The sequence below is a fragment of the Falco peregrinus genome, chromosome 1 (assembly GCF_023634155.1).
Source record: "Falco peregrinus isolate bFalPer1 chromosome 1, bFalPer1.pri, whole genome shotgun sequence".
Lineage (NCBI taxonomy): Eukaryota > Metazoa > Chordata > Aves > Falconiformes > Falconidae > Falco > Falco peregrinus.
In genome coordinates this window covers 57,460,759-57,604,937 of record NC_073721.1, presented here as the reverse complement: position 1 = coordinate 57,604,937, position 144,179 = coordinate 57,460,759, and the positions used below count along the sequence as shown (strand labels likewise).

Here is a 144,179-nt window from a genome sequence, read left to right as displayed (position 1 = left end):
ATACATGGTTCATCCTTGACCTTTGCGGGCCAAGAGGTTTCCCGTATTAGATGAGGTACCGTGCACCTGCTAGGGCTCCAGCCGCCTCCTGTCTGAAACACCAAATGATGGAGCACGGTGGACTATATGGGAGCAATGAGGTCAGAATTTCTTTCCTTCCGCATACAGATATTATCTGACATTGCTAAAGCTTCCCCAAAGTTACAGAGCACTTTGAAGATTCATGGAAAAGAGGAGCTAAACTGCCTTTAACTGTCCTGCCTAGAGGCAAAAAAAATTCATCCAGGCTTGAGGTGACCCCCACTCGAGGGGGTGGGGAGCCCAAGGAGTGGCTGGGCTGGGGCAGGCTGCAAGACACTCATGGGCACTGCTAGGAAGAAACAAAAAAAGAAATCGCCTAATGTATTAAAAAAAAAAAAAGTAGCGCTGTGGAATGCTTTCTATTGAGCTTGGGGCAAAGAGCCTGCATGCATTCCTGCTCGAGAACCGGGGCAAAGTAGGCAGGAGATGGTACATGCAGCAAATCCCTGGGGTGCGGGAGCACTGCAGGGAGTGCGTCTCTCCTACTCAGGTGTGCAGTGGCACTGGCATACCCTGCGTGAGCAGAGGTGGGATTGCACAGCCTTGCCTTACCGCCCGGATGGGAGCTGTGCTTTAGCTTTCCTGGGAAGCACTCAGGATTCACAGACTGCAGCTGAGATACAGCTTCAATCACAGTCAGAGCGCCTGTGGCCTGTTCCACAGTGTTAAAAAAAAAGGTAATTTTTTTCCCCTCCTTTTTAGAGGAATTTATTTTTGTGTCAGCTTTTGCATGATAGTGTGATACTGAGTAAACTGGGCATCTTGTTAGATCATGCCACACCAGCTACTACTGTTCTACTGTTGAAATCTGTTACCAGATTTTAGTGTGTCCAGCAAGTACAACTTCAAAGCAATACAGATACCTAGCACACACATGCACGCAAAGTCCCTTCTTGCCAAGTACAATTTTAATCACTTTCATACTTGCTGCATGCACAGACATCAGCAATACCTACTGCATTGTCACATTTCATCTTGCCAATACTCACACCATGAGATCATAGGATCATAGAATGGTTTGGGTTGGAAGGGACCTTTAAATATAATCTAGTCCAAACACCCTGCCATGGGCAAGGACATTGTCAACTAGGTGAGGTTGCTCAAAGCCCTGCCCAGCCTGGTCTTGAACCCTTCCAGCGATGCGGCATCTACAGCTTCTCTGGGCAACCTGTTCCAGTATCTCATCACCCTCGTTGTAAGGAATTTCTTCCTCACGGCCAAGCAAAACCTACCGTCTTTTAGTTTAGAACCATTGCCCCTCATCCTGTCACTACAGGCCCTGGTAAAAGGTCTCTCTGTCTTTCTTATAGGCCTGCTTTAAGTATTAAAGGCAGTGATAATGTCTCTCTGGAGCCTTCTCTTCCCCAGGCTGAACAATCCCAACTCCCTCAGTCGTTCTCCGTAGGAGAGGTGTTCCATCCCTCTGATCATTTCTGTGGCACGCTTCTGGACCTGCTCCAAGAGCTCCATCCAGGTCTTCCCTGTGCTGAGGACTCCAGAGCTGCCAGCAGTACTCCTCGTGTGGCCTCAGTAGAGCGGAGGGGCAGAGTCACCTCCCTCGACCTGCTGGCCACATTTCTTTTGATGCAGCCCAGGATATGGTTGGGCATCTGGGCTGTGAGCACGCACTGAGCACTACAGAGGCATCTGGGCAGGCCGGGCCAATGGGCCAAGGCCAGCGGTACGAGGTTCAACAAGGCTCGGCGCTGGGTCCTGCCCGTGGGGCACACCAGCCCCCTGCAGCGCTGCGGGCTGGGGCAGGGGGCTGGGAAGGGCCTGGGGGGAAGGGGCCTGGGGGGTCTGGGTGACAGCTGGGCATGAGCCAGGTGTGTGTCCAGGTGGGCATGGGGGTAGCGTCGGGAAAATGTTAAACCTTGTGGGTTGAGATAAGAACAATAATTGAAATAAAATACAATAATAATAACGATTGTAATGAAAAAGAGAAGGGAGTAAAACCCAAAGGGGAAAGAACCCAAGTGATGCACAATACAGTTGCTCACCACCCACTGACCTATGCCCAGCCAGTCCCCCAGCAGTGATCCCCCCGTTTCTATACTGAGCATGATGGGGTGGTTCGGTGGTTCTGTGGTGTGGGATATCCCTTTGCTCTGCTCCCTCCCAGCTTCTTGTGCACCTCCTTGCTGGCAAAGCGTGGGAAACTTGAAAAGTCCATGGTTTAGAGTAAGCACTACTTAGCAACAACTACAACATCAGCATGTTATCAGCATTATTCTCCTACTAAATCCAGAACACTGTACCAGCTACTAAGAAGAAAATTAACTGTATCCCACAAAAACCAGGACAAAACCTTACTTCCCTCCATTGAATTTCTCTTCCTGAAAGCATCATCTTCTGTTTCTGTGTGCTTACTGCTAAATGATACTGAAAACAGTTCTGTACTAAAAAAGGAAACTGTTTTCATGATAAAAGCTTTATGCTTTTTCAGTCAATAAGCTCTGGCAATATCTTACAGCAATACTCAAAAACCTTACTGAGATACTGGCACTCGTACTGAAAGCAATCGGGGTCAAAGAAGAGACATGGACAAAACGGGACAAACTGGTGTCACTTCCACATGTGGTCCAGGCTTTCCCAAGAAGCATTAGCAGCCTCTTAACTAGTGACAGTGAGTTCTGATGTGGTTTTCATGAGTTACCGCCTCAGTTATTTCCTTTTTCCCTGACCTACAGTGTGTAATTTTTTATTCTGGATGGAAAGAGGTTTTCCAAGGCAGAAATTTTGCTCATTGAAAGAAGTTGCATTTTATGAACCTCCCATCAGAGTGGATCTTCAGAGATGACATGTGGCAGTAAAAGTCAGCAGTAGCAAGGCTTTTCACTCTCTTTAAAAAAAATAATAAAAAAAATATCTTTTTCCAAGGACCCCAGCACTGCCCGTCTTCCAAAAGCTGATGAAATTGCTGCTCTTTGGGCTCTCACTTGTAGCAGTCGAGGTACCACAAACGTGCTCCTCTGCAGGCTTCAGTACAACCAGAAGCGCTGGCGAATCTGCCTGTCCTTTCTGGTAGCCTTATGCATTGCAGCACTGGGGATTTGATTAGTGTTTTTTCCCCACCCAAAAGTAGAACACAATGGAGGATCTCTTCCCTCACTGATTTTCTATCATAAATGAAACTTTAAAAGACATTTCAAATCATAAAGTTTACAAAGTGACTTGCATTGTTTAAACTGCAACTGCCCAATAGCTGAAGCACATAATTTATTAGGTGTCTCTAAGCAGTTAGGGATTTGTTCTCAATGTTGAAACAGAGCAAGCTCTTAAAAAGATTAGTCAGGATGGGTTTGGTACAACGCTCTGGGTGATGCTCTGTTTGTGTTGAGATAAGATGAAAAACTTCGTGTTGAGATAAGATAAATGACAAATGACGGGCATGGCCTGTTCCGTTCCACTGACGGTGTTAAAGTTAAGGAATGTAGTCTGAATAATTAGAAAAGGTTCCACTGACCATGTTAAAGGAATGTACTCTGAATAATTAGAAAAGATAAGGTCGGCACCTGAAGACACAAGGAGACCCTGAGTCAAGAGATAGTTGAACAACGAAAATTGAAAGGTTTACTCCACCTAGATCCCACCTATTATGAATAGAATAATTAGATGTCGAAATCAAATGAATATGTATGTAAAGATGTTGTAACCTCTCATGAAAACTGTATAAATTACCTGACTTTTCACTGAAAACTTTGGGGCTAGTTTGTCCGGTGCGAACCGGCTAGCTCCCCAGTGTTGCACAAAATAAATACCTTTGCTGCTTAAAGACAAAATTTGTCTCTGAGCCGTTACTCTGTGCCATTTTGGCATCAATGTTTAAAAAGATGCAACTGAATGTTATGGGATTTTCCCCGATATTTTGAAGGAGTGCTCCAAAGTACTTTGTCTCCTTCTTGCAATGGCACATTTCCCTGGCAGATCAGTAGCATGTGTCTTGGGCAGCACAGCTGGCCAGATGTCACTCCTAATTATGTAACCAAAAAAAAAATACCCTAGTCAAATTATAACTGTGTATTTTGGAGTTCACAGTTCATGCAAGTTCAATTAATGCAAAACAAAAATCAAACGCTTCCACACTGTAAGTATTTTTATTGGATGCACATAAACATACCCACACCTTTTTAGTAGAAAGTGAATTACCGAGATTTGTTCTTTATTTTTCATTTTGCTCTTTGAAGTTTTACACTTTTGGCTTTATTGACCAAGCGAGCAAGACGTGCAGCAGCAGCGCAAGGGCTGTGGCTGTTGCAGTGGATCCGTAAGCCTGGATTCTGATGATGGTACAGCCTCGTCCTGCAGCCTCATGGGGTTATCTCCCTGAGCGGTGCTGCAAGGGCGGTGCTGTGGTTGAACCCGGCAAGCAGCTAAATACCACACAGGTGGCACTTTGGCTCATTTTGTCCTGCCCCACGCCCCCTCCCACCCCAACCCAGCGGGTTGGGGGATAGAACTGGGGTGGTGGTGGCAGGGTGTTGCTGGTGTCAGATCTGTGGGTTGAGATAAAGACAGTTTAATAGGCCAGAAAAGGAAGTGGAATAAGAAAAGGATTAGAGTATACAAGTGATGCACAACGCGGTTGCTCGCCCCCCACTAACTGCTGCCCAGCTGGCTCCCGAGCAGTGCCCCCTGGCCAGCTTTCCCCCGGTTTATACACTGAGCATGAAATAGGGTATGGCACAGCCCTTTGGCCAGTGGGTCAGCTGTCCCGGCCGTGTCCCCTCCCAGCCTCTGGTGCCCCCAGCCCTCTCGCTGCGGGCAGCACACGCCGACCAACGGCGTGTTACCAGCCTGGGGCTCATCCCACAGCAAATCACAGGGCTGTGCCAGCTACCAGGGGGAAAATTAACTGTCCCAGGTGGAACCGGTACAGAAGGGATGAGACATTTTCCAGCACCAGCCAGAGCGTTTGCTTTTGTGCCAGGCACATGTGCCAACCCGCAACGAGCAGCCGTAACAGCAGTGTTCAGAGTCCAGCCCGCTCGGGCTGCGAGAGGACGCGCCACGTTCCGAGCTGCCCCGCTCGCCCAGCGCCCCCTTCAGCTCAGCTGCCCCCCGCCCCGCACCCGCCCCAGCCCCTCCGCGCCCCGCTGGGGTCTCCTTCATGTGCCCACATGCCGGGGGCGTCCGTGCCCTGGGGAGCCCGTCCCGGCGCGGGCACGGAGGGGAGCGTCGCAGAGCCCCCCGGAACGGCGAGCGCGGCTCGGGGAACGCCGGCCGAGGCGTCCCGGGGCAGGGGGGGCGCGGGGGCCCCCAGCCCCGCAGCGGGCTCGTTCCCGGGGCTCGCTCCCCGTGCCCCGAGTAACGCCCCGCCGCCCCCCCGGCTGCGTCCGCGCCCCCCTCGGCGCCAGGCGAGGGGCTGCGAGGGAGCCCGGGGGACGGGTCGGGCCAGGGCCCCTTTCCCCGCGGGGCTCCGGCTGAGGGCCGGGGGACCCCGGGGCGGGGGGGACCCCGGGGCGGGCAGCGGGGCCGGCGGCGGCGGCCCCTCCCTGTAGCGGGGCGGCTGCCGGCGGCGGGGCCGGGGCGGGGAGCGGAGCGGCCGCTGAGCGCCGCCGGGCCGCGGCCGCGCCGGGGCAGGTGAGCGGCGGCCGGGGCGGCGAGCGGCGGGCGCGGGGGAGAGCGCCGGGGGGGCGGCGGGGCCCGGGCCGGGGCGGGGAGCGGGGCCGGGGGGGCCGGAGCCGCGCTGGGGGGGCGCGGGGCTGCGCGGGGGGCCGGGGGCTGCGCTGCCGGGGGGCGGCCGCGCTGTGCCGGGAGCGCCGGGCGGTGCCGGCTGCCGGCACTCGGCTGCGGCCGCGCTGCCCAGGCCGTGCCGGGGGCTGGCGGCGCTGCGGGCCGGAACGGCGGGGCCCGGGCTGCCGGCGCGGCGCGGGGGGCGCTTTGCTGCGGGGGGCGAGCCCGGCGGGGGGGGGCGAGCGAGCCCGAGGGGGGGCTCCTTCCCCCGCGCCCCCGGGGGGGCGGCCTGGGGGACCCGAGAGCCGGGGGGGCGGCGGCTGGTGCCTCCCCAGAGCCCCCCCTCCCCTGCCGCGGCCCTGCTCGCCCCGCGCAGCTGCCCCCCGCCCCAGCCCCTCCCCTGCAGCCGGGCCCGCAGCCCCCCCCGCCCCCGGCCCTGCTGTGACGGCTCAGCCGGGCAAGGTGTGCCGGGCGCTGCCTTGGCACGGGTGCCGGTAGCCCCGGTGCGGGCAGGGAGCGGCGCCTGCGGAGCCCCCGCGGCAGGGGGGGGGGTCGGCCGGGCACGGGGGAAACTGCTCCGGGGGGGATTAGAGGGAACGGGCCCCTCACGGGAGTGCACATGCTGCAGGAGGCTTTTTTCGGGTAAAATGCAGCTGCCGCTGTCAGGGTGGCTGCCAGGCAGGGCATCGACGGTTCAAGGGTTTTGCTGTTCTGGGCTTTTTCAGATGAGCTCATTCGGTGGTGGAACTTGACAGTCAGTGAATAACCCACATTGGGTGGAGGAGTTGTCCCAGGTTCGGCAGCTGCAGAATGAGCCCTCTGAGACTGCTGGAAACGCTGAGCAGAAGCCCGAGGAGGGAAGATGAAGTAACAGTGAGTTCTCAACGAAGCAAAAGCATGGAGATTTGTCCTTGAAGTATGCCTTACCTACTCAGATTTTTTGGGATAGGATCACAAATTTTCAACCATTTGCTGTTTTCATCTCTGGAGTGCTTCTGTGTTTTTTCTCCTGTGTTGCACAGCTGCACGCAGCTGGCTGAGGAGAGCTGGCTGGCCTCATGTACAGAGTGCAGCACGCGTCCCTCCGGTCAGCCAGCCCCGTCTGCAGGCTGGTGCTGCATTCCGTCTTTTTCTGAAGGCTTGATGTTCAGCTGCCACAATTCATTTTCTCCCTTGTGAGTCAGGAAAGTGACATTGTACTCCTCTGGGAGTACATGGTGTCTTTGAAGGCATTATGCTTACTGCTTTAGACTATACGTCGTCTGCCATCCCACACTGATTCCTGGTGACTAAAACATGAAGGAACTAAAGTTCTACAAGAAAGTGGCTTGGGTTTTTTTTTTTTTTGATAGATGCATTTGACACTCCTTCTTGTAGTTTGTCTTCATCGTGAGGTCCTTGTTTAATTAAAAGTAGTAGTCAAATTCCAGAAGGGAAACTGAAACTAACTTGATGTCAGGGACATGCTGATCTGGGGAGAGATAAGTACTGGAACAGCTGTGCGTATGTACCATAAGAAAACAGTGTTGTCCAGAGATTGCTATAGTAGTATTATGAAGCCAAGAGGATGAGTGGCAATTAAGTTATTCCTGTGAGCTCACAGTGTGCCACAGGCAAATCTCAAGATGTTCCCTGCTTTGGAGTTTGTTCCTCTCTCTGTTGGTGGTGATTAGTTGGAAAGAAAGCCTATAAAGTACGTTAGAATAGAAAAGCCTCTATCCTGTCCTTTCACCCACATTTTGGGCATGTAATGCATAAAGATGAAAGATTTGGAAGGGGCAAAATAACTAGTTAACATTTATTAACTAATCCACAGAATCTCTCCAAACATGATACTGAGGCAAACAACTCAGGGGAAGGGTACGTGAGGGTGAGAATTAAGTTAAACAACTAACAAATAAAAAAAATAATTTGCAGTTGCATTAGCTAGGACCCTTCTTCTAGGTGATTTACATTTTTGCTGTGCCCAATTATACCGTATATACCAATAATCAATATCCTGGCTGCCAAAGTCTTCTAAAATTATTCTCAAATTTGTTGGTTTATGAGGCTTAAAAGTTCCTCTAGGAGACCACACATCCATGGGTCCTCCTCTAGTACGAGTCAGGAATGGCCATTCCTCCTGGCACAAAAGAATGAATTTTCATTTCAGCAAAGCCTGTGCCAGGGGTATCTTTTCCCAATTCTCTAAAACCTCAGCAAGGTTTTCAACCTCCCTTTCAATGCCGGGTGTACTTTCCATTCTTACCGAATTCATTACCTTCCTCACCAGTATGCGATTTTTTAAATTTAAACGCAAGAGCACTTTCAGCTCTGTGTCTGGAATTACCCATGTCCAAGTCTCATCAGGTGATCTCACCTAGTTGCTGGCAGCATTGGTTTGGTATAATCACAACTTTGTTATAATTGGTTTGCTTTAATCGCCACTCAGAGCTGGGCCACCACCCCAGCGAGTGGCAGAGAGCAAAGGGATACAGCATGGCTTATATACACTTATCAAATCATTAGTCAATGTCCGAAGTTTTTAGAAGTTTCCTTTGGTCTTGTCCATTCTGCAAATCCATCACCTGACCCTGTCCCAGCTGATTGATCTATTCGGTTCCAGACTCTGCCTCAGTTCCAGGCTCCTCCTCGGATCGTGATCTCTGCCTGCTTTAACTCACACACTCCTTCAAGCACACTTAAGTCTTTGAACAAGCAATTCCTAGTCACATCTACTGATTTCTCTAGAAACACCTGCGTTTCTGCAAGCACCTGTGTGCACAAATTGATCATCTGTTGTTTCTCTGTTCTCCCAGTGATTAACTGGACTGGGTGTTAAACTAGCCTTGGATTAGGGCTACACTAGGGACAAGGCCTGGTTCTGCCACTTAGCTGCTTCAGCACTTTAAATTTCTGAATTCAAAACACATTTTCTTTAACAAGCAATACCAGAACAATGGAGAACAATTAACAATGGTTTGGTCACTGCTGATGACAATTGCTGTTTCTAGTGTATATGTCACGTTTATGAAACCTGGATCTGCAGGAAGAAAAATGTTCTGTTTCATGTCCACAGATGAGCTCCCTGAGATGAGCATCCACGTTTTAACAAGCCTTTACATCAAAGGCTGTAAAAGAGTGTCAGCCTGCACAACCAGGTGGGAATCTTGTGTTGTTCCAGGCACATATTTTTGTCCCATTCAATGCCTTGTCTGTGTGATTTGCCTTTTGTCTGTCTTGTGCTCTCCTGCTAAAGACTTCATAGGCCTCAGTCTTCTGATACTGCTCCAGCTCCTGCATCTAATGCTCCTTATCTCTGTCTGCTCTCCAGGAGTTTCAGGGAGTTGCCTCCCCTTCAGGAGGAAGGAAAGAAAAACAACTTGCCAGATGAAGTGCTGGTCCATTTCACCTATGCAAACAGGAAAGGAGTGAAGAAACAATGAGAATGTACGTGAGATGCAAAGAATGTACGTGAGATGCAAAGACACAGGATTTCTGGATAATATTGCTGTATTCTGGTGTGTGTCCGCCCCTTTTTTTTTCAAATTCAAATCACTATTCTGTTCACTCTTTTTTGTTAGATCTAGAAGTGGCCTGCTGCTAAGCTACTCAACTGAACTATCACCTACGCAGGCACTTCAGAATTGCCTTTCTGTGCCAGGATTAAATGCTGCCAAGCAGGAATGCCTGAACAGATCAAGCTTTAACGTTCAGACCTGTCACAGCGGGGTTCCAATACGCCCTTGTTTTCGTGCCCCACAGACAAAAATGCACTACCATTCTACAGCCACACACTTTGCCCAACTGACAGGCAAACAAAACATCATGGCTATTGGAACAGAGTAGCATAAAGGTAAAAGAGCCTAGGTGATATCAATTTAAGCTATCTACGTTTAGGTTAAAAGAAAACTTCAGGCTAGGAAGAAAAAAAATATTTCACATGTGCATAATAGAATGAGCTTAACTGGAGAACTCTTTAGGGGGACCAATGAACTGAAAACCATTTAAGGAGTGGTCACAACACTTGCTAAAGGGATCCTTTCCAGAAAGAAGTTGTTTTCCCAAGTTTTTACCCCAGCGAGTTTAAAATTCAATGGAAATAAGTATTCAATCAGAGTGAACATTAGTCACTGAGTATGCCTTTTATTTTTGTTATGTCATCGCAACAATACATGTAATAGTTATAAATTTCATGCATTTGCAAACCTGTTTTGATGCTGCTGAGGACACAGTTAACATTCTGGATTGGGGTGCAAATTTAGTGATGCTGGGTTTGCATTTCTTTTGGACACTCTATTCTTCCAGAGGACATTAGTTCTTCTCTTCTGTCTCCAGCAATGTGCTGCTGACAGAGTACAGTAACCGACTCAAAAACAGCAGAAGTTTTTCCTCAGCTTGTGTTTTGGATGGATTGTTTTGAATCAGTAAGGAGGAGTTCTACTCTACTACCTGTAAGTAGATGTCCTAGGTTTTCTAGCACAGATCTATACAGTTCTTTAAATATTTCTTTATATATATATATATATATTTCTTATAAAACTTAAACAAGAAGAATGATTTTTAGGGTGTTTGCTCTATGACTATAGTAACGGTCTTTTTCGAGGGGAGACTCACTATTTGGTCAGTCCAGTCAGCTCAACGGTCCTTGTGCTCACCAAATAGCAAAGGAAGTAGCAGGACTGCAGGGCTGGAAGAGGGGAAACGTGAGACTTGCCCTTCAACTGTTATATCGGACAACTAGTTTGCTGTTGCTGCAGCTCAGACACACTTTTCCCCTGGATTACGGGACACTCACCCACACACAGTAGTATACTATGACTCCACTACTTACTTCAGGAGAACAACTTCATAGTCGTTAGCTAGCCAAAACCAAGCTTACTCAGCTTCAACAAGAATGTTGGGCTGTTGTATTAGAGATGGGGGCTCCCAAGCAGCGGCGGCCTTCAGTGCCACAGTCGAAAAGGGCAGGAGAAACTGAAGGGAAGGAAGTGCTCAGCAGCCTTTCCCTGACCTGCTATAGGCTAGACTCACCGTTTTACTCAAAAAAGGACAGATTCCCTGGGGATTTAAAAAGCAGCACACAGAATAGAGATTTGACCTCAATCTCCTTATTCCTAGGTTAAAAATATATATATGTGTCTCAGACATGATAAGAATATGTTAAGGGCAAAGGGTAGAGGGGCAGAATGTCTTACTCTCTTCCCCCCCTCTCCCAGCAGACAGCAACATCATTCTCGCTACAGATGTGTTACCAAATCAACTGTGTTACCTTGGCACACATTTTCCATTATGGTTAAGACGCTATGCATATGCACCATTTTATAATATCTCTGTATAACTTACATTCTACAAGCTTAGTGAAAAGTCACAAAAGGAACCCTTGTTTTTTGCATCATCCCACTTTCCATCCAGCCATCATAAAAACTTTTAAACATTTTGTCCTTGAAGTATCTTCAAAAGCTTAAATGTCCTGATAAATTCATGTGATAGGCGTTTGGCAAATATGCAAAGAAAACAAACACAGAGGCAACTGGTGAAAATGCCTCAAAAAATAATTGTCTTATATTTTAGGCCAGTACATCCTAGACCTAAATTCTTTTCTTCTCCAAAAGAATAAAGATTGTATTGATATTCAGATACTAAGTTAGAACAGATAGGTGTTTGTTGCAGAATGGCTGTGTGATCATGGCCATGACTCCCTTAAAGATCTTTGTGAAACAAAGTTAGCATAAGTTAGCTGAAGCAGGCCTTGCAGCTATGCTGAGGCATGCTGATAAGGAAGCTGAGAAAAACACTGACCTTGTGCCTAATGTTGTAAATAACTTTGAGGAATTCGCGTAGACAAGAGAGGAAAAAAAAATATGTAGCTAGCTATCCGCAGAAACCACAAGTAGGAGGACGTATGAAAATGTAACCCTTTAGAGCTTAGCCAATCAGCAGACGACTAGTAGGCATAATTGACTGGAACTGTATATAAGACATAATCGCGCCGTAATAAATTGAAGCTTGCTCTATCACTCATATTGAGTCGGCTGCTTGCTTCCCCTCGCTCGTCGCAAGTGGCGCCCGAACAAGGGACCCCTAACCTTGGAGAGCGAGGATGGAGAAGCACTGGTAGCAGCGACCAGAGAGCAGAAGATCGGCTGATGCTGGCATCGTACCCGATCCGTGCTTGAGCCCAGGATAATTCAAGAAGGGGTTCGCCGTCCGTGAGCTGCTACCCAAGGGAAAAGGCTGCAACAAAGAGGACTTTAATGAGTGCACAATGGAAAAAGAGGTAGCGCTAGCACTTTTACAATGCTTTTTAGAAAAGCGGGGAGTAGGCCCTTTAAAAGATCTGGCCGGGTTAATTGCATTAGGTAAAGCAAAAGGATATTTTGCAGATCCTGAGCATATGTTTGAAGTAGAAGAATGGCGTAATTATAGGGATTGTTTATGGGACTTAGTTATAGATGATGATAAGGCAGCAAAAAAATTGATGAAATCATGGCGTGAAGTAACTAATTGTATGAAAAGATATCAAGCAGAAAAGCGCCTTGCTGCAGCAGTAACAAGCCAACTTGCAAGCGCATATCCTAATGCAAGAAAAATTATGCCATGTGAAAATCACATTCCAGTACCCCCTTTATCACAAACAGTGCTCTCTGTACCACCTATAGAGCCCACTGTATCCCCTATAGACCCTTCGTGTCCTCTGCCCCCCCCTCCCCCCTGGCACAGTAGCCTCGGGGGGGCCAGAGGGCGGGGACACATCTGACGAATGTGCTGCTGAGGAAGAAAATAGCAGTGGGCAGTCAATACAAAATTCTAAAAAAAAAAAAAAAAAAAAAAAAAAAAAATACAGTAAACAAACTGGTGCGCTCTACGCACATTAATTGGCAAAAAATAGCACAAGAAGCAGCTGCTCAGGGAATATTTGATATTGCTGAGCAAGTCAACCCTCCACAAGCTTTCCCTGTAACGTATCAGATGAATGCCGCTAACCAAAGACAGGGAACCTGGGAGGCTTTGATTGAAAATGTTAAGTCAGTTACGTAGTACAGTGAATGAGTCAGGCCTCCACAGTGAGCCCACCAGATATACCTGACTTTATGAAAGGGCCGTTATTGTGCCAGTGTATTCTGGAGAATAGTAACAGTTACACCAAAGGCATTTTAGTAACCCTGCCCTTAGATTCTTCTGTAGAAACAATGCTAGAGCGAATGAGTTGGGTGCCAGCAGGTCAGCAAGCCTTGCTAGTGGAAGCAATCCAAGCAGTAGGGAGAGATTTAGTGCAAGCCCAAAGTCAGGCTTTTGCAGCGCTTGCACCTCTGTGCCCCCCTGGGGCTACCGCGCCCCCAAAGCCAGCGAACACCACGCGCCGAGACTTCCCCTGCTATCGATGCGGGAAGCCAGGACATACCCGTGACCAATGTCGACAACGTCAAGTGTGGTGCCAAAATTGTCAGCGAGGGACCCACAGCACCAATGTCTGTCGGCAGACGGGAAATGGGAAACCGAGCGCGAGGAGCCGCAGCGCGTCAACCCTAATCGCGACTCCTGTCACCTTCACGACACCCCCTCCAGGAGACATGACCAACTCTTATCGGCAGACACCGTGTTACAACCCGCCACCCGAAGGAGCCTCGGCCTGGACCTGGCAACAGCAGTAGATACAACATTAATTGACAACCGACCACAAAACATCGCAACTCATGTCCGAGGACCTCTGATAATTAATGGACAAGGCTATGGTGCTCTATTATTAGGGCGGTCTTCTGGTAGTTTAAAAGGGCTGTTGTAAAATGTGTTGCTTATAGTAATAATTGTTATCATTGCACTCGTATGTTTAAGCTGTGCTCTCTCTTGTATTCAAAAATTACTCGAGCGTGTAACTGCACAAGTTTTGCTTGCGCAAAGAGAAAAAGGGGGAAATGTTGCAGAATGGCTGTGTGATCATGGCCATGACTCCCTTAAAGATCTTTGTGAAACAAAGTTAGTGTAAGTTAGCTGAAGCAGGCCTTGCAGCTATGCTGAGGCATGCTGATAAGGAAGCTGAGAAAAACACTGACCTTGTGCCTAATGTTGTAAATAACTTTGAGGAATTCGCGTAGACAAGAGAGGAAAAAAAAATATGTAGCTAGCTATCCGCAGAAACCGCAAGTAGGAGGACGTATGAAAATGTAACCCTTTAGAGCTTAGCCAATCAGCAGATGACTAGTAGGCATAATTAACTGGAACTGTATATAAGACATAATCGCGCCGTAATAAATCGAAGCTTGCTTTATCACTCATATTGAGTCGGCTGCTTGCTTTCCCTCGCTCGTCACAGGTGTTGCCATTTTAGACTTCTAAAGAGTGTGGACATCTGTGGCTAAATGAATCTCCCCACTAGCAGAACAGTAGCAAAGATGCTGACTATGTGCTATTCATTATATAAACTGATACATTTGACAGCTGAACTGAGACTCTCACTGTTACCTTCAAACTTGAACTTCGACTTGACCTAATCCCATATCAAATGATAACAGTTTACCATCTATCCTTGGTCAGCCCAATGGAAGACTTCAAAGGATAGATTTAATAGCATATAGTTTGGCCTTGACATACAGACTGTATCTGTTCTTACTTAAAGAACAATAAAACCTTGTATTTAATTTCTCTTTTTTTTCTTGTTTTTTCAACAGATGGAGGGCTGGTGTCTTAATTCCATTCTGTCTCCCCACCTGGATGCCTTAAATGTGATAATAAGGGAAGCACGGGGTGAGCCCACCAAAAGCTCAGTTCAAGTTGGGATACAGTGAGAAAGGAAAGAAAATAGACTGATACCTATCTTGTGTCATGGCAAATTAAAGACATTTAAGGCTGCCATAGGAGAATGTGAAGCAGAAATCAGCACTGACTTCTGAATTAACGGTGGCAGAACATAACAATGCAGGACTGGAGTGCACTGCACCCTCTCAAAGAAGTACAGATGCTCCATCAGTGACACCTAATTGAAAATAAACATTTTTGTCAGTCAGTTTATGTGGCACATTTCAAAACAGCAAACTGCAAGTCTAAACATCACAGGAATCACTTTCTGGTTACTATTCCTTCTGAGATCTCACCTGGCCGAGTTTACCACAGGAAAACCATCTTTGGGAAATTCAAAGAATGTGTTTCACTCTCACTGCAAAATTAACTATTTTGCTCTTTTCTGAATGAGCTTTTCATTATAATCCAGAGTTCAAAAGTTCTTTTGTGAAACACCTTAATACAGCCATGGCATTTTTTTGTAACTCGGAGTAGCAGATTTGGTTAACATTTTTTAAGGGATGAAGGATTACTAAAATCACTTAGTCTGAGCTACTATCTGCTTAACACAGGGCAAAGGATTGAATCCCGTAATTCCAAAAGGAGAATATATTTTCATTACTCTGAAAATGTAGTGGAGTAGTAGTATGATTATAACAAGGATTGTACCAGTGCATGCTGACTTCTTTGTCTGCAAATGCTCTGCAGAGACAACTAAGGATGAGGTCTTCTCTTTTCACATCTCTGAAGTAACAAGCATATTCAGTAGTGCTATAAAATAATAAATAGCAAACAGGTTTATTTTTAGTGGTCATTCAGAGTTTACTTAGGTCATTTACATACGTGGACTTCAAAGTCCCCTTGAATTGCAGAACAGTGAAGCAAAACCTTTATCAATGGTGCTTTTGCGTTAAGGTGATGCAAGAGCTTCAATCCCCAGTTACCTTTAACGTAATACTTCCATCCTAGTGAGTCCTGACATTAAGAAACTTGGGGAAAGACATGATGGGTGGCAGGATGACACAAAAGCAAAAGATTCATGCATATTAGTAATTTATCCCTATCCCTTCCTGGTGTTTGTACCCCTCAGTAGATATGAAAAAACAATGTAATTCTCTTCCATCCTAGCAAAGGATGTTGGATGAGTCACCATGGACAAAAATGCATCATAATGTTGTCATGTCAATCAAAGCTTTGACAGACAATTCCAAGTCCATTGAGCAAAGATTTATGAAATTATGAACCAGTTTCTGCTCAATGAATCTCTGCATAGACTCCTCTAATCGTATTTGAGAATATTATTTACCAGGTGAACTAAAACAAAAGAAGAAATAGAAAAAAATCAAATGCATCCGAACCAAATATATTTTTGTGTTTTCTGTAGCAAAGATAAAATCACTGCATTTTGTTTGGATTGAAATGAATCATTTTGGTAACTTCCCCCCACCCCACCCCCCTTAAAAAAAAACCCAAAAAAACCCACAGAGAAAATGAAAGTCAATTGTTACAAAAGTGCTGATGCCAACCTGCCCCATTGTCACCTCTGACTTCTATTCACAAATTGCAATGCTTGGGTAGAACACTTGGAATGGAATAGCCCTGTTTTCAGTCTCCCAGGACAGCACCCCAGCCCTGAAGTAATAAAGCTATTTGAGGTATGAATCTCTCCTAGTGACATTGTTCCACTTTGGGAAATAAGCATTTCCTAAACCAAAGGCTGAAACTCGAGTGAGTATCTTAAACACAAGACCGCATAATTATTTTATATAAAACATATCTAGCTTGAAAGCTGCAATGTAATCTCAGCTTCAAAATGCACTCTGGATAGGGAGTTACGTACTCTTCCGACAGGAAGGGCTTGATTTAAATCCGTCATTGGTTCCTCTGTAAGAGACTGCACGACAATGCTTCCTTCAAGACCAGCTCTGAGAAGCCAATTTTTCAGGAAATAGTGAGTGAGGATGCATCTGCATATGTGCTGCAACTTCTGAGCAGTCAAGAACTAGGAAAGGAGGATCTGAATGTGAAAACATCTGTCCTCTACCAGTACCTTGGGCACTCAGCTTGAGGCAAGCCAGCCAGCACCTAAACACCCAAATCCCCAACACTCACCTGAACCATGAGGGAATGGCACCTGCCAGTATTACAAAGTGGAAATCTTCAGAAAAGTGTTTGTTCATGGTAAGGGATGTTTCTACCTCCTTTTCTCTTATTCACCATCTCTCCTATTCACTAGCACGCTTTTACTGGTGTTCTTGTGGAAGTAAGCCTGTCTGCTTTGAGATAAAACCTGCAATGATGCTGGGATCAGCACCAAACTGGGGGAAAGGAAGCATCCAAAAGCCCTTTACTGAAGATCTCAGCTGGTCTAAAAGACTCAGTCTGCAGCTCTTCCAAAGGAAATCTGTTTTCTTAACAATCTGTCCTTTTTCGTCTGCAGAGAGAAAGTCAAGTGTGTTCTTGTACTCTATTTTAGTAAAATGGATGTGCAGTACTCACTTCATTATAACCACTGTAAGGATTAAAAGTAACTTGAGCGAATGGCCCCAACTCCTTGTGATTATCTTTTGAAGGCATTTGAAGACAAAAGAAAAAAAAACCCAAACCCCCAAACTAGCTCCAGAACAGCAGTGCTTGCCAAGGGACCAGTGAGCAGCTGGCAGGGGCTGTGGGCGCAGCAGTTCCCCCATGAGCCTGGCTCTCCCACACGGTGTCCAGGGCCGATGGCAGGGTGGCGGGACCCATGGCACAGGGAGGGTGCAGAGGGCCTCAGAGAAGGAGCTCTTCCATGGATGTGTGCGGGGTAAGGCTGAAAGGCCTCTGATGCTGCCTGCCTATGGCGTCACTCAGCCCACGTGTTTCTGCGCTGACACCCCTCAGTCTCCAGTGCTTCAACAGGTCCCTAGTGCCACTGAAAAGGCAAAAGGAGGGGGTACGGGACGAGCAGTCGGTTATTCTTTCTGGTCTGGGGCCTCTGAACCATACTCCCAGATGAGTGACCCAGCTGGCAGAGCCCCACCTCTGCCCAGGCCCTCCTGGGCAGCACAGCCCTTCCCAGCCCTGGGTCCCCCTTCCCTCTGAAGTCTCTCAGCTGTGTAGCTCCTTCCCCTGTTAACCCTTTCAGAGGTAACGCAACGGAGAAGCAAGAAGCTGAGAAGTTTAATTGAGAGCACAAATATTCTTTCAAAAACACACCTTCAAACGATGACAGGTCCAGGCCTGTAAGAAGCTCCTGACTGCAGCTGTGTGCCCCCTTACTGCGCCGTGCCAGGGGGGCGCAGCTCAGCCTGAGGCCTTGGGCCAACCCAGTACCGAGCCCTCTTCCTTCTGGCGGAAGGCTAAGACCTCGTGCTTAAAGCTTGCTTTTCTTTTGAAAACAATTTGTAGCTCCTTTCTTACCTACTTGCTAGCAAAATTCCTCTTCTTCGTTGCCACAAACTGGCTGCAAGTGGAGTTCTCTGCAGACCCTACTCGTGGCACATCTCTACAGCTTTATGTAGACTCCCGTCAGTACAACCACTTGGCCCTGACCCCTGCTCTGGGCTCTTCTCAGCTTACTGAAAGGTCTTTCCACTGGAGTCAGTCGAGGCCTGTGGTTTATTGGTGGGACCTGGCTTTAAGTCCTGAATACACGTGAAGATTTATTAAATAAGCACACTGCTTTTCTGCAATGTGGCACAGAAGACTACAAGGTCAGCGAGTAGTCCAGCAATGACAGAAATTTCTTTATGCAGGCAAAGGCCCACAGCTACATTTTTGTAAATGCTGCTTGTGGAGAAGGAGGCTCAAACTGGGTACATCTCAAGGGGCGCTCAGATACATGGAGCCACTTCTAGCTAACAGGGGATACTCCTCTACCTCTCCCTCAAATCCCCCAGATACCTGTGAAATCACTTCTCCAGCACAGAAATAGGTCTGCCTTAAGCCATGCCAGCCCGCTTGCCAAATTTACTGTGGTCAGAGCTCTGCAGTTCTGAGGAAAACCTGTAGCTTTTATGTAATAAAAAAGTAACTGACACTGTGTTTACCACGTGCCTTCTCAGATGATTTTTGCATCTGGATTGTTTCCAGTGTACATATATGTTTCATATATGTTTATAGCTTTATAAAGTTTTAAAAACTTTGGCAGTCTCTCAGCCAGAGCTGTGATGCAGGTCTGGTGTGTGTTTATGGGGCCTGAGCTGTGTACCAAAATACTGGGAAGTTTCAAGTGCCTTAATGGACTTGCAGGTGGAGCTAAGTGGAAGCTGTAACCCAAGTGAGGAGGATTTCTTCCATGTGTTAAAAACAAAGTTTTCCTACAACAACAAATTCCTGACAGCCTCACCGCAACCACTTAATTCACCTGATCCCAGGCAGCACGCTCCTGCAGAGCCCCACAGCTGTCTGAATGGACATGCAGGCTGTCATCCCTCAGTGCCACCCCAGATCTCGCACACCCCTGGCCCCTCTACAGCCCATGCTGCTTTGCACGTGATGATAAGCCTGATTTACAGGGCTGGCCCACCCTCTAGCCTCCAGCAGCCTTATGTGCCATTACCACAGTCTTTGTCTGCCAGGTGGGAGGGCCCTTGGCATCACTTAACCCTGGCCTTGCTGTGCCTGAATCGTGGCAGACTCCACTGGGGGGTGGGAGAATGGAGCATCAGCAAGTGCCCATCTACTCTCGGATGCAGAATTTATGTTTAGTCTCAGCTTTGGTCCCACATCCCACCCCAAACATCCCTGGGCTACTTGTCAGTGGGTCCTCCTGCTCCCACCCTTGCTCTGTCCTTAGGCAAAATCATACACAGTGACACACTTCGCTCTGTGAGTACCTGGCAGTTGCATTAGAAGTCTTTTTCTGAAAAAAACTCACCTCGCATGTTTGTACGTTAGCCCCTATATGGGCTACACGTACAGTAATATTGTGGCTCTACTGGTTTTACCGCCTCACTATAAAGGCTCTTGAAACCTGATAAATAATTTTTGATGGTGGGCCATAGCTGGCTTCAAGCAGGCAGTCCAGCAAGCAGTAGAGATTTTGCATATACAGCTATTAAGGTAACAAGAAAGGTCAACTTCTTTCCACGCTACAGGAAGCAGTGAGGAGATAAGAGACAGAACACATTTATGTAATGAGTTAATTACAATTAATACAAAAGAGCATGGAATGTCTACTCAAAGAGTCTGTATTCAACACTGCCAGATCTAGGAATGCTGGACACTGTCGTTTTCGCTCCTTACAATACCTGAGCATCCATTTCAAACCCTTTCCTGACAATCTAATTTCCCCCTTGAAATTTTTGAATGTGCAGGCACCAGTTTTGTCTCCACTCACCACCCTCAGAAAATGAAGCACAGCTATTTTTACTAGCATTACAAAACACCTTTCATTTAAATCAGACTTGTAAAAACAACGGAAGACCTTTATTGCTTTTTAACCTTATGCTGAGCATTGTTATTTCCCTTTTTGAGAAAACATCCTCTATGAATATATATTTAGAATTCTTCCCACAAACTTATGAACTGATTGCAATCATAGAATTACTAGAAAACTGACAAATTTTAAACAAATATTTCGAAAGGTAAACATACCTGATCTTTTATTAATGATATACTAACAGCTTCCTATAAAATAATAGCTATCATTTTGAAAAGACTAGATCCTCAAAATGCAAAGAAAATATATACCAGCTCAATGTCCATACTCACACAAAGAGGAAGGTTTCAAGAATGTAATGAGAGAGATTGCACTTATTGTTGCAAATAATTAAAGAATCAGAATTTGCTTTTGCACTATAAAGTACAAAGTTATTGGAAACAGACTATGAGTTTTCCCTGTTTCTTAAAGAGAGTTGAGAAAAGCTCCAAACCAAATCCAGTCTCAGCAACAGAGGCAGACACTGAAACCAGCACCATGCTGACTCCCAGCACCCTGCTGTAAGCATTAGGAAGTTTCCCTCAGATAAAGAGGCAGAAATGTGCTAATTTCTGCCCTTCATAACGCTAGTGGAGTCCTAGAATTACAGTTAAGGTGATGATACAACCTAGTCAGTCAATCATCTCATGTCTGCCCAGGTAATTATATTTTAACTGTTAAAGGGCTTTTGTAAAGGGAAATTGTCAGCCACGTGAATGCTTGGTTGATGCAGCACATACCTTTACTATCTTAAGGTGATTAATGTAATTCCCAGCCCAGGGGAGGCCAAATGATGAGTTCAATGCAACCCCTGGTATTTAAGAGCAACTGACCAAGAGAAATAATGCAGGACATACCCACACTGCTCTTCATTTGTGGCAGATAAAGGAGTTTAGAGAAGAACCTGTATAACTTCCACTACAGATAGCTCCTTAGCTTTGACTGAACAGACTGAGGCTGTTTTACTCCACAAGGCCTCCACAGGGCATTAACTTTGCTCCTAAATAATTTAGCTGGTCAGTGAACAAGGAACAAATGCTTTTCAGGACTTGTATGAAGGACCAGGAGATGAAGTGGCATGTGCTGGGTGGGGATTTCATATGCAGTTTACCACTTGACTTAGCATGTGGTGCTGTGCAATATGAACAGTGTTGCTGGTCCCGTTTCCCTGCCTTTAAAAGGAAGAGGGTACCTGGGACCTAGATATGAGTTCCTCCTCCTAAGGCCATAAGGCTCAATGTTTGAAAAATAGCTTAGGAACTTTGGAAGAAAGATGTACGAAATCATTACTGATCCCAAATGTTTTGAATACTCTGTTGCTGCACTCAATAAAACACTCAAATATAGAACATGTTTCTGCAAAGCCAGCATGCAGAAAATTCTCTGTTGTCTCTTTCTACTCTATCAAGCAGTCCATGGAAATCTTTAGAGTCCCTGGTCAATACTATTTAAAACATCAAGACTGATTTTACACTCCACATTCTTTGTAATTTCTCTTTCTCTCAAACAGGTAGTACACTCGTGGGAAGAATGCCTTCCCTTCATAATTATAACACACAAAGCTTCAGGCATGCACATTTCAGGGGAAGGCCTAAAATTCTGAAGGATCTCATTATCCTTCCAACACAAAAACACCTTCCTGGGGACCACTGCTTTTCTGTGAAAGGATGTGTATTTTGTTTCCTTTCAATGTTACAGTAAAAGATGATGTCATGACCACCTCATAGACTTACTGGTAATCCATTTAATGAAAAATCAAATCCACCCACTGTATAAGCATACATTTATTATAATACAAGAACCCATACAGGGTAGCCTAGAAGCAAACCGGTTCCAATTTGTCCCTCCCAATCATTCAGCTTCCACTGCATGTCTCTTGGAGTCATGGGGCAAGCCAAGTGCATCTTGACAGCCCTGGAAATTATTCTAAACCAGTTCATCATATTCCCCAACACTTCTGATTACAAAGTTAATAGCTTGAAATGGACATTCTGGAGTTAACCCTGTGACCTGCTTAGCAGAAGAGCAGCAAGTGCCATGCTGAGAGTGACAACACCTAGTGATGCTTGAGGCTTCAGTACTAGAAGCAATGCCAGAAAATGGAGGTAATTGAGGGGATTTCATTTCTTCTTTCGGCCTGCATAAGTTTGCTTTCCATAACTGACTTTCACATGCAACTTATGATGTGTATTTCTCAATAGGAAAAATACCAGTGATGAGGGGCAATGATGCAGCTTGATCAGGTATTTGGCTAATTCTCTACTGTCTGAAGGCAGAAGGGAATTTCTCAGAGGGTGTAGGGTTCTTAGGACAGAACATGTATTCAGAGCTGCCCAACAACTACTTTTGGCCAGTACCTGAATGAATCACATCCAGTCCAGTAACAGATGACATTAAAGTATTATGGGCCAGGGAAAAATATTTATTTCTTAGATAAAAAGGGGCTTTAAAATTTCCTTCTGAAAACAAACACCACCACCACCCCGACCCCTATTTAAAAAAAGGGATGTACACTCAGCAGGTATAGCCAGCTCACCACAGGCTCGAATGAGCAACACTGGCACAGTAAAGGGGGCAGGATCACGTAACTAGGGAGCAGCAAAAGGAAGCAGGACTGTGCTACTGACCCCATGAACCCATTAGATTAACTTTGTTGTAAAGTGAATCTGCTCTCTGACTGATATCCAGGCTATCTATAGAAACATGTGAGACAGGAATCAACTGAATGAGTCTCATTCTCCAAGTGTAAGACTTGACAGGTCTGAATGTGGGTTTTAAATGCCTGAGCAAGGAAGAAAAGAGATTCTGGTGATGAAAACTTTTTGCAGAACAAAAAGATTCCAACCTGAATCCACACTGTGTAAAGCATTAAGGACATCTTTTTATCTTTGGAAATTATTTTACAGTTAACTGAATAACAACTCTGAAAACAAAGCCTCTTTTTATTCTCTCTCCTTGCATTTGCAATGGGAAGGATTTAAAGAGCTGTATTTGATCCATTAGGTTGAGGAACTCACAGCACTGTACATTGGTTTAGTGTGCTAAATTTAGTTGACTTCTGTCTCTTTCAATTACCCCTCTAAAAAGGACAGGTGAAAAATGTCTCCCTTTATATCATTTTGTTTGCTGTTAATTCTTCTCTTCTGGTGCTTGCTTGTTTTTTAGGGTAGGCAGAACAGAACAGCTTAAGGGGGAAAATAGCCCTATAAAAAGCTCTTTTGCTGCATTTGAGCTTGTAGAGTCTTCCATTTCATATTTATATCTCATCAATAAAGTGTCAGGATTGCTGATAAGAACAGAAAAGTCAGATGGAGAATGGACTGAATCTTAACTTTGGTAAAATAGGCTAACTGTAAGAAATCCTGAATGTAAAAATAAATTCCCATGCATGCTATCCTCATCATTAATGGGAAGCAAAACTAAATACAAGTTTTACATAATTAATCCACTGACTTGTCCATTTCTTCCACAGCAAAGAACTGTAGAGGAATAGCATGCCCTAATTCTTAGAACTGTGCTCCACATCAGAGGTGCTCTTAGACATTTCAGAAACAGTTTACATTCCATTTGGTATCACTTATGTGTATGCCCTCTGTAGGCTATGTGCTACTCTTAACACCCCTCGACCTCTCAAAAGGAGCTAGAAAGTAGGCATGAATTCTGGGGCAGGTCTTGAACTCAACTTTTTCTTTGCAAAGGATACAACAGTGAGAGGCAAAAGGTTTCTGACTGTGAAGTCCTCCAACCATCAAATGGTAATCAAATACTTTGATGAGGAGGAAGCAAAAATATTAATGTATTTTAGTGATCTGTTTAAATTTCCAGAACAGTAATTGTTGAATTTGACTGCTCAAAAACCTTGTTCTGAAAACAGAAAGATGCAGCAATGATTTGTTCTGAGTTTCTTCAGAGTCTGAATGATCAAAGACATATCAAAGTTTGATTCCTCCACCTTTTTTCAGTGTTAGGACTGGGCTGATAGTCCACAGGGACCAAAACCAAACAAACCCCCCCCACCCAAAACAACAACAAACAAAATACAACAACAAAACATTTTAGCCCCTGTCAAGCTGCAAAACCCAGCTGACCCACAGTGACCTAGTGGGTTCCCCAGTACCTGTGCAGGACTCTTACTTCCAGTCCCAGGGCTCTGAACATTGCAAGCACGGCCCTGATTAGACATCAGTTGTATGATCACAAGTGCATCAAATAGCAGTTAACATTGTCTGCACTTAAAGGGGGAAGAAATCAGATTGAATAGAACTGACAGAGATGAAGGAAAGACCCAAGGTGGATGGCTCTGTCTTGTTTTGTGGTGAAGAGGAAGCAACAAGGCAACCATTGTTGTAGGAAAGGCCCACACCTTGGAACTTCAACCCTAGGCAAGAATCAGAGAGCCTGTCCAGGAAAGCAATTCCATTTCCTCAGCTCTAAGCACAACGCTCTGGTGTGCCCTGGCCTGTTTCAATGCCTGCCAGTGCCTCAGGTCTGCTATGGCTCCTCTCATTTTCAGTGCTCTTCAGGGCAATGTCAATTTCAATAAAGCTAATAATTAGCTTAAAGAGGCTAAATAATTAGTTTAATAAAGCTAAACTACTGGTTGGAATAACCAAAAAATTCTCTTGGAAGGCAGAAGGAAGAAGTATATTGACATGAAGTAAGCAAAATACCTGATAAAAGAAAATTCACTTCACCATCAGCACTCAACATCTCACATTCTAGTACACGAGGTACTATGCACATGGGTAAGAAGACAACCACCTCTTGAAAGAGCTTAAAACAAAGCCAACAGGCAAAAACTGTGAAGAACACAGCAAAAACATGGCACATTTCAATACATTTGTTTCTCATGCCTGTGGTTCCTCATTGCCTTGTTCACAGTACCTTGAATTTCGGAATGTCAAGTTCAAGCATAAGTTCTGTGGGTTAGCTTAAGAGTTACAGTCTTGCAGCATGCAATTTCATTAACAAATTGCTCATTCTTTGTTAGGGCCTCTCTTGCAATTTTGCTTCTATCACTGCTCTTAAAGATAATTCAGCAGTGTGCTAAACAGCCAAAAATATCATCATCTTTCTTGCAGGCAAGGGGTATATTTTTAGAGGAGCATAAACCTGATTTTCAGTGATACTGGATAACTGCAGCTCTTACTGGCTTCAAATGATATCTTGGGCACTACCACCTCAGAAAACTCAAGCTTTCCATAGAAACAATGGAATTCATCCCCAAAACAGAATAGTTTCCACACAGAGAAAAAAGTATTCTGGTCAGATTTAAAGAAAACCTTGTGTTGCACTTACACCAGAAATGGATGACAAGTTTCAAAGCTGTTTTTAGGAGGGCTTTGACTTCAGGAAAAGAAATAAGCAATCAGTGAGGTAACTCACTGCCACACATGGAACCAGCTAATGTATGAAGATAACAGGGGCAAAAAATGTTGTCAGTCTCTAAAGTGGTATATCAAGTAACATTTGGTCTGGATAAGAGAGAGTTTTAAATTCCACCTCATCCCAGGTTTGACAACACTGATTAAAAAAACCCCAAATCCTACAAATTACTGATCATCAGGTCCATCAGTGACAAAAGGAACTAGTTGTTAGACCATGTCCAGATATTTTCAGCACCATATTGTCTTCTGAATGTGGTGCCGTTTATACCTTTCACTATGGCTATCGTCAAGCATTATTAGAAGTGAGTCAGGGACTGCACATTTGTTAGTGCAGATCCACCCTCACCATTCCAAAGGAAACATTTCCATAATGACAGATTAGTGAGAATGCAGGAATAAAGGCATTTTTATAGATATATCTGTTTTCAGAAAGGAATTCAGTTTATTAATAAGACTGTTTTTGTTGAAGTTTAGCAGCAGATAGACAAAATTAGCTGGAGGGTTACTTACTTTCAAGTAGATCCAGTGTTCCACTCCTCTCCTGGCAGAAAAGAAAAGTACCTTCAGGCTTTCAAGGCACAGATTGTGTATTTCTTATGGTATGAACTAATTTCTTTTAACATTCAGCTGTGCAACTCACCAGTTCCAAGGACTGTGTGTTATAGTTTGCATTCTGAACAAAGCTAAGTACCTTCCCTTCCAGGGCTCTTTTGTCTTCTAAATGCATCCTCCTTGGTTGTATTTCATGTTACCGTGTTGTCACTGCTTCTCTATAAATGAACATATTCATCCTTACTTTTCTAGGTTTCTTGCTCCATTTGCCAAAGAAGCATTTTTCTTCTCTCAGGAGCTGCAGATGCAGATTACCACTGTGCCAGCTTCTTTCTGTCTGGAGTGGTTTGGCAAAAGGAATTGGTTCCGGAAAGTTCATAAATGTCTATTTTCTTTTCACTTCTACTACACTTCACAGCTGTCTCACTGTGCTCTTTTCACTTTTCTTTCGAGTATACTTATGAAAACCCATCACAGCAGCTAAGGTCTGCAGGGTTGGAAAGCTGACCTTCCAACACAAGGGGCAGAAATACAGGAGGCAATCTTTCTCCCATCAAATAACAGTTCCTCCACAACCCTTTTACTGTTTGGGATATCGCTGAGAAAATGCAAAGCCTCAATTTTGGCTTGTTGCAGCATTCACAATGATGGAGAAAAAGCTGTCAGGATTCACTTGTCAGCAGCTTAGTTGTGGAACTTGAGGTCCGTTTGAAAATACTTCAGTTATTTGTATGCAGTAGACCTAAATGCAAGGGCATTAAAATCTGTCATGAAAGTCTATATGAGCAGGATATGCTCTAGTCTCTGAAAGAAGACAGGTTTTGATTGAGATAAGATGAAACACAGACAACTAGAAAGAAGTACAAGTGCAATACTGCTGGTTGACTTCATGTTTAAAAACATGGCACATCAGTGCAGAGAAAAACTAGTCTGTAGCACCCAATTAGAGCTGCTGCATTTTTCTAAGCTGTCCGGCTTACTCTGCATCCAGGCAAAACAGTTCACAGAAATAGTATATTCCCTTTTTTATGTATCACTTCAGGAGAAAAGGAAAAAAAACCAACCCAGACAACAAGACACACAAACCCCCAAAACTGTTGCTATAGAGGTATCATCTACAGAGATAAAGAAGGCCTAAAATGAAGCAAGAATTCATAGAATCACCTTTCTAAATCTTCAGTTGCTCAGTCTTGAAAATATGGGGGAAGAAAACTGAAATGCATGTGAGTTAGCATGCAGTTGCATAAAGCTATCCATGAGATCAACTAGGACTCTAGGAATTTCCAAAGAAGTTGATCCCACCACATCTGCTTTCTACCTACCTGTGAGAAAAGACATCATGAAAATCAACCTTCAGACAGATAAGATTCCTTCTCCCTTTGAGTACTGCATCATCACAGGGAGCCCAGCACCCCAGAACAGCAAGAGACATGAAGGAACTGGCACTTACTGCCACAGAGTATTTCCAATTGGTTTGATACTGCAGGTCAGCTACAAGCAACAGGTTCCAACTCATGTTCAAAGAGCTCCAGCTCTACGTTTTATTTAACAATGGAAGTGGTGCACTCTGGAAACTCTAATTTAGATGTCCCACTATATATGCTGGTAAAAGCATATATATATATATATATATACACACTCACACTAATTATTCAGACATAATCTGCGGTTTGCCTCACACCTCCTGCAATGAAGCTACTGATACTTACCTATCGTCACACATACAGGGCATTGCAAACCATCCTTGAAACAACTCATCAGCAACTAGTAGACTCTGTATTAAAACGGTAGCAGTATTAATATTTGATATTAATATTTGATGTCTTCACAACAGTAAAAAAAAAAAAAATATTTATTTTTTAAAAAGCAGAAAAGTCTGAGAAAGCCATTATTTGTCATGGGATGATCCAAAGGCTGTTAATCTCCTGTCTACACCTTAAAGAAAGAAAAGAGGAGAAAAATCTAATTTAAACAAGTGTTATTAGGGATAAAAAATTCAGACTGATGCTACATTAAATTATTTGGGAGGCTGAAGTATCCAGCCATGGTCTTCAGTATAATAGAAAATTATAGGGTCTATCAACTAGAGAAGCGGTGCTCTGAGCCTATGTGCTGGCATGCTTACAGTTTTTTTCATGTCTGGCAGGTTGTTTTACAAACTAAAGTCAGCAAGATGACAATTCCACCAGAAGGTGCTTCAGATGGTTTTGCTAATAATTTTGATCAGCTGAAATGGAGAAAAACATAACTTCATTTATTTGGCTTTTCCAGAACCTGTCAAGTCTGAGCAGAACCATTAATTTCCCCCTTCTGCATCTCCCCCACCTTCTTCCAGAAAAGACGCACTTCAATTTTATTTTTTTTCTACAAGTATTCTGCATAATCAGCCTTTGTTCCCAAAACAAACTTTGGTCATTCTTTGTTCACTTCCTTTGCTAGAAGGAAGTGCCATTTCTTGAGAATATTCATTGGAGGCTGGTACTGCTACTGCTGCAAACATGGAAGTGCTAACCACATCTATTGGCTTTTGTTTTAAGAGCCTTTTAACCAACTTTGTTAATGGACTGAATGCAATTTAGATATGGAACTTGGCTAAAATGTAGCTTCAATTGGCTATTAAAATTTAAGAGCCAACTAAGATAGCTAATTACAAAAAAGCTCCAGTGATAATGCTAAGCAGAATTAGTAATAGCAAATGACAGTCTGTCTAGTCTTTTTCCCAAAGGGAAAGAAACTTTTAACTAAGAAGTCAACCAGACAACGTGCAGAAAACCTAATTGCATTACTGTTATTATGGCATCCCAAATCTGGCAGCTCACTAGGATAAAACAGTGAGTAAAGTCTGTCAAACTACTCAGGAAAGCAACTGACCCTCTTCTTAATGCTAGCTGCAACAGACATCGGGAATTACGTTATCATTTTATATTAACTTATTGGGAAATATTCCTGTAAAAATTAGCAAAGCAGCACCATCTAAAAAATATCTTATACCCATCCTGAATTTGATTCTTTCGCCAGATATTTTAGATTAAGGAAAAAAAATGGAAACAATCTGTCTGCAAAGTGTTCAAGCACTAAAAGAAGCATTCTGTGCTTCGTTATCAATAGCCTCATTACACCATCAGCTGAAGTGCCGACTAGCTCTCCTGTGAAGATTTATCATGTATAGTGGCCAGTTTGAAACATAGGTAGCGGAGTCTTTAACATTCCCTACTCAAGAGTCTCCCTGCTGTGCCTGTAAATGTCAGTCCGTTTTTTTCACGGCTGTGCGCACAGATTGGAAACAGCTTGGGAGTATGACTGCAATACCAGTAAGGACACTTGTCTTCATGGCACTGCTCAAGTGATTCTGGGAATGCAGGACCCTGCTGTTCTCTAATATTTACACACACCTGGAGTCATCAAGAGCAGTAGGTGCAGTCTAAAGGCAGCTTGCTTCTTTTGTGTTGGGGGCTTTACTTTCAAACAGGGATGGCAACAAAATCCTACTGTTTCCCTATCCCTGTTTTGCAAAACAACACACACATGTGCAAGCACATACAGTATGCGGTATGTACAGTAGTACTACAGGGATTATCACAGCCTTCCACTTCGCTTATCCTGACCGTCCCACACTTTACTTTAGTTCTACATGTAAAGTCATTATACAAAACCTTAATCCATGAAAAATTTTCCTCAGAAGGTTTTTTGTTTTGTTTCTTTTGTTTTAACCCTTTTTTATTAGCAGCAAACACAAGACAATCCTGTGAAGTGTAACAAGGAACTTAAATGTATTTACATTTTAAATGTGTTTAAATGCTAGAAGCATTCTGAAGACATTGTATAGAAAGAAACTTAAAATACAAAGGAAGACTAAGTAGAAAACTGTTCTAAGCAGAGACAGGAGTAAACAGGAACACTCATACTTTACATCTTGGACATTAATGTTGCCTCTTTATTATAAGTGGCACATGTTCAAGGTGCTTTTCAGTGAATGTGTCACTTGCAAATTGTCATGGAAAACCATTATGCAGGAATAACCACAAAGATCCATTTGTTTTGTACCTAATTTACTTTAACCTTCCTACCCACAATACTTCAGGATCTTTATACTTTAAAAGCACCTTCTACCACGCCTCTTCTACTTTAAATAGCTTTTGAAGATCCTCAAACAATTTTGGGACAGGCCATAAAAAGACAGATCATATCATGTTTGAATATACTTAATGAAAAATACAGAAGCAAGTTTGTCGATATTTCTGAAGAACTAAGCACAGTATTTCTCTGCTTTAAAACCTAAATCTTGCTGTTAATTTCTAGATACAACATAGCAGCACATGCTTTTAATTTTAACTTCTAAAACCAGATCGGGTAACTCTCATACTAGAACATTTAACTTGCAACATTCCTGAGGCAGGGAAGGGAAAGCTAAGAATGGCACAGAAAGGGACAGATCTTTAGGTGACTAGTCAGAGAAACAGATACGCTGTTGTAAAACTACTATCCACTTACTCCTGGAGTGTGTTACTAATAATAGTCAGTATCAACTCCTTCACAAGAAGGAAAAGATGAATAACAGACAATTAGAACTACTGTACAGCTACAGGTTTTGTTGGAAATGTCTGTATTAGGGTATAAAATTAAGAGGTAAAAAAAATACCTACCTATAATGTGAGCATTGGTGTGGAGTAGAAAGACAAGTAACAAGTGGCGCCATAAACAAGCTCAAAGAACCTGTATGATTTGCCTTCTCCTAAAGCTTGATGATAAGGCCAATAATTCTTTAAATATAAAAATGAGCCGAAGTGTAGATTTAATCCAACATTAAGGAATAAATCTTGCTTGAATAAAGAAGCCATGCAATGTAAATAAACAAAGCTAAGTGCCTATTAATTGAGTAATACTAATAAACCTCCATTTCGGAAAGCCTTCTAACCAACCCATCAGTACATTTTTACATTGGAGCTTTTTACATAGTTTTTTTTTATATACTGCAAGAGTATAAATAAACCCCAGTTAAGGCCTTACCATGCTAGATGCTATTCAGCAATGCAGACATGCACAATTCCTACCCTGGAAGCACTGACTATTAAAAAAAAGTCCTTTAAAGAAATACGGTATTTTCACTGTCATGAGTACTTTAGTATTTCTCTATACTGCAAAATTGTTTTAAAAAAATTCACAACAGAAAATAAAAAAGGCTGTTGTTAAAAAAATCCTATTCTAAAAAAATCCTGTATTTCTATAACCCAATCTCCATCAACCCCAAGACTGAAAAAAAAAAAAGACTAGGCTTTGAACCTAGCATTATTTACAAATTCCCATTAAACCCTTCCAGCATTTATGCCATTTTCACCAAAGCTCACTATACTAGCTTCCTATTCCATGCAAACTAATTAAAAATAAGCATATGATTCTTATTAATATTATGCAGTACAACCTTGCAGAAGTGTTGCTGGGTATGTACAGCGTATATCAAAATTTGGTATTCTGCTTTAGTATCATCACTTATAAGCCTGTATTATTTTTACTATTATACATGAAGGCAGCTGATACAGAAAATAGAGCTGTGACAGCATGAAAAAAACTTCATTTAAATAAGAATAATTTCTTCTGATAGCATTTTTCCTGGTGGACAAACAGTGACTAATATAATACTTCAACATCATCCATATTACCTTAAAAAGATACCTCTTAAAATTCCACCTTTCAGGAAAGAATACAGGTTCGTTATCACAGGGGGTAAAAAAGAGGAAACTGATAACATGCTAATTTAAACAAAAAACAGTATCAGAATTCCACAAAATTTTGTGCATCTTATTTTGGAAGTACAACAGAGCTTGTTTCTTGAGAGCTTTCTAAAATTCTGTGTCTAGAGTCTAACACTCTTGCTTGACAGCTCCAGAAACACTGATGGCCAACAGGACTGAAGAAGATGGTCTTCAGGGAACTCATCTGAAGCGGCCACCCTTAGGCTGAGAGCAACCAGGGGGAGCAGAAGGAAGAAGCAAGAATTCCCAGATGCCTGTCCTTTCTTTTCTCAGTGCCATTCTTCCTCGCTCCTCCACCAAGCCTGGGGGGTCCCCAGCCTCAGCAGTAGCAGGTTTCATCGCTGGCAGAGTCTCTGGAGCCACTGAGCACCCTGGTGTACTCAAAGTGCTGCACAGCTGAGTAGGGTCTGTTTGGGACAATTGACCTTTTGACTGGATTAGACAAACTGCATGGTCAGATGCAGTTCGTACTGAGCAGCTGAGCAGCAAGAGGCTGCGTGGCTGGCTCTTCTCGCCAGCGCTGGTAAGTCCAATAACTAAATAACTACACTTCAAGTTCAACAATTAATAGGTATCCAGAACTTATCCATTTCACTGGGCAGTAAATTTCAGGCTGTTTTTTTAGTCACAGAACTAATTACATAACAGAGGAACAAGTCGATGGTAACATAAACTAGCCAGATTTGGAAATGGAGTTTTAAATATTTCTATAATAGTCATTTTCAAATTATCAAAAGCATCAGAATCATAAGATTATGAATCAGTTGCACTTCCCTTCAACAAAGATTTATGAATCATGTAATAAGTGGTAAAGTTTTTAATTCCAGATCTGGAGAGAACCAAATGAGTAAGTGCATGTATCACTTTTCACCTGAAATAATTTGATATACTTCCCCCACCTTGGTATTCATTAAATTGGGTAGTATAAAAAAGTGAAATTAGAACCATTTCACCTGTAATTCTATTGAACTGGCAAGAGGAGGTTTAAATTTAAGGTTATGTCCCCCACTCACTTTAAGCACTGAACGCTGAAAATAGATATATAACCTCCCAAATACTTTGGCTTAGTCTGAAAAAAACTTAGCATTTACAAAAAGCTGATACCACCGCTTGGATTGGAATTCCTCAAGTTCTTTTTCATCTCTATCCATGACAATTTCAATCTACCATCCCAGGAAAAGAGAAGTATAATATATAATATATAATATATAATATATAATATATAATAAATATATAGTATATAGTATATACTATATAGTATATAGTATATAATATATAGTATATCATATATCATAATCATATATATTATATACTATATACTATATACTATATAGTATATAGTATATACTATATACTATATACTATATACTATATACTATATAATATATAATATATAATATATAATATATAACATATAATATAAAATGAAAGCATATTCTGCTCATGTGTATCAAATCACAACCAGAATACAGTCAGCCATATCTAGTATTTTGTAATAAAGTCTTAAATAAAATCAAAAATGCTGAAACTATGAACAAGCATTGGCATCTTGTCAAATAATTCATTTTTCCTTGAAAGAAAGCATAATCTAATTAACACTTTTTCAGCCACTGGCAGACTAGAAAATTCATAATAAATGGAAGTCAACAATACAAAAGGCATTCATGAGCCATGTGAAGTTGTAGCCACTTTTAAAGCTCTATTAGTAAAGCTGTAGTCTCACACAATTACAAACAGACAGTTTAAGAAACAGGGTAAATAGTGTCTTCTATTAGTTTCCAACTTGCACAAGTAATGCAGGTACATACAGAACTGATGTTCCTTTCCAGAACTTTTAAACACATACGAGAAAACAGGAAAGGTATTTACACTTAGTATTACCAGTGTACACATAATTACAAGTGTAATTAATTTACACTGGTAAACTGTAAATAAACCATCAAGAAACAAAAAAGTTACAGAAGATTTATTATGACTTTAAAACAAATATGGTGAAATCTGATTTATTAGCAAAAGAATCTGCTTACCTCTGATTTTTTTCCTATAGATCTTCTTGTCTCTTCTTCCAGTTCCTTTTGTCTCCCAAGGTGGTGGTTCAAAATTCCTTCTTGAAGAGCTCTGGCCTTCTTTTCCTGAGAGAGCTGTCTCTGTTTCATCACGTTCCTCTTCAACCTGCAGTACTACAATAAAACTACTTGCATCTTGAGAAAAACCAGAGCTAGCAATACATCTTCCCATTCTCTCCCTTGTATACTTGAAAATGTTTTTGATTCCCCACAGTTATGATAATCCACCTCTAAATAAATAAATCTAAATTTTCTTATGAAAATTTAAGAAGAAATACAGGATGTTTTGTAGTAATTCAGGAAAAAGTCAGGCTTTGCCTGAAATACAAATGAAACCTAAATTTTGAAAAAGGAAAAAAGGAATAATAAACTGCAAAGAAAAAAAAAGAACAGCCCAATTGTGAACCAACTGTACTCTACTGTCCTACAAATTTGACAATTGTTATCCAGTGCCTCTTCCATGAACAAAGCACCTCCTTCTCTAGGCATACTGGAATACAATTGAAAAGAAGCAGAAAATAAGACAAAGTGTTTAATTCATTATTTAATATACCTGTTTCAAGAGCTTTCTAAATTCCTTGGATGTAACTCAGGTTTCTGTTTCTCCTCCATCTCTTTACAATATTGATCTTCTTTCCTTCGGAGGTCTTCTCTCATTTTCTCACACAGCACTTCTACTCTGAGCCTCTTTTCTTCTTCTTGTTTCAAAGAACATCTGGGATTTAATAAAGTATTTGAGAAACAAAAGCACTGATATAAAAGTAGATATTCCACATGATGAACTTGCAGAGACAACTCAAACCATAAAAAATGTTAAATTTTTCAGAGTTCATATTTTTACTGTACTTTTCAACTTTTTAAAGAACTCTAACTTCATGCCATTGTCCATGGTATCAGTTGTACAAGATACAGAAAAAAAAACTTTGAGTGATTTATCAGTTATTTGTAAGTTTGTATAGGGAAAGACACACCAGTGTGCACACTTCTATAATAAAAAAATAAATCATCTTCATATTACAGCCATTTTGTTGAAAAAGGAGTTTGTTGTCTCAACAGATCAAAGCATCATAAACTTTTACTATGGTTAATATACATTTTCTTAGTATACTGAGCCTACATATTACGGATTCAGTGACTAGAAGTAATACTGGTGAATCAGCACACCACTTATCTATGGCAGACCCAACAATTTTTCAGCAAGCCTTCTGTAAGTCTAGAACAACTGCTGACCACAGACAGAACAAGCAGTTTCTGTTTACTCAAGAAGGATGACGGTGTTCAAAACCAGATTTGGAAATGCATGGGGTTTATGCTTAATACGATTAAAAACTGTTTTAAACCTCAGTGGATGTACCTCTGGGAGAAAGAACAGCAATTTCATTTTGAAGCTGATTTACAAGGAAAGCCTTATGGAAGGTCAGCTTCTTTACCAACTGAAACAATCAGCAATAAGCACTGACATGGTAAAAAACGGTGCATGGTGTGCCCACGGTACCCAAACAAGAAAGCAGCTTTGTGTTTGATCATTATTTTGACTATTTTTTCTGATATACTCGCAACGGTGAACAAGAAAAAAATAAAAATCAAGTATCAACATAAGGAAAGAACTGCCAATTGAAAGCCTGCTTTAGAAATTCTGCAAAACAAGAATCAACCACCACTAAAATTACTTGAAAGACTGACAAACATTTGTATTTGAATGGCGTATATTGCAAGGAAAAAGCTTTACATATAATTTCTAGTGTAATTTCATAAAAAGTGTAAGAGAGTTGCAATGTCCTTACACCCTCCCTGTCCCTGTCCTTTCCGTCTAGATCAGAAACCAAACAGGGGAAGCAGTGCATGCAGATACACAGAGAATACTGAATGGGACACACTGGCTCCTCTTCTAACTCCTTTATTGTCTTAAAGGTGTTTTCATTCTGTTTGAGGAAAAAGAGAAATATGTATAGTCCCCAGGTTTATCCCTAGTAAGCACTTTCGCATGTTCATTTAGTAAAGCAGATTAGATTGATTCCTCAGATCTATATTGGTTTGTTTTTTTTTGGGGGGGGGGGATTATAATGATCTCATTCAGTTTTTAAATCAGGCCTGGGAGCCATGACTCACTGGCTACAAATACATGTACACACATGCGTGTACAGGACAGCACAGAATACTCTATTTACTCATATGGGTCTGAAAAGACTTTTTTTTTTTTTCTATCGTTTTTTGTTCTGTGCATCATTTATGGCTGGACTGCATGGACAAGATGGTTTTCTTAATTCTGTGAAAACACTTGCATCTATTGATGCCTGCACCTCTAAACATAGTGATATGGTCATACAGCCAAATTTGCAAAGCGGATTACTGTTCTTACACCATTCTGGGCATAGCAGACATACCCATAGAAACACCCCTAATGGCCTAATGTTCATGCCTATTTACACATTTATTTCTGCTATTTCATCATTCTGTAAAGAACTGGTGCTCCTTTCCTCGACCTGTCTCAGAACAAATCTGAATATTTAAGGAATTAAAACAGGTAAGTCGGGCAAAGGAAAATTTAAACATACTTACTTTAACAATGCCAAGGTGTTATTACTAAAATGCAAGCACTTTGACAGCAGGTATCTTATGAGTGCTGTGCAAAGTGACAGAGAAAAGCCTCAAGAAAAATCTACTAGAGTTTGGGTTAATACACTAAATCCCAGCACAATGGTTCAAGGGTAAGGGCACTTTAAAACAGAATGTGTCCTGAATCATGTCAGGAAGAAGACAAAGAACATATCCTGCTAGGAAGATCATTAATGATTAGGAAAACTCGACCAGCCTACTATAAATTCGTCCCAGGTTAGAAAAGGCCAAGAATCTTTTAAAGGACACTACAAAAAAAATGTAACACTTAAGACAAAAGGCAGCATAGTAGCAAATGGAATTAAAAGGAGTCCTAGAAAGTAAATCTTTCAGTAATAAGCAAGCAAAGCTAATAACAATCTAGGGCATAGAAAAGATTAGTTCAGCAGCAGGATGCACAGCAGATAGGAGAGCAAATTAGTTCTGTCTTACCAAAATGTAAATGGAGAGGGGGGGGGGGGGGGGAAATTCAGAACTTAGTGTTTCTCTTTATTTTTCCTGCATCTAATTTTTAACTGTTAAGAGAAATAACACAAAAGCTTTATTTTTGCTAATGCCAGGCAACCGGAATCTGGAATTTAAATTAATCCTTTACACACTGCCATTTGGGATCATTTCTACCAGATCCAACAAGGATACAAGGGATAGGACAAGAGGAAATGGCCTCAAGTTGCCCCAGGGGAGGTTTAGATTGGACATTAGGAAAAAATTCTTCACTGAAAGGGTTGTCAAGGACTGGAACCAGCTGCCCAGGGAAGTTTCAGGGTGGCCTCACCATCCCTGGAGGCATTTCAAAGATGTGTAGATGTGGTGCTCAGGGACAGTTTAGTGGTGGACTTGGCAGTGTTAGGTGAATGGTTGGACTCAATGATCTTAAAGGACTTTTCCAACCTAAATGATTCTATGATTCTATGCTGTTCAAAATGACCTACAGTCTTCCTTCAAAAAAGAGGGTTTATACTGCTGTTTCAATTGTACTGGTTATCAGGTAATCCAGCCTCATAGCACTCTTTAATTTAAAGTTTACAAGCACCAAGATATCCCCCAGTGACTGCACTTTAGCTAGTTTGATATTAAGCTATACATTTTTCTTAACATGGTTAGCAGCATATCTCAAGCTATGTTTGAACATATTCTTAGGTGAATGGGAGATACTATCAGCTTTTCATTAGACAGAACATGAGTATTTTAAAAAGCCAAACTCCAACAGAATACACAGCACAAGGATGTGTTTCTGCCAAGATATTTTCTATTAAGCAAATCAAATGCATATGTTCATTTTCTCCCTCTTCTGTCCATACTTAAAATCCAGGCAAATCTGCTGAAGAACAGCGCAAAGAGCAAGGTGTTAGAAGTCCCACAACTTCTCTCGCACATGCTCTTCTGCTACCTGTAGCTACATGCTTACCTTTGCACTCACATTTGTTACAGAACACACTTTGGTGCCCGGGAATTTGATTGATTTAGATTCGCCCTGGCAGAAGGAAACCTTTTTTTTTAACCGTTTGACCTTGTTTCACTTCTAACTGAAAGATCAGTCCTTCCAGGAAGGAGAGGTGAAACCTCACGACAGCTAGAGGGTGAATAATCTCTCTTCAAACTTTAAAACTCTGTGTATGAAGTTTCCTTTACGGGCTGTCCCCGAGGGAGGGGCGGGCGGGGTCGCTCCAGCCCGCGGCACCGCCTGCCGGACCGCCCGCCGGCCGGGAGGGGTGTTCCCCCGCCCCGGGATGCCCCCCGCCCCCTGAGCCGCCCCCCTCTCGCAGCCCGGGCTGCTGCCGAGAGCCCGAGCGAGATCGCTGCCCGCTGGGCCCCGGTGCCCACCCGGGACTGGAAAAGCACAGCCCCCTGCAGCATGCTTACAGGCACCAGGGGCTGGGGGCTGCCTCTGGCTGCCTGTACTGGTATGTACACCGCATAACCTAGCTCTAACCCTAACTGCATGTACACGTGTGTGTGGTGGGCATGCCCGCTCGGCACGCATGTGCCCACTGGAACACACTTCCTTGGCCGCAGCCGGGGCGGGGGGCTGCAGCAGCCTCCCCTCTCTCCTGGGCTGATACCTCTGGCAAGACAGACTTCCCTCCAACAACGAACATTAAAGGTAATGCTGCGGAGAGGCAAAACAGGTCACTGACTTACACCCAAGCTGGTATTTCTACTGCAAATGCCTACTCTGTTTAAATCATTATTTCATTAAACTGACGTGCGGAATTAGGCTCTATAACTCGAAAGTTATAAAGTAGGTATGTTTATTGCGTGCAGATGCACGGGGGATCGCTCCTCCACAAGCTTGCATACCCGAAGTGACAAACCATCTCATTTTTATACAATAAAACAAATGAATATTCAATTAACGCCTATACATATTCGTTACCTAAACCCCGCTTCGTATGTTAATTAGCTTATCAGTCCGTTTTCTGGAATGTGGTGGTCTTGCAGGTTTGTAGGTGATTCATGTTCTTGTGACCATCCAATCTTCTCCAGCAAGGAGACTTAGCACTCCCTCCCTCTAGATAGCCTTGGAATATCTCTCATCCTTTTCTCATTCTTTTTTAAAATAGCCCCTTTGTTAGAGAAAGAAGGGCAGGTGTCTCCCCGTCTCCCCTTTGTTAGAGGAAGAAGGGCAGGCATCTCCTCAAAACTGTAGTCATCTTCTCAGAGCTGTGTGCCTATGTGACCAGACATGGCACCCATGACTAGTCACCATACCCACATTCCTGGGCAGAGATATACAATCACAATCGATGTCCATTGTCCCCATTTCACACTATTTCTCCATATCAACATCATACCTCAAAATCATTATTTTCCTGAAGCCAAATCACGACCAAACACACAGAAAAACTACACTGAGCTTAACGCCGAGCGGCTCTGCCTTCCGGTAGGAAAGCTGCAGTGCTCAGGGCTGTGCCCCCCCGACCCGAGGCAGTGCAGTGCCCCCCGAAAGCTGGGCTGCAGGCAGGAGCCGTACCGGGGCCAGCAGCCGTCGGCAGGCGGGCAGGAGCCTCCCTGCCTGCAGAGAAGGGCTGGGGCTCAGCCCGCTCAGCGCCTCGGGGGGCAGCCAGGGCAGGGGGAGCTGAGCCCCACCGGCGTGAAAATACAGAGCCTGCCGGCAAGGGCTGCTAGCTGCTGAAAGAAAACAGGCTGCTGAAGGGGTAAGGCTCAAGGACACCAGGGTAAAATCACTGTGGTAGGGGGAGATCCCGACCTCCTACTCAAATGGGCCCCCTGAAGAGAGTGAATCCCCCCGCTTGGGGAGCACGGGGAGTAAATTTAAAATTAACTCTACCTTTAAGTTGAAGTGAGAATGCAGCTAACCAATAATTAGCTCGTAGGTGTAGACTTTGGGCAGAACTAACCAACTTCACTGTGTAAATATGTATTGTGAATAAAACTACGTGTGCAAGTCAGGAGGAGCGACCTCCCCTGCACCTGGCACCGCAATAAACACACCTGCTTTATAACTTGCCCTGAGTTACGGAGTTTAATTCCGCACGTCAGACGGAATAAGCAGCCTTTTCACTAAGCAATTAGTTCTTCACCTACCATTTCCCCAGCTACTCTCTCACCTGAATGCACTCAAACATCGACCTGCAGTAAAACTCTTCTGCAGAGCCTTTGTGCCTGCTCTGCAGCCTCAGGATTTCAGGCAGGGAGAGCAGTTTGCTGCTGCTCCTCTCCTGCCCCTCCAGATGCCTTTGCTCCTGCTGCTCACTGCCTGCTGCCCGGGGGGGGGGGGGGGGGGGGATGGGGGCGGGGGCCGGGGGGTGATGGCTCACTCCCACCCATTGCCCTGCAGGACAGAGAAATCCACCGCATTACAGACAGGGTCGGCCAGGCAAGTGTCTGCCTCCTCTGTGTATTGCTTTCCTGATCCTGCTTCCCACCTCAGCCGTATGGCCACGAGGCACCAGCCTGGAGCAGGGGTACCCAGCCAGGCCTGGGGGAAGGGGTGCATCTCAGAGGCAGAGGGGCTCTAATTGCCCCGTTTGCAGTGAGGAAGTAGCTTGTGCAAGTGAGTCCACATCACAGAGCAAAATCCTGCCACAGGACCTGGGCTACCCAGGAGCCCACAGCTAAAATGTACGGAGAGTGGGATACTGCACTGCCTGGTCCTACTCCCACCTCACACAGTGCCCGCCTCAGGAGCCCTCCGTGGGGAATTCCCCTGTTTTCTCGCAATACCCAGTATCCCCCTCATCACCTCCACTCCAGCCAGTTCACACCCCCATGCCCCTTCGATGGGTGTGCAATTGCATCCGCAGCCCAGCAGCAGCACAGTGAAGCGGTGCAGTACTCAGGTGGGTGGATGCCCCCTCCGTGGGGCAGATCCGTCACACAGCTACAGCACGAGGTAGAGCACAGCACTCCCACTGTGCCCAGTGAACAGGCATGTCAGTACTCATTTCTGAATTTGCTGATCTTTTTAATGCATTCTGTAGCCCAAGGCCTTATTTATCACCCATGCTATCCTCTGCACTGACAGCAGTGCTGATCTTCCTCACAGGCTTGTTTTCTCATCTCACCCCTGACATCAGAGTGCATCAGAAGTAACAATTTTTTTCCTCTGTGGCCTCTTAATGTGAGGGCAGTTCCCTGGCATCCCTGTCTAACAGCTAGGCACTGAGGCACAGGGCAATTACAAACATTCCTTAGATCCTGGGCCAGGTGAGCCGTGGGTTTTGCTGGCAGACCCGAAGTGCACAGTGCAGTGAGTATCTGGCTCTGCAGCCACAGCAGCGGAGCGCTGAGCACCAAGAGGTGCTGTGCCAGTGGAAAATGAGGGACGCACCCTGGCACGGCGGTGGAGAGACTGGATGAAATGATCTTCCTGTAGGCCCTGTGTAGCCTCCGCCAATAACATTACCCAGAGTGATTTAAAGAGTCAGTCACCAATATTCGAGTGAGCGGAGGAGGTTATCTTTATTCGCCAGCGCTGGGTGCATGGGGGATCCCTCTACCAAAGTCATGCACACCGAGGGGATTTTTCAGTCCCCTCTTTATACAAGCAACTCAGACCTATTCATTAACTTTCCAGGAAATCGTTTACATATTCATTACAATGCCAGGGACTCATTTACACATCTCACTAAACTAGTGACCATGATTTAAGTCCTTGTCTTTGCCACCTTTCATAAACAGCAGGAACTTAGGACCAGATAGCCCTTTTAAAGATGACAAATCCAAGGACTTCGCAATTGGTACATCCGTCATGTTAGCAATAAGGGTCCTTGCATGTTTCCCAGCTTTTAGATAAACATAAGTACATCTTCCTATAGATAAGCAGTACATCATTCATCATTCAAGAGCATGAGGAGGGGAAAGATATTCAGCTGCTTTAAGGTTTCTATTCTACAGCACCTTATCTTCTCACTGCCTGTCATCTAGCACCCACAGCAAATAAGCAGGGGACCCGCAGAAGGCACCTTCCTTCAGTTTACAAACCCTGAGCCATTCCTTGGGCAGATGGAGCATGAACGAGTGTCCCTGAGTCCCAGAGCAGCTGCATTATAGAGCCTTCACTGCAATGCTTGCAAGGAAAGGAGCACCTCTCAATTCTTACTGCACTGTTTTACCATAACTAGTTGTCCCCAGCACCAAATCTTGTGCGTTTCTACTTGAAACGCAGTTTAGAAAGCCCTAAATGATGACAAAGTTTCTTTCTAATTTTTTGCTCCCAAGTAAACAAAGTGTTTTGTTTGTCTTGCAATAAAATGTTTTTGATTCATATCCCAAAACTGTCAGGGCTTGGTGAATCCAAAATGGATTTCTTCCAGGATACAGAATGAAAAGATTGAGTTGTTCTCACTGCTCTGGTCTCCAGGAGGAGCAAAGAAAAGACCGAACTTGCTCCATACAGGAAATCGGGCCCAGCTGTAATAATGATGAGGGAGAAGTGGAGCGGCACTTTCCTAAGAGCTATTCTTGGGCTAAATTCTAATATATTTTGCAAATGCTGGGAAAGTAGTACCCCTGAAAGCCAGAAGGTCAGTCTTTCTGATGAGTGCTGGCTTCTTACCACTGTGCCACCACCAGGCACAAACAATACATATATTTCTCCTAAACTAACTCTCAGAAGCAGCTGTGGAAATAAACCATTGTCAGCCCAGCCTGAGATGAGCACTTGAAATGTTATCCCAAATTACTGTTTCGGAGGCAATGGTGGGAAGCGCCAAGTGACTTGGAACTAGTGCAACCAGTTCTGCCTCTTACACAAGAGGTCATTAGCATTTGAACAAGGTAGTGACATGACACTTCACAGGCAGAAACATTGCTTTGAAGAATACACAAAAGCACACACATATCTCAGTTATTTGAATGGGGGAAAAGGTTTCTCTTGTCCATCCCAGATTTTCCAGGACACCGCTATGTGTGTTTACTTGTCTGGAAGATGTGCCTTGTATACCCACCCAAAAGTAACTCACACTCCGGTGTGGAGACAAACACACACACGGGTTACTGGTGACAGGCCTTTCCCAGTGTTGGTAGACACAAACTGTTGGGTTGCTGTCAGGTACTGCAGTGCTGTCCCTGCTTGCCGCAACTGAGAGACGGGACGCAGCTTGATGCAAGCAAACATCACTTTAATTAGCCGAATATCATGATTATATACACACAAGCAATTGTTACATCTAATTCTGATCGGTTCAAAAACTTGCTTATTCAATAACTATGTGGCAACTCCTGCGAGGATCTCACACTAGCTATTTAGCAATTCAGCAATAAAGACAACAATGTCTGCAGCTCTTGCACCACGTCTTTGAGCAAGCTGACAAACCGACCGCCTTATTCCTTGTATAGTCTCAACTTGATGATTAGTCCCTGTTTCTATACCCTTCAGAAATTTCTCATGTCCCTTTCACCAGGGCTTGTGACCCACAAGCTCGAGCACATTCCTTTCAACTAACTGATCGTTACTTGTGGTCCTGCTTCCCAGGCCCCCTCCTGCACCTGCTCTCGCCCAGCACATCTGTGTGGTTCCTCCATTCCCAGCTGATCTGCTTGCGCCCACATGCCAGGACCTGTCCAGAGCAGTTTTTCCCCTGTGATGGAAAGTGCAGCACAAGGCTGTGCCGCAAGTCTGGAAACCCCTCCATGCCCCAGCAGAGTATGGGACAGACTACCACAGCACAGCACCTTCCCTTACCTCCTCCCACCCTTGGGGTCTGCAGCTCAGAAACGATCCCTTCCCCTCACGTGCCCTGCAGCTCTGGAGTCCTCATTTGAAATTTCAGGGGCAGAACTTATGAAGGGGGCTCCAACAGTCCAGCTGCTTGGGCATGCTGGACTGGCAGAAAGGCATCAGTCCAGTGTCCAGGGCCTTGGTGCAGTTTGGTGCCTCACAGCACAAGGGTTGTATCGACATGATGAACATCCGACGTTAGGGGCAAACTCCATCTGCTCCTCTTCAGGAGAAGTTTAAAGTGGTTCCCAAAGTCAATAGGAGTCATGTGTGCATATCTGAGGGTCTTCACTAATCCATCTGCTAATTAAATAATAATTAAAAGCCATGCTGTCCACATGCACTGCAATCATTACTTCTCATAATTAGCTAAACGTGTAAGTCAGAACCACTGCTTCAATTTTTTTTTTGTCCGCTGCCTCAGCCATCGCTTGCTTTGACTGCCTAGGCTCTTCACCAAGGCAGAAAATTGGTTTAGCTGCATTTAATGGGTCTGTGCTAAGTACCACTACATGCTGTGAACTCCTTGATGCCTATTTAATGACTCTTGCCTATTACAACTGAGAAAAAGAGATGATTTCAGGATGACGTTCAGCAGTGGTCTGGAACAGCAATTGAACAAATCCAATGAAACCCAAAGAAAATGGTCATGCCGCCTTAAGGTTGCTACAGCAGGTGCTTACAATTAGAAAGCACTCAAAGAAACCCTGGGTGTGGGCCAACACTGTTTACTATGTATTGACACGCTCTTTCTTCAGCTAAACACGTCTGTTGGACCACTTGCATTGGTGCTTTCCCCAGCTTTGGAGAGAGAACAGAAACGGTGTGAGCAAGACAAGAGAGCCACGGGCACAGGGAGGCTCCCACCTGTGTGCAAAACACTGGCCCTTGGGTTGCTTTTGAGACTCAGCCCAGTCCTCACTGCCTGGAGCACATTTTCCAACAGAATTCTACTCCAGTTCAGATAAAAGCCTGTGTTTTGGGCATTATTTTGATGTGGTGTAAGGAGAGAGAGACACACAGAGTAAAATTAGGCTATGGCTGGTTATCAGCCCAAAGAGGCTCCCTAGCACCAAAGTAGGGTTGGGTCCTCTGCTAAGCAGAGCAGAACTGCCAGTTGGACAACTCAAGCTCAAACTTCTCTGGAATAAGGCCCCACCTTTTTCCTGAATGAGTATTATTCCCTTGCCAAACTGCAGTTCTACTCAGACCTCAACATTCTGCCTGCAGGCTTCTCGGGAACAAACATAAGTATTATTTTTATAATGGGGAATGTTTCTTTTTTCATGCTGCCCTAACTCAAAGCCAGCCAATGCAATTTTGCTCAAGCTTTCAAACAATAATGCCATCTCAGAAAATGTCTACAGATTGTATTTTTGAATGACTCCAAAACTTGGAAGGCTGTGTCTACGTTGCAGGAGAACAGACTACCCAGTTACACGATTGCTTGAATACTCCCAGATCATCCCATCACATGTAGGCTCTCAACTTCAGCATTGAATTTAAAAGTGCAGCAGCTTTAGGCATCCCTGAAGGCCACAGTACAGGCAAGTACCTCAAGCAGAAATTCAGATCTTTGGTGCTGAAAACGGTCTCCTGGAAGTGCTCACCTGCCTCCATTCCCTAAAAATGGAGCCTAAAGCAACCATACTCCTAATGTAGGTACCACACCTAAGTGACTAATGGGTAACTGTTGGGCTCACGCTGACTGTGCAGCTCACCACCCGGGGAAGCCGGGGGTCTCTTTGCCTGGGAGGGGTCTGTGTTACGTGGCTCCCAGCAGCGAGCGGCAAGATACAGGTGTCTGGCACTGCACTGAATGATGATGTGCACATATATATCTCCAGGGTGACCAGGCAAGCCCAGAAGAAACTGACGCTCAGGCTGAACACAGGTAAATGAGCCCAGCGGTGGATCTGGAAAAAATCTACACCTAATCCTGCCCAAGCCTGAAGGTGCTTAAATTCCAGAAGTACATTCTTTTTTCACCTGCAAGAGCCCCGGGCATTCAGAGGAGTATCACTGCAAACCCCCAGCCGGCCTGATGGTGCAGGGCAGCTGGAAACACGAGGCACAGCTACGCCCGGCAGGACTTGGAGAGGACTCTGTTAAATAAAGTCCCCTGAGGTGTTCAGTTCAGTAGGCATTCTCAGGACAGATCTAACATGCGCCAACTGGATGAGAGTCATCTGAAAGCTCAGCTGCAGCAGCCGTTCTCACTGAAAACGTATCCAGAGGAGACACAGGAAGTATGCCCAAGCTTCCAGAATTCCTTCAGCAAGTTGTGAATGAGGCATGAGATGAAAAATCTCTCCCCAGTGGACAACACACAGACAAAGCTCAGCATACACTGCCCTTCCCTTTTTTGTTTCCCTCTGCTTTAATCAAGGACACTCCGCAGTCAGCTCGAATGAAACAAAAAAAAACCAAAAGGAAAAAAAAAAAGCCCTTTACAAATGCCCATCAAGCCCAAAAGTGTCAAGACTATAGAAAAATGGATGGGGAAAACCCCTTGAGAAGGTATTTAAAATACTCAGTACGTATTAAAAATTTCCCTTTTTTTAAGTTCACTGAAACTCCCCCTAGCAAGATCAGCTCCTGCTTAGGGAAAAGTGTGAACTGTGGTTATTTGTTCAAAGGTAACTTTTCCCACTAATATAAAAAAAAATAACTGAACCAAGTATTTCAGAAGTTGTAAAGCCTGTTTGAATCTGTGCTTTGGGTTTTGTTGGTTTCTTTCATCCTACTTAACACTGAAAGTTTACTCTTGCCTCTTCCAGAAGTAGCCAAACAGGCAATCAGGGATATTCTCCAGACCTTGGGTCCCACTGCTGGTGACTGTCTGCCTGTTTTACAAAGGACTTGGAACACCAGGTTAACCCGGGACGGTACAAAATACATGGGCATCAGGTGAACCAGGTCTGGACCTCAGAGCCCAGCTAGATTTCCCAGATCAGTAAATGGCTTTTGAAACAAGCACTACCTACAAGTCCTTCAGGGTTGTCTTAAAATCTGCTCATTTTTTTCTCAGGTTTAGTGAATAAATAAGCTTCCCTAATTAGTGGCAACATTTCCTTTAATGTTTTCTATACCTGCTGAATGTAATCTAAATGCTGAGATAATGTTATTCTAACGTCTTCAGGAACTGGCACCTCTGTAACAGGGACACTGACTGATCTGTGGTGAACAGCAGGAGTAGGTAAGCACTGTGAGAAAGCAAATCTCTTCCTTCATCCAACACCTTTGGTTGACTAAATGCATGGATTGTTTTTGCATTTGGTCACAAGTATCAAGATCTCAGCTATACTTTCCATTCCAGCTGTAGCAGTCAGGGACTTGTACTTCTAAGTTTGTGCATCTGCTTTACTCCTAAAACCATCCTGAAACCCCTCTATGAGAAATACTTCAGTCACAATTCTTCCTCTTCCAAGCTCCTGAACCTTGATTTTCAAATACAAGGCATCAAATTACGATCCCCTCATCATAATAACTGTTGCAAAGAAATTACATGCTTTTCTCCCAAGAGCAAAGTTTCAACAGCTGTGGAATAAATCTGGGCAAGTGGCTGGTGTAAAGGCAAAGTATCTTTCCAATGGTAGAAAATACTCATCGCACCTACCTGCCTGAAAAAGTGCTGTGTGTTGTTATAGCAAAGGCATCAAAGCCACAGCTGGCCCTTTTAAGGTCACCTTGAATATTGCTTAATTGCTGGGACTGCTCATCACACTCTTCCTTCAGTCTCTGAATGAACTGCTTTTCAGCATCTCGACTCTATCCCGGTTTGGGGAAGAATCCCCTCTTGGGGTGGTTGGCCTTTGCTTGGGATGTCCTACAAAGGAGAGACCATCAGGGTCCCTTTATATGTATGGATATGACCTTCCTGTGTTTCTAAGGCCCTTGGGACTCAGCCCTATAAAAGAAAAAAAGGTCTGTAGCATTCACACAGATCTGTAATGACTTTCAAAAAAAGCAAGAGCACAGCGCAATATGTTTCTGTAGGGGCCAAAGCTCAAACCTTTGTAACAGTCATCTCACCGCAGGCTCTGAGCCTGAAGGTCTGCTATGAGCCGGGGAGAGCTCTCCTAAGAACGTCTTACTGAGAACTGAGGTTGTTAGAGGAAGGTTCCCTCTCACCTATGTTAGACATCGACAACAACAGAGGTCTGCATCTTGATGCGTGATGCTGGACTCCCTTGGATAACAGTGAGAGAAATGGGCACGTCCGGACTGAGATTCAGCTTATCCTGTTGTGGATGTGGGAAACAGTAGGATGATGTCTACACTCTACACATGATTTCTTTGGCCACCTCAACCCCAAGTCTGGTGACTTGACAGAGGTCCCAGATGGCCTTTGTAGATTTCCTTTTGCCTCCAAATAGGACAATGTGGGACTGGAGTTGTCCTTCCCTGAATGCAAACACAGCATGGGTTGCTTGCTATTGGGATTCGCGACTTCTTTTTCTCAGCAATACTGCAGTCTACCTTGCCAGTCCCCCTTGCTCTCCCCTTTGTAACACTTCTAAAGTTGCAGCACAAAACAGATCTGTACAGAAATGCCACCAGGTGCCACACGGTGCTGACTGTTACACCACTGACCCTGCATGGCTGCTCTCTCTGCACCGTCGGTCACAGCAGCAGCACTGTACGGTTTGCCCGCATGAATGGGCCCCGACCGACTCTGGCTCCTCTGATGTGCTCCAGGTTGGCTTGAAGCAAGTCTGATCCTGTATAAAGATGTGGAACCACTGGTGTAGCTTGTGTTCAGGATATCAGCTCAAACATGGTGTCATATTCACGTGAATGGCTCAGGAACTAAAGCTCGCTCATGATAAGCCACTTCGGGGAAGTGAGGCTTTTATCCTAATTTAAGTTCATATCCTGCCTGGGTCAGCTACTCCTTTCTCTGGAGATACTCGGGAGGATGAAGCAAGAAAGGGCAGTGTTCTGGTAGTGCCAGGTTGCTCAAGCCACTGCTTGGACCATCTGTTTTGTCTTTATCTTCTTAGCTTCCTGAGAACTCTCTGCAAACATCAGGCTGGGGCAACACCTTTGATTTAATGATTCTTGTTGCTACCCTTGTGTCTCCTCAGTTGTTGCTTTCTAGCTCATTCCTGAATACTGGCCAGGAATTCCTGGTTCACTTCTTGAGCTCCTCCCACTAGTATCAAGCTTTTAGCCGAGGAGCTGGAGTCAGTAAGAAAGAGGCAGAAAACAGCCAGACACCTTGTTCCCATGCGTTACTAGAAATGGAGGACATTGGTCTGGATAGATGAAAAACGAACACTGCTGTGCTGGCAGCAAGGGTTGGGTACGGAAGAATCTGGGAAAAAAGAAAAGGAAGAAAAAAAAAAAAAGAGTATCTTGTGGTCTTACAGTCTTGTAGCACGCAGTTCCTGCAAAACAACACAGGAACAATGTCTCCAACTCGTTGTCAGCAATGAAGGTAACAGGGGACAGTCTTCCACTGTGGATACTACCTACCCCTTTCCCAAAACCCAGAAGAATCTTTCCACAGAGATGCATCTAATGGTATGAGTTAGAACCAATTTACGAAGCCGAGCATTGCTCCAGAGGTAATTTTGTTAGATGTGCTTTAGATATTTTAGATTTTTAAGACGGTGGCCTGGGTGGGCAAACAGACCCTTAGGGCAATTTTACTACATCAGGCAGGGAAGCAGCATAGCTTTTCCAGAACAATACACCAGGAGCATATTCCTACTTTTTTAGATCCCTGACTTGCATGGAGCCACTGGGAGCATGTCTTCCAATTTGCTGGACTGTGTCCTGGCTCCAGGCTAAGCTTACAGGGAACTAGCTCCAGAGATGCTCCCTCATGACCCCAAGTATCTCGTGCTGCAACCGCAGAGAGCCACGAGTGCAAAACAGCCTTTGACACAATTTGTGCCCATGACTGGCATTTGTAGGGAGGAATACCAGGTTTCCCAACATGTCAAAACTAACTTTACGATGTTGCAAGTCCTAAATACTACAATACCGGATGAGAGAGAGAGAGGACTTTCTGTCATTAAGAGAGTTCAACCAGCACAGCCATCGCCCTCTATCCATTTTCGTGTCAGTTAAAGCCTGTACGCCTTTTTGTTCAGGAATGCTATTTTCTTACAGATTCTTCCAGTCATGTAAAGGGGCTCTTAGCTGGGCAGTAGGCAGTAGGTATTATCACAAAATAAGAGATTCATAGGAGCAACGGCCACAAATATCTGTCTTTCTAGTGTAAAAATCTTGGGTTGTTGAGGCAGCGTGGTGATGTTACAACAAAAGGCATAGGGAGAAGTGTAAAGGGAAGCTCTTGAAATCAGTCCAGTTTTAATGAAAACAGAAACCCATCAGGTTGCTTTGTCTTATATCTTTCTAGCTTTCCTGTTCACTGGAACACTTGAAGCACACATCTCTGTGTTGTCCTCGTCAGTGTTATAAGCTGTCCTTGCAAATGAAATAGTGCTATTCTCCTCAGGGGTGAATCTGAACTTCTCAGTTCATTTGGGTCTGAAAAGCAGCTTACTAAGCTTACTCTGCCATTCGTGTCTCCCTTCTGTTGCTCTGCACAAAACAGGGTATGTATTAATGATGCTGGCCCTGACCCTGAATGTCCTTTTTGCTGATGGTGGGACCAGGGGGGAGACCTCGTGTATGCTGAAATAATCACTGAACCCCTTTGATCCACTTCAAAACTCCCAGGTCTTTTTTATCTACTTGTGTTTGAACTAGGAGACATGACAAGTATATACTCACAATTAACACAGTCCATGAGGATTTGGATGGGGAATGCAATTTATTTGCCCTTTAACTGTCCAATTTTGGACATTTTCATAAGGAAAATGAGAAAATTACTTTCAGAGGACTGATAACAAGCAATCTGTAGAGTGACAGATGTCAGAAACAGACAGCACAATCCTAAAATGGAGTGGATGCAGAGCACCTGCATCTATGTACACCTGTTCCTATACACATATTTCAGGAATGGGATTGCATCAATAGATAAAATAGACATTGCTATGAGACTCTGCATCTCAAAACTCCTTGCAAGTCTGCAGGAGGACTGACCCAAAGTCTAAAGATCAGATTCAAGGCTAAAAAAAATTTCCATGACAGTCAAAGACCAACACTGATTTAAAAGAATTGTACGTGAGGAGGCCAGTAACAGAGGGAACACAACCTAGAGACAGCACTCAAAGTTTTACAGCCTGTTTCATGGCCACATGTAGGTGTGGCAGTTACCTGGAGGACACGTGCTCTCCTATCACAAAGAGTAAATGCCTCACAAGTTTGTGATCCTGATGGAGGAAAGGCTGTGCTACTGCCCCTTAGCCCCAGCTACACTCACGCCTTGTCCTGTTTAATGGCTGCTTTGATTGTTTTTTGGAATTGTTAAATAGGTGAAAACATTGTCTGTTTGTTATTTCTGTTATTGCTGTTGTCATTTCATAGAATGCTAAAGGCTACTCTCAAAAAATAAAGATGAGGTTTACCTTCCTATTTGAACCTTACAGTGATAAACAATTTTAGGTTGCCATAATTTCAGACAGCCAAGCTTAAGAAATCCTAAATCAGTCTGTGCAGTGGGAAAGAGGGCACTTACTCAACCTGTCATGACAATGAAGCAACATTTGAGGACTTACGAATAGGATATGCCAAAAATTTCAGCCTTGAAAACCATTAAGTGACCTGTGGAAATGCAGGCCTCCTTAGGACAACAGAAATACGCAGTACAAATACGCCTATGTTTCATTTTGCTTTCCAGTTCTAGTGGAAGCAAATCAGCTGTTGTGTAACATGCTGCTACCACCACAGTCAGTTCTGGTGCTTAAACTGGAGTCCCACTGTTATAAATGCTGGTGAGCTGCTGGTCAGGCACTCGGCACAACAAATTTTTCTTTGGATCTCTCTTGGTGATCTCACCAGTTGCAAAACAGCCTAAAAATTGTATGATTCAGAAGACAGTGGTAAGTTCATGTTTTTACCCTAGTAGCTTCGTGAGGAGAATTCTGAATCCTGTCGGTGCCTGGGAAGATTAAATTTAACCTCTCATTTTCTGGATTTTGTTGGGCGTGAAGGAGGAAGAAGAGTTTGAGTTTAGTAAACATGAAGAGACTCTTGATGAATGTTCTAGAAGCCAAAGAGCTGTTCTACATTTTTTTTACTTTACCATCAAATGAAGAAACATGGGGTTCTGCCCCCCATAATAATAACAACTCAAGCTTCATATAGCTGTAGAGATGACATTTGAAGTATTTAAGAAGAGTCTAAAAAATGAGGCAACAGAACAGGAGATAAACTGCAAGCACAAAGAAATCATTGGGACCGTGCCCACGCATTTCAGAAGCGTTATCAGCCAAAGGCCAGCCTTAGAAAAGCCTTTAGGTACCTTATACATCTGTTGATGTACACTTAGGAAACATAAATAGAAAGAAATTCCCTTCATTTTAGTAAATAAGCAAAGGTATTCTTCAGAAATGCTAAAACCATGTGTTTGTACGCAATGTTGAGGGCTAAGCTGACAATGCCCCAATAGCACTCTGAAGGTTATTTCTATAGATAACCCCTTTTCCAGTCATGCACAGAAACAGCCCAGGAAATTCAGCGCCTCTGCAAACAGTAAGAGTAGATCCCAGGCAATATACAGTATACTCTCATTCCAGGTATCTGAGGTGTCTTTTATTTCACTATACCTATCTGTCCTCTTGTTAGATAAGAAAATTGTAATGATAAACATAAATGTTCCCGTGACCTTAAAGATGTAATAGCAACAACTCTTTGTTTTGACGGAGAGATGACTTCGCGGTTGTAACAAAGAAAACAAAAGTCTGTTCAGCTCATGCTTTGGTATGATAAAGCCTGCTGTACTCAGAGCCAGCTTAATGAACCTTGGACACAATCAGTCCTCACTTAATAGCAGGTCTCCCTTTAGTGTGTTGACAAGAGATGCAAAGTCAACAAGTTTAAATCTTCCCTGAGCAGTGGGTTTTGGTTCATAATTACCTGGTGAATGGAGCCTGGTGGTTGTTACCGCTGATCTCTTAGGGGATGAGACAACAGGCCTGTTAGCATCCCGATCTTTTTGTACTTCTTTCTTCACACCTTTAGGAAAAAAAAAAAAAAAAAAAAAGGAAAAGGTAGAAAGAAACCCATTTTATAATTCTGTTTGCAACTGTGCAGAACTATGTCACTAAGATACATACCAGAATGGCAAAATACCAGTATTTCACCCATGGGCTTTGCACAGAATGATACTACACAGTACTTCTGTGTTGGATGTCAAACCTGCCACTTCTGCAAGCACGACTGTGTGCATGTGGCTGAGCTGACATGCACAGCACTAAAGAAGGTCAGAAGGTGCCTTACACACTATCTGGGTTCTCCAGCCACCTGCATGGTGGCAAATGCCATTAAGGCACAAACAGCTACATAGGTAGCCCATCCTATCTGTTCTGAGCTCTGTGTTCTCTCTCTTTACCTTGCTGTGCATCCTCATCCTGGGCTGGAGGAGAAGCTGAGTAGGACTATGCAAAGCTGACTGAAGTTACCTGCAGGGCCCTGCTCTATCAGCTTCTTCCCCAGGTTAGGAAACTGCCTTTTCTGCTGGCCAGCTTTCCCAAGACGGTCTCACACAGGCAAGACATGAGCTTCCGCAGAACCAGAAGCAGGCAGGCTGTGTTCGGGCTGTGCTGGATGTGGCGTGCCAGACAGGAGAGGGGGTCTCTGCCTGTGCACTAACTCAGTCAGGGCCAGAGAGGTGCAGCACAGGCAACGCACAAAACCGACAACACGCTGTGCAGGATATGACAGGGCCACATCATTTTCTTGATGTCCACAAGGCCGAACCAAAACCTGGTTCATGCTCATCTATGACCCAGGCACGTTCCAGGCTGTCTGCCCTCCCTCCTCTCTGCTCTGTGTGTGTAGCTCTCCACATTACTCTTGACCTCTGCATTTATCCTTCTTTTCTGCAGCCACTAATTCTTCCCACTGACAGCAGGATGCCCCAGAGCTCTTGGATTATGACCTCCAGAAACTTTGCGCTAGCCTTTCCTCTTCCTTTAGTTTTCCAGAGGGAGGCAACTGGGTGTCTGTTATTATCCCTCCCATGGCTGGAGCTCTCTGGTTAGGGGCTTAGGGTGGTCTGTCAGTTGTCCAGGCTCTGCAGCCACCGACTGCCTCTTGTACCAGGGAGATCCAGCTTCATCTGGAAGCCAGAGCGGCCACCCAAGCTCAGCTCACCCCTCTCGCCCACCCACAACTCTCATCAAAATAGCTTTGGGGACCATGCTGAGTGCAGGAACGTGAAAGACCGGCCCTGCTTGTTTGCCCGTGATGTGACAGTCAAGCCACGGGATTTCATGTGGAAAACACCGAGGAAGTAAGAAGAAAGAGCAAGGAAAAGCAAATCTCTGAGATGGTAAGGTATTTTTCTGTTTGCTTCCCTTTTTTATCGTTAGTGTTTGCTGGGGGTTGCATTTTAGTCTGCAGGACTGTGTCACAGCCCCCGGACACACAGGAGAAACAGACACTTAAGGCAAACAATGTTTGCCTCATTAACTTGCCCTTCTCTTGAGTAAGTTCACAGACGGCTTGTAAGAAAATGTCAACGTCCCACAGAATCTGTAGTATCTGAAGCAGGAAAAGAAACTCCTCTTTTCTTGCTGGTGCTTAAAGACAGTGACAGTCCAAAAACTAATGCTCTCTTCCATTTGGCTTAATGCGTATGTGGTACGTCTATTTCAATAGTGGAGAAAAGTGATAATTTTATAGGGAGATCAAAGCTTCAGGCACACTTACTGCATGACTAGTTTTCTGCTCTTTCCAAAGCCACAGCTAGTCACAGTTGCAGTATCAGATGCATCATTCACCCTTCCACTTCCGTCTGCATCGGGACTTGCAAGCAGTGAGCTGCAGACACAGCATTTGCCGTGCACCGAGCTTCATGTTTTCTAGCACCACATCTCAGCATTCCCTTGCAGAGTTCTGCGAAGAACACATGCACATCCACCAGCCCCGAGCCCAGCCATCTGCAGGAGGATAGCACAAGAGAAAGTCTAAGACCCTCTCTGACTCCCTTCCACCATTCAGAGGCAAATCACACCATCAGTCATCAGGGGCTGGTAAAGACTGAACTTTTCTTCATACCTTTACTTTGGTCCATCTCCATTTTCTCTGCTGTTTATAAATTTGACATGTTGAGGCTACTGCTCATTTGTGATCAATACCTTTCACAGTGAAGTGACTAAGAATATAAATTTCTTGTGTCTGCCACCTACTACACTGTGCTTTACTACAGAGCAGGACATAAAACAAGTTTATGGTGCCATTTTATCACTAAGTGCCAAGTGAAAGCAACCTGAGATGGGAGCTATGAGAGAAAAGCAGAGCTTGTTTTATAAAGTATAGTTTATATTCTTACAGATTTGAGCATTACTTTTTCATGGCAATGAGGCTTTGGGTTTCTTGTGTTTCCAAATTAAAAATATGATGCACAAATGGGCCATACACCAAACTCCTCTGTAAATTTTGCTATGGCAAATGTCAAACAGGGACAATGGTAGGGAAAGTGTGTTTTCCTTTTGCTTTCAGGAGTAACAAGGGGCATATAAATACTTAACTACTTTTGGGTTTGGGACATTTTCAATAAGGAACACCTGGGGAACTAGTTCAGCTTCTTAACCTTAAGCACAAAGCAAGGAACAATTCCCCGGTTAGAGCTCAGGCAGAAGAAAACAGAGCAAAGAAGCAAAGCCGCCCAGCAAGCCCCATTGTTCCACAGGGGGCAAGGTGAGGTCTGTGGAGAGCAGCAGGAGCCACAGGCAGGTGCAGGCAGTGGTGCCTGGTAGGGGCGGCTGCATGGGCGACATCGGCCCTGGAAGGTGGGAGATCAGCAGGGCGAAGGTGGAAATAGTATCTCAACAAGGCCAGAGGAGTAGGATTAATAGCAAGAGTGGGAAATGAGGATAGCCACCCTCCTTCAGTTTACAACATCGGGAGAGCTCCCAAGATCTGGTAGGGGCAGCAATGCAGCAACTGGGGAAGCGAGGAGGGGCTGCGTAGCAAGGGAAGAGCCAGTGCACCTGCTGGGAAGGGTACGGAGAGAGGGGCACATGCAGCCAGCAATTACTCAACTTCTCCTTCACAAGTAGAAGGGTCCTGGTGGCCTCTCTGTGGCCCTCATTAGCAGGGAGGGATTTGGGAAGCATGCAGCTAGCAAAAGAAAGGACAGTCTGCAGGAGCAAACCGTTCCCGTTCTGCTGAGCTCAGCAGCCACAGGGAAATCTTAGTTGCTTCCAAAGCTTTCAATGAGCAGGAGCGTGCTGTGGCTGGACTAAGGCTTCCAAACAGAAATGACCTTACGTGTTTAAAACCTGTGTCTCAGCCTGAACTTTCTTGGCCTCAATATACAGCTGACGGGTCTTTTTGTAACTTTGCTGACTGGGATATCATCAGTTAGGCACAACATCTGCTGTCGCTTAAGAAGAGAAGCTGTTCCAAGTGTCCTGAGGGGAGCAGACCATAAGAAATGGCTGCACGGTGTCTAACCCTGTGTCCTGTTGCCAGTCGTGGCCACCAGCAGGTGCCTGGGGATGCAAAGTCTCCAGTGACACCCTGGTATGCACTCTTGCTGAGAATGTGCAGCTTATGGACCTCTCCAGAGGGATTCAGGAAAATCTTTGCATTTAATAGCTCAACAGGATTTCCTGTCCATGCTTTTACACAGTGTCCTCTTGAGATCGTGTAAATGGCCATCATTCATAGCATCCTACAGCAAGGCTTTCCACCAGTTTAACTACATATTGTATAAAGATTCACCCTGTTTTGTTCAGTGTGAACTTGCTTCCTGCGAGCTTCATTGGCTGAACCCTAATTGTCCCACAGGGAAAGAAAATAAACAATAAACTTCTCTGGCTATTTATGGTTTTATATGCCTCTGTCACATATTGGAGCTTTTCTGGGCTGAAGAGTCCTGGTCTGCACAGTCTTCCTTCACATGGAAGATACTCCATACCGTGATCTTTGCTGTTCTCCTATGAGCTTTTTCCCACTCTGTCTTTATGAGATGAGGCAAATAAAGCAACACATTTAATAACTGGGTGCAAAATACATTTAAACAGTTACTCAGTTTTGTTAGCAGCTTCTGCAGTCCTTGACAGTTGCTCCATCCTGAATAACTTCATATTATTGTAAAGATTGATACCTCATCTGTCATAGATACCTACTCCTAAGTTGCTCATGAAGGTGAAGAACAGCCTTCTGACCATTTACTGAACGTTTACCCTTATCTTCTGTTCCCTGTCTTTTACCCAGTTATTTAACCATGCAACTGCCTTCCTCCTTATAATGTCTGAATTTCCTTAAGAGCCTTTGGTGAAGGACCTTGCCAAAAGCCAAAAGCCAAAAGCCAAAAACCAGCAGTCAAGCCCCTATCAATATGCTTGTCAACTCCTAGAACCTGCAGGTTGGTGAGACAGGACTGCTCATCACAAAAGCCACACGACTCTGGCTCAGTATCTGATATAATGGTCCAAATCCGCATTAGATACAAATTAAACTTCTAAGATAACACCAAAAAATCCCAGACATTTGATGTGCGGAAGGAAGAAGACAGAAACAGGGCAGTCAGTAATACTATTGGAGAAGTGCTTCAGCAGAGATGGTGAAAAATTATGGAGGATTAAGAAATATTTCAGATGGAAATAGAAGTAGCAGTGATGAAATTTAACTTGGAGTAAGTAAACACACATTAGCCTAAAATAATCCCATACTTCAATTACTGAGCACAATTACTGTGCTCTGAGTAGGCAGAACCTCTCCGTAGGAGCAAACATAAATAGCAATATCGATTTCTGCCCAGCCTCCACCAGAAATTACAGAAAATACAGATAACACATTTTTTAAATGAGCAGAGGAAAATCAAACATATGACATCTTTATATTCTTCAATGCTACTGTTGTATTTGAAATGCTTTGCTAAAGCAAAGATTTTAAGACACAGGGACTAGCTGAAATGGTAGCAGGAAAAATAAGCTTTAGAGTTCCTTTTACTGTAACATTTGGCAGTGCGAATGGAGAGAAAGAAAAGGAAAGAAGCGGCATGTTTTACAATTATTGGGAAATATATATTTAACATGTGTAAGTAAACTGTGGGATTCACTGCTGCAGGAGGCAAAATGTCTGTGATGACCTTGAATGATTAAATGATACATCCCAAAATATCGTGAAGGAAATCATATGGGCAAGGCCACAAACAGGAGTCAGAAGAAGATATTCCACATTAATCTGTAATATTAGAGAACTGACTAACAACAATAGGAATTATTGGTCCTTGAGGAACTTTTCACTGGATGGATCAGAACATGGTGTGTGGGGGGGTGATTTTCCTTTTGAAGATTGCAAAGTAATAAATATGAAATGTAAAAGAGTTTCTATTTTTCAAATGCTAACTTAACCCCCCCTAAATTATAGAAGCAGCTAAGACAAGCAATGTGTGATCAGCCAGCTAGCTGTATGCAGTATTTATGGGTGTCATGGGAACAACAGTAAATGTCAGAACTGAATGTATGCTGTCATGGCCACTAATGCAAAGTCACAGCAACTTAATTCTTCCGGTCTTCTTGTTAGTGATACAAGGCTTAAAATGGTTTTAAATGCATTTAGAGAGTTCTTTGTTAAAAACCTTATGAATGTCCAAATGCTGGCATATTTAAAAGATTTTTGGCATAACGTATTACGCTAAACTGTCTGAGAATGGCTACGCATCATTGTAAGTATCAGCCTGGCTTATTCATCTCCCAGACACTGTGAATTTGGACAACGAAGCCAAATCCAGAATTCTCATTTTGTTGTACCTGCCCTGACTTCAGTGGAGGACCTTCCTGAGCATGATCACAGGATTAACTGAGTAGAGGAACTTAAGAGCACATTCTGCGCGACACACACACACCCGCACCCCACATCCCTCAAAACAGAAAATCAGACAAAATTCCTGACAATGTGTGCAGAAGTCCAGATTTGGTCATTCTACAGCCTTGGCGAAGAGTGAGCTACCAACTCTTCCTTGAAGATGATCATACTCTGATCTTATAGTCATTGATACATGAGAGTTTCAAAGATGTGTAAAGAGAACAATGAATTTCACTGCAACAATGATGTAGCCAGGAGATAGCTTTTAAGGACCAGATTATGAGAGTATGTAACAAAGCCACTGACTTCCCTATTGTCATGTTTTGTTTGTCATTTTACATATTGCCATATTACAAGAATGGTAATTTTTCATTTCTGTGATTGGTTTGTGAGGAACAAAACTTTGGGTTTATCTTGCCTGAAGTAGTTCAGATATTTACCCACCTGGATCTGAAATATCTATGCTCTTAGGATCCAGCCACTTGTCCTACATCTTGGGAACACTTCAAAATTTTGCCAAAGTATGTCAAAAAAGGTGATCTGTGTGAATGAATAATTACAAGAAACAGTCATGTAAGGCTTGTCCTACCCTTAAAACTTTTTGTATCAGAAGATGCTTATCTAGCCAAATTGCTTTGCAACTCAGGCTGACCAGAGCACACCCGTTGCTACCGTAGCTCAGCTGACAGATAGCATCTTATGAAGCTGCATTAGCTTGGTGGATTAGGACCACCAACTAAATTCCTGCGCTCTGCACCCCAAAATCACGATAGTAGTGCATGAATTTTTGGGAGCATGAATTTATAGAGCACTCGTCTTGATAAACATCAAAGGCATCAACCCTCTTTCCTCCACAGACAATGGAGTAGAGCCCTCACCAGCATCTTCTGGTTCTCAAATGCTGACTTAGGGGGGCTGCCTGTCCTTGGAGCGAGTGTGCCCTGGGCTTGGGGGGTGTCACCTCGGTACCCTTCCTGCCCCCCCACCCTACCCCCGCAGACTGCTCACCCATCAGACCCCAATTCACAGCACAGAAGGGTGCTGTCTGCATCCTGCTGACCCCACACCAGGGAACAGCAGGGAGTGAAATGAAACCGGTTTTATAGAGGGTGCAATTAAAGGAAGCAAGAAGTTCATCATCCCTCTTTAACAGGTGGTGAGTTTAGGTAAGCTGCTCTGATGACAGAACTGCTGTGCAGGTGGATAGCCACAGACTTCTGAACTTTGTGGAAGATAGGTCTTTGGTTTACATTTTGGTCACAAAGGATTTTTCTTCCCACTGGAAAAACACCCCAGTAACTTATAATAGTATTTAAATGCAGTCATTTTAGTACTGGTGAACACTCCGCAACAGACTGACAGCATGATAGTCTTAACAGGTCTATCTTGTAGAAATCTTTCTAATGTCTCAGAATATATTTTACAGTATTTCTTAGTGTAATAATATTATCTTCAACCTCAGCTTTTAAAAAGGTTTTGGGGGAAAAAAAATCCTGCAACAAAATTAGAAAATTCTAACATGTTTTATAGCAACAGTTTTAAATGAAACAGTTTCAGCATTGAAAATCCATTAGAAGTGGGACAAAACCTCCGAGCATAAAGACGACTATCTAGGGATTCAATGACTGAAACTCCTTGCAATCAACTTATTTCAGTGGAATATTCTTTTTTCAAGCTTACAAGAAAAAAACATTCTTGAAACGAATCAGGGAAATCAACACCAAAGTTTCTCTACATCACAAAGCAATAAGGCAATTTAATACGGTATTAACACATGAAACAGAGGTTAACTATGCTTCTCAAAGATCACTTAAAACAGAACTGAGAAAAATGGGCTGATGATATGTTCTTAGGCTTCTGTTCTAAAATTGTCATGTTCCATAGTTTCAGATGAGTCAGCTGAGTAGGAAAGTTCGTTGTCTTGTACTGTGCTTGTGCTTCCGGACCTAATCCCATCCATAATTAAAAATAGAGATTATTTGCCAAAATTTGTCAGATCTGAAAACAGTTTTGAGTTTAGTCTTATCTGACTTATTAGCAAAGCATCTAGGTCCTTCTTTCCTTCCTAACTAAGATGAAATGGATAGAAATACTCAACGTTTACTTATGTTGTTTCAGAACAAATTAAAATGTAGTAGTATGAGACTCTGTCTTAGCTGTGTTACAAGAGGTCTGGAGCTCAAAGATTCGTACTGCCATCCTTCTGTACTAGCTAATTGTTTCTTTAGCTAGAAAAAAAATGTAAGAAAAATCACTTTTCTTCCAAAATGTTAATTCTCTAGGGAATGTTTCTCAACGGTTCTTTGTTATCTTCCTAACAAAACTGAAAATAATTACAGCAACACTTCTTACCACTCACAAATCTAACATGCATATAATCATGGTAAGAACAGTTATTTTCCAGCTTTGTATTATATATGTACATTCCTCTTATGCATTTAGAGGTGGACATTTTCAGCCCAGGAAGGGTGACTGTACGTAGCGTGTCTGGCCTTCTGCAAATTACAGGCTTGATAATGTAAACTGGTCACTTCCTCAACTAACTGGCAGCTGAACAAAAGCACACATTGATTTACATTTTCCAAGTGATGAAAAATCCTCCACTTAACCTGGTAAAACCCTCCAGGGATTAAGTGCTGCCTTTACTAACAGTGGTATGTCCTTGGATGGTAGTCAGGGTCAGCACACTCCATGGAAATGCAGCTGTCCTTGCCCTGACATACAGTAGACAAGCTAACAATAACATTTTGGTTCAGCTCTGCAGAATCAGTTTGGAAAATGTGTAATCTACATAGTTAAGTTGGTAGGGGTTTTTTGTTCTATATATATGTATAAGCAAGGGAAATGTAGAAAACTAGGAGGTTATTACAAAAGGTTGGAATGGAGGTTAAGCACTGGCAGAAGAGGATTATGAATTTCTGGCAAGGGAAATGTAGAAAACTAGGAGGTTACTACAAAAGGTTGGAATGGAGGTTAAGCACTGGCAGAAGAGGATTATGAATTTCTGGCAAAGGCCCACCTTCTCGTCTGTAAAATGGACACATCTCTGGTGTCCCGCAGCAGGGAAGGAGGAAGAAAGCTAGCTGCAGAGAAAGGCACAGCTGTGAGAGAGGCAGACACCAGAGAGTAACTGCCATGGTACATGGCAAATAGGGGCGTGCGGGCTAACAGCAATTTGAGTTCACATGGGTGAAAAAGAAGGAAAGCACTGAGTTCGTATGTCAATGACACAAATTAGTAATAAGCTATTTATTCTTGCAGCTCCCATCACCTTGGCTAATAACAATCTTTGACAGTAAAGTAACGATTAACGTCCTCAGGACCAAATTTAACCCACTGACCAAGAAGTGGCAAATGAACCCACTCTTGTGGCTGAAGTCAAGAATGGCCAGTGGTACGAAAGGAACCGATGTTTCTGTGTGTTAGTTTTAGGGAATCATGCTCTGCATTTCAGTTATGGACTACGTATTGCTGGCTCTGCCCTGATTTACGGATGATACACTAAAAACCTCACCTGTCCCACCATCAGGTAGTCATGGCCTTCTGGCACTCTTGCTGCACAGGGAGAAAGAAACCCAAATTCATTTCACTGAAGTAATGCAAAAGACAACCTCAAGAATGCCGAGAAGCATTTTTTTGTGGACATTTTTCTGGCTTTTTCAGATTTGCTTTACTTAAGTTTTGGCTGTTTACACTGAGCAACGTAATTCTGAATAAATTATTACAGAGGGGAAAAAAAAATGCAAAGCCTCTTGAGAAGATGACAGCATGAGCTTACTAGAATTGTAGGCCATTAATTCCTTGGGTAAAGCAGCATCCTTCTGTAGTGCTGGATTTCAGCTTTGATGACAACATTGACAAAATTTCTGCTTCTGGTTTAATTTGAAGTGTGAAACTCTGTTAGCAACCCCACCCAAACATCATTTTCCTCACTTCAGCTATGCAGAAGAGCAGAGGGATATTACTTTCAGTTTAAAAATAGGAACAGTTTCCCATCAGTTTATTCAATTTTGCCCCCTTTCTGGAACTTACTTGCCTTGGTGGTTAGGGGCTGTGCTGTAAACCAAAGCAATAAGGATGACTTTAGTTAAAGAAGAGGTTTGGTTTTGTACCTTCTTGCTAAGAAATCTTACGACAACTCCAAGATAATATATTTGAGGTCAAGTTAATATATTTGAGCTCACAAAACACACAGGTGCTCAGTCTTCTCACTACTGTCTTGCTTTGAGGGCAGCCAAGACAGAGGAATGTCATTTTCTTCTGCCACTGCTGGTGACCTGTAGGCAAGATGCAAGCAGAGAGAGATCACCGCACTCTCCCTTCCCTGGCTCCCTGCTCTTCTCTGCCTGTTGGTTCATAGCAGATTCCTGTTCTGCAGCGTTAAGGATGGTTCTGCTGGTTCCTGCAGTCACAGCTGACAGCACAAGGCTGAGGAGAGGGCAGATCTGCACCAGTGCAGCTCAGGCACCGCCTCAGAGCTGTGCCAGCGCACAGTGCAAGCACTCGCAGTGACAAAGGTGCCGCTTTAAGAGTTCTAGTCTTTGTGAATGTAGCTAATCTTGTTCTTTTTTCCTCTCTCTTTTCTTCACACACACGCACCCCCCCAACACCCTCCCTTAGCCAAGTAACACATTATGGTACTCAAAACATCCTGTGGCAATCAGTTCCCCGGTTTCTCTGTGATTAAGTACATGATTTGATTTCTCCTATTTGAAATCCTCCATTAGTCGTGCTTGCCTCCTTTACACTAACTACAACTTTACTACCTATCTTTTTATACAATAACTGCCCCTCTGAAGATTCCTTCTTCAGTATTTCCTTCCGCTGAAGCTAGTTCTTATCCTGGCTGCTGATTTTCTCTGCCCCATTTTAACTCCACCTGATCTGTTCTGGCGTGGAGATCAGAACTGCACAGGTCTGGGGTGGGTTTAGGGCAAATGTGACACAATTCCCGATTTGTTCCGTGTTCCTCTGCACTCTTTATAAATTTGCTTTTCCTTTTGTGAACTGCCAGAGGTTTTTAAGCCGACACTTTGCAACACCTGCTCTGCCGGCTGCATTCCTCCCGGCGGGGTATGCACCAGCACGGGGTGCCCCCGGCACATGGAGCAGCTCCCCAGCCCCCGCCGCCCGTGCCCCTCTCTGTCCCCCCCGTCCCCGCCGCCCACACCCCGCGGCAGCCGCGGCGGCCCGGGCAGGTCCGGCTGCTCAGCAGAACCCGCCCCCCGCCCCGCCCTTCCCGAGATCGCCCCTCCCTGGGATTCGATGTTGTGTCACATGGCGCTGCGGCCCCGCCCCCTTTCCCGCGTGCCGTTCCGGGGCGCCGGGCAGCCATGGCGGGGTGCGGGGCTACGGAGCGTGTGTTCCCCCCTCTGCAGCCGCTTTCCACGGCCCGGCGCCCACCCGCGCCGTGGTTCAAGGACCTCCAGGCTGCCCCCGGGACGGCTCTGGGCTGGCAGCAGGGCCTCCCCGAGCGGCAGCTTTCGGCCCCGGGCCTCAGCCGCCCGGTCGCTCACAGAAGCTACGGGAGATGCTGGTGGCAGCGAAGCTGAGGGGCCGGCGGGGTGAGGGGACCGGCGGGGCGGAGGGGGTGGCCGAGGGGACCGGCGGGGCGGAGGGGGATGGGGGGGCTGAGGGACATGGCCCGGCTGAGGGGACTTGGGGAGCTGAATGGACGGGGGGAGCTGAGGGGGCTGGCGGGGCTGAGGGGGAGCTGAGGGGGGGCCGGGCTGCGGTCGTGCCGTGCCGAGGGACCGGGGCGCACGGCGGGCAGCGCCTCACAGGCGGGGCATGTGCCGTTCGGCGCGTGGCGGGGGAAGCGGAGGCCGCGCGGGGCGGCGGTTGAGCGCGCGGCGGTTGGTGCCACCTACCAACATGGACACGTCGCAGCAGCCCGTCCCCGTCAGTGCCAACAACTTCCCCGCCAGAGTGTGGCAGCTGGTCAACAGCCCGCGCTGCCGCTCAGTTCGCTGGGATGCCTCCGGCCAGGGGCTGGTCATCAACCAGCCGCTCTTTGAGTGCGAGCTGCTGGGCGCCGGGCCAGCCGGCGCTGCGCAGCCAGGTGGTGCCGGGGCAGCGGCAGCCGCCGGTTTCTTCAAGACCAAGAACTTCAGCAGCTTCATCCGGCAGCTCAATCTCTATGGCTTCCGCAAGGTGGGGATGTTGCCGGGGAGCAGTGTGGTGGGGCCCGGGCCTGGGCCGGGCCCAGAGGGTGGACAAGGCAACGGTGGCAACTGCACCGGGCCCCTGCATCACTTCCGCTGCCCCCACTTTCGCCGCGACCGCCCCGACCTCCTCGTCCACCTGAAGCGCCTTACGAAAGGCAACAGGGCGAAGATGGCAGCGGGCCTGGATGTGACCAGCCGCCCACCCAACCGCTTCCAGCGCTTGCTCGGCATGCCGCTGAACGGGCAGCCGCTGCCTCCGCCCTCGACGCTCAGCAATGCCAACAGGCCTGGTGAGTCGGAGTGGGCCATGTGGGGCCTTGGTGGGTTTTTGAGAAGTGCTGGGTGGCATGGGATTTGAAAATCAACGCTCTCCTGAGGGAGAAGGGTTACCTGTCCTTGCCGGTGGCATCTCAGTTCACCTGGTGTAGGGAAGCTGTTGTTGTTTATGCAGGTAGATCTGCTGCCAGTAAGCATGAGTAGCATGGTTCACATGTATTTCGGGCTGCCTGTAGACTACAGTACAGTCTCCGTTGCATACTACACTAAGAACACCCTTGCTCGATCTCTGTGGAGCTGGCACAGCTCTACCAGATGAACGTTGCTGCTTCTTGCCCATCAGTAAGGATGCCCATCAGTAGGGATGCTTAACAAGCTGTCATTAAATGTGTGTGAAACAGTGAGTCATGTGAAGTGATAACTAGAGCATCCTGTTAGTTTTGTGCAAAGGAGACAAGACCTGGTAGTAAGATTTTTGTCAGTTGTCTCCTGAAAAAGAATTCACAAGCTACGTAGTTTTTAAAACAGGTTGAATGAGTAGGTGAGAGCTAATTAGAAAATAATACTGCTGAAAAGCCCTAGAACGTGTTTTCTTTCTTTCTAACCCTCTTTGAGAGGATCTGAGTTTTCCCAAGACAAGTGTGAGCCCTCAGGATTATTCCACAAATTTTGTATCGGCCCTAAAGCTTTGTAGTTGGCGCTGTGTAAGGAAGATGTGAATATCTTGCTTTGCAGTGCTCTTGGGCTGCTGCCAGAAGAGCACTCCAGCTTCCCATTCCCTTGGTGGCATGTTAACTGTCATCTTCCTTGCAGCTGATACAGCAACATGTTGGTTCAGCGCAATGATCGGAGAAGACTTTAATAGCCTTTTTGTGACTGGCTCTTGGGCCTGAGTGATGCACCCCATGGGTGCAGAGCTGTAAGGTGCGGTGTAGGAGAAGCGGCAGGACTGTGCGACCAGGAGAAGGGGAGAAGCAGTTGACGGTACTGCTCTCTGCAGCGCCGGCTGGCATTTAGAGCGGAGTAGGGTATCACCATACTCTTGGTTACTGTGTCAGGGTAGGAACTGTCATCTAATTCAAGTGGTGTTTTCCGTGATGTGTGTGGAACTGCACGTGCAATACCAAGAAGACAAAATGAAGCATCTGAGAAGGGATGGAACTTATTTCAGTAGGGAGGCTAGGAAGCATTTAAATTAATGATTTGGTGTTAACCTTGTTAAGGCTAAGATGAGTCATTGCAGACTTCAGTGACATGTGGTTTGTCTGATGTAATGCAGACCATTGGTAAAGGAAATTATGAGAAAGAGATGACTCTTTCATTTTTTGTCCTCTGTTTTTTATGGCTGCAGTTTCAGAGTTTTTGCTCTAGGAGTCTCATTTTCTAGAAAGACAGAACAAGGAAAACATTGGCGTTTCTATGCAGTCAAGTTCTGACAGGCTGACAATGCACTGTGCGCTCTGTACTGACTGTTTAGGGGCACGTCTGTTCCCAGTGTCTTGCAGGGTGTAACGCTCTGTTAAACATTCAGGAACAATTCCTGTACAGCAACTGGAGGTTGGTAACTTGGCATCCCGTGGTGTCTTGTTTACGTGTTAGAACTAGATAATCTTCATGTCCCTATCCAAAGGTAAAATATAAACAAAAGAATTTTCATACCCCTGTTCCTTCTCTGTTTATAAATGGTGAAAGTACTGAACAGGAAATAAACGGTCCTATACATTAAGTCTCAGCAAATCTTCAGGGTCAGCTGGTATTTATTTAGTGATTCTTAATGGTTAAATGTGAACTTGCAGAATAATGACTGTATGTTACTGATTTCTTGAATTAGTTTTCATCAGAGGAGTGCAAGAGGTAAATGTGAGGCTATTTTTAAAAAAAGTCCTTTTGAGTGAGAATTGGAAACTACAGGTCTGAGAAAGCCTGGCTTCTAGATAAACCCTATTGACGTGAACCATCCCGAAACTCGTAATTCTCATGGCTAAGTGCAGTCCTGCAGGGGAGTCACAAATGCAGTAGTTCTTGCAGAAATCAATGAGCACAGGCGTTTGCGGTGTTACTGTCAGTGTTTCCACAAAGTCACTGAAACAGAAATTGAGCTGTCATGCTATAAAAGCAAATACCATTTCATGAAACAGTAACTGTCTGAGAGAGGAAACTATAAAATAATAGAGAAGAATAAAAGGACTCTCTAGGAAATAACAAAATGGCAAAGTCTGGGATATTTTAGTCTGCACTGAACTAGTTGAGCTGACTGAGAAAAAATTGGCTTTGAAATTTTTTTCTTGACCAAATAAATGACTTGTCATAAAGTACTTGCAAAGTCCTTTGGAGGATTTTGACATTGCCCTTCCCTTAGCTGTTTGTGAGCTGTCAGTAGTGGAGTTTGGTCAAATCTTGCTTTATGATGTCCCTTTTTTAAAATGTATTGTCTGATTTAACACACCGTACTTTCAAAATTGCTTTTGTTTGGTTTAGTAAGTTACTACACATTTTGATTTATAGCACATTTCTAAATATGGGTAACTCGTTACTGCCAGTTTAAGGAGATTGAATGCTACGCAGACACCTCTGTGTTGGCGCTTCACTCGTGTGCCACACAGCAGTTACTGCATGCTCGGGTCTAAGAGTACAGTCTCCTTTCTGGATTAAGTACGCTGGAGCAAAGGTAGTCTTCCCAAATAACGTTGTAGAGCCTTGGCTCCTCATATTGCCTTTCTTTGCCTGTGAAAACTCCTTTCCTTAACACTTGCTTCGCTTTATTTTGTACCCACTGCAGGACTGCTGACTGTAGGACAGTTTCATCAACTTTACGGTCAAGGTGTTTTCGCTCCTTACTCCTACATGGCAACCTCGTGCCAAGCCCCCAGCACTTTACCAGCACAAAGATTAGATCCGACTCCAGTCCCTTCCACTTGGATCCAGCAGGGACCACTTGGGTTGCTGTCAGGGCAAGGGGCTTCCCCAGCTTTTCCAGATAAAGGGGCTGCCTTTCCTGTACTCCAGACACTTCCAACAGGAGCCACGTACACACTCCAGCCTGCGGCTTCTCTTCCGCCACTTCAGCAAGGGACTCAAAGCGTTGCCACATCCATTGCAAATTGCAGCAGCTCTGCATCTTCAGTGCCGTACTCACAAGCCTGCTATCCAACAGGTATGAAAAAAATTTTCTGCATTTGCTTTTCAAAAATAGATTTTAAAGTGAGACTTTCAAATATTTTTCTACAATACTCTGCCATGTGTATATCTCAAGTGAGAATTAGAAAGTGTCAAGTCTAAAAGGAAGATGGACCTAAAGCAAAAGGAGTTTCTGTTTGGTATTCGTGTCCTTCCTCCAGATTTTGTGTGTCCCCTGGTGATTTTCTGGATAGCCTTTCTGTTGAGGTGAAAGGGCGAGGAGAAGAGCATTTCTCCAAAACTAGTCGGTGTGAGGCTAACTTTCATTTTTGTTTTTTTAATTAAGCAAAACTTGGACAATGATATTAAAGCACTGAGACCTTGTTAAGAAGTAGTATCCTAGGCCTTGGTCTCATGTTTTTCCAGGTTAAGGTTTTAAACTCAAAGATCAGTCAAAAGTATTGTGCAGAACAGGGGTCCTCAAACCTTTTAAACAGGGGGCCGGCGCGCGGATTAGATGGCAGGAAGTCATCTGCGTCTGCTTGGTTTCCCCCTCCAACCCCCGGCAGGGGTGGGGGTGGTGTGGGGGTTCTGTAAATACGGGGAGCTGGACTGAGGACCCTGGGGGGCCATATCCGGCCCGTGGGCCGTAGTTTGAGGACTCCTGGTGCAGAATATTTCATTCTGCTCATGCTATTTTTGTACCTGATTTTTTTTTCTTGCTTAGCTTCTTTATGTTGTATTTTTTTATGCACTGAAGACTAGAAAGTACAAAAGTCTTGGCTCCTTTCTTTTTTCTAAATTATTTCTGCCACAATTGTCAGTCTCACTTAATCACTCAATTACAAAATAAATCAGTCTCACTTAAGTGTTTTTATTCTTCAGAAGAGGAGTTGAAGCAAATTACTGTTCTTTTCCTTGCCCTTACCTTGAATGGGAAAAATCACATGATAGGTTATTTTCTGGGGAGTGGTGGTGTATTTGTTGTGGGTTTGTGGTGTTTTTTTTTAATTTCCCTAAAACTTCTGAAATTCAGAACAGTGACTCTTGCCTTGAACAAACTAAAGCTCCGTTATTATTCTTTCCTTCTGCCTGCTCCTCCTTTGGCAGCCGCACCTTCACAAAGACAGCTATCTATCCCTGTTTAGAAATCCTACACAGTGAAATCGTTACATCTTTTGTGCATCTCTTCTGAGACCTCTGCTGAGAACATTTCAGATAATAATCAACAGTTTCCGTAATGTCATTTTTGTCAAGGAAGGGTTCTGAGGAGCTGGGCATTTCTTGTAGACACACTTAAATGTTTAAGAGACAGGCAACTCCTGCCACGTGCTCCTTATGCAAAGATTACTGTGGTGGCCAGAGTGTGGAGCCTGCCTTACCAGCTGCTAACTATTAAGTCTTCTCCCAGGAGCAGGTGTCCTGAGAATCATAGAATGGTTTGGGTTGGAAGGGACCTTAAAGATCAGCAAGTTCCCACCCCCCTGCCGTGGGTATTAGACCAGGTAGCTCCAAGCCTCATCCAGAATACTTGCTTAATTAAGGTGGGAGGTGGTCCCCGCTTTGCGTTTCTATTGGTTACAGAGCATAGGCTGAAACTCATCATGATGAATTGTAGTTGTCACTGTCTCAGCTAAGGCCCCAGCCCTCTCCCGTAGTCAAGGGAAGGAAAGGGGCGTCTCGGGTGCGATTTCACGTAGCTCGGTTTAGAGTTTGTCTTGGGGTAAGATCACTGGTGTCCTGGAAGTGCCTGTTTTGAAGTACTGCCTGCAGGGGAGCTGAGGGAGACCAGCGTAGATTTAGACATGAACATGTAGCTCTCTCTCACTGGATGACGCTCGTTGCTTTAAGTTTAAAGGATAACTTGGCTATGTTGCTCAGGTAGAATCTTCTGGGGTGGGAGGTGGGTGTGAGAACGCAGTGAAAACATATCAAATTTTGCAAGGTGTAATCAAAACTAAAATGCAGAAACTTGGGGAATCTGAGGTGTTTGAAACCTCCAGTGAATTAATTAGCGTTTCTGAGAGTGTAAGTGACATTTCACTGGAGTATGATAAATCTTTTAATTTTCACTGTCACTCTAGGACTGTCTCAGCGGTTTTACTTCTGTGCCTGTGTATCTCTTAATCTCTCCGCTATCCTTTCTTCTATATATTATAACATACAGAATGCTGAAAGCGTGTTTCTTCAAATGTCCACATGAAAAAGTCTGGTTTCCTTCATCATGAGAGCACAGCAGCAAGATTAGTTTGCTTGGGAAGTGATAGTTAACCTTAAGATACTTATTTAGTAAGTGAGAGAACTAAAGAATGTATGTTCAATCTTAATTCTTGACTCTATATTCATTTCACTTTTGAAGTCCCATTAAATGAAATCAAAGTAGAACTTTGTCAAAAGATTTCTTTTTGTGTGTATTCAAACTTGTTTGTTAACTTCCGTGACAAAAAGATTTCCCTGGTTTTTCATTATGATTCTTACTGAAAAGTCAGTAACATAAAATATGCTCATCTAAGTCTTTTTTTTCCCCACTAGCCTTAGACCATAATTAGTTTAAGGATTTAGTTCTGTTTACATTCAACTATCTGCAAAACCTTTGACAGCAGTAGAATCGCGTCAAAGAAATGCATTGAAGCTTTATTATCCGAGAGCGTGTAATAATGAAAAATCAGTCATGGAGACCATGTGAGAAATATTAGTTATTGGTGCCACCTGACAGTGCAAGGCCAGTCGCGCCTTTTGAATGCATCTGTGCCTGTAGGGTTCATTTACATATGAAGACCTTTCTGGTGAGTGGTAGTTTAGGAGTAGTCATGATATTCTTCAGAATGATACACTCTTGGTTAAGATAATTCATTTTCTTTGTAAGTCTTAAAATTCACATGGTCACAAGTGTGTATGAACACCTAGGCTCAGCTATGTGAATACGCTTTCTGTGGTGTATTGTGACAAGAAACTCAAGCAGCCAAATCAGAGAGGTGATACTAAGACACAAAAGACTCTGATTATGAAGTTTCTGCATGTATGTGTGCGTGTTACCAATTTTACAATATATATTTTTAATATATCTATACATATCTTAAATATTTTTAAGATTAAGAAATTGGTCTTAAAATGACTTGGGAGGTAACAATAAATTTCTGGAATGTCGTTTACATTCAATAAATGTTCTGGAATGTGTGATTATTGAAATGTTTAATCAAAGTAAGCAATAGAACTCTGCACACCAGACACAAGTTCCAGCAGTCTGATAGCTGTGTTTGAATTCTTGCAGCCACACCACAGAGCTGTTCAGCAGCAGCCCACACAGATCCTCTGGCTGGCTGTGCTGGTCCTACTGCTTCAGCGTACACCCACGACAGCTTTGTCCAGGTGAGCGTAGCCTACTGAAAGGAGGTGAAAGCGAAGGAGACTGTATGAATGAGCTGCAGGTTTATACACTTGTGAAATTAAGGATAATTTGAAATTTGAAAATTGATCTGCTTGATAAAGTGAAAGTGATGTGGTTTACAAATACCTATTTCAAAGAACCACCGAATGTTAAACGGGTAGTTTTGTAATTCAGGTTAGGTTTCAGGGTAGCAGCATAGTGGATGTCCTCATCAGTGGAGTGTTTTTGCTTGACTTCACCAGAATCACTTTTAGTTAATGAGCCTGCATTTGTATTTGAAGAATGTTCTTGCCTGGACAAAAAGAGATTCTTTAATATTATGAAAATACTGAGAAGCAGCTCCCCTTCTTTGTCCCGGACAGCTTCCTGCAGTCCTGAGTTTGATTTGATGAACGAGAAAAACTAAGGTGACTTTTTGGAATGGGCCCCACCTCGGAGATCTCTTATTAAAGATAACTCCAGTACTTCCTGTAAATGCTTTATGTAATTTTAGTGGAAACTGCACCTTATTTGGAGGGCCTGGCTTATCAGATATCAGAAGATCTGAAGTAAAAATGCAAGAGCTTCCTTTTTTATTACAGCATAACACATATACTTTTTTCCCCCTCACAGAGGACAAGCAAAGCAAGTTATGCTTATGTGTGTTGAAAAAGGGTTGACCTACCCAAGCTTGATCATCGAGTTTCCTGTCTTGCAAATATCAACCTTTGTCTTTTATTCGTGACTTCTTTTAAAAAATAAGCTTATCCAAGATGGGCAGGTTATGGCCAGGATAACACGTTAGTGTAAGGCTATAGATAGCCAACAGCCAGTCATGCCGTCGATATTGTAGTATTTATTTTTCGCACAGTGGATCTTTGTCCTCTCACTTTCATTGTGAGCTGCTTTTTTCATCCAGGACATGAGGATCCGTCTGAGCGATGGGCAGTCACAATTAAATAGCTTATCTCGGAAGGCCGAGATCCATGGGATAGTAAATCATTCCAAAGGAGTGGTCAAAGGTGGTGGTGTGGCTAGATTGAAGGATAATATACAGTGTCCAAAGGGTCTAGTAAAAATCAGTTGTTTGGAGAAGCAAGTCCATGGGCAGTGTGTGGAGTCAGAAGACCTTTAGGCCACTTGCTAGTGGTTGCTTTGTTTCCTGGAAACCCCCAGCAAAAAGCTGCCGAGCATCTGGGCAGACTGCGGGAAGGCGATCCTCTGCGTGAGAAGGCCAAAGGCAAGCAGTGCCCTGTATCAGTTCCACCAGGTCAGTAACCGGCTGTCTCTGAGCAGGGTAACACAACTATCGTACCGCGTGGATCAACGGGACTTCTTGAGATTTCTGAGTCTTAGCATAGCCTAGGTCATTTCTCCTGGAACGTGGTGACAGGCTGTGCAGGTGGTACAGAAGACAGCAGTTTGCCTGCGGTTCTTGCTGAGCTGTGGGGAATAATCAGTTTGCCTTTTGTGTGTTCTGGGGCATATACTTCCCCAAACTTCTGGGGGATGTGGCAAGCTGCAGTATTGAGCATCCTGCCTGGCTGGTGTATTGATCATCCATCAGTAACCACTTGCACAAATCCTCAAAAGCGGTAAAATTCATCAGCCCTGGCTGACTAAGCATTTTTATTGTTCTTCACAAAAAATAGAACTATTGCATGGTATATTTCCTATTGTTCCACTCAATACCTTCTACCAGTTGCAGGAATTCAGTGCAATGCTGTTGAAGCGTGGTTTGCGGGGCGTTTTAGGCTGTTTGGTCACGCTGTGTGCTGCTAGGTAGGAGTGGCAAAGCCTATACGAAACTGCTGGACCAGTCCCGAAGACAGTGAACCGTATCGGCACGCTCGTAGTCAGCAAGCTGGTTACCAGCCCCGTTTCTGTTGGATCCAGACGGTGCTTTGTGGTCTCAGAAGGAAAAGCGGGCACTCTTGGACAAGGAAGCCTAAACCTTGTGCTGTTCCTTACTGGGTCTTGCAGAGAGCATCACTTTTAAGTTTAGGAGAGATTTAAGACAGGTGGAGTTTCTGGGTCTTGGAGGCCAGCTGCTGAGCTTGTACAGTACACACCTGAGCTGCTGAAAGTGTTAGGTGACCCTGGCTGGAACATGGGCAGACCAGGCCGGTAACTAACTGTTTGGTTGGCTGCAGTTTGCTCTCCAGGAAAAGCTGGAGAGAATTACTGCGTGGAATGGCAAGGGGACATAGGTGGTTATACCCAGACATGGTGGCTGATGATGGTGTATCTCACCAGGTTTCTGAAGTCGGGGTTTCAGAGGTTTGTATTACACTCTCATCACGTTTGGTTACAAAACAGGGAGCTCAGGTACAACTTCTTACCCATTCTTCATTTGGGTTCTCTTAAGTGGCGTTTGGATTAGTGTGATGAATCAGTATCCTTGGGTAGGAATGAGTCTTTTGAGAGACCTCGTGCTATCTTCTGCAACAGCAGTGCTGGCAGCTCACAACCATTAGCTCAATACTTCCCCGCTGCTTTATCATAGATGTGAACTGAGGCTACATATTGGATTTCAGCGATTTTTAAAATTTTTTTTTCCTGCCCCCACCTCATTTTGTTTTTTTTTTTTTTTTAACAGCAGCCCTGCTGTTTGATTATTGCTATTACCATGGTTATTAAGCTGTCGGTATTTCCTTGTGGAACTGAAGCAAGAGGTAACAGGAAATGGAAGAAATAAACGTGCAAGAAAAAAGAAGAACTTTCTGACCTTAAAAGCAGTCCTAAGTAGTTTGCTTTTATTTGTAATAAGGAATGATAATCAGCCATGTTATTTCAAAAAGAAATCAAGTCTGAACTAATTCCGGTTGCCCAAGCACTCAAGCCAGATTTGTGTAGTCCTAGCAGTCCCTGAAAAGGTGTGGTTGTGCTTTAATTCCTGCACACGCTATGCTAATCTTATAAGTGAAATGCCCATCTTCTCTTTCACCACTTCTGCTAAGTTAGACCATTTTTCCTCTTGAGCTTGAATGACCAGCAAGCTATTAGTCTTTCAGGCCCTGACTTCTCAATCTTTTATCGGTTTTCCTTGTTTCGTTGCTGCCTCCCCCCATCCTTCTCCAGGTGAACTAAAAGGATTTAAATTGTACCTTTGCGTGGCCCCTTTCTCCTGTTGGAAATACATACGAGATCCTGTAGTGCATCCAAGAGGACAATATGTGCTATAACAGCTTCAAGCTGAGGTCCCCTAAGAAGAGGCAGAAAAAGATTCAGTATGGGTGGGTTGGTTCATTGGTTTTTGGCAGGGATGTTCTTATTCCTGGATGGTTTGGTAATCCAGATCTTACTTAAAATCCTGACTACTTATGACAGTAAACAAGCAATGCAACAGAAATGAAACACCTTATTAACATTTTAAAAAAATAGAACTGAAAAAAAAAATCAAATGAGAGGAATAATGTTTGAACCTATCTCATAAAAAACATAAAGGTGGCTTAGCCTTTAATGAAAAGATTTTGCTTAACTTAACCTAAATTTCTCAAATTCCAGGTTTTATTTCCCCCTCCGTTTCCCCCCACCCTCCACAGTTTGTGGCTATCTGCAAACTGGCACATCTACACGAATCCACGCTAGGACTTGACTTCACACACCCAGAAGACAGGATCTCATCTCTTTGTGGTATCTCCATCAGGGAGAGACCAAGTCCTTCGCTGGCATTTGATCTGATACGGCTTTCCTAGTAGGTGATCCTGTAGCTTCCTGTTCTCTAATTTACTCGTCTCTGGAAGTAGCTTTTCATTAACCATGACCTCAGCTAAAAGGTCTAAGGATAGTCAGGCACTAAGGACTACTCCTTCATACCGGATCTCTTCCAAAAGAAGGCTGTATTTTAAATAGACCTGAGTTTCTGTTCAACATCATTGTATGACTTGTATTTGTCAGAAGAAATGACCCTTTTAGTGTCCTTTGACTGAGTCACCTCCAGAAGAAGTAGCAGTACAGACACTGGCTGTTAAAATGTCTTCTATCATTTCACTTGGGTAGGACTTGCTGCTTTGGAAAAACTCTTTCATTGTCTTCATTCTGTTTTAAAGGTTATTCGATATATATGAATGCTACTAAAAAAATCATCACTGGATTGCTGATTGTGTCCTGTCGTCCTGTGATGTCATTACAGTGAAAAATTTTAGTAGTGTTCAGACCTGATCTGTGATGGCAAAGGCAGAGTCTCTGTAGGTTCTACAAGAAGTGTTTCTGACCTGAAATTCTGTCGGCTTTTTATGCAGATCGATGCAGACTTTGAGTTGTGCCTTTGTGGGACGCTGTCATGACCGGAGAGTCCAGATGTGAGGCTGTGACAGGCAGGGCAGTTTTACAGTATCTGCTTTCATCGGTATTTGAACTCCCACTCATCCTGGGACTGGGGCGTCCCTGGGGGGCACCCCTTGTGTAGGTGTGCCTATGGACAATCACTTGAGGGGGAAAATGGTATTGGTTAAGAAGCGGTGAGTTCCTCAAGTTGTGCTGTCCATATGCACATTTACAGCATATGGACCTTTTTCTTTTGCTTAAAAATGTTGTGGTTTATACTGATTTTATTATACAACAACAACAGGAATGCTTGAGTTTTAGAAGGAACTGAAGGCAGGTGGGTTTTCTCTCTCATTTTCTATTACGTATGTGGCACGTGAAGAGGGTGGTTCTAGTGTACCCCCACAGGTCCTACTAAGACCAGAAGTCTCTGATTTGAATGCTTGGGTATATTTAACACCTGCGGTGCAAAGGGTGTGCAGACAATGCATCTGCAGGCATACACCAGCTCCTAGTAAGTAACCTTCCCTCCAGGATAGACCATGAATAGAAGAAAGGAAGCGTGCCAAGAGTAAGGTGGTTAATGAAAACCAAGACAAAGCAGTAGCTTTTTTCTTTTTTCTTCTGGTTAAACTTGCTATTTTAACTGAGAATAACGGACAATCTTTCAAGCTTTTGGATAAATGGATAAACAGAATCAATACACATCCTGTCATGGTAATTTTTTGATACAAAAGTTCACTGTATTTTGTTTTTTCCAGAATCCTCCAATGCAGTCATCTTATGAAGCTGAACTGATGCCGTCTGACTGGCTATGTAATATATCTGAAGAAAACAACAAGGCAGAAGTCAGTCTTGAAGCCATGTTTCAGGTTGCCGCTGAGGTGCGTTCATCATGCAAAGCTGAAAAGGTGGGAGTGGCACCTGTAGAGAGCCAGTGTTCGATCCTGGAGTTTAATGGAAATCGGGCACTGCCTGTTAATAGTTACGCACCTTCTTCAACTGAGGAAAGCCAGCTGGAATGTCTCACTCCTGTAACTTCAGACACATAATTTCTGGTGGAAGCAGATGGAGCACTGAATTTGTCTTCTGACATTCTTTGTGCTGCCGATACCACTCTGTCTATAGAAACTGCTGCTGCTGCTAAAATACTACAAGAACTTCTGACCACACAGGAAGCAGATGAAAAATGGAGCACAGAACCAGATCACCGCCCAGCTGAGTTCTCCCTCATGTTTTTTCAGGAAGAATTGTTCAGTCCAGAGCAGGTAAGGGGAGGTAAACCAACATCTTTCTTGAGCTAACTATATTTGATAGTAATGCTAGGGTCTGGACCGATAGCTTTTCAATATTCTTGCCAGCTTAAGAACTGAAGGCTTCTTTAATTAAGCTTTTAGTGGACAGTGAAGGATTTGCTTGGTAAAGCAAGATATAAAAAAGAAGACGGAATGAAAAAGTATCCCATGTTTCCCATGTTAATGAGCACGACATGTGTCAGCCTGTTGGCCGAGTTAGGGTGCTCATTTGCATGGGAGACATGCGTAGTGCAGGTGTATTCGTGGTGATGAAGTGGATGCTTTTTTAGGTTGTAACATACCATCTTTAATCTCCAACAAAGAAGAGTATTTTGAGAATTGCCGCTGGAGGCAGATTTTTGCTTAAATTTAGATAAACGGTTAGATTGTTTCTGATAAATAGTTGTTAAGTTCTGTTTTCTGTGGAAAGTATAGTTTATTGACATTTGACTGGTATAAAGCATCTTCATTGGTTTATACTTTGTGGTGTACAACAAGTTGTAATTGTACTTTGGTCTACCTGTACCTGGTCTTCCCGGTATGTAAAATTGTAAGTCTCATGAGGGGTGAGGGGCATTCTAGATGTTACTCTGTTAAGGCAGCAAATGCGTGCTCTGCTTTTTTTTTTTGTTTTGGTTTGAAAACAAGGTAAGCTCAGGAGATTGACTGCATCTGTTTCTGCTGCATGAGACCTACCTTGCATGTAGGCACTTAATCTCATTTTTGTGTATGCATTGAAGCTACTGTTTTATTGTTCTATCGGTAGCTTGACGCCTTCACTGAAGTTTCTAGATCGGAAATCATCAGCTGGTGCAAACCTCCCATTGTTGCTTTCAGTGTTATAAAGATTAGTCATCTTCCTCTTGGGTATCTTTCTAGAAAGGGATGTGTATTCTGATCAAGCCTCTGCATAGCTCAAGCCTAGACTAGACTGTTCTGCTCAGTACCGTGTAGGGAAGAGCACATCCCTGTGCTAGTGCATGGAGTTGGCAGTACTCCTTAATTGGTGCCCACTCATTATATTAAGTGTTGACCGCACTTTAAATGTTGTCAGTTTTGAGAATTTTTGAACTGCATTTTTAGAATGATAGGTTGTCCCTTGTTGAAGGCCTTTGGAGTCCGTGACCCGAACTTCCTTGTCAAGAACTGGGGGAATTAAGCACACGAACCACGTAGTTGTTTGGGAGGGAGGTTTTGTATATTTGTGAGAATCCTGATGTTGGTCCTGGACTGTAACTGGTTAAATAACTGGCCTCAATTTTTGAGCAATTGAAAAGCAATTCAGGGACTGTTCAGCATTTTGTTTGACAGATTCCCTCTTCCTGTTAGAACCACTCTTCAACTAGTCTCCTCCTCCCAAACTCGGGAGAGGGAAGGTTAACTTAACACCCTACTTGTCCAGAGCCTGGGGTCATGGCAGGTGCAGAACTCTCCAGAGGAGGCTTCTGTGCCTGTACTCCTCACATCAGGCTCCAGCACAGTTTTCTTCCTCATCCCTGAATCTGGAAGCACTCAGGCTTTCAGTGGCTGTTGGTACCATGTGTTTTAGAGCAAGCTTATGACAGAATAGTGGACGTGCACAGAAGACCGCTCTGTTCCTCTCTATACAAGCAGAGGGGGAGCAAATTCCCCCACTGTTCATACAAGAGCATCAGAACAGCTCTGCTGGGTCAGATCAAAGGTTTGTCTTGCCCAGCGTCAAGTCTCAAAACAGCAGCTGTAACCTGATGTGTAGGGAAGAGCAAGAACAAGGAGCGCAAACAGAGCAGGGCATTCCTGCTTACACATTCCAGCTACTTTCAGCCCGAAGACTTGCGATGATAGCGTGTACTTCATCTTGGGTTTCTGCTCTGTGGACTGAAGTCAGCCCTTGAAACTGTCGGTTTTAGCATACGGGACCTTTTGACCAAGCTGGTACTGTTTTGTTTTCTGTTTCGTTCACAGTATTTCCCAGCATTTAATTACTCCTGTGACCAGCACTGAGCCTTGAACTGTCTCCCTCATAGAAGTAACAGTTTAGTAGAAACCTGCTTTATTCTGCTTTCCGGATTTCCTAAAAGACAGCAAATTAAAGAGCAGCTCTTTACATGAAAAGAGTTAGTACATTCAACAGTTCAGATCCAGCATTGTCCTCTTAGCCTCAGTGAATTTCTGTCCTAGACTTTTACAGGCTTTGGCCTTCAATGGGCATCTCTTATTCCACTCCTACTCCTAAGAAATGTTTTGTTTTATTCTTAAAGTGGAAATAGAACATTTCTGTAATGCTTGATCAAGAGGAATTTGCCTCCGATTTCGTTCAGTCTCCTTGGCAGCATACCTATGTGAAGGCTGAAACGCTTGCTTTCTTTGGGGAAGGTTAATCCAGCAAACCCCATTCATGCGAGTTGCTAATTTTAGTCCATCATGGTTCCAGCTGGGTATAGGTATAGTCCAGTCAGTGTCTCGTAAGTCGTGTAAGTAGTGAGATGCAGCAGTTTTGGCGTTTTTCAGTAACTGAAGTGAAAAGGCAAAACTTTTACGTCTGTCAGCTTTGGTAGCTTTGCTTGATTCTCTGCCAAACAATGTTTCGGACTCTGAAGTTGCAGAAGTATTAGACCTGAGTGGAGGGTCTGTCCACAGGTGCGGTGAATCCATGGTCAGAAACATGTTCGCTTAAAAGACCAAACAATAAAAAAAAGGGATAGCTTGGGAACCAGACTTGTGTGGGCTAGGCTGATGCTGTTAGGATGAAAATGGTATTATTACCTATTACGTTAGATTACTGAAGAGTTGGTGTGTAAGATTCTATAAACACAGTTGCGGCGAATGAAGAGACGGGATGCAGCTTGATGCAAGCAAATGTCGGTTTACTGTACAGGAGCACGACTTTATATACACTTTCAAAAGCTGCGCGTTTTAAACTAATTGGTTCTTGAAGCTAAGCCTTGCATACTAGGCAATCCCTGATTGGTGGTTAACTACCAGCAATTAACAGCAAGGTGTTACCTTTCCTTGGCGCCATCCTTGGCGCCATCCGTCTCCCACTCCCCTGTGCTCTGCAAACATGCCTCATCATGTTAATTGTTGTCCAGACAAGCCCGAGCACATTCCCCTCAGCTAACTGATTGCCATGCATGGTCCTAGTTTCCAGCCCGCTCCTGCATCTCCCCCTTCCTGTTGCACAAAAAGAACCCCTGAAACCGAGCAAAAACAAGGCACAAGTAATAGAACAAATAAAAAACCAACTAAGACATATTATCAATGTCAAAATAACCCAATGTCTTTGTTCCGTACAATTTTACAATTTCCCCTTTTTGTTTTTGAACAGCTAGTACCAGGCTTGCCATGTTCTGCAGGGCCCTTGCAAACATGACTGCAACCAAGGTAATAGCAAACAAACAATACTGCCAATTGAGTGAATGGATGCCAAAAAGGCTGAAATTTTCTCAGATTTTGATAACATGTTGCTGCAATGGGGCGCCTAAAATCCACGCAGCACATACCATCAAAATCCTCACAGCCATGTCCCTGAACCAACAACAAAAGCAGTGGCAATTTTGACTCACATTCTTAACTGCTTATCAAACAAGGTGATTTAACTCTTTAATGCTTTCCCTGCTGTTACTCTGGATAAGAGAAGAACCGCTGCGACACGTTCCCATCATAGCCTCCTACTACATTAGTATCTACAGAAAGACAATTACCGACATTCAAAGTGTAAACAATATCAGCTTCTTTTGGATTAACATTATACATAGGTGGAAGGGCACACCAACCAAGAACTGCACCAGTCAAAAAGTTCGAAACATAGCATGCCTTCTCTGAACATACCTCTGGGGTCATTCCCTTCATTCCCTCTTTTTCATGCAAAGAGAGACACTTTACAGAGAAGCCCCTATTTACATCTCTGAGCCCGGACACAAACCGCAGCTGTATGCGCCACCAGGCTCAGGGCAGAAACCATTCATGTAGTTACATAACTATATATCTCTACAAGCGTGCAGACACCTATTAAACACTAAATAACCATGTTTAACTTTCCTATTCTCCTTCACAATACCTAGTTACTCTCTCATTATGAATCCTTCATTCCCCTTATCAGTGTCAATGGAATCATTGTCCGAGTTGTCCTGTCCCGTGCTTGGTCCAAACGTATTACCTTTGTTAAGTGGTTTGATCCAGGGTGATAGTGTTCGTTCTAGGCGCTGTAAAAGGTGAAATCTATATTCTATGTCCTGATTTTGGGTATCTAACATTAATGCAAAACAGTAATCCTCACACAGTTTTTATTTCATTCTGTAGGGTCGGTGTCGGTATCAGTTGTCTGCAGTAAAGGTTCACAGAAAGGTCTTACATTCTTCGCTGGGATCCATCTAGGTCCTTTTTCTGTAGAGACACAAGCATAACCTTTTCCCCATGTAACAAGAGGATATGGTCCCATAATTTTACCTGTTTCTGGATCTCGGACCAATACTGGGGCTTTAACCCGTGCCTCGAAGGAGGCATTTGCAGTGAAATGTCGAACTATCGGTGGGTTGTTATCTATTAAAGAACAATTCAAAAAATTAAAAACATACAATGCTTTCTGTAACCGTTCCTCCGGAATAGCCATTCCCATTCCCCCTTTTTGTTGTTGTAATAAACGCTTTAGAGACTGATGAGACCGTTCAATGAGAGATTGACTGGTGGGGGAATGAGGAATGCCAGTAATATGAGTTATACCCCACAGGGCAAAAAAGTTTTTCATAGTTGTTGAAACATAAGCTGGACCATTATCTGTCTTTATCTTTAATAGGAATACCCAATGTAGCAAAAGCACGCATTAAATGTCTACGAATATCTCGTGCCTTTTCTTCTGTGTGACAAGAGGCAAACAAGGCACCTGAAAATGTATCAATGGAAGAGTGGATATATTTAAGGTTACCAAATTCAGAATAATGTGTGACATCTGTTTGCCATAATTGTAGGCTTTGTAATCCTCTAGGATTAACTCCTGTAGCAATTGATGGGAAAGAATGTTTTTGACAATCAGGACAGACAGCAATAATATTTGATGCTTGTTGAGAAGTAAGGTCAAACTGTCGCTTAAGAGCTCCAGCATTTTGATGGAAAAAAGAGTGACTTAGTTTAGCTTGTGCAATACGGTCTGGCAGTACTTGAACTGGTAACGTCAATAGGTCAGCTCGTCGATTGCCTTCTGCAAGAAAACCAGGTAGTGAGGTATGAGACCTAATATGCATAACAAAATAAGGTGCAGATCCAGAGTCCAAAAGGAAAATAAGTTCCTGTAACAGGGTAAAAAGTTGTGAATGTGAAACATTCCGCAGCACAGAAGCTTCAGCTCGTGTAACAATACCTGCAACATAAGCAGAATCAGTAACAAGGTTGAGTGGTACATTCCATTTTCGGAAAACACGAACAACTGCATTCAGTTCTACTATTTGAGGTGAACCGGAGACTGTCTCTATATCCGAATCCCATTGTCTCCGTTGATCATCCCACCATAGAAGAACAGATTTATGTGATTTGCCTGATCCATCTGTAAAGACAGTAAGCGCCTGTAAGGGTTGTTCGCTTCTTCTGGGTTTTAACATCAGACGAAAATCAATGTTAAACAGTTTGTGTGAAGGTGGATGAGAAGTTATTTGGCCTGTATAGTCGGCAAGTGCCATAACAAAGGTGTCTGATTGCTGATAAAGCCATTTTAAGTATACTGTTGTTATTGGTAGACAAATACAGACAAAATCCTTCCCTGATAAGGTTAACAGGCGTGATCTAGCTTTAACAATCAGAGAGGCAAACATTTCACGTTGTGTCAAAATAGTTTTTGTAGGCTGGTTAGGTAAAAAGATCCATTCAATAATTAACAGGGGGTCTGAGTTCTGAAGGTCCCATTGAAATATCAGGGCATGAGGCTGTCGTACAGGGTTTAAAATAATCAAGTAAAAAGGTAGTTCAAGGGCCCATCGGTGGGCCTGTCGAGAAGCGATAGCTGAGGCAACCTTTTGTAAAGATGTATCTGCTTCAGGGTTAAGATTACGTGGAGAACAAAGATTAGTGTCCCCTTTTAGTAGGTCAAACAAAGGACCCAAGTCTGTATTAGAAATTCCCAATAATGGTCGAACCCAATTTATTGTTCTCAGTAATTTTTGTGCATCATGCAGGTTTCTTACATTGGTATTGATCTGCAATGGTTGAGGAATAATAGTTTGTGCTCTTATTCGCCAGCCCAGATACTTCCAAGGGGGAAACTTTTGGACCTTTTCTGGTGCTATAGAGAGGCCTGCCGAATTCACGGCATCTATGACAAGGGCTACAGCTTTCTCCATGACTTCGTGATGTTGTGCTGCCACTAAAAGGTCATCCATATAATGATACAATAACACAGTAGGCATAGCATTTCGGACAGGACTGAGTATTTTCGCAACATAGCATTGACACATTGTAGGGCTATTTTTCGTATCTTGTGGCAGTACAACCCACTGATATCTCTGCAACGGAGCTTGCATGTTGATGCTTGGAATGGAAAAGGCAAATTTTGGGGTATCATCTAGATGCAATGGGATACTGAAAAAACAATCTTTAAGATCTATGACAGTTAGATGCCAGTGTCGAGGGATCATAGTTGGAGACGGGAGCCCGGGTTGGAGGGCTCCCATATCTTCCATAGCATCATTAATTTTTCTGAGATCATGGAGCAAGCGCCACTTGCCAGTTTGTTTTTTAATAACAAAAACTGGTGAATTCCATGGGCTGGTAGAGGGCACAATGTGTCCTTTGGACAGTTGTTCTGAGACTAAGTTTTGAAGTGCGCGAAGTTTTTCCATAGGAAGGGGCCATTGATCCACCCAAATAGGAACATCAGTCTTCCAGGTTATTTTTAGGGTGTCACGCACTTCAATGGCCCCGTCTAAAAATGTGTGCGGATAGACATTCCCCATTGTGACAATACATCACGTCCCCACAAAACCATAGGGACAGGTAGCACAAAAGGTTTAACAGAAGCCACATGTCCCTCTGGTCCTTGAATTTGAATTAGTTCCAAACTCTGACGACTGTTACCGGTCCCCCCTATCCCAGCCAGTGTCTGAGAGACATTAGTCAGTGGCCATTGCGGAGGCCATTTGGCTTGAGAAATTACTGTGACATCAGCTCCAGTGTCAATGATCCCATTTAGTGCTATTTGTTGGTCATTATGAATAAGGGTACACTGATACATAGGTCGCTGTGGAGAAATAGATTGTACCCACAAAATGTGAGGTAACCCTGTAGATCCAAAACCTCCTCTCCTCTGCGGAGGGTGATCAGAGGTAAGAGAGCCTCCCCCTGCCGGGATCAAAATCAATTGCGCTATTCTACTACCTTGAGGTATCGTACAAGGTGGAAATGGAGTCCATGCCATAATTTTGATTTCGTCCACACTGTCAGAGTCAATAACACCTGGTAAAACAAATAGACCAGACAATGTTGTGGAAGATCTACCAATTAATAGAGCCTGTGTATCAGGGGGTAATGGTCCTTTGACATTTGTTGATAATAAATGAACCGAGGAATCGAGCAACGTTACTGTGTGTGAGGTTGCCAGGTCCAATCCTGCGCTGCCTGAGGTTGCTGGACAGAGACTTGAGGTGTCGGTACTTCTCTCCGAGCTTGTTGAAATGCCAGCTGTGGCATTTGTGTCTGCGCGCGTCGCTGCCGCGCGCTCTGCGGTCGGTTTCCCTGTATCGGTTGTCCCTGGAAATCATACTTAGATCGACATTGATTAGCATAATGACGCCCTTTCCGACATGTCGGACAAACTCCAGGACCAGGAGGTTGTTGTTTATTCCCCGCAGCCCGCGCAAGACAATTTCTCTTTAGATGACCAGGCTTACCACAACCATAGCAATTCCCCACACCATGCATTGTTGCAAAAGCAGCAGCCATAGCTTCAAACTTATGGTCAACCGTACCGATTCGGTTACATGCTTCCACCATTTCCACCAGAGTGGGGTTTGGGTTGGGAAGAGACTTCAATAGCCTTTTACAATCAGCATTAGCATTTTCAACAGCTAGTTTTGTTAGCAATATATCCCGAGCTTCCACATTACCTACTTGACGTTCCAAAGCCTGTTTTAGTCTATCAATAAACTGCATATAAGGTTCTCGAGACTCCTGAGTGATGTTAGTAAAAGCTTTTTGTGGCTTTTGTACATCAGGAACCTGGAAAAAAGCCTTTTTTGCCTCTCCTCTAATTGCCTCGAGAGCCGCACGGGGGCAGTGTTGAGCCTGTGTTACCGGATCAGCATGTGCCCCGGTGCCCGTAAGATGCTCTATTGTCAGTGCAGCTAATACAGGTTCATCGTGATTAACATACGTGAGCAGGAGTGCTTGCAGTCCTCCTCTCCAATGCGACTCCCACAACGTGTACTGAGTCGGGGTTAGTAACAATTGTGCTAAAGGTTTCAAATCATGAGGAGTCATGATATAAGTATCAAACACAGAAGATAACAGGCTTATAAAATAGGGAGAAGAAATACCATGTTCTGTAACTGTGCGGCGCAGTTCTTTAACAACCGAAAAAGAAAGAGCCTCCCATCATGCTCCCCCTGCTCGACCCTGAGAATACAAGACCGGAGCAACAATAGTTTTAGCCATGTCCAAATCCCCCTCCTTTAAGGCTTGTTTCTTTATTTTTGTCCACACATCACGTAGATCAGGAGGGTATAAATCAAGTTCTTTTTCACGGTCTATCGGTCCTGGGTCAAAAGGATCTTCTTCTGGCGGATACCCCACTGCATTGACACCCAGGGGTCTAGAGCACTGTGACTTAGAGGCTGATGAGGAAAGAGCTATAGGAGCTTGCGATTCCTCCTCCTCTCCTTCCTCTGCTTTCATAGTCTCAAAAATAACTCTCCATGAAGAAAGCAGACGGTGGGACTCAATATTGCCTTTTGTCGCAGAATCCCATAATTTCACCCCCGTGTCGTCCCAAAGTTCCCGCGTAAAAATTGTAGATGCAGTCACTGCGGGCATATTTACTTGCACCCACTTGAGCGTTGCTTTAAGGTCTTGTCCAGAGATATTTTTCTTATGTTTATTAAGAAGACCTTTCATAAGCTCATAAACGTCTCCTTCTGGGGACGAAGCCTGATTCCCCATTACGGATTTCCCACAGCTCACCTCTCACCTCCGGAGGGATTTCTGGCCGGCTCCTGCTTCCTTTCAGCAGATCATTCAAAGTTCTGTGGGATTCGCTGCAAGTCGCTCAGATAGGCGATTCAAAAGCCCTTCACGTTAGATCCTTAAACGGATCACGTCGGGGTCACCAATTTGCGGCAAATGAAGAGACGGGACGCAGCTTGATGCAAGCAAATGTCGGTTTATTGTACAGGAGCACGACTTTATATACACTTTCAGAAGCTGCGCGTTTTAAACAGATTGGTTCTTGAAGCTAAGCCTTGCATACTAGGCAATCCCTGATTGGTGGTTAACTACCAGCAATTAACAGCAAGGTGTTACCTTTCCTTGGCGCCATCCGTCTCCCACTCCCCTGTGCTCTGCAAACGTGCCTCATCATGTTAATTGTTGTCCAGACAAGCCCGAGCACATTCCCCTCAGCTAACTGATTGCCATGCATGGTCCTAGTTTCCAGCCCGCTCCTGCACACAGTGATAAAAAGAAATCTGAAAGGGGTGCTGTGCAGTATGACTGCTCTTCAGTTTCCACACACGCAGCTGTAAGGGTTAAAATTGGACACAGCATTGGAAGTACAGGTTCACCAGTGAGGGGGAATGAAATTTCCTCAGTTTGCTGGCCACGCTTGTCCTGGTGATATGGAGAAATAGTGTGAAATGGGGACAATGGACATCGATTGTGATTGTATGTGTCTGCTCGAGGAATGTGGGTATGGTGACTAGTCATGGGTGCGGTGTCTGGTCACATAGGCACACAGCTCTGAGGAGACAACTACAGTTTTGAGGAGACACCTGCCCCTCTTCCTCTAACAAAGGGGAGACGGGGAGACGCCTGCCCTTCTTTCTCTAACAAAGGGGCTATTTAAAAGAGAATGAGAAAAAGATGAGAGACATTCAAATGCTATCTAGAGGGAGGGAGTGCTAAGTCTCCTTGCTGGAGAAGATTGGATGGTCACAAGGACATGAATCACCTGAAGAAGATTGGATGGTCACAAGAACATGAATCACCTACAAACCTGCAAGACCACCACATTCCAGAAAATGGACTGGTAAGCTAATTAACATACAAAGCGGGGTTTAGGTAACGAATATGTATAGGTGTTAATTGACTATTCATTTGTTTCATTGTATAAATGTGAGTTGGTTCGTCACTTCGGGCATGCACGCTTATGGAGGAGCAATCCCCCGTGCATCTGCGCGCAATAAACATACCTACTTTATAACTTTCGAGTTAGAGAGTCTAATTCCGCACGTCAGTTTTGGCGAGCCAGGCAGGAGGATTTCTGCTCGGCTGAGGGACCAGCTGCGGAGCAGACGCTCCTAGGCGCGCCCCGGGAGATTTCCTCGGAGGAGCCTCCTCTTCTCAGCTGTTCACCCGGGAGCAGAAGAGAAACCCCTGGATCCACGGATAAAACGGTATGTTTAGTAACGGGGCGGCTGGTGAGACGCACGGAGACTTCCGGCGCGCAGCGTAGTCCCCAGGAGGAAAGGTACCTTGGGAGGGGGTTTGCTGACCAAGGGGTGGCCGCTAGCGATCTTGAGGGCAGATCGAGCAAACCCGAGGTTACTGCCATTCCTAAAAGCCCGGAGGCCTCGTGACGGAAAGTGGGGGGCGGGACGGAATAAGGCGGAATCTCACAGGAACAAGAGGGACCTCACAGCAAAAGTAAAAGGGAAACTTTTGCGCAGGAAAAAGAGGAAGCTAAAAACTTCCTTTAGGTTGTCTTAAGAATTGGGGAATTCCTAGAATGTAACAACTGAAATAGCGCTCTGTGTCTTGTTTGTTCTATGTGTTGTCTTGTTACATGTTCAAAAATCGGAGTTATGAAATGTATGTTGAAAAATAATAATATTCTGGTAATTCGTGGCAAATAGCGGAAAACTTAACACTCTGCTTAAGACCAGGAAAAATTGGTTTTTGTTTGTTGTTTGTTTATTGGCAATTGTTCATTGAAATGCATACTTTGTGAACTGTTAGTGTTCCTAAAAGTTGTACGTAAGTGCACGGTACCGTATAACACACTGCTTGTGTGACTGAGGGCTTCCCGGAGAGTGTGAATGGTGTGATTGAGATGCGCATTTTGATTTTCCGTGTATAGCTTAATTATTTTGACTGAGTGTGAGTGCAAGAGTGCTTGAGACACACGTTTGAGTGCAATACGAGTAAGAAGCTCTATCCGTGTTTCCGACCTTGGGTGGCTACGGCGGCCGGAGAAAAACAAAGTAAATAAAATTGCAAAATGGGAAATGGAAGGAGTAAGCCCTGTGAAAAATCGCCCTTGGGTTGTATATTAAAACATTGGAGCGATATCGTAGGACATGGTGGTACCGAAAATAGAAGGAAATTGGTTAAATATTGTAATCAGTGGTGGCCTTTGTATAAATTGGAGAGTGATGCGAAATGGCCTCAGGAGGGAGGAACAATAGATTATAACACTCTCCTGCAATTAATGTTGTGTCTGAGAAGAGAAGGAAAATGGGAGGAAGTATCGTATGCAGACATGTTCTTCGTCCTCCAGGACAAACCTGAGTGGCAAAAGGACTGTGGATTAGTACCCCCTCGGGATCCTATGGTACTAGCACTAGAAAGTGTGCGGGATTAACATCACCTGATCTTTGATTGTGGCTCTAGAAAAGGATAGGAAAAACCTGAGACCTAAACTAGAAAGATGTTCTTGTTGAAATTTTTGTGTTTAAAAGCTCAGGTTGCGGTTCCTTCTGTGGAGCAACCAGAATGAAACACGTTGTAAGATATAAAAACTTGTACTGATGTATGTAAAACCTGAGGCGTGTGTGTGTGTGTGGAGAATCAAAGACCTTGTGAAAGTGTTGGGGTGAGTTTGTACAAACCCCTGTACCCCCTCGAAGGTGCGACTGAATCATGCTGGGATGCATGGCAGGATGTTTTCTGTTTGCCTGCAAAGGCATGATATGTAATAACAGACTTAAAGCAACAAGTAGCAGATTTGCACTCAGGGTAAGAAAGAGTTAAAACAGAAGTGCTGCTGCAGAGGCAGGCTTGTGTAACCTGCAGAGCAGGAACAGCATCTCCTGCCCCGAACCCTTCTGCTGGTAAGGAGGAGTGGTTGCTATTGCTGACAATTGAGCAGAAGGACCTGACAATGTCACCCCAATTGCTGCAGCATTTGCAGTACAACAGGACCGGTAACGGCCCCTTTTAGGGCAGGGAATGGGTATGAGGTGGAATTTTAGTGAATACAAAACCAACTTACTTGTTAAACTTCAGTAAAAAAAAAAAAAAAAAAAATTAAAAAAAATTGTTACAGTTGTGGGAGCTGCTGGCCACCAGGAAAACATCCTGAAACCTTTAAAGTACAAACTAAAAAACCAAATAAGAATGCCAAATTCACCAAAATCTTTGTTGGGAGGAGATTTATTAGAACATCTAGATGTTTAAAGAAGGGGAAATGAAATTACAAGTTAAATATGATCAAGTAATTGAAATATTGAGCTTATCTTTAATTCAGCAGAAAAGAGGAAAAGAGGACCTCCCTGAAGTAAGAGAAATTTTTAACCAGGTGTATCTGAAAATAAATTCCAGGAAAGGTGAAAAACGCTTTACCTGTTACAGTAAAATGATAAGGGGGAGGCTTGCTCAGTTCAGATAAAAACAATATCCCTTGGTCAGCAAGGCTGTGGGGATATTGGCAGAAAAAGTGAAATAAAATACACTCTGTAGTAGTTCTACTAATGTAAATCTGTGTGTTTTGCCATGACAGTGACTTGTTATGGGATGTGCAGATGAAACTGCATTGACAACGAAGTACAAGGAATAAGGTTGGTCAGGTGCCTCCTACCATAGTCAAGGGCAAGACTGGGTTGGCCTCTGTGTTTGCCACCAAGCAGAATCTTGAGCTCCGCTGTTGGCTGCAACCCAGTAGGCGTTGAGCGGTGGGAACATATGCCATGCCCGACCTTGATGTGAGGCATGGCCCACTCTGAGGCACTGATTTGGAAATTGAAAACTGCCTGGCCGACCATGAGGCCAGACGAGTAACAGAGGAGGTAGGAAAGGAGGAATTATCCTTAATACCAGATGATAAAATCCAAACTGAAAGTACAGATCAAGAGCCAAACTATTCTAAAGAAAACTTAAAGGTAATTCAGGACATGAATGATAAAATAAAAATAAATAAGTGGATTTATTTAAGGGATGGTTGTATAGTGGTACCATCCAATTTAATATGGACCACAGCCCTATTATTAATAAGATGCATTGGGGAGCTGATACTTTATATAAAAGTCTAAATCAGAAATTGATAGGGTGAAACTTGTATACTGTAATAAAACAGGTGACTCAGCAATGTGAAATGTGTTTACGCAATAATCCCAATACAGCAAATAAAATAAAACTAGGGAACATTAATAGAGGAAATGTTCCAGGGCAACATTGGCAGATCGATTTCTCAGAACTTCCTAGAAAAGGGGGGTATCGATATTGGTACTAACAGATACCTTTTCAGGTTGGCCAGAAGCCTTCCCGTGCAGAACTGCTAAAGCCCGGGAAGTGACCAAAATACTACTCCAAGAGATAATACCTAGGTTTGGAGTCCCAGCAGTAATGTCCTCGGATAGAGGACCACATTTTGTGTCCAGAATAGTACAACAGATCAGCCACCATCTAGGAACAGATTGGCAATTACATACCCCATACTGACCACAATCGAGTGGCCAGGTGGAAAAGATGAATCATCTAATCAAACAACAGATTGTCAAGTTAGGTCAAGAAACAAATCTAACTTGGCCCCAGTCTTTGCCATTAGCTCTTACACGAATTCGAACTAGACCAAGAGCAAAAGAGGGGCTTAGCCCATTTGAAATTTTATATGGACGACCCTATGGGGTACAGGAGGGGATGTCTTCACAAATTGGTGAAGAAACAATGACTTCCTATATGGTGGCACTAAACAAACAATTAATAAGAATTGAGAAGCATGTGATGGGAACACGCAGTAGGGGTCTGGATGGACCTGTTCACGATATACGACCAGGGGACTATGTATACGTTAAGTGTTTTGCAGATAAAACCCTGGAACCACAGTGGACCGGACCTTTCCAAGTCCTACTCACCACCTACACTGCAGTCAAGGTTGAGGGACAGAATTCTTGGATTCACCATACCCGGATTAAGAAAGCCCCTGCAACTTCGTGGAAAGTAACCCCAGATAAAAAAAGAACTGAAACTCAAATTTACTCGGAAAAATGGGAACAATGTGGGTGGCAAGTAAGTGAACCTGAGCGGTTGTAGATCCACCGTATGGGAAGGGCACCACAACAAACAATATAGAACAAAAAGTCTGGGACTGAGCCAGTGGCCAGTCTTGCCCAACTTGTTATCAGTAAGCCCCAACTCAAACAAAGATATTTTTGATCAAAACAGATTTTATATGTATATATGAGGAACATTTAGATTCTTAAAATGATCAAGAGTGGGTTTAAACCATTTGTGTTTTTTTGTACCCTCTCTCTTGCCTACAACCAAGAGCCTGATAACTGGCCTTGGAATCATGCCCAGAAAAAACACACTGGAATAATGGGAAAGGTGGACTCAAAGACGAAACTAGCTATGGTGTTTTTTTCTGAAAATGAGGTGTACCAAAGGAATCAATGGGATCGGGAGGATGTACACAAAGTCGACCGAAGTAGGGTGTCAAACATATAATGAAAAGGATAACACCAAGATTTCAGGAGACACCCTGATTAATGTCAGAAAGGTAGATAAGGAATTTACCCTTCTAAATACAACCATGTGCTTTAATTCACGGGAATGTTGGCACAATTTTATAATATGCCTAGGAAAGGAATCCCCAAGAACAGCTCTGACTTATAAGATCAAAATAACAATCATGCTAACCACTGTTCCTACCACCACCACAGTTACAACAACCCCATTAACGCTTGATCTTAAATTAACTAAACCAAATCCAAAAATTTATACAATTGGACCATATGTAATCAGAAATACAGGTCAGCAACAAATGTTGTTTAACCCAGAATGGTCTCTTAAAAGAATAGAGTTAAAAATACAAGTCAATGTTTCTGATGCTAAGCCATCCTGTTCCCCCTTCTTACGAACCTCTTATGAGGGATGGACAACTTGGTTAAGAAAAAGGGGAAATATTTATCGAAACAGAATAATGAGAGATGTAACTGGAATGTTGGGAACAGGACTCGGAGTATTAAATTCCATAGACTCAGAGGTAATAATGAATAAACTAGCCGCCACCACGGCCGATCTATCAAAACTACAACAACCACTAAAATCTTCATTATTGGCATTAGGGGCGCACCAATGGTTGATATCGAAGGTACTCCCCAGGTGGGAACAAATAAACATGGAAGATCATCAACTCATCACTAAGGCATTAGGTGGTTTACAGGACGACGTCGCCCTGGCTCTAAGTTGTATCCAAGCCCAAACGTGGATGCAATCAATAGCTGCATCCATAATAAGAGAAGGAGAGGAAGGCATATTTCCTACGGAAATTCGAAAGATGGTTTGGGACAATGCTACGGAGGTAGAAAGAAAACTCCAGTCATGGTGGAATATGGTGAACTTTACCTATGACCCCAACACACACACCATCACAGCTTTTGTGTTAACCATACATAATGCAGTAATAATTACCATACACCCCATTGTAGCCCTTGGAATTAACCATAATGGGGTGCTCCTATATCCTTTTGAACATAGAACATGGGCCAGAAAGATAGGCGACAAGTGGCAAACAGTAGATTTAGAATCTTGTATTATACGAGAACAGCAGGCCTTCCTCTGTGAAAGCAATACTACAATGGCTCAGGATACTTGTTTAGATACAGATCAGAAAATATGTCATTTCGAGGCCCGACCAAATGCAAACTTGAAAACAGTAATTATATATGCAGGGAAGGGATGTGCATGTTTGAGAACTAAGTGTAACACAATAACCATAGATGGGGAGGTAAAAGAGACTGCACAATATTCAAATTACTGTATTTGTAATTTTACTACTATCACAGGATGCGATTTTAGTTACTCAGCCCCAGTAGTGTCTCATCAATTCTTAAAATCCAACTTTACCCTATCACAGATGATAATTCCTACCCCCATAGGACTAAATATAAATAGTATAAAAGAACTATTAAAACATGCAGATTTACAACGTATACTGGAAGAAACCAAAGAAAAGGGACACGAAACTCTTCTTATGACCCATCATGATGTAGAGGGGATCAAGAAAGTTTTAAAAAGGTAGAACAGGATGGAAACCATAATTGGTGGAATACTCTCTTTGGCTGGTCACCTTCTGCAACAGGAATTCTTAACACTATGGTACACCCCATTGTGATCTTATTGATCAGTTTAGGAATTTCCTTAATATTAACCATTATGTTATATTTGTGGGTTTGGAGAATGTTTAAAAGGGTAACACTTATGTATGATGCTTTATATCATTCGGGAAGACTGCTTAAGTAAAAGAATTTACTTAATTTAATAGAAAAGGGGGGATTGATATGGAGAAATAGTGTGAAATGGGGACAATGGACATCGATTGTGATTGTATGTGTCTGCTCGAGGAATGTGGGTATGGTGACTAGTCATGGGTGCGGTGTCTGGTCACATAGGCACACAGCTCTGAGGAGACAACTACAGTTTTGAGGAGACGCCTGCCCCTCTTCCTCTAACAAAGGGGAGACGGGGAGACGCCTGCCCTTCTTTCTCTAACAAAGGGGCTATTTAAAAGAGAATGAGAAAAAGATGAGAGACATTCAAATGCTATCTAGAGGGAGGGAGTGCTAAGTCTCCTTGCTGGAGAAGATTGGATGGTCACAAGGACATGAATCACCTGAAGAAGATTGGATGGTCACAAGAACATGAATCACCTACAAACCTGCAAGACCACCACATTCCAGAAAACGGACTGGTAAGCTAATTAACATACAAAGCAGGGTTTAGGTAACGAATATGTATAGGTGTTAATTTGTTTCATTGTATAAATGTGAGTTGGTTCGTCACTTCGGGCACCCACGCTTATGGAGGAGCGATCCCCCGTGCATCTGCGCGCAATAAACATACCTACTTTATAACTTTCGAGTTAGAGAGTCTAATTCCGCACGTCACCGGTGTAGCCCAAGGTGTCGTTAGCCTTACTGGGCACTGCAGCATCCCCACGTCCTTTGCAGAACTGCTAGTTAGAGTATCTAGACTACTTTCACCATGTAGGCTAGTAACAGTTTCTTAATAATGGTGATCCCAATATGCATGTTATTTGTTTTTTCTTTATCAAACACTGCAATTTGGTTTCTACAACCCCTGCCTGGTATTGCTTTTCATTATTCTCTTCTTTTTAAATAATGAAGTTTCTAGAGCAGTTGTCCGGTGGAATACCCAGTTTAGAATGCTTACCTGAGAAATCTTCCCTTCTCTCACTACTTGATGAAGGCTGATCACTAATTTTTCTAGAACTTGCTATTATGTAAATGCCACCAGGAATAGAGAAGTCATCATCACTCGTGAGACTTGGATTCTAGCTGGTGGAGGTAGTGACCTACAGCCTGCCTTCCTTCTTTGTTTTTGTGCCTGGGAAGGAGCTGTGGTTCAGACATTAGACAAAAGGCACTGCTAGCCACGTGTTTTTCACGTGGCCTTGTTAACAGTACTAAAGCAATACATCCAGACAGCACATTTCAAAGAGGAAAAAACGAGTCAAATGGGTATCCAGCAAGTGCAGGAGGTGTGTGGGAGGGAGCTAGTTCTCCCTGGAGTACTCCATTACTGTATTTGCACAGGCCTTTTTGAATGTTATTATACAACTTTGTCAAGCAATGTATGTGTGTTTCTATTGATACGTATACACATAGCCTGTTATATACTCAACATGGAGTAATGACAGACTCAAGGTGGTGAACATGATTTTTGGAAAGGCTATCTTATTACCAAGTGTGACCTCTTGTCTTCTGTAAACTCACACATAATGCTTTTCTAAAGCTTTTTTTCCCTTTAATAGAAGGAAACATTGCAGGCTCTGAGCAGTCATTCATCTTTAGGTTATTGATGGATAAGATATTTGCAGAAGAGATGACTATTCTAGAACAGGTGATACTGTGAAAATTTTTCTGTCTAAAGGTAGGTTCCAGGTGCTTAACTTTGGGCCTGTACTGCCTCAGTGAAATAGAAACAGAACTTGGTTGTTTGGGCCTTTTTTTTTTTTTTTTTTTTTAAGCTACAGGTTTTTGCCACATGATCATGGAAATGTACCAGTTTGCCAAATGGTTGCCTGCAAAATACATGTAGAGCAAAATACATGTAGAGCAGCAGCAGAGGGCTCTAAAAAGCAAGCAACACATTATAACTTAATGTCTTAACGACTGGATGGGGTGGGGTGAGATTCCCAGCCAGAAATGTGTGGTTCACGTGTGGTTCTGCATCACACAGCTCTGTCAAGTTGTTTGAGCTAGATCTGTCGTTATTATTACACGTGCTGGTAAGAATGAGTGCACCTGTATTTCTTCTGGCTTATTTCTTCTAGCTAGTTTAATAACTGAGGGAAAAGTTCAGACTGTGGGGACATGTACCCTATCTTTGTGTATTCTAGTTTTCTGATCTCATATTTTGCTTGATATGATGTTTTGTAAGAGGTTGTTTCAATTTAGCAACCTTAATTCTGAGTTAAAAACACTTACTATGTCAACTGTCTAGGCAGTGTTCACCACCTGTTAGATGCCCTTTTGGAGTGGAGAAGAATAGCTTTTATTTTGTTTTGTTGGTTTTATATTAGTTTTATTATAAGATAACATTGAGTGATCTTTGGTTTTATTTCTTTTGTTGTTGTGTTGTGTTTTTTTAAGGAGAATACTAGTGTTAAAAGTGAATCCAGGACATCGGAGACAGAAGAGAGACAATTCACTTCAGGAGCTGAGCCTGTGAACGAATCTGTAGAACAGACAGATTCATCTGTAAAATCTTTCTCCCGGAAAAGACGCAGTTCAGACACAGGCAACTCTCTCGGTAAGAAAGATTCTACGTTTTCTCAGAGATTACGGTGACAGCTACTCTGAAACTAACTATTACAGAAAGGGGAGAGTAGAAGAATTTACTTGTTGTCTGCCGTGTAAGTACCTCATTGTTCCTTCGCTAAAATATTAAACTTGTACAACCTCTTAGTGTACTTACCAACACGCTTCAACAGAGACACTTATGCTAATTACTCTGATGTGGGCAAGGGTATAAATTATGTAAGAAAATAAAACTTGAAGTTCTGGGAGTTGTGCCAGAAACCTGGATGTCACAATATTGAGATTAAGTCCATAGATGTGTTCGCTGGAGAGCGACAGTGCTGTGAAGGAAACACTGAGTAATGAGGTAACTATGGAAGTTCCAGGGGCAAAAACCACCAAACTGATGAAGCTAGTGTAGAAGTCTGAACTCTTTGTCTCAGATCACTGAATACATTGTACCAGTCTGATAGTGTCCTGAAGCACATGAGAAAAACAAGCCGCAGAGTATCTGAGGCTAAAAACTTCACAAATCTAGTAACTGAAGGGAAAACCTAAATGTCCACAGATTAGAGAGACATAAGAGGACACAAAAAGTACTTGGGATCCATTCTAGAGGGGAATTTGGTTCAGCCTGCAAGTCTCTAAGAAGCTGTTTCCCTCACAGCTGTTCATCAAAGAGCCGATGGTAGAGCTTGAAGAGCTGTTGCTCACTTCAAAGGGTAGTTTCTAGATTCCAGATCATGATGCTAGTTAATAGTTCAGCTCATAATGCCCATCAGTTTCAAACATTTAAGTAAGGAATAAAGTCTTTCTCTCAGGAAGCTGAGAAAAAAGGTGGGAAGCCACCTTGAAAAAAGACAAGCTTTTGTTTAAAACACATGATCGAGAGTTCTTGTTCAATTACTTCCTGGTATCACAGATAACTAGCAAACTTCTCATCTTTCATATCTGAAGCAAAACATCTGCTTAACGTGCCAGTTGTAAAGTTATGTACAGGAACATGTTGGAAAGCATTCCCATGGGATTGTTCCACAGGGATGAAACACTGTTATGCTAACGCTAATTAGCAACAATTGGCATAGTCTACTCTCTGGGAAATGTGACGGTCATCCAGGTCTGCATTTCCACTGTTGTACCTTTGAGGCTTGGTGTGCGTGTTAAGGGTAGAGATAGACAGCACACCTGAGCCAAATGTGATCAGGCTCAAGCTAGCCCAAAATCAGTTGGGTGCATGATAGAAGCCTCAAAGCTGGCATAGCCTGTCAGCTGCACGTCAGCTGTAAGCCTGAAGCAGGCAGACTCAAGTGCAAGCTGACTTCTGCTGCTCTGACTACACCTTTGTCTGTCAGTACCTCCTGTCCTCTGTGAGACTTTGGAAACAACTTCTTTTTTAATCTCTCTGTGCTGAAATGCATCACGATGATTTCCAGGTGTTTCTTGGCAACTTACCCTCTGAGTGTGATGGAGTCCTCTCTGTTTTCCTTTGGGCACTCCTTTGCAAGTTTTCTGAGCCTGCACTTTGATACATACACCCTGCTGTGAAAAAGGCTCTTCTTCCATCTATTTCAGTAGGCTGTTTTTTTCTATGTTAACTTTCTTTGTTACTGTCACTTTTCTTTAACATCACTTTTCTTTGTTACGCGGTGACACCAAGTTCTAGATACCACACAGCGAGAGCCAATATAATGTGGTACATTTCAGTGACTGGGAGCAGCTCTGAGCCCAACCCAAGGTGTTAATCTGTAAAAACGCACCAAGAATCAAACCCCCGCCTTTGTGGAGAAGGCATTGCTTCCCTCCAAAGAGCTGGACTGGACTTCTTTGCATTTCACAGCTGTTCTGTAGCAAGAAAAGACGAGCGTCCTTTCACTAAAACACCGTCCCCAGGGTTTCCCTCCATAGCTGCCAGCCCATCTCTGCAGCACCGTAAATCACTGAGATAGGTTATCTGCTTCCTTCAAATGGAAAACCAATGTATTTAACCAGCCTTCTCAGCTAAATTCTAGTTTACCAGTTTTAAGAAGATTCTGCCCAGCAGAATCAAGATGAAAGGTGTCTCTAGTTCATTGTCCTGTCTCCAACAGTGTCTTCGGCATTTCTGTACCATTAAGCAGAAAAGGCCTCAGTAACCTTCAATTGATTTTTAGAGTCCCTTTTTGAAGCTGTGCAAACATTTAGCATCCACTGTGGTTTTTGTAAGTTAATGTCATTAATGCAGATTAACTACACAGTGGGTGAAGAAGCCTCCTCTTCAACTACTTCTGAGTCCTCCCGGGAGCCAGAGTCTGCTACAAAGGGTGCAGAACTTAACTCGGCGCTAAGATACATCATTGCAAATGATTACGGGCTGTGTCGTCTGTTCACTTCCCACTCTTTTTCTTGAGAGGCGATGGGTATGGTGCTCTAGCTCCTGCCGTGTTTATCACACAGAGGTGCAAGGAATAGTTCACCTTTCAGGGACTGCTTTTTTTCAGCCCCAAGCTCGCTCTTAGGACATAGATTTGAAGGTGCTGATGATGCATCTGCTTTTCCCACTACTTTCTAGCTGAGCTTGTCTGTTAAAATGGGAGTTTTGAAATAAATCTGTCCGCTTTTGTTGGCAGCACACACACTTGCAACAGGAGTCCTTTTGGACTTCACAAAGGATTGAGAGGAACTCTGTAAATACTTTGAGTCTCCTTCCCCATCTCCTCTGCATTGTGCTCCACAGGTACACTCAGCTAGTGAGCACAGCTGTACTGGACCTAATATCTGTGGCTTGTGCTTCCTCTTCTAAAAGAGCACGGGAGAAGGACCACATTCTGATGGGAGGAATTTTTGTTTGCAGCCCGTCTTTCTGGAAATAGGCATCTCAGAATGGAGCAGGGGGAATTTGTTACTTCTGGATTGAAGCATTTAAGCTGATGCTGAGACATTAAGGAAAAAAACTTTCTTTCTCGATGGCTGACCATATCTTTTCTGTGAGTCGTCTAGTCCTGCAAATAATCTGATGACTGTCTCTGACTTTTTTTCTTTTTTATGCTGCAAGGTGCCCTAGACATTTACCACCCACTCCCATGCCACTGCAGTTGTGTCACTGTGTGTTCTCTCTCATTCCCTCCAAGGTAAATAGATTTCTAGGTGCAATTGCTAAGGGCAAATCTTCACTCAGGCAAGGTCTCCCATGCTATCATCTGTTCCCTTGAACTGTTTCCTGCACCTTCCAGCCAAACATATTGTTAATGTTCATTTAGTTTTCCTATCCGGTCACAGTGAGATCTCTTCCTACAAAGGGGTTAAGAGTTAATGTGCGGACAGGCCTGGCCCTGAACTCTCGAACATCTGTGTGAAGCCCAAAGCGAAGTTGCTCTCGGGAGTCCGAGCGGCAGCTGCTTGCTCCAGCTCAGTTGCCATTACCTTGACGTCATTATATATTCATTGAAGGCATTTCAAATTGCCTGTCCTGGCAGTCTGCTCTTTGGGATGAGTGGGTGTCATACCCTGTGTCTTAACTTGCCATAATTTAGAGGTGCATTGTTACAAGCCCCCTCATTTCTCCATCCCTATGCGTTTTCAAGATGTGTTCCCAACAGAGTCTGCTTTGGCAGGAGGCAGATGTCAGAAAGTGCAAAAGTGGTGCCTATTGGGCAGTACAGAGAACGAACAGAGGCTGGAAGATGTGAATGTGTTTGTTTAGAGGTTAAATTTCTTGTGGGTGATGTTTGCAGTGGTAGCGCTGTTGTGACTTTATTGGGGTACTTGTTCGCTTTCTTGACCTGCAAGATCTGGCCATACGTGGGAAGTATCTCTGTTTTGCTGTGGATCGAGGTAACTGTCAAAAAAGGAGCCTCTTGTCTGTCCTCTCTGTGACGCCACAATTTTTTTCTGGGATCCTGGCGCTGGCTGTGGTGTGCTTTGAGGCAATTGTGCCTTTTCTGGGTAAACAAAGGGATATGGCACAAGCGGGTCAGGCCTTTCTCTAGATACTGCCAGGGGCTTATAGTAATTCATGTTTGGCTTTTGGTATCCATGGTGGCAAAGGCATTTCTAAATAATACATACTGAAGAATGGGAGCACTTTTCTTATAATCTGCTTTGGGTTTTTATATTTAAATTTTTGAAAAATTGGAAGAATTCCTATTTCTTTAAACAGTAGGCCTCAGGTGATCAGGTTATAGTCTGACATTGAAAGCATATTTTATAGTACCTGATAGAAATGCAATTGCTCTGTATGCTGCCAAGGGAAACATATCCAAGCACTGATACGTACTCAGTATTCCCTTTTCTTCCTAGATCTCCATCTGCCGGTGGATGTACCTCCGAAGCGGGGGTGCTTTCTGGAGGACGAAATAAGAGAGTGAGAAGTGGGTGACGAATGTGCAGCAGCTGCCAGCTGGATTCCCCTGTCAGACTCCAGCAGCAGTGGAGCTTTGCCCACAACAGTCACTTTGGATCATTTCAGCTGTGTTCAAAAAAAAAATCGAACCAAAAAACCCCCAACAAAACACCAAAGACCACACACAAAAAAGCCCAAAACAAAACAGCAAAAAACCAACAAAAAAACCAGCCCCACACCACTCTTATTTTTTGCTTTCTTTTTAACTTGGTAGGGTATTGTTTAGTAGGCCTCTTTCATTACATTTTCTACCTGTCAAGTTATAAAGCACCTAGTGGTCAGAGTAATTAATATGAAGTAATTCCTTAGCTGTTTGTATTCTTTAGATTTGGAAAGCCTGAACTTTACAGGAACCCTTAAACACTTTCTGGAGACATCCTTACTGGAAAGCAAATGGGTTTTAGTGCTCTGTTAGGAATCTGTTTCACTTATTTATTTATCTATTTAACGTTGTTGGGAGCTACAGTATGCTCAGCATAGGTGGTGGTTGGTGCTCTTGCTGCCTTTGTTTGCAGTCATACCGTGGCCCTTTACTGGGGATCGTGCATGAAACAAAAGCATTGGAAAGTCGCCAGATTCTGGGTCTGAATGGGTCAGAGATTTCAGGAGAGCAGCTAAAGGAAAGATGAGCTAATTTTCTAAGTGATTAACCAGGAAACCTTCTTCCTTCCTGAACCAGCTCTCTGTTTCACCAGCAAGGGTATGTAGTGTATGTATGTCACAGCTGCTGATCTTTTACGTTCCTGGGGAATTCTTCTGGTTTAATAATTTCCTTTTGATGCTAATGGTATCTGTAATGATAAGTTATTTATTATTCTAGTACTCTGTTCTAATTATGTCTTGAAAATATTTTTTAAACTTTTAGAGGAAGATTGTACTTATGTTGATAGCAGATCTTAAGTTTTTAATAGCTATACATTTGTGTTCATGTTAAAATACTGTTTGAAGGATAGAGGGGGCACATCCTCTACTTGTGGTGGTCAGGAGATCCATGTGGAAGAGCACCTAAACCATCCATGTAATGGCTTCATGCGTGTTCATACGAGCCAGCCCTGAGCAAAACGCACGAGAAGGGAGCAGAGAAGCTGTCAGGACCACCTCGGCTTGTGTAGCTCCCAGCTGTGGCCGGGATGTGCTAAGGGAGCACCGGGCAGTAAGATGAACTGAGGCGAAACCTTTCCTTACAGCTTCTGTAATAAGATCTTTCTTAACCAGTAGTAACTTCTGTAATACGGTGGTTTGTAACAAGATATTTTTAAAAAAGTAGTAACTTTTGTAATAAAGATGTTTTGTAATAAGGTATTTTAAATAAGTAGCACCTTCTGTAATAAAGATGTTTTTACCGATAGTCTTGTTACCGGGAGCAGGGTGGGATGTGGTTTCCCGTGTGTGCCCTGTTGTACCCCTGCCCAGGCAGGGTCGGCCTCAGGTGATCAGGTTCTAGTCTGCCGTTGGAAGCGTATTTTGTAGTGCCCGATAGAAATGCGGTGGCTCTGTATGCTGCCGAGGGAAACATACCCGAGCCCTCCTGTGTACTCAGTGTTGCCTTTTCTTCCTAGATCTCCGTCTGCTGGTGGTGGACACGCCTTGGAAGCAGGGGTGCTTTCTGGCAGTGACAGATGTGCAGCAGCTGCCAGCTGGATTCCCTTTTCAGACGTGTAGCGGTGTTGCAATAAATGGAGCTTTGGCACAGCAACGGGTGTCGCATCGGTGTTCTCTCCGTGTTCTCGATGACCAAGGGTGAGCGTGTCACAGCTGGAAGAAACAGCTGCTTCCTGTTCCAGCGGTTCTCGCTGACACGTGTATCACCCAGCGGCCGCTGCCCGGTGGAGCAGTTCCCAAGCCGGCGGCCCGCTCTTCCTTTGTGCCATGTCCCAGTTCCTGCGGGGCGGCTGCAGGGGCGAGCCTGGCTGCGCGGCAACGAGCCGCCCCGGCCCCTGGCCCTTCTCCGGGAGCCGCGGCGGCGGCTCCCAGCGCTGCGCCGGCCCGTGCGCGCTTTCTGCGCAGCTGCGGAGGCTTTGCAGGGTTTGCGCCCGCGGCAGCGAGGGGGGGCGCCCCGCGGGGGGGCGGTGCGCGGGGCTCGCGCTGCTGCAGACACTTCGCTCCGCTCGGCTCCGCCGCGCTGCCTGCGGCGGTGCTGCCCTTGATGCTGCTGGGGGCTCTGGGCTCCGCTCGCACCTGCCTGCCTGCTGCCTGCACGCCGCGGGGACTGCCTGCTGGCTTTTAACCCTTTGTTATTAGAAATGCCCACTGGGGGGGGGGGAGGGGGGGAGTTAAAGACAGCAACCAGACATCACCAGACCCACGCAGTTTTCTTAAGCTGCAGGAAATAACTTTGGCCCAGGATTTACAGCCCAGTTTCCACCCGCCCCGGCCCTGGGCTTCCCGGGCTGCAAGCACACGTTGCTGGGCCAAGTTGAGCTTCTCATCCACCAACACCCCACAGTCCTTCTCCTCAGGGCTGCTCTCCATCCATTCTCTGCCCAGCCTGTGCTTGTGCTTGGTATTGCCCCAGCCCACATGCAGAACCTTGCACTTGGTGCTTCTTTCCTACCTTCCGTTAGATCTAAAGATGTGGGTGACTTCCCTTCTACGGAACATGCAGCAAGAGCACTATGTCAAATCAAGGTTCTCTCTCTTTGAGTTTCAGATTTTTTTCACAGATTGGTACTTGCGTAATGGCTGCTTAGGAAAGAAATCTTTGCCCAGAGGAGCCTGCTGCGTGGCCCAGCTCTCAACGAGGTGTTCAGGCCTGGACATAACTTTTAATACCAAAGTGCAAACCAGTTCTGTTTTGATGGAGTTCTGAGAGTTCTGACACCGTTTAGGTAACAGCATGAAATGTTGGCATGTGGCTGAACTTTGTTGATTCAATAGCTGGTCAGCCTTCCAAAAGTAATCTGTCCAGGGGGATGCAGGAGGCTTGGCAGCAAGTAAAGCAGGGCTTTGCAGGATAGGGGGGTGGTTTCTCATTGAACGTGTCCTCAGGGAGACTGACATGTTTGAAGCAAATGGGAGGCTGGTGGAATAGGTGCACACAGCCAGTGTGCGTGTTGTAAATAGATGTTATGATTGCTAGCCTTAGACTCTGTGTTAGCAATTACTATATCCAAATATAAAAAAAAATGGAAAATATCAGAGCTGCACAGCAAAGGACAGCCCTGGGAAGCACAGAAGCCGGGAAACAAAACCAGTGCATTTACAGGTACCTTAACTCTGCATCTTCACGTTATATGGTTTGCTGTTAGGTGCTGGCGAAACAGAGTGTATTACTTCTGGAAGAACTAAATTCTGCAGCGGAGTAATAATGAGTGCTGCTTATCGTATGGAGCCTTTCCCTCTTTGTAGACAAGTCAGCTAAGAAGTTAATTGTATTTGTGATTGCTTTTGCTAAAAATGGTCTGGCGCTGGAGGCTGTCCCAGTGTGCCTCCCCAGCCGAGGGCAGGGCCATGCCTTTTTGCTACTCTAACATTGTTCCTTACTTGATAATACCGCTGTAAGGGTACAGTAATTTACAAGTGGAGCTGCAACCCTTTGCAGCCTGGGATCAGCTGAGAAGATGCCAACAAGTGATGTTGCAAGCTGGGACAAGTGCTTGCCCCTGTGTCTCTCTCACTTTCATGCACTCTTCAGCCTTTGCCCTCAAGATCGAAGTCTTTTGGCCAGGAGGCTCCGTGAGGCCCTGGCTGCTTCTGGAGTGCCTTGTGCTGCATGAAAGGGGAAGAAATGAAAAGCCCTACGCTCAGTTCCTCCTCCTCCTTGCTCATAGTTCAGGAGAGAGCGGAGAACCCAGCTGGAGCGTGTGCATCCCTGTAGGGACTCCGTAACCGTAAGACTGGTAGACTTCAGAGCTTTTGGAGAGCAACTCTGAATTCATTGGGTCACAGATCTATACAACTTGACACCAAAGGTACCACGTGATCAGTTTTCTATACAAAGTATAATTTAGCTGTTAGGCAAAGCAGAAGTTCAGGTCTCCATCTCTGGGTCCTCAGTGGAGATGTACAGCAGAGATGCAGGAGCCTCCAGGCACAATAGTGAATTGTGTAAAACAACGCCAAGGATGCAATTAACTATTTAGCTGACTGCAGAGGCAGACGGGCATTGTATGCCAGCCGAGAGTTATTACTCTCTGTCTGCACAGCCACCTTGAGAAGACCTTGGGACTATGTTAGCGAGAGAGCTCCTCACAGACACTCAGCATCACCTTGCCTTGCTCATGCTGCAGTGGCTGTCGGGGCAGCAGCGGGAAACCAGTGGGCGTTGCTCCAGCACCATGGCTGAGCGCTCAGTCTCGGGCTCTTCAGATCATGCCAGAGTGAGCCAGGAGTTTAGTTGAGACTTGAGAAATGAAAGCACTTGTAGACGTGCCTCTCAGCTGGGAACCTTTAGGTGACAGCTGTGTAAACCCTCTCTTGGCTTTTTCTTGTTTCAAGCTAAGCTGTTTGGCTTTGCATTGTGGATGAGCACTTTTACGGCCAGAAAATAACAGAGAGGTTACTTGATGCTTTCTGGATGATTGCTATAGGCTAAATGGCATGTACTGATGGTATCAGATGCACTTTAGCCTGCAGGAGCGGGCTGGAAACTAGGACGATGCCTGGCAATCAGTTAGCTGAGGGGAATCTGCTCCGGCTTGTCTGGACAACAATTAACATGATGAGGCATGTTTGCAGAGCACAGGGGAGTGGGAGACCGATGGCGCCAAGGAAAGGTAACACCTTGCTGTTAATTGCTGGTAGTTAACCACCAATCAGGGATTGCCTAGTATGCAATGCTTCGCTTCAAGAACCAATCTGTTTAAAACGCGCAGCTTTTGAAAGTGTATAAAAACTCGTGCTTCTGTACAATAAATTGACATTTGCTTGCATCAAGCTGCGTCCTGTCTCTTCATTCGCCACAAATTGGTGACCCCGACGTGATCCATTTAAGGATCTAACGTGAAGGGCTTTCGAATCGCCTATCTGAGCGACATGCAGCGAATCCCACAGAACTTTGAATGATCTGCTGAAAGGAAGCAGGAGCCGGCCGGCCGTAAATCCCTCTGGAGTTGAGAGGTGAGCTGTGGGAAATCTGTAACGGGGAATCGGGCTTCGTCCCCAGAAAGAGACGTATATGGACTCATGAAGGGTCTTCTAGTCAGATCAGGGAGTCCGTGCCTCAGTCTCCTCAAATGGTGACCCCTATGGTGGTGTTCCGAAGCCTTGGAAGAATAAGGACGGAAAAAAGACAGCTTGTGTAAGAGGGCTGCGTTCCAGAGGAGACGGCTTGGCTGAACAATCGTCTTGCTGTCTGGACCAGACGGACAACCTAAACCCCGAGGATAACGCCTGTATGCATCGAGACAGGTGAGCAGCCAAGAAACTTTAGAGACTTTGAAAGAATGAAAGTGTGTACAGACAGCAGCCAATTGTATGATGATGCCGCGGAGGGGAACTCCGTGTTGGGAATGCATTTAGCATCTTGGTGGCAAATTCTGACTACTCTTTGCCAAGTGTGGACTAATTCTACTAATGTTGCTAAACCAGAGGAAGCTGTAAATTCCACCGACAGTGTGACTCTTCTCAAGACACCATCAGTGATGGCGATTCTGTCCACACCTCCTCTGCCCCCAAAGCTTCTGTCACTGATTGCAGCGACCCTCACAACACAGGATCAAGCACGGGAACAGGTCAACTCAGACAATGATTCCATTGACACTGATAAACCTTTTGATCCAGGTCCTATAGATCTGGAAAAGGAGCTAGACCTTTCCCCCACCCCCTTGTCTCTCCTGATGCATTGATTGTATTTTTGGGGAGGGTGAAAGGGGGTCTGAGGGATTGGTGGCAGGAATGCAAGTGGGAAACACTTAAGTGATGGGTTTTGGGAGTCGCTAGGGCATGTTCAGTATTTTGTCAGACAAATCAACCTGCAGAGTGGCAGCCTGTGCAATACGAGGCTGTTAAAGGGTTAAGCAAAGCAGTGTGGGAAGGGAGGATTCATAGCACATTTGCTATGTCCCTTCTTGAAGTGATGGCAGAGCCTTATACACTCACACTGCATGATTGGAAGTTACTGCTTTGTATGGTACTAACTGATACAGTATATGATGTGGTTATTTGATTTTTGTGAGCTATGTGTAGTGGCCTTGACTGAAAACCTTAATCGGGGAATTGCTGTTAACTATGAGCAGTTGGCTGGAGCAATTAACTGTGCCTATTCTGTGACTCAGGCAAGGTATGCCAATGACAACTGTTTGCAAGTGAATGAGATGGCTATTAAGGCAGTCAGGATGCGGGAGTCTTGCCACAGTCTTGCAGGGTCCTAGAGAGTCACTAACTTTAATACTAACTTGATTGATTGGCTTCAGAATATTTTGCAACAAGTCGAACTTCAGGAAGCTCAAGGGTTGCTTTTAAAACAACTAGCGGTGATAATGTCAATGAAAATTGTAAACGGGCAACTTTCACAATCGCAACCCCAACATGTGTCAAATAGAACTCACAGCAGACTGTAATTCTCAGGCTGAGTTCTGGAATGCAGCATAACAGATTTTTGCTTCTCTAATCTCTTCTGTAAGAATAGTACACGCTCTTAACTTGCTTAGTAAATTAGGCTGCTAGCTTGCTAAACAAAGTAATACTACAAATACTATTTTTTTTCTGGCTTATTAACAGATGTTGATTCTGTCCATCATATGTTTCTACAGAACCGAGTTGCTATTGATTTTTATTATTAGCACAGGGACACAAGTGTGAAGACTTTGATAGGATGTGTTACGTGAATCTGAGTGACCACTGTGAATTAATTTACAAAAGTATACGAAACTCAAAAGCCTTAAAACAAAGATCTGCAACAGAGCCAGGGGCGGGATGCCTTTGGTCTCTTCTCACGGCTGGGAAACTTTGGGCCATGACTCAAAAGTATTACAGGATTTATTATAATTATCTTTAACCACCTTATTGATGTTTGCCTTATGTCTCCCATACCTTTTTTTTTTTTTCCTGTATTCAGTGTTTAGTTGATTGTAACATAAATCAGGTCATGGTCACCCAGCTACACCCAACCTTTGCATTGTCGCAATTAACAAGCAAAAAAGAGGAGGACAGACAATGTCTGAAGAGAGATGTAGGAGAGGAAGCTGGAGAATATTTGACCTAACAAGAGATGAGTACAGCTGGGTATTGTGAAGGAGACTAGGAAAGATAAACATGGTTATCTAGTGTTTAATAGGTATCTGCATACTTGTAGTGATATATAGCTATGTAACTACATGAATGATTTCTGCCCTGAGCCTGGTGGAGCATACGGCTGCGGTTTGTGTCCGGGCTCAGATGTAAATAGGGGCTTCTCTGTTATGGTAAAAGTGTTTCTCTTTGCATAAAAAAGAGAGGGAATGAAGGGAATGACCCCAGAGGTATGTTCAGAGAAGGCATGCGATGTTTGGAACTTTTTGACTGAACCAGTTCTTGTTTGGTGTGCCCTTCCACCTATGTATAATGTTAATCCAAAAGAAGCTGGTATTGTTTACACTTTGTCGATAATTGTCTTTCTGTAGATGCTAATGTAGTAGGAGGCTATGATGGGAACGTGTCGCAGCGGTTCTTCTCTTATCCAGAGTAACAGCAGGGAAAGCATTAAAGAGTTAAATCACCTTGTTTGGTAGACAGTTAAGAATGTGAGTCAAAATTGCCACTGCTTTTTGTTGTTGGTTCAGGGACGTGGATGTGAGGATTTTGATGGTACGTGCTGCGTGGATTTTAGGCACCCCATTGCAGCAACATGTTATCAAAATCTGAGAAAATTTCAGCCTTTTTTTGGCATCCATTCACTCAATTGGCAGTATTGTTTGTTTGCTATTACCTTGGTTGCAGTCATGTTTGCAAGGGCCCTGCAGAACATGGCAAGCCTGGTACTAGCTGTTCAAAAACAAAAAGGGGAAATTGTAGAATTGTACGGAACAAAGACAGTGGGTTATTTTGACATTGTTAATATGTCTCAGTTGGTTTTTTATTTGTTCTATTACTTATACCTTGTTTTACTCGTTCGGTTTCAAAGGTTCTTTTTGTGCAACAGGAAGGGGGAGATGCAGGAGTGGGCTGGAAACTAGGACCATGCATGGCAATCAGTTAGCTGAGGGGAATGTGCTCGGGCTTGTCTGGACAACAATTAACATGATGAGGCATGTTTGCAGAGCACAGGGGAGTGGGAGACGGATGGCACCAAGGAAAAGTAACACCTTGCAGTTAATTGCTGGTAGTTAACCACCAATCAGGGATTGCCTAGTATGCAATGCTTCGCTTCAAGAACCAATCTCTTTAAAACGCGCAGCTTCTGAAAGTGTATAAAAACTCGTGCTTCTGTACAATAAATTGACGTTTGCTTGCATCAAGCTGCATCCCATCTCTTCATTCGCCGCATTAGCCTTGTGCTCCAAACAAATCTGGGAGTAAAAACTCACATGATAAACTACAAATGCACCGCATACTCTGGCTTTGGGTTCTTGAGTCATTAAAAGTAGACTGAGGCTCTCTAAAGAATAATTTTGTCCACATATGTTAAAACACGATGGCACCTTCTGCCATTCCACTTTCAAGAAAGGGGCTTTTTCCTTTCCCCCCCTCCTCCCCCTCCTCCTCCTCCTCCTCTGCGGTGCGTGGCGGGCGAGAGGCATGGGCATCTCCTCTGCTGGGCAAGCTCAGCCGGCAGCCTCTGCACTGCGAGGTCCAGCCAACTCGGGCGAGTCGCCAGAGCCCCAGCGCGGCAAAGTGCCTTCAGCCCCTTCTGGCCACCCTGTCCGGACTGCGCGGCGGGGCTGAGGAGGGGGGCGGCTCCCCCGTCTCTCCCTCCCTCCCTCCCTCCAGCTCCCGGGCAGGACAAGCAAGCCAGCACCAGTGGGAAGTGCGCACACCACCATGTCAATCATGTCAAAAGAAAAATTGACTCCAAGTGTGAGGTATTCCAAGGAAAGTGGACTTCTGATTATTTTTTCACGGAGTACAAAGAAAGAGCTGTTTGTCTGATATGCCAGAATTCAATGTCTGTGTTCAAGGAATACAATTTGCGTCAACACTACAAAACTCAACATAAAGATAAATATGATTCTTTGGTCGGACAAGTAAGAAAAGTTAAAATATTAAGACTGAAACATGGGTTGACAACTCAGCAAAATACTTTTGTGAAGCAAAAGCAGCTCAATATATCATCACTTTGAGCAAGCGATCAAGTTGCCAAGCTTATAGCATGCACTGGCAGAGCATTCATAGAGGGAGAATTTGTTACGTGTTTTGGTAAAGCATTTAGAAGAAGAATTAAATTATTTAAAATGACCCTGGTACCGAATTGGAAATTATAATTAAAAAACATACCTGCATTGTGGCAAAATACGTAGATACACTATTCATGGTGGGTGGGTGGGTTTTTTTGTTTTGAATGATCTACGCAAGTGAGTAAAGTGCTTCATATGTGAAACTGTATTAGGAGTCATCTGAAAATACTGAGGAAAAATAAAATATTGTGGAGGCAATATTGAGGCAAAACTCATCACTCGGATGCCTGGAAAAGGCAAGAGCACGCCTGCAGGCCAGGCAGTGAGGCTGTAAAGAGGCTGTGTAAGGACACTGGTGATGACTAATACGTTGTCCTCTCTAGATGCAGACTTGTGTGGTTTGCAGCAAAACAAAATAGCACGTCAGCACAGGATACGGATGCATTTCCACAAGTCATGCCAAAACAAGCTGGTTTGCCTTTACAATTCATTTATCAAAGCCGCGGGGGTCCCGGTCCCGGGGTCCCGGTCCCGGTCCGAGCCCCGTGGTTCCCGGGCCCGGCCCGGTCCGAGCCGCAAGGGTCACTATCCCGGGGTTCCCGGTCCCAGTCTAGGTCTCGAGCCCTAGTCTGGTGAGTCCTGGTCCGAGCACAGGGGTCCAAGTCCCAGGGGTCCGGGTCCCAGTCTCAGTCCCCAGCCGCGGGGGTCCCGGTCCTGGTTCCTGGTCCGAGCCGCGGGGGTCCCGGTCCCGGTCGTCCAAATCCCGAGCCATGGGTGTCCCGGTCCCAGTTCCAGTCCTGAGCTGCGGGGGTCCCGGTCCTGGTCCCGACCTCAGAGGTCCTCGTCCCGGTTGCGGTCCCGAGCCGTGGGGGCGCCGGTCCCGGTGGTCCCGGTCCCTGTCCCGGTCTGAGCCGCGGGGGTCCCGGTCCCCAGCCGCGGGGGTCCCGGTCCCTGTCCCAAGCCGCGGGGGTCCTGGTCCCAGTCATCCCAGTCCCAGTGGTCCTGGTTTCAGGCCCGGCCTGAGCTACAGGGGCGCCTGTTCCAGCTGTCCCGGTCCCCGTCCCGGTCCAAGCCGCGAGGGTCCCGGGCCCAGACATCTCGGTCCAGGTCCCAAGCTGCGGGGGCGTCAGACCCGGCTGTCCCGGTCCCTGTCCCGATCCGAGCCGCAGGGGTCCCGGTCCCTGTCCCAAGCCGCGGTGGTCCCGGTGGTCCTGGTTTCAGAACCAGCCTGAGCCGCGGGGATGCCGGTCCCAGACCCGGTCCCGAGCCGCGTGGGTCATGGTTCCGGGGGTCCCGGTCCAGGTCACAAGCCGCAGGGGTCCCGGCCATGGAGGTTTCGGTCCCAATTCGAGCCATCAGCCGCAGCGATCATGGTCCCAGGGCTCCAGCTCTTGGTCTCGCTGCGAGACGCAGAGGGTCCTGAGCCACAGGGGATCCCAGTCCTGGTCCCTGATCCAAGCTGCGGGGGTCCCGGATCCGGCCGTCCCAGTCCTGGTCCCCGTTCGAGCCGCGGGGGTCCCAGTCTCGGTCCCTGATCCAAGCCGCGGGCGTCCTGGCCCAGGGATCCCGGTCCCGGTCCCAAGCTGCGGGGGTCCCGGCCCCGGAGGTCTTAGACCTGGTCCCGGCCCGAGCTGCAGGGGTCCCGATGCCGAGGGTCCCGGTGCCGGTCTCTAGCCACGGGGGTCAAGGTCCCGGGGGTGCCGGTCCCAGTCTCGAACCGCAAGGGTCCGTGTCCCCGGGGTCCCGGTCCCGAGCTGTGGGAGTCCGGGGCCCGGTTCACTCCCGAGCCGCGGGGGTCAGGGGTCCCAGTGGTCCAGGTCCCAGTCCTGAGCTGCGAGAATCCCAGTCCCGGTCAGATCCGCGTGGTTCCCGGTCCCCGGGGTCCGGAGGTCCCGGTTCCGAGCCGCGGGGGTCCTGGTTCCGGTCCCTGGTCCGAGGTGCAGGGGTCCGGTCCTGGGGTCTTGGCCCCAGACCCAGTCCCAGCCGCGGGGGTCCCAGTCCCGGCGCCGAGCCGCGGGGGTCCCGGTCCCGGGCCACGGGGGTCTCGGTCCCCGTCCCGAGCCACAGGGTGTCCCGGTCCCTGGGGTCTCGTTCACCGTCCCAAGCCATGAGGGTCCAATCCCCGGGGTCCCGATCCCGGTCGCGAGCCGCAGAGGTCCCAGTCCCGAGCCGCGGGGGTCCTGGTCCCGAGCCGCGGGGGTCCCGGTCCCCGGGGTCCCAGTCCCAAGCCGCGGGGGTCCCAGTTCCCGGTTCCGAGCTGTGGGGATCACGAGCCACAGTTGTCTGGGTCCCAGTCCTGAGCTGCGAGAATCCCGGTCCCAGGCCCGGTCACGGTCCGAGCCGCGGGGGTCCCGGTCACCGGGATCCCAATTCGGTCCCTAGCTGCCGGGGTCCCGGTCCCGAGCCGCGGGTGTCACGGGTCCCAGTGGTCCAGGTCCCAGTCCTGAGCTGCAAGAATCCCGGTCCCAGTCCCGGTCCGAGCGTCGAGGGTCCCAGTACCGGGGGTCTGGGTCCCGGTCCCTGGTTCGAGCCGCAGGGGTCTCGGTTCCGAGGATCCCGGTTGCGGTCCCGCGCCGCACAGGTCCCGGTCCCGAGCCGCGGGGGTCCACGTCCCGGGCCGCGGGGGTCCAGGTCCCGGACCCGAGCAGTGGGTTGTGCCGGTCCCCGGGGTCCCACTTCGGTCCCGAGCTGCGGGGGTCCCGGTCCCGGGGGTCCGAATCCCGGTCTCGGTCCCCAGCCACGGGGGTCCTGGTTCCCGGTCCCTAGTCCGAGCCGCGGCGGTCCGGTCCCGTGGTCTTGGCCCCAGTCCCGGTCCGAGCCATCGGGGTCCCGGTCCCCAGCGTCCCGGTCCCCAGCCACGTGGGTCCCTGTCCCGAACTGCAGGGGGTCCTGGTCCCGGGATCCCGGTTCCGAGTCACGGGGGTCCCTGTCCCGGGGGTGCGGAGGTCCCCGTCCCACGCCGCGCAGGTCCCGGTCCTGGGGGTCACCGTCTGGGTCCGAGCCGCTGGGGTCCCGGTCCCGAGCCATGTGAGTCCCTGTCCCGAACCGCAGGAGGTCCTGATCCCGGGATCCCAGTTCCGAGTCGCTAGGGTCCTGGTCTCTGGGGTCCCGGTCCCGGTCCGAGCTGCAGGAGTCCCAGTCCCGGGGGTCTGGGTCCCGGTCCCTGGTTCGAGCTGCAGGGGTCTTGGTTCTGAGGATCCCAGTCGCGGTCCTGATCCACGGGGGTCCCGGTACTGGTCCCGAGCGGTAAGGTGTCCCAGGGCCCGGGGTCCCTGTTCGGTCCCAAGCCGCGAAGGTCCCAGTCCCGAACCGCGGAGGTCCCAGGCATTAGGGTCCCAGTCCCGAGCTGCGGAGGTCCCAGTTCCTGGTCCCGAGCCGCGGGGGTCGCGGTCCCAGCTGTCCAGGTCCAAGTCCTGAGCTGCGAGAATCCCGGTGGCAGTCCTGGTCCCGGTCCGAGCCACGGGGATCCTGGCACTGGGGCAGTGTAAGAACTACCAAGAGAACTCCTTTCTGGCACCTTCCCCGGTGGAGTTGTGTACGCAGTATGCCTTGGAAGAGTATGTTAACAGCCGAGTCCAAAATTCAGCGCTTCCCCATCTCAGCCCAGAAAGCAGGTAGAACAAGTTTTGCGGTGCCTTTCATCTGGCTACCGGGGCAGTGTAAGAACGACCAACAGAACTCCTTACTGGCACCTTCTCCGGTGGAGTTGTGCATGGGGTGTTTCTGGAACATTTTGTCACCAGCCGAGTCCAAAATTCAGCGCTTCCCCATCTCAGCCCAGAAAGCAGGTAGAACAACTTTTGTGGTGCCTTTCATCTGGCTACAGGAGCAGTGGGAGAACTAAAAACAGAACTCCTTTCTGGCAGCTTCCCCTGGTGGAGGTGTGCATTGGGTGTACCTTCGAAGCGTTTGTCTCCAGCCGATTGAAAAAGTCAGAGGTTCCCCATCTCAGCCCAGAAAGCAGGTAGAACAACTTTCGTGGTGCCTTTCATCTGGCTACAGGGGCAGTGTAAGAACTACCAACAGAACTCCTTTCTGGCACCTTCCCCGGTGGAGTTGTGCATGGGGTGTGCCTTGGAACAGTTTGTCTCCAGACGAGTCCAAAATTCAGCGGTTCCCCATCTCAGCCCAGAAAGCAGGTAGAACAACTTCTGTGGTGCCTTTCATCTGGCTACAGGGGCAGTGAAAGAACTACCAACAGAACTCCTTTCTGGCAGCTTCCCCTGGTGGAGTTGTGCATTGGGTGTACCTTCGAAGCGTTTGTCTCCAGCCGATTGCAAAAGTCAGAGGTTCCCCATCTCAGCCCAGAAAGCAGGTAGAACAACTTCTGTGGTGCCTTTCATCTGGCTACAGGGGCAGAGTAAGAAATACCAACAGAACTCCTTTCTGGCACCTTCCCCGGTGGACTTGTGCATGGGGTGTGCCTTGGAACATTTTGTCACCAGCCGAGTCCAAAATTCAGCGGTTCCCCATCTCAGCCCAGAAAGCAGGTAGAACAACTTTCGTGGTGCCTTTCATCTGGCTACTGGGGCAGTGTAAGAACGACCAACAGAACTCCTTTCTGGCACCTTCCCCGGTAGAATTCTGTATGGAGTGTGGCTTGGAAGAGTATGTTAACAGCCGAGTCCAAAATTCAGTGATTCCCCAACTCAGCCCAGAAAGCAGGTAGAACAACTTTCGTGGGGCCTTTCTGCGGCCTACCGAGGCAGTGTAAGAACTACCAAAAGCACTCCTTTCTGGCACCTTCCCCGGTGGAGTTGTGCATGGGGTGTGCCTCGGAACATTTTATCGCCAGCCGAGTCCAAAATTCAGCGCTTCCCCATCTCAGCCCAGAAAGCAGGTAGAACAAGTTTTGTGGTGCCTTTCATCTGGCTGACAAGGCAGTGTAAAAACTACCAACAGAACTCCTTTCTGGCACCTTCCCCGGTGGAGTTGTGCATGGGGTGTGTTTGGAACATTTTGCCTCCAGCCGAGTCCAAAATTCAGCGCTTCCCCATCTCAGCCCAGAAAGCAGGTAGAGCAACTTTTGTGGTATCTTTCATCTGGCTACCAGGGCAGTGTGCGAACTACCAGCAGAACTCCTTTCTGGCACCTTTCCCGGTGGAGTTGTGCATGGGGTGTGTTTGGAACATTTTGTCACCAGCCGAGTCCAAAATTCAGCGCTTCCCCATCTCAGCCCAGAAAGCAGGTAGAACAAGTTTTGTGGGGCATTTCAGCTGCCTACTGGGGTAGTGTAGGAACGACCAACAGAACTCCTTTCTGGCACCTTCCCCGGTGGAGTTGTGCATGGGGTGTGTTTGGAACATTTTGTCACCAGCCGAGTCCGAAAGTCAGCGCTTCCCCATCTCAGCCCAGAAAGCAGTTAGAACAAGTTTTGTGGTGTCTTTCAGCTGCCTGCCGGGGTAGTGTAAAAACTACCAAAAGCACTCCTTTCTGGCACCTTCCCCGATGGAGTTGTGCATGGGGTGTGTTTGGAACATTTTATCGCCAGCCGACTCCAAAATTCAGCGCTTCCCCATCTCAGCCCAGAAAGCAGGTAGAACAACTTTCGTGGTGCCTTTCAGCTGCCTACCGGGGTAGTATAAGAATTACTACCCGAACTCCTTTCTGGCACCTTCCCCGGTGGAGTTGTGCATGGGGTGTGTTTGGAACATTTTGTCACCAGCCGAGTCCAAAATTCAGCACTTCCCCATCTCAGCCCAGAAAGCAGGTAGAAAATGTTTTGTTGTGTCTGTCAGGTGCCTACCGGGGTCATGTAAGAACTACCAAAAGCACTCCTTTCTGGCACCTTCCCCGGTGGAGTTGTGCATGGGGTGTGCTTGGAACATTTTGTCACAAGCCGAGTCCGAAAGTCAGCGCTTCCCCATCTCAGCCCAGAAAGCAGGTAGAACAAGTTTTGTGGGGCCTTTCAGCTGCCTACGCAAGTAATGTAAAAAGTACCAACAGAAGTCCTTTCTGGCACCTTCCCCGGTGGACTTGTGCATGGGGTGTGCCTTGGAACATTTTGTCACCAGCCGAGTCCAAAATTCAGCGGTTCCCCATCTCAGCCCAGAAAGCAGGTAGAACAACTTTCGTGGTGCCTTTCATCTGGCTACTGGGGCAGTGTAAGAACGACCAACAGAACTCCTTTCTGGCACCTTCCCCGGTAGAATTCTGTATGGAGTGTGGCTTGGAAGAGTATGTTAACAGCCGAGTCCAAAATTCAGTGATTCCCCAACTCAGCCCAGAAAGCAGGTAGAACAACTTTCGTGGGGCCTTTCTGCGGCCTACCGAGGCAGTGTAAGAACTACCAAAAGCACTCCTTTCTGGCACCTTCCCCGGTGGAGTTGTGCATGGGGTGTGCCTCGGAACATTTTATCGCCAGCCGAGTCCAAAATTCAGCGCTTCCCCATCTCAGCCCAGAAAGCAGGTAGAACAAGTTTTGTGGTGCCTTTCATCTGGCTGACAAGGCAGTGTAAAAACTACCAACAGAACTCCTTTCTGGCACCTTCCCCGGTGGAGTTGTGCATGGGGTGTGTTTGGAACATTTTGCCTCCAGCCGAGTCCAAAATTCAGCGCTTCCCCATCTCAGCCCAGAAAGCAGGTAGAGCAACTTTTGTGGTATCTTTCATCTGGCTACCAGGGCAGTGTGCGAACTACCAGCAGAACTCCTTTCTGGCACCTTTCCCGGTGGAGTTGTGCATGGGGTGTGTTTGGAACATTTTGTCACCAGCCGAGTCCAAAATTCAGCGCTTCCCCATCTCAGCCCAGAAAGCAGGTAGAACAAGTTTTGTGGGGCATTTCAGCTGCCTACTGGGGTAGTGTAGGAACGACCAACAGAACTCCTTTCTGGCACCTTCCCCGGTGGAGTTGTGCATGGGGTGTGTTTGGAACATTTTGTCACCAGCCGAGTCCGAAAGTCAGCGCTTCCCCATCTCAGCCCAGAAAGCAGTTAGAACAAGTTTTGTGGTGTCTTTCAGCTGCCTGCCGGGGTAGTGTAAAAACTACCAAAAGCACTCCTTTCTGGCACCTTCCCCGATGGAGTTGTGCATGGGGTGTGTTTGGAACATTTTATCGCCAGCCGACTCCAAAATTCAGCGCTTCCCCATCTCAGCCCAGAAAGCAGGTAGAACAACTTTCGTGGTGCCTTTCAGCTGCCTACCGGGGTAGTATAAGAATTACTACCCGAACTCCTTTCTGGCACCTTCCCCGGTGGAGTTGTGCATGGGGTGTGTTTGGAACATTTTGTCACCAGCCGAGTCCAAAATTCAGCACTTCCCCATCTCAGCCCAGAAAGCAGGTAGAAAATGTTTTGTTGTGTCTGTCAGGTGCCTACCGGGGTCATGTAAGAACTACCAAAAGCACTCCTTTCTGGCACCTTCCCCGGTGGAGTTGTGCATGGGGTGTGCTTGGAACATTTTGTCACAAGCCGAGTCCGAAAGTCAGCGCTTCCCCATCTCAGCCCAGAAAGCAGGTAGAACAAGTTTTGTGGGGCCTTTCAGCTGCCTACGCAAGTAATGTAAAAAGTACCAACAGAACTCCTTTCTGGCACCTTCCCCGGTGGAGTTGTGCGTGGGGTGTGCTTGGAACATTTTGTCACCAGCCGAGTCCAAAATTCAGCGCTTCCCCATCTCAGCCCAGAAAGCAGGTAGAACAAGTTTTGTGGGGCCTTTCAGGTGCCTACCGGGGTAGTGTAAAAACTACCAAAAGGACTCCTTTCTGGCACCTTCCCCGGTGGAGTTGTGCATGGGGTGTGCTTGGAACATTTTGTCACCAGCCGAGTCCAAAATTCAGCGCTTCCCCATCTCAGCCCAGAAAGCAGGTAGAACAACTTTTATGGGGCCTTTCAGGTGCCTACCGGGGTAGTGTAAGAACTACCAACAGAACTCCTTTCTGGCACCTTCCCCGGTGGAGTTGTGCATGGGGTGTGCTTGGAACATTTTATCGCCAGCCGAGTCCAAAATTCAGCGCTTCCCCATCTCAGCCCAGAAAGCAGGTAGAACAAGTTTTGTGGGGCCTTTCAGCTTCCTACGCAAGTAATGTAAAAAGTACCAACAGAGGTCCTTTCTGGCACCTGGCCCGGGGGAGTTGTGCATGGGGTGTGCTTGGAACATTTTGTCACCAGCCGAGTCCAAAATTCAGCCCTTCCCCATCTCAGCCCAAAAAGCAGGTAGAACAAGTTTTGTGGGGCCTTTCAGCTTCCTACGCAAGTAATGTAAAAAGTACCAACATAAGTCCTTTCTGGCACCTTCCCCGGTGGAGTTGTGCATGGGGTGTGCTTGGAACATTTTGTCACCAGCCGAGTCCGAAAGTCAGCGCTTCCCCATCTCAGCCCAGAAAGCAGGTAGAACAACTTTCGTAGTGCCTTTCAGCTGCCTACCGGAGTAGTGTAAGAACTACCAAAAGCACTCCTTTCTGGCACCTTCCCCGGTGGAGTTGTGCATGGGGTGTGCTTGGAACATTTTGTCACCAGCCAAGTCCAAAATTCAGCGCTTCCCCATCTCAGCCCAGAATGCAGGTAGAACAAATTTTGTGGGGCCTTTCAGCTGCCTACGCAAGTAATGTAAAAAGTACCAACAGAACTCCTTTCTGGCACCTTCCCCGGTGGAGTTGTGCATGGGGTGTGTTTGGAACATTTTGTCACCAGCCGAGTCCGAAAGTCAGCGCTTCCCCATCTCAGCCCAGAAAGCAGGTAGAACAACTTTCGTAGTGCCTTTCAGCTGCCTACCGGGGTAGTGTAAGAACTACCAAAAGCACTCCTTTCTGGCACCTTCCCCGGTGGAGTTGTGCATGGGGTGTGTTTGGAACATTTTGTCACAAGCCGAGTCCGAAAGTCAGCGCTTCCCCATCTCAGCCCAGAAAGCAGGTAGAACAACTTTTGTGGTGCCTTTCATCTGGCTACAGGAGCAGTGGGAGAACTAAAAACAGAACTCCTTTCTGGCACCTTCCCCTGGTGGAGCTGTGCATGGGGTGTGTTTGGAACATTTTATCGCCAGCCGACTCCAAAAGTCAGCGCTTCCCCATCTCAGCCCAGAATGCAGGTAGAACAAATTTTGTGGGGCCTTTCAGCTGCCTACGCAAGTAATGTAAAAAGTACCAACAGAACTCCTTTCTGGCACCTTCCCCGGTGGAGTTGTGCGTGGGGTGTGCTTGGAACATTTTGTCACCAGCCGAGTCCAAAATTCAGCGCTTCCCCATCTCAGCCCAGAAAGCAGGTAGAACAACTTTTTTGGGGCCTTTCAGGTGACTACCGGGGTAGTGTAAGAACTACCAACAGAACTCCTTTCTGGCAACTTCCCCGGTGGAGTTGTGCATGGGGTGTGCTTGGAACATTTTATCGCCAGCCGAGTCCAAAATTCAGCGCTTCCCCATCTCAGCCCAGAAAGCAGGTAGAACAAGTTTTGTGGGGCCTTTCAGCTTCCTACGCAAGTAATGTAAAAAGTACCAACAGAGGTCCTTTCTGGCACCTGGCCCGGGGGAGTTGTGCATGGGGTGTGCTTGGAACATTTTGTCACCAGCCGAGTCCAAAATTCAGCCCTTCACCATCTCAGCCCAGAAAGCAGGTAGAACAACTTTCGTGGGGCCTTTCAGCTTCCTACGCAAGTAATGTAAAAAGTACCAACATAAGTCCTTTCTGGCACCTTCCCCGGTGGAGTTGTGCATGGGGTGTGCTTGGAACATTTTGTCACCAGCCGAGTCCGAAAGTCAGCGCTTCCCCATCTCAGCCCAGAAAGCAGGTAGAACAACTTTCGTAGTGCCTTTCAGCTGCCTACCGGGGTAGTGTAAGATCTACCAAAAGCACTCCTTTCTGGCACCTTCCCTGGTGGAGTTGTGCATGGGGTGTGCTTGGAACATTTTGTCAAAAGCCGATTCCGAAAGTCAGCGCTTCCCCATCTCAGCCCAGAAAGCAGGTAGAACAAGTTTTGTGGTGTCTTTCAGTTGCTTACCGGGGTAGTGTAAAAACTACCAAAAGCACTCCTTTCTGGCATCTTACCGGTGGAGTTGTGCATGGGGTGTGCTTGGAACGTTTCATCGCCAGCCGAGTCCAAAATTCAGCGCTTCCCCATCTCAGCCCAGAAAGCAGGTAGAACAAGTTTTGTGGGGCCTTTCAGCTGCCTACCGGGGTAGTGTAAGAACTACCAAAAGCACTCCTTTCTGGCACCTTCCCCGGTGGACTTGTGCATGGGGTGTGCTTGGAACATTTTGTCACCAGCCGAGTCCAAAATTCAGCGCTTCCCCATCTCAGCCCAGAAAGCAGGTAGAACAAGTTTTGTGGTGCCTTTCAGCTGCCTACGCAAGTATTGTAAAAAGTACCAACAGAACTCCTTTCTGGCACCTTCCCCGGTGGAGTTGTGCGTGGGGTGTGCTTGGAACATTTTGTCACCAGCCGAGTCCAAAATTCAGCGCTTCCCCATCTCAGCCCAGAAAGCAGGTAGAACAACTTTTTTGGGGCCTTTCAGGTGACTACCGGGGTAGTGTAAGAACTACCAACAGAACTCCTTTCTGGCAACTTCCCCGGTGGAGTTGTGCATGGGGTGTGCTTGGAACATTTTATCGCCAGCCGAGTCCAAAATTCAGCGCTTCCCCATCTCAGCCCAGAAAGCAGGTAGAACAAGTTTTGTGGGGCCTTTCAGCTTCCTACGCAAGTAATGTAAAAAGTACCAACAGAGGTCCTTTCTGGCACCTGGCCCGGGGGAGTTGTGCATGGGGTGTGCTTGGAACATTTTGTCACCAGCCGAGTCCAAAATTCAGCCCTTCACCATCTCAGCCCAGAAAGCAGGTAGAACAACTTTCGTGGGGCCTTTCAGCTTCCTACGCAAGTAATGTAAAAAGTACCAACATAAGTCCTTTCTGGCACCTTCCCCGGTGGAGTTGTGCATGGGGTGTGCTTGGAACATTTTGTCACCAGCCGAGTCCGAAAGTCAGCGCTTCCCCATCTCAGCCCAGAAAGCAGGTAGAACAACTTTCGTAGTGCCTTTCAGCTGCCTACCGGGGTAGTGTAAGATCTACCAAAAGCACTCCTTTCTGGCACCTTCCCTGGTGGAGTTGTGCATGGGGTGTGCTTGGAACATTTTGTCAAAAGCCGATTCCGAAAGTCAGCGCTTCCCCATCTCAGCCCAGAAAGCAGGTAGAACAAGTTTTGTGGTGTCTTTCAGTTGCTTACCGGGGTAGTGTAAAAACTACCAAAAGCACTCCTTTCTGGCATCTTACCGGTGGAGTTGTGCATGGGGTGTGCTTGGAACGTTTCATCGCCAGCCGAGTCCAAAATTCAGCGCTTCCCCATCTCAGCCCAGAAAGCAGGTAGAACAAGTTTTGTGGGGCCTTTCAGCTGCCTACCGGGGTAGTGTAAGAACTACCAAAAGCACTCCTTTCTGGCACCTTCCCCGGTGGACTTGTGCATGGGGTGTGCTTGGAACATTTTGTCACCAGCCGAGTCCAAAATTCAGCGCTTCCCCATCTCAGCCCAGAAAGCAGGTAGAACAAGTTTTGTGGTGCCTTTCAGCTGCCTACGCAAGTATTGTAAAAAGTAGCAAGAGAACTCCTTTCTGGCACCTTCCCCGGTGGAGTTGTGCATGGGGTGTGCTTGGAACATTTTGTCACCAGCCGAGTCCAAAATTCAGCGCTTCCCCATCTCAGCCCAGAAAGCAGGTAGAACATGTTTTGTGGGGCCTTTCAGGTGCCTACCGGGGTAGTGTAAGAACTACCAAAAGGACTCCTTTCTGGCACCTTCCCCGGTGGAGTTGTGCATGGGGTGTGCTTGGAACATTTTGTCACCAGCCGAGTCCAAAATTCAACGCTTCCCCATCTCAGCCCAGAAAGCAGGTAGAACAAGTTTTGTGGTGTCTGTCAGCTGCCTACAGGGGTAGTGTAAAAACTACCAACAGTAGTCCTTTCTGGCACCTTTCCGGTGGAGTTGTGCATGGGGTGTGCTTGGAACATTTTGTCACCAGCCGAGTCCAAAATTCAGCGCTTCCCCATCTCAGCCCAGAAAGCAGGTAGAACAAGTTTTGTGGTGTCTGTCAGGTGCCTACCGGGGTAGTGTAAGAACTACCAAAAGCACTCCTTTCTGGCACCTTCCCCGGTGGAGTTGTGCATGGGGTGTGCTTGGAACATTTTATCGCCAGCCGAGTCCAAAATTCAGCGCTTCCCCATCTCAGCCCAGAAAGCAGGTAGAACAAGTTTTGTGGGGCCTTTCAGCTTCCTACGCAAGTAATGTAAAAAGTACCAACAGAACTCCTTTCTGGCACCTTCCCCGGTGGAGTTGTGCATGGGGTGTGCTTGGAACATTTTGTCACCAGCCGAGTCCAAAATTCAGCCCTTCCCCATCTCAGCCCAAAAAGCAGGTAGAACAAGTTTTGTGGGGCCTTTCAGCTTCCTACGCAAGTAATGTAAAAAGTACCAACATAAGTCCTTTCTGGCACCTTCCCCGGTGGAGTTGTGCATGGGGTGTGCTTGGAACATTTTGTCACCAGCCGAGTCCGAAAGTCAGCGCTTCCCCATCTCAGCCCAGAAAGCAGGTAGAACAAGTTTTGTGGTGTCTGTAAGGTGCCTACCGGGGTAGTGTAAGAACTACCAAAAGCACTCCTTTCTGGCACCTTCCCCGGTGGAGTTGTGCATGGGGTGTGCTTGGAACATTTTATCGCCAGCCGAGTCCAAAATTCAGCGCTTCCCCATCTCAGCCCAGAAAGCAGGTAGAACAAGTTTTGTGGGGCCTTTCAGCTTCCTACGCAAGTAATGTAAAAAGTACCAACAGAGGTCCTTTCTGGCACCTGGCCCGGGGGAGTTGTGCATGGGGTGTGCTTGGAACATTTTGTCACCAGCCGAGTCCAAAATTCAGCCCTTCCCCATCTCAGCCCAAAAAGCAGGTAGAACAAGTTTTGTGGGGCCTTTCAGCTTCCTACGCAAGTAATGTAAAAAGTACCAACATAAGTCCTTTCTGGCACCTTCCCCGGTGGAGTTGTGCATGGGGTGTGCTTGGAACATTTTGTCACCAGCCGAGTCCGAAAGTCAGCGCTTCCCCATCTCAGCCCAGAAAGCAGGTAGAACAAGTTTTGTGGTGCCTTTCAGCTGCCTACGCAAGTAATTTAAAACTACCAAGAGAAGTCCTTTCTGGCACCTTCCCCGGTGGAGTTGTGCATGGGGTGTGTTTGGAACATTTTGTCACCAGCTGAGTCCAAAATTCAGCGCTTCCCCATCTCAGCCCAAAAAGCAGGTAGAACAAGTTTTGTGGGGCCTTTCAGCTGCCTACGCATGTAATGTAAAAAGTACCAACAGAACTCCTTTCTGGCACCTTCCCCGGTGGAGTTGTGCATGGGGTGTGCTTGGAACATTTTGTCACCAGCCGAGTCCAAAAGTCAGTGCTTCCCCATCTCAGCCCAGAAAACAGGTAGAACAACTTCTGTGGTGTCTTTCAGCTGCCTACCGGGGTAGTGTAAGAACTACCAAAAGCACTCCTTTCTGGCACCTTCCCCGGTGGAGTTGTGCATGGGGTGTGTTTCGAACATTTTGTCACCAGCCGAGTCCGAAAGTCAGCGCTTCCCCATCTCAGCCCAGAAAGCAGGTAGAACAAGATTTGTGGGGCCTTTCAGCTGCCTACCGGGGTAGTGTAGGAACTACCAAAAGCACTCCTTTCTGGCACCTTCCCCGGTGGAGTTGTGCATGGGGTGTGGTTAGAACATTTTATCACCAGCCGAGTCCGAAAGTCAGCGCTTCCCCATCTCAGCCCAGAAAGCAGGTAGAACAAGTTTTGTGGTGCCTTTCAGCTGCCTACCGGGGTAGTGTAAGAACTACCAAAAGCACTCCTTTCTGGCACCTTCCCCGGTGGAGTTGTGCATGGGGTGTGCTTGGAACATTTTGTCACCAGCCAAGTCCAAAATTCAGCGCTTCCCCATCTCAGCCCAGAATGCAGGTAGAACAAATTTTGTGGGGCCTTTCAGCTGCCTACGCAAGTAATGTAAAAAGTACCAACAGAACTCCTTTCTGGCACCTTCCCCGGTGGAGTTGTGCATGGGGTGTGCTTGGAACATTTTGTCACCAGCCGAGTCCAAAATTCAGCGCTTCCCCATCTCAGCCCAGAAAGAAGGTAGAACAAGTTTTGTGGTGTCTGTAAGGTGCCTACCGGGGTAGTGTAAGAACTACCAAAAGCACTCCTTTCTGGCACCTTCCCCGGTGGAGTTGTGCATGGGGTGTGCTTGGAACATTTTATCGCCAGCCGAGTCCAAAATTCAGCGCTTCCCCATCTCAGCCCAGAAAGCAGGTAGAACAAGTTTTGTGGGGCCTTTCAGCTTCCTACGCAAGTAATGTAAAAAGTACCAACAGAGGTCCTTTCTGGCACCTGGCCCGGGGGAGTTGTGCATGGGGTGTGCTTGGAACATTTTGTCACCAGCCGAGTCCAAAATTCAGCCCTTCACCATCTCAGCCCAAAAAGCAGGTAGAACAAGTTTTGTGGGGCCTTTCAGCTTCCTACGCAAGTAATGTAAAAAGTACCAACATAAGTCCTTTCTGGCACCTTCCCCGGTGGAGTTGTGCATGGGGTGTGCTTGGAACATTTTGTCACCAGCCGAGTCCAAAATTCAGCGCTTCCCCATCTCAGCCCAGAAAACAGGTAGAACAAGTTTTGCGGTGTCTTTCAGCTGCTTACTGGGGTAGTGTAAAAAATACCAAAAGCACTCCTTTCTGGCATCTTACCGGTGGAGTTGTGCATGGGGTGTGCTTGGAACATTTTGTCGCCAGCCGAGTCCAAAATTCAGCGCTTCCCCATCTCAGCCCAGAAAGCAGGTAGAACAACTTTCGTAGTGCCTTTCAGCTGCCTACCGGGGTAGTGTAAGAACTACCAAAAGCACTCCTTTCTGGCACCTTTCCGGTGGAGTTGTGCATGGGGTGTGCTTGGAACATTTTGTCACAAGCCGAGTCCGAAAGTCAGCGCTTCCCCATCTCAGCCCAGAAAGCAGGTAGAACATGTTTTGTGGGGCCTTTCAGGTGCCTACCGGGGTAGTGTAAGAACTACCAAAAGGACTCCTTTCTGGCACCTTCCCCGGTGGAGTTGTGCATGGGGTGTGCTTGGAACATTTTGTCACCAGCCGAGTCCAAAATTCAACGCTTCCCCATCTCAGCCCAGAAAGCAGGTAGAACAAGTTTTGTGGTGTCTGTCAGCTGCCTACAGGGGTAGTGTAAAAACTACCAACAGTAGTCCTTTCTGGCACCTTTCCGGTGGAGTTGTGCATGGGGTGTGCTTGGAACATTTTGTCACCAGCCGAGTCCAAAATTCAGCGCTTCCCCATCTCAGCCCAGAAAGCAGGTAGAACAAGTTTTGTGGTGTCTGTCAGGTGCCTACCGGGGTAGTGTAAGAACTACCAAAAGCACTCCTTTCTGGCACCTTCCCCGGTGGAGTTGTGCATGGGGTGTGCTTGGAACATTTTATCGCCAGCCGAGTCCAAAATTCAGCGCTTCCCCATCTCAGCCCAGAAAGCAGGTAGAACAAGTTTTGTGGGGCCTTTCAGCTTCCTACGCAAGTAATGTAAATAGTACCAACAGAACTCCTTTCTGGCACCTTCCCCGGTGGAGTTGTGCATGGGGTGTGCTTGGAACATTTTGTCACCAGCCGAGTCCAAAATTCAGCCCTTCCCCATCTCAGCCCAAAAAGCAGGTAGAACAAGTTTTGTGGGGCCTTTCAGCTTCCTACGCAAGTAATGTAAAAAGTACCAACATAAGTCCTTTCTGGCACCTTCCCCGGTGGAGTTGTGCATGGGGTGTGCTTGGAACATTTTGTCACCAGCCGAGTCCGAAAGTCAGCGCTTCCCCATCTCAGCCCAGAAAGCAGGTAGAACAAGTTTTGTGGTGTCTGTAAGGTGCCTACCGGGGTAGTGTAAGAACTACCAAAAGCACTCCTTTCTGGCACCTTCCCCGGTGGAGTTGTGCATGGGGTGTGCTTGGAACATTTTATCGCCAGCCGAGTCCAAAATTCAGCGCTTCCCCATATCAGCCCAGAAAGCAGGTAGAACAAGTTTTGTGGGGCCTTTCAGCTTCCTACGCAAGTAATGTAAAAAGTACCAACAGAGGTCCTTTCTGGCACCTGGCCCGGGGGAGTTGTGCATGGGGTGTGCTTGCAACATTTTGTCACCAGCCGAGTCCAAAATTCAGCCCTTCCCCATCTCAGCCCAAAAAGCAGGTAGAACAAGTTTTGTGGGGCCTTTCAGCTTCCTACGCAAGTAATGTAAAAAGTACCAACATAAGTCCTTTCTGGCACCTTCCCCGGTGGAGTTGTGCATGGGGTGTGCTTGGAACATTTTGTCACCAGCCGAGTCCGAAAGTCAGCGCTTCCCCATCTCAGCCCAGAAAGCAGGTAGAACAAGTTTTGTGGTGCCTTTCAGCTGCCTACGCAAGTAATTTAAAACTACCAAGAGAAGTCCTTTCTGGCACCTTCCCCGGTGGAGTTGTGCATGGGGTGTGTTTGGAACATTTTGTCACCAGCTGAGTCCAAAATTCAGCGCTTCCCCATCTCAGCCCAAAAAGCAGGTAGAACAAGTTTTGTGGGGCCTTTCAGCTGCCTACGCATGTAATGTAAAAAGTACCAACAGAACTCCTTTCTGGCACCTTCCCCGGTGGAGTTGTGCATGGGGTGTGCTTGGAACATTTTGTCACCAGCCGAGTCCAAAAGTCAGTGCTTCCCCATCTCAGCCCAGAAAACAGGTAGAACAACTTCTGTGGTGTCTTTCAGCTGCCTACCGGGGTAGTGTAAGAACTACCAAAAGCACTCCTTTCTGGCACCTTCCCCGGTGGAGTTGTGCATGGGGTGTGTTTCGAACATTTTGTCACCAGCCGAGTCCGAAAGTCAGCGCTTCCCCATCTCAGCCCAGAAAGCAGGTAGAACAAGATTTGTGGGGCCTTTCAGCTGCCTACCGGGGTAGTGTAGGAACTACCAAAAGCACTCCTTTCTGGCACCTTCCCCGGTGGAGTTGTGCATGGGGTGTGGTTAGAACATTTTATCACCAGCCGAGTCCGAAAGTCAGCGCTTCCCCATCTCAGCCCAGAAAGCAGGTAGAACAAGTTTTGTGGTGCCTTTCAGCTGCCTACCGGGGTAGTGTAAGAACTACCAAAAGCACTCCTTTCTGGCACCTTCCCCGGTGGAGTTGTGCATGGGGTGTGCTTGGAACATTTTGTCACCAGCCAAGTCCAAAATTCAGCGCTTCCCCATCTCAGCCCAGAATGCAGGTAGAACAAATTTTGTGGGGCCTTTCAGCTGCCTACGCAAGTAATGTAAAAAGTACCAACAGAACTCCTTTCTGGCACCTTCCCCGGTGGAGTTGTGCATGGGGTGTGCTTGGAACATTTTGTCACCAGCCGAGTCCAAAATTCAGCGCTTCCCCATCTCAGCCCAGAAAGAAGGTAGAACAAGTTTTGTGGTGTCTGTAAGGTGCCTACCGGGGTAGTGTAAGAACTACCAAAAGCACTCCTTTCTGGCACCTTCCCCGGTGGAGTTGTGCATGGGGTGTGCTTGGAACATTTTATCGCCAGCCGAGTCCAAAATTCAGCGCTTCCCCATCTCAGCCCAGAAAGCAGGTAGAACAAGTTTTGTGGGGCCTTTCAGCTTCCTACGCAAGTAATGTAAAAAGTACCAACAGAGGTCCTTTCTGGCACCTGGCCCGGGGGAGTTGTGCATGGGGTGTGCTTGGAACATTTTGTCACCAGCCGAGTCCAAAATTCAGCCCTTCACCATCTCAGCCCAAAAAGCAGGTAGAACAAGTTTTGTGGGGCCTTTCAGCTTCCTACGCAAGTAATGTAAAAAGTACCAACATAAGTCCTTTCTGGCACCTTCCCCGGTGGAGTTGTGCATGGGGTGTGCTTGGAACATTTTGTCACCAGCCGAGTCCAAAATTCAGCGCTTCCCCATCTCAGCCCAGAAAACAGGTAGAACAAGTTTTGCGGTGTCTTTCAGCTGCTTACTGGGGTAGTGTAAAAAATACCAAAAGCACTCCTTTCTGGCATCTTACCGGTGGAGTTGTGCATGGGGTGTGCTTGGAACATTTTGTCGCCAGCCGAGTCCAAAATTCAGCGCTTCCCCATCTCAGCCCAGAAAGCAGGTAGAACAACTTTCGTAGTGCCTTTCAGCTGCCTACCGGGGTAGTGTAAGAACTACCAAAAGCACTCCTTTCTGGCACCTTTCCGGTGGAGTTGTGCATGGGGTGTGCTTGGAACATTTTGTCACAAGCCGAGTCCGAAAGTCAGTGCTTCCCCATCTCAGCCCAGAAAGCAGGTAGAACAAGTTTTGTGGTGTCTTTCAGCTGCCTACCGGGGTAGTGTAAAAACTACCAACAGAAGTCCTTTCTGGCACCTTCCCCGGTGGAGTTGTGCATGGGGTGTGTTTGGAACATTTCATCGCCAGCTGAGTCCAAAATTCAGCGCTTCCCCATCTCAGCCCAGAAAGCAGATAGAACAACTTTCGTGGTGCCTTTCAGCTGCCTACGCAAGTAATGTAAAACTACTACCAGAACTCCTTTCTGGCACCTTCCCCGGTGGAGTTGTGCATGGGGTGTGCTTGGAACATTTTGTCGCCAGCCGAGTCCAAAATTCAGCGCTTCCCCATCTCAGCCCAGAAAGCAGGTAGAACAAGTTTTGTGGTGTCTTTCAGCTGCTTACCGGGGTAGTGTAAAAAATACCAAAAGCACTCCTTTCTGGCATCTTACCGGTGGAGTTGTGCATGGGGTGTGCTTGGAACATTTTATCGCCAGCCGAGTCCAAAATTCAGCGCTTCCCCATCTCAGCCCAGAAAGTAGGTAGAACAAGTTTTGTGGGGCCTTTCAGCTGCCTACCGGGGTAGTGTAAAAACTACCAAAAGCACTCCTTTCTGGCACCTTCCCCGGTGGAGTTGTGCATGGGGTGTGCTTGGAACATTTTATCGCCAGCCGAGTCCAAAATTCAGCGCTTCCCCATCTCAGCCCAGAAAGCAGGTAGAACAACTTTCGTGGTGCCTTTCAGCTGCCTACCGGGGTAGTGTAAGAATTACTACCAGAACTCCTTTCTGGCACCTTCCCCGGTGGAGTTGTGCATGGGGTGTGCTTGGAACATTTTGTCACCAGCCGAGTCCAAAATTCAGCGCTTCCCCATCTCAGCCCAGAAAGCAGGTAGAACAAGTTTTGTGGTGTCTTTCAGGTGCCTAACGGGGTAGTGTAAAAAAAAGCACTCCTTTCTGGCACCTTCCCTGGTGGAGTTGTGCATGGGGTGTGTTTGGAACATTTTGTCACCAGCCAAGTGCAAAATTCAGCGCTTCCCCATCTCAGCCCAGAAAGCAGGTAGAACAAGTTTAGTGGTGTCTTTCAGGTGCTTACCGACGTAGTGTAAAAACTACCAAAAGCACTCCTTTCTGGCACCTTTTCGGTGGAGTTGTGCATGGGGTGTGCTTGGAACATTTTGTCACCAGCCGAGTCCAAAGTTCAGCGCTTCCCCATCTCAGCCCAGAAAGCAGGTAGAACATGTTTTGTGGTGTCTTTCAGGTGCCTACCAACGTAGTGTAAAAACTACCAAAAGCACTCCTTTCTGGCACCTTTCCGGTGGAGCTGTGCATGTGGTGTGCTTGGAACATTTTATCGCCAGCCGAGTCCAAAATTCAGCGCTTCCCCATCTCAGCCCAGAAAGCAGGTAGAACAACTTTCGTAGTGCCTTTCAGCTGCCTACCGGGGTAGTGTAAGAACTACCAAAAGCACTCCTTTCTGGCACCTGCCCCGGTGGAGTTGTGCATGGGGTGTGGTTAGAACATTTTGTCACAAGCCGAGTCCGAAAGTCAGCGCTTCCCCATCTCAGCCCAGAAAGCAGGTAGAACAAGTTTTGTGGTGTCTTTCAGCTGCATACCGGGGTAGTGTAAAAACTACCAACAGAAGTCCTTTCTGGCACCTTCCCCGGTGGAGTTGTGGATGGGGTGTGTTTGGAACATTTTATCGCCAGCCGAGTCCAAAATTCAGCGCTTCCCCATCTCAGCCCAGAAAGCAGGTAGAACAACTTTCGTGGTGCCTTTCAGCTGCCTACCGGGGTAGTGTAAGAATTACTACCCGAACTCCGTTCTGGCCCCTTCCCCGGTGGAGTTGTGCATGGGGTGTGTTTGGAACATTTTGTCACCAGCCGAGTCCAAAATTCAGCGCTTCCCCATCTCAGCCCAGAAAGCAGGTAGAACAAGTTTTGTGGTGTCTCTCAGGTGCCTACCGGGGTCATGTAAGAACTACCAACAGAACTCCTTTCTGGCACCTTCCCCGGTGGAGTTGTGCATGGGGTGTGCTTGGAACATTTTGTCACCAGCTGAGTCCAAAATTCAGCGCTTCCCCATCTCAGCCCAGAAAGCCGGTAGAACAAGTTTTGTGGGGCCTTTCAGCTGCCTACGCAAGTAATGTAAAAAGTAATAACAGAAGTCCTTATTGGCACCTACCCCGGTGGAGTTGTGCATGGGGTGTGCTTGGAACATTTTGTCACCAGCCGAGTCCAAAATTCAGCGCTTCCCCATCTCAGCCCAGAAAACAGGTAGAACAAGTTTTGTGGTGTCTTTTAGGTGCTTACCGACGTAGTGTAAGAACTACCAAAAGCACTCCTTTCTGGCACCTTTCCGGTGTAGTTGTGCATGGGGTGTGCTTGGAACATTTTATCGCCAGCCGAGTCCAAAATTCAGCGCTTCCCCATCTCAGCCCAGAAAGCAGGTAGAACAACTTTCGTGGTTCCTTTCAGCTGCCTACCGGGGTAGTGTAAGAATTACTACCAGAACTTCTTTCTCGCACCTTTCCGGTGGAGTTGTGCATGGGGTGTGCTTGGAACATTTTGTCACCAGCCGAGTCCAAAATTCAGCGCTTCCCCATCTCAGCCCAGAAAGCAGGTAGAACAACTTTCGTGGTGCCTTTCAGTTGCCTACCGGGGTAGTGTAAAAACTACCAACAGAACTCCTTTCTGGCACCTTCCCCGGTGGAGTTGTGCATGGGGTGTGCTTGGAACATTTTGTCACCAGCCGAGTCCAAAATTCAGCGCTTCCCCATCTCAGCCCAGAAAGCAGGTAGAACAAGTTTTGTGGGGCCTTTCAGCTGCCTACGCAAGTAATGTAAAAAGTACCAACATAAGTCCTTTCTGGCACCTTCCCCGGTGGAGTTGTGCATGGGGTGTGCTTGGAACATTTTGTCACCAGCCGAGTCCGAAAGTCAGCGCTTCCCCATCTCAGCCCAGAAAGCAGGTAGAACAAGTTTTGTGGTGCCTTTCAGCTGCCTACCGGGGTAGTGTAAGAATTACTACCAGAACTCCTTTCTGGCACCTTTCCCGGTGGAGTTGTGCATGGGGTGTGTTTGGAACATTTTGTCACCAGCCGAGTCCAAAATTCAGCGCTTCCCCATCTCAGCCCAGAAAGCAGGTAGAGCAACTTTTGTGGTGCCTTTCAGCTGCCTACCGGGGTAGTGTAAGAATTACTACCAGAACTCCTTTCTGGCACCTTCCACGGTGGAGTTGTGCATGGGGTGTGCTTGGAACATTTTGTCACCAGCCGAGTCCGAAAGTCAGCGCTTCCCCATCTCAGCCCAGAAAGCAGGTAGAACAAGTTTTGTGGTGTCTTTCAGCTGCCTAACGGGGTAGTGAAAAAAAAAGCACTCCTTTCTGGCACCTTCCCCGGTGGAGTTGTGCATGGGGTGTGTTTGGAACATTTTGTCACCAGCCGAGTCCAAAATTCAGCGCTTCCCCATCTCAGCCCAGAAAGCAGGTAGAACAAGTTTTGTGGGGCCTTTCAGCTTCCTACGCAAGTAATGTAAATAGTACCAACAGAAGTCCTTTCTGGCACCTTCCCCGGTGGAGTTGTGCATGGTGTGTGTTTGGAACATTTTATCGCCAGCCGACTCCAAGATTCAGCGCTTCCCCATCTCTGCCCAGAAAGCAGGTAGAACAACTTTCGTGGTGCCTTTCAGCTGCCTACCGGGGTAGTGTAAGAATTACTACCCAAACTCCTTTCTGGCACCTTCCCCGGTGGAGTTGTGCATGGGGTGTTCCTGGAACATTTTGTCACCAGCCGAGTCCAAAATTCAGCGCTTCCCCATCTCAGCCCAGAAAGCAGGTAGAACAAGTTTTGTGGTGTCTGTCAGGTGCCTACCAGGGTCATGTAAGAACTACCAACAGAACTCCTTTCTGGCACCTTCCCCGGTGGAGTTGTGCATGGGGTGTGCTTGGAACATTTTGTCACCAGCCGAGTCCAAAATTCAGCCCTTCACCATCTCAGCCCAAAAAGCAGGTAGAACAAGTTTTGTGGGGCCTTTCAGCTTCCTACGAAAGTAATGTAAAAAGTACCAACATAAGTCCTTTCTGGCACCTTCCCCGGTGGAGTTGTGCATGGGGTGTGCTTGGAACATTTTGTGGCCAGCCGAGTCCAAAATTCAGCGCTTCCCCATCTCAGCCCAGAAAACAGGTAGAACAAGTTTTGCGGTGTCTTTCAGCTGCTTACTGGGGTAGTGTAAAAAATACCAAAAGCACTCCTTTCTGGCATCTTACCGGTGGAGTTGTGCATGGGGTGTGCTTGGAACATTTTGTCGCCAGCCGAGTCCAAAATTCAGCGCTTCCCCATCTCAGCCCAGAAAGCAGGTAGAACAACTTTCGTAGTGCCTTTCAGCTGCCTACCGGGGTAGTGTAAGAACTACCAAAAGCACTCCTTTCTGGCACCTTTCCGGTGGAGTTGTGCATGGGGTGTGCTTGGAACATTTTGTCACAAGCCGAGTCCGAAAGTCAGCGCTTCCCCATCTCAGCCCAGAAAGCAGGTAGAACAAGTTTTGTGGTGTCTTTCAGCTGCCTACCGGGGTAGTGTAAAAACTACCAACAGAAGTCCTTTCTGGCACCTTCCCCGGTGGAGTTGTGCATGGGGTGTGTTTGGAACATTTCATCGCCAGCTGAGTCCAAAATTCAGCGCTTCCCCATCTCAGCCCAGAAAGCAGATAGAACAACTTTCGTGGTGCCTTTCAGCTGCCTACGCAAGTAATGTAAAACTACTACCAGAACTCCTTTCTGGCACCTTCCCCGGTGGAGTTGTGCATGGGGTGTGCTTGGAACATTTTGTCGCCAGCCGAGTCCAAAATTCAGCCCTTCACCATCTCAGCCCAAAAAGCAGGTAGAACAAGTTTTGTGGGGCCTTTCAGCTTCCTACGCAAGTAATGTAAAAAGTACCAACATAAGTCCTTTCTGGCACCTTCCCCGGTGGAGTTGTGCATGGGGTGTGCTTGGAACATTTTGTCACCAGCCGAGTCCAAAATTCAGCGCTTCCCCATCTCAGCCCAGAAAACAGGTAGAACAAGTTTTGCGGTGTCTTTCAGCTGCTTACTGGGGTAGTGTAAAAAATACCAAAAGCACTCCTTTCTGGCATCTTACCGGTGGAGTTGTGCATGGGGTGTGCTTGGAACATTTTGTCACAAGCCGAGTCCGAAAGTCAGCGCTTCCCCATCTCAGCCCAGAAAGCAGGTAGAACAAGTTTTGTGGTGTCTTTCAGCTGCCTACCGGGGTAGTGTAAAAACTACCAACAGAAGTCCTTTCTGGCACCTTCCCCGGTGGAGTTGTGCATGGGGTGTGTTTGGAACATTTCATCGCCAGCTGAGTCCAAAATTCAGCGCTTCCCCATCTCAGCCCAGAAAGCAGGTAGAACAACTTTCGTGGTGCCTTTCAGCTGCCTACCGGGGTAGTGTAAGAATTACTACCAGAACTCCTTTCTGGCACCTTCCCCGGTGGAGTTGTGCATGGGGTGTGTTTGGAACATTTTGTCACCAGCCGAGTCCAAAATTCAGCGCTTCCCCATCTCAGCCCAGAAAGCAGGTAGAACAAATTTTGTGGTGTCTTTCAGGTGCTTACCGACGTAGTGTAAGAACTACCAAAAGCACTCCTTTCTGTCACCTTCCCTGGTGGAGTTGTGCATGGGGTGTGCTTGGAACATTTTGTCACCAGCTGAGTCCAAAATTCAGCGCTTCCCCATCTCAGCCCAGAAAGCAGGTAGAACAAGTTTTGTGGGGCCTATCAGGTGCCTACCGGGGTAGTGTAAAAACTACCAAAAGCACTCCTTTCTGTCACCTTCCCTGGTGGTGTTGTGCATGGGGTGTGCTTGGAACATTTTGTCACCAGCCGAGTCCAAAATTCAGCGCTTCCCCATCTCAGCCCAGAAAGCAGGTAGAACAAGTTTTGTGGTGCCTTTCAGCTGCCTACGCAAGTATTGTAAAAAGTACCAACAGAACTCCTTTCTGGCACCTTCCCCGGTGGAGTTGTGCATGGGGTGTGCTTGGAACATTTTGTCACCTGCCGAGTCCAAAATTCAGCGCTTCCCCATCTCAGCCCAGGAAGCAGATAGAACAACTTTCGTGGGGCCTTTCAGCTGCCTACGCAAGTAATGTAAAACTACTACCAGAAGTCCTTTCTGGCACCTTCCCCGGTGGAGTTGTGCATGGGGTGTGCTTGGAACATTTTGTCACCAGCCGAGTCCAAAATTCAGCGCTTCCCCATCTCAGCCCAGAAAGCAGGTAGAACAAGTTTTGTGGGGCCTTTCAGCTGCCTACGCAAGTATTGTAAAAAGTACCAACAGAACTCCTTTCTGGCACCTTCCCCGGTGGAGTTGTGCATGGGGTGTGCTTGGAACATTTTGTCACCAGCCGAGTCCAAAATTCAGCGCTTCCCCATCTCAGCCCAGAAAGCAGGTAGAACAAGTTTTGTGGGGCCTATCAGGTGCCTACCGGGGTAGTGTAAAAACTACCAAAAGCACTCCTTTCTGGCACCTTCCCGGTGGAGTTGTGCATGGGGTGTGCTTGGAACATTTTGTCACCAGCCGAGTCCAAAATTCAGCGCTTCCCCATCTCAGCCCAGAAAGCAGGTAGAACAAATTTTGTGGTGTCTTTCAGGTGCTTACCGACGTAGTGTAAAAACTACCAAAAGCACTCCTTTCTGTCACCTTCCCGGTGGAGTTGTGCATGGGGTGTGCTTGGAACATTTTATCGCCAGCCGAGTCCAAAATTCAGCGCTTCCCCATCTCAGCCCAGAAAGCAGGTAGAACAAGTTTTGTGGGGCCTTTCAGCTGCCTAACGGGGTAGTGTAGGAACTACCAAAAGCACTCCTTTCTGGCACCTTCCCCGGTGGAGTTGTGCATGGGGTGTGCTTGGAACATTTTGTCACCAGCCGAGTCCAAAATTCAGCGCTTCCCCATCTCAGCCCAGAAAGCAGATAGAACAACTTTCGTGGGGCCTTTCAGCTGCCTACGCAAGTAATGTAAAACTACTACCAGAACTCCTTTCTGTCACCTTCCATGTGGAGTTGTGCATGGGGTGTGCTTGGAACATTTTGTCACCAGCCGAGTCCAAAATTCAGCGCTTCCCCATCTCAGCCCAGAAAGCAGGTAGAACAAGTTTTGTGGGGCCTTTCAGCTGCCTACCGGGGTAGTGTAAAAACTACCAAAAGCACTCCTTTCTGGCACCTTCCCGGTGGAGTTGTTCATGGGGTGTGCTTGGAACATTTTGTCACCAGCCGAGTCCAAAATTCAGCGCTTCCCCATCTCAGCCCAGAAAGCAGGTAGAACAAGTTTTGTGGGGCCTATCAGGTTCTTACCAACGTAGTGTAAAAACTACCAAAAGCACTCCTTTCTGTCACCTTCCCCGGTGGAGTTGTGCATGGGGTGTGCTTGGAACATTTTATCGCCAGCCGAGTCCAAAATTCAGCGCTTCCCCATCTCAGCCCAGAAAGCAGGTAGAACAAGTTTTGTGGGGCCTTTCAGCTGCCTACCGGGGTAGTGTAAAAACTACCAAAAGCACTCCTTTCTGGCACCTTCCCCGGTGGAGTTGTGCATGGGGTGTGCTTGGAACATTTTGTCACCAGCCGAGTCCAAAATTCAGCGCTTCCCCATCTCAGCCCAGAAAGCAGATAGAACAACTTTCGTGGGGCCTTTCAGCTGCCTACGCAAGTAATGTAAAACTACTACCAGAACTCCTTTCTGTCACCTTCCATGTGGAGTTGTGCATGGGGTGTGCTTGGAACATTTTGTCACCAGCCGAGTCCAAAATTCAGCGCTTCCCCATCTCAGCCCAGAAAGCAGGTAGAACAAGTTTTGTGGGGCCTATCAGGTGCCTACTGGGGTAGTGTAAAAACTACCAAAAGCACTCCTTTCTGGCACCTTCCCGGTGGAGTTGTGCATGGGGTGTGCTTGGAACATTTTGTCACCTGCCGAGTCCAAAATTCAGCGCTTCCCCATCTCAGCCCAGGAAGCAGATAGAACAACTTTCGTGGGGCCTTTCAGCTGCCTACGCAAGTAATGTAAAACTACTACCAGAAGTCCTTTCTGGCACCTTCCCCGGTGGAGTTGTGCATGGGGTGTGCTTGGAACATTTTGTCACCAGCCGAGTCCAAAATTCAGCGCTTCCCCATCTCAGCCCAGAAAGCAGGTAGAACAAGTTTTGTGGGGCCTTTCAGCTGCCTACGCAAGTATTGTAAAAAGTACCAACAGAACTCCTTTCTGGCACCTTCCCCAGTGGAGTTGTGCATGGGGTGTGCTTGGAACATTTTGTCACCAGCCGAGTCCAAAATTCAGCGCTTCCCCATCTCAGCCCAGAAAGCAGGTAGAACAAGTTTTGTGGGGCCTATCAGGTGCCTACCGGGGTAGTGTAAAAACTACCAAAAGCACTCCTTTCTGGCACCTTCCCGGTGGAGTTGTGCATGGGGTGTGCTTGGAACATTTTGTCGCCAGCCGAGTCCAAAATTCAGCGCTTCCCCATCTCAGCCCAGAAAGAAGGTAGAACAAATTTTGTGGTGTCTTTCAGGTGCTTACCGACGTAGTGTAAAAACTACCAAAAGCACTCCTTTCTGGCACCTTCCCGGTGGAGTTGTGCATGGGGTGTGCTTGGAACATTTTATCGCCAGCCGAGTCCAAAATTCAGCGCTTCCCCATCTCAGCCCAGAAAGCAGGTAGAACAAGTTTTGTGGTGTCTTTCAGGTGCTTACCAACGTAGTGTAAAAACTACCAAAAGCACTCCTTTCTGGCACCTTCCTTGGTGGAGATGTGCATGGGGTGTGCTTGGAACATTTTGTCACCAGCCGAGTCCAAAATTCAGCGCTTCCCCATCTCAGCCCAGAAAGCAGATAGAACAAGTTTTGTGGGGCCTTTCAGCTGCCTACGCAAGTAATGTAAAACTACTACCAAAAGCACTCCTTTCTGGCACCTTCCCGGTGGAGTTGTGCATGGGGTGTGCTTGGAACATTTTGTCACCTGCCGAGTCCAAAATTCAGCGCTTCCCCATCTCAGCCCAGGAAGCAGATAGAACAACTTTCGTGGGGCCTTTCAGCTGCCTACGCAAGTAATGTAAAACTACTACCAGAAGTCCTTTCTGGCACCTTCCCCGGTGGAGTTGTGCATGGGGTGTGCTTGGAACATTTTGTCACCAGCCGAGTCCAAAATTCAGCGCTTCCCCATCTCAGCCCAGAAAGCAGGTAGAACAAGTTTTGTGGTGTCTGTCAGGTGCCTACCGGGGTAGTGTAAGAATTACTACCAGAACTCCTTTCTGGCACCTTCCCCGGTGGAGTTGTGCATGGGGTGTGCTTGGAACATTTTGTCACCAGCCGAGTCCAAAATTCAGCGCTTCCCCATCTCAGCCCAGAAAGCAGGTAGAACAAGTTTTGTGGGGCCTATCAGGTGCCTACCGACGTAGTGTAAAAACTACCAAAAGCACTCCTTCCTGTCACCTTCCATGTGGAGTTGTGCATGGGGTGTGCTTGGAACATTTTGTGGCCAGCCGAGTCCAAAATTCAGCGCTTCCCCATCTCAGCCCAGAAAGCAGGTAGAACAAATTTTGTGGTGTCTTTCAGGTGCTTACCGACGTAGTGTAAAAACTACCAAAAGCACTCCTTTCTGTCACCTTCCCGGTGGAGTTGTGCATGGGGTGTGCTTGGAACATTTTATCGCCAGCCGAGTCCAAAATTCAGCGCTTCCCCATCTCAGCCCAGAAAGCAGGTAGAACAAGTTTTGTGGGGCCTTTCAGCTGCCTACCGGGGTAGTGTAGGAACTACCAAAAGCACTCCTTTCTGGCACCTTCCCCGGTGGAGTTGTGCATGGGGTGTGCTTGGAACATTTTGTCACCAGCCGAGTCCAAAATTCAGCGCTTCCCCATCTCAGCCCAGAAAGCAGATAGAACAACTTTCGTGGGGCCTTTCAGCTGCCTACGCAAGTAATGTAAAACTACTACCAGAACTCCTTTCTGTCACCTTCCATGTGGAGTTGTGCATGGGGTGTGCTTGGAACATTTTGTCACCAGCCGAGTCCAAAATTCAGCGCTTCCCCATCTCAGCCCAGAAAGCAGGTAGAACAAGTTTTGTGGGGCCTTTCAGCTGCCTACCGGGGTAGTGTAAAAACTACCAAAAGCACTCCTTTCTGGCACCTTCCCGGTGGAGTTGTTCATGGGGTGTGCTTGGAACATTTTGTCACCAGCCGAGTCCAAAATTCAGCGCTTCCCCATCTCAGCCCAGAAAGCAGGTAGAACAAGTTTTGTGGGGCCTTTCAGCTGCCTACCGGGGTAGTGTAGGAACTACCAAAAGCACTCCTTTCTGGCACCTTCCCCGGTGGAGTTGTGCATGGGGTGTGCTTGGAACATTTGGTCACCAGCCGAGTCCAAAATTCAGCGCTTCCCCATCTCAGCCCAGAAAGCAGATAGAACAACTTTCGTGGGGCCTTTCAGCTGCCTACGCAAGTAATGTAAAACTACTACCAGAACTCCTTTCTGTCACCTTCCATGTGGAGTTGTGCATGGGGTGTGCTTGGAACATTTTGTCACCAGCCGAGTCCAAAATTCAGCGCTTCCCCATCTCAGCCCAGAAAGCAGGTAGAACAAGTTTTGTGGGGCCTTTCAGCTGCCTACCGGGGTAGTGTAAAAACTACCAAAAGCACTCCTTTCTGGCACCTTCCCGGTGGAGTTGTTCATGGGGTGTGCTTGGAACATTTTGTCACCAGCCGAGTCCAAAATTCAGCGCTTCCCCATCTCAGCCCAGAAAGCAGGTAGAACAAGTTTTGTGGGGCCTATCAGGTTCTTACCGACGTAGTGTAAAAACTACCAAAAGCACTCCTTTCTGTCACCTTCCCCGGTGGAGTTGTGCATGGGGTGTGCTTGGAACATTTTATCGCCAGCCGAGTCCAAAATTCAGCGCTTCCCCATCTCAGCCCAGGAAGCAGATAGAACAACTTTCGTGGGGCCTTTCAGCTGCCTACGCAAGTAATGTAAAACTACTACCAGAACTCCTTTCTGTCACCTTCCATGTGGAGTTGTGCATGGGGTGTGCTTGGAACATTTTGTCACCAGCCGAGTCCAAAATTCAGCGCTTCCCCATCTCAGCCCAGAAAGCAGATAGAACAACTTTCGTGGGGCCTTTCAGCTGCCTACGCAAGTAATGTAAAACTACTACCAGAACTCCTTTCTGTCACCTTCCATGTGGAGTTGTGCATGGGGTGTGCTTGGAACATTTTGTCACCAGCCGAGTCCAAAATTCAGCGCTTCCCCATCTCAGCCCATAAAGCAGGTAGAACAAGTTTTGTGGGGCCTATCAGGTGCCTACTGGGGTAGTGTAAAAACTACCAAAAGCACTCCTTTCTGGCACCTTCCCGGTGGAGTTGTGCATGGGGTGTGCTTGGAACATTTTGTCACCTGCCGAGTCCAAAATTCAGCGCTTCCCCATCTCAGCCCAGGAAGCAGATAGAACAACTTTCGTGGGGCCTTTCAGCTGCCTACGCAAGTAATGTAAAACTACTACCAGAAGTCCTTTCTGGCACCTTCCCCGGTGGAGTTGTGCATGGGGTGTGCTTGGAACATTTTGTCACCAGCCGAGTCCAAAATTCAGCGCTTCCCCATCTCAGCCCAGAAAGCAGGTAGAACAAGTTTTGTGGGGCCTTTCAGCTGCCTACGCAAGTATTGTAAAAAGTACCAACAGAACTCCTTTCTGGCACCTTCCCCAGTGGAGTTGTGCATGGGGTGTGCTTGGAACATTTTGTCACCAGCCGAGTCCAAAATTCAGCGCTTCCCCATCTCAGCCCAGAAAGCAGGTAGAACAAGTTTTGTGGGGCCTATCAGGTGCCTACCGGGGTAGTGTAAAAACTACCAAAAGCACTCCTTTCTGGCACCTTCCCGGTGGAGTTGTGCATGGGGTGTGCTTGGAACATTTTGTCGCCAGCCGAGTCCAAAATTCAGCGCTTCCCCATCTCAGCCCAGAAAGAAGGTAGAACAAATTTTGTGGTGTCTTTCAGGTGCTTACCGACGTAGTGTAAAAACTACCAAAAGCACTCCTTTCTGGCACCTTCCCGGTGGAGTTGTGCATGGGGTGTGCTTGGAACATTTTATCGCCAGCCGAGTCCAAAATTCAGCGCTTCCCCATCTCAGCCCAGAAAGCAGGTAGAACAAGTTTTGTGGGGCCTTTCAGGTGCTTACCAACGTAGTGTAAAAACTACCAAAAGCACTCCTTTCTGGCACCTTCCTTGGTGGAGATGTGCATGGGGTGTGCTTGGAACATTTTGTCACCAGCCGAGTCCAAAATTCAGCGCTTCCCCATCTCAGCCCAGAAAGCAGATAGAACAAGTTTTGTGGGGCCTTTCAGCTGCCTACGCAAGTAATGTAAAACTACTACCAAAAGCACTCCTTTCTGGCACCTTCCCGGTGGAGTTGTGCATGGGGTGTGCTTGGAACATTTTGTCACCTGCCGAGTCCAAAATTCAGCGCTTCCCCATCTCAGCCCAGGAAGCAGATAGAACAACTTTCGTGGGGCCTTTCAGCTGCCTACGCAAGTAATGTAAAACTACTACCAGAAGTCCTTTCTGGCACCTTCCCCGGTGGAGTTGTGCATGGGGTGTGCTTGGAACATTTTGTCACCAGCCGAGTCCAAAATTCAGCGCTTCCCCATCTCAGCCCAGAAAGCAGGTAGAACAAGTTTTGTGGTGTCTGTCAGGTGCCTACCGGGGTAGTGTAAGAATTACTACCAGAACTCCTTTCTGGCACCTTCCCCGGTGGAGTTGTGCATGGGGTGTGCTTGGAACATTTTGTCACCAGCCGAGTCCAAAATTCAGCGCTTCCCCATCTCAGCCCAGAAAGCAGGTAGAACAAGTTTTGTGGGGCCTATCAGGTGCCTACCGACGTAGTGTAAAAACTACCAAAAGCACTCCTTCCTGTCACCTTCCATGTGGAGTTGTGCATGGGGTGTGCTTGGAACATTTTGTGGCCAGCCGAGTCCAAAATTCAGCGCTTCCCCATCTCAGCCCAGAAAGCAGGTAGAACAAATTTTGTGGTGTCTTTCAGGTGCTTACCGACGTAGTGTAAAAACTACCAAAAGCACTCCTTTCTGTCACCTTCCCGGTGGAGTTGTGCATGGGGTGTGCTTGGAACATTTTATCGCCAGCCGAGTCCAAAATTCAGCGCTTCCCCATCTCAGCCCAGAAAGCAGGTAGAACAAGTTTTGTGGGGCCTTTCAGCTGCCTACCGGGGTAGTGTAGGAACTACCAAAAGCACTCCTTTCTGGCACCTTCCCCGGTGGAGTTGTGCATGGGGTGTGCTTGGAACATTTTGTCACCAGCCGAGTCCAAAATTCAGCGCTTCCCCATCTCAGCCCAGAAAGCAGATAGAACAACTTTCGTGGGGCCTTTCAGCTGCCTACGCAAGTAATGTAAAACTACTACCAGAACTCCTTTCTGTCACCTTCCATGTGGAGTTGTGCATGGGGTGTGCTTGGAACATTTTGTCACCAGCCGAGTCCAAAATTCAGCGCTTCCCCATCTCAGCCCAGAAAGCAGGTAGAACAAGTTTTGTGGGGCCTTTCAGCTGCCTACCGGGGTAGTGTAAAAACTACCAAAAGCACTCCTTTCTGGCACCTTCCCGGTGGAGTTGTTCATGGGGTGTGCTTGGAACATTTTGTCACCAGCCGAGTCCAAAATTCAGCGCTTCCCCATCTCAGCCCAGAAAGCAGGTAGAACAAGTTTTGTGGGGCCTTTCAGCTGCCTACCGGGGTAGTGTAGGAACTACCAAAAGCACTCCTTTCTGGCACCTTCCCCGGTGGAGTTGTGCATGGGGTGTGCTTGGAACATTTGGTCACCAGCCGAGTCCAAAATTCAGCGCTTCCCCATCTCAGCCCAGAAAGCAGATAGAACAACTTTCGTGGGGCCTTTCAGCTGCCTACGCAAGTAATGTAAAACTACTACCAGAACTCCTTTCTGTCACCTTCCATGTGGAGTTGTGCATGGGGTGTGCTTGGAACATTTTGTCACCAGCCGAGTCCAAAATTCAGCGCTTCCCCATCTCAGCCCAGAAAGCAGGTAGAACAAGTTTTGTGGGGCCTTTCAGCTGCCTACCGGGGTAGTGTAAAAACTACCAAAAGCACTCCTTTCTGGCACCTTCCCGGTGGAGTTGTTCATGGGGTGTGCTTGGAACATTTTGTCACCAGCCGAGTCCAAAATTCAGCGCTTCCCCATCTCAGCCCAGAAAGCAGGTAGAACAAGTTTTGTGGGGCCTATCAGGTTCTTACCGACGTAGTGTAAAAACTACCAAAAGCACTCCTTTCTGTCACCTTCCCCGGTGGAGTTGTGCATGGGGTGTGCTTGGAACATTTTATCGCCAGCCGAGTCCAAAATTCAGCGCTTCCCCATCTCAGCCCAGGAAGCAGATAGAACAACTTTCGTGGGGCCTTTCAGCTGCCTACGCAAGTAATGTAAAACTACTACCAGAACTCCTTTCTGTCACCTTCCATGTGGAGTTGTGCATGGGGTGTGCTTGGAACATTTTGTCACCAGCCGAGTCCAAAATTCAGCGCTTCCCCATCTCAGCCCAGAAAGCAGGTAGAACAAGTTTTGTGGGGCCTATCAGGTGCCTACTGGGGTAGTGTAAAAACTACCAAAAGCACTCCTTTCTGGCACCTTCCCGGTGGAGTTGTGCATGGGGTGTGCTTGGAACATTTTGTCACCAGCCGAGTCCAAAATTCAGCGCTTCCCCATCTCAGCCCAGAAAACAGGTAGAACAAGTTTTGTGGGGCCTTTCAGGTGCTTACCAACGTAGTGTAAAAACTACCAAAAGCACTCCTTTCTGGCACCTTCCCGGTGGAGTTGTGCATGGGGTGTGTTTGGAACATTTTGTCACCAGCCGAGTCCAAAATTCAGCGCTTCCCCATTTCAGCCCAGAAAGCAGGTAGAACAAGTTTTGTGGGGCCTATCAGGTGCCTACCGGGGTAGTGTAAAAACTACCAAAAGCACTCCTTTCTGGCACCTTCCCGGTGGAGTTGTGCATGGGGTGTGCTTGGAACATTTTGTCACCAGCCGAGTCCAAAATTCAGCGCTTCCCCATCTCAGCCCAGAAAGCAGGTAGAACAAGTTTTGTGGGGCCTATCAGGTGCCTACCGGGGTAGTGTAAAAACTACCAAAAGCACTCCTTTCTGGCACCTTCCCGGTGGAGTTGTGCATGGGGTGTGCTTGGAACATTTTGTCGCCAGCCGAGTCCAAAATTCAGCGCTTCCCCATCTCAGCCCAGAAAGAAGGTAGAACAAATTTTGTGGTGTCTTTCAGGTGCTTACCGACGTAGTGTAAAAACTACCAAAAGCACTCCTTTCTGGCACCTTCCCGGTGGAGTTGTGCATGGGGTGTGCTTGGAACATTTTATCGCCAGCCGAGTCCAAAATTCAGCGCTTCCCCATCTCAGCCCAGAAAGCAGGTAGAACAAGTTTTGTGGGGCCTTTCAGGTGCTTACCAACGTAGTGTAAAAACTACCAAAAGCACTCCTTTCTGGCACCTTCCCCGGTGGAGATGTGCATGGGGTGTGCTTGGAACATTTTGTCACCAGCCGAGTCCAAAATTCAGCGCTTCCCCATCTCAGCCCAGAAAGCAGATAGAACAAGTTTTGTGGGGCCTTTCAGCTGCCTACGCAAGTAATGTAAAACTACTACCAGAACTCCTTTCTGTCACCTTCCATGTGGAGTTGTGCATGGGGTGTGCTTGGAACATTTTGTCACCAGCTGAGTCCAAAATTCAGCGCTTCCCCATCTCAGCCCAGAAAGCAGGTAGAACAAGTTTTGTGGGGCCTATCAGGTGCCTACCGGGGTAGTGTAAAAACTACCAAAAGCACTCCTTTCTGGCACCTTCCCGGTGGAGTTGTGCATGGGGTGTGCTTGGAACATTTTGTCACCAGCCGAGTCCAAAATTCAGCGCTTCCCCATCTCAGCCCAGAAAACAGGTAGAACAAGTTTTGTGGGGCCTATCAGGTGCTTACCAACATAGTGTAAAAACTACCAAAAGCACTCCTTTCTGTCACCTTCCCGGTGGAGTTGTGCATGGGGTGTGCTTGGAACATTTTGTCACCAGCCGAGTCCAAAATTCAGCGCTTCCCCATCTCAGCCCAGAAAGCAGGTAGAACAAGTTTTGTGGGGCCTTTCAGCTGCCTACCGGGGGTAGTGTAAAAACTACCAAAAGCACTCCTTTCTGGCACCTTCCCCGGTGGAGTTGTGCATGGGGTGTGCTTGGAACATTTTGTCACCAGCCGAGTCCAAAATTCAGCGCTTCCCCATCTCAGCCCAGAAAACAGGTAGAACAA

The 144,179-nt window shown here is 46.1% G+C and overlaps 1 protein-coding gene and 1 long non-coding RNA gene across 2 annotated transcripts; one reads left to right on the top strand and one right to left on the bottom strand.

The window, feature by feature from the left end:
* Positions 1–64,250: 64,250 nt before the first annotated feature.
* On the top strand, positions 64,251–102,042 carry LOC129783652 (heat shock factor protein 5-like). Its single transcript, XM_055793644.1, is given in 7 exon segments — positions 64,251–64,833; positions 67,599–67,973; positions 71,208–71,305; positions 76,334–76,840; positions 95,875–96,034; positions 99,053–99,128; positions 100,297–102,042. Coding segments are annotated over 7 exon segments (1,878 nt in total). The 3' UTR covers positions 100,376–102,042.
* Positions 91,049–93,950, bottom strand: LOC129783829 (uncharacterized). Its single transcript, XR_008745808.1, has 2 exons — positions 93,239–93,950; positions 91,049–91,277 (listed from the first exon to the last, which is right to left on the bottom strand). It is a non-coding gene; the product is annotated as an uncharacterized LOC129783829 (long non-coding RNA).
* Positions 102,043–144,179: the final 42,137 nt, after the last annotated feature.